The sequence below is a fragment of the Pristis pectinata genome, chromosome 16 (assembly GCF_009764475.1).
Source record: "Pristis pectinata isolate sPriPec2 chromosome 16, sPriPec2.1.pri, whole genome shotgun sequence".
NCBI classification, from domain to species: domain Eukaryota; kingdom Metazoa; phylum Chordata; class Chondrichthyes; order Rhinopristiformes; family Pristidae; genus Pristis; species Pristis pectinata.
The window spans coordinates 16,548,639-16,692,817 of record NC_067420.1 but is presented as its reverse complement, the minus strand read 5'-3'; the positions used below and the strand labels follow the sequence as shown (position 1 = coordinate 16,692,817).

General features: G+C 40.7%; 1 protein-coding gene across 1 annotated transcript; it reads right to left on the bottom strand.

The window, feature by feature from the left end:
* Window positions 1-27,635: 27,635 nt before the first annotated feature.
* LOC127578672 (probable phospholipid-transporting ATPase IIA) lies at window positions 27,636-137,570 on the bottom strand. The gene is made up of 28 exons (XM_052030937.1): window positions 137,329-137,570; window positions 130,549-130,687; window positions 128,124-128,237; window positions 124,391-124,499; window positions 120,908-120,966; window positions 119,645-119,696; window positions 118,091-118,185; window positions 115,781-115,861; window positions 115,119-115,194; window positions 110,796-110,872; window positions 108,150-108,310; window positions 106,214-106,356; window positions 104,078-104,190; window positions 97,577-97,792; window positions 74,567-74,728; window positions 68,200-68,292; window positions 67,109-67,192; window positions 66,184-66,354; window positions 65,770-65,868; window positions 64,360-64,449; window positions 63,794-63,938; window positions 58,753-58,817; window positions 53,282-53,437; window positions 51,228-51,292; window positions 48,389-48,497; window positions 45,863-45,920; window positions 45,054-45,257; window positions 27,636-34,667 (listed from the first exon to the last, which is right to left on the bottom strand). Exons 1-28 carry the CDS (start codon window positions 137,394-137,396, stop codon window positions 34,531-34,533), a joined length of 3,141 nt encoding a protein of 1,046 aa, XP_051886897.1. The 5' UTR covers window positions 137,397-137,570; the 3' UTR covers window positions 27,636-34,530.
* Between the last annotated feature and the right edge of the window lie 6,609 nt (window positions 137,571-144,179).

Genomic DNA, 144,179 nt, shown 5'->3' with positions numbered 1-144,179 from the left:
ACGAATACAGTACCGACCTCAGCGGTCTCATCTTAAAGCTTCTTTCAATTCATAGTTTTGCTTAGCTTTTCATTATGGTTTTAGCAATTTTAGGGATCAAATTGAGCCATTAACAACAGACACGATTATAAGTAACTCAATAAATATTCCACAAGTATAATAATAACCATGATAATGTTAGCAACTTTACCTTACACATGAATGACTGGGTTGGGGAGGAGGGGCACATGGGAGATAGTGTCGATGTACAATTAATTTAGCCGAAGAAGTAGAATGTTTTGAAATCATTTATTTTCACACAATAGTCGGATGTTTCACTTTGTGTGCCAAGAATTAGGAAAAAGAGTCATAGAGTCATTGAGTTATGTAGCACGGAAACCGACCCTTCAGTCCAACTCATACAGGCCGGAAAAGATGCCTTCCTAAGCTAGTACCATTTGCCCACATTAGGCCCATATCCCTCTAAACCTTTTCTATCTATGAACCTGTCCAAGTGTCTTCAATATGTTGTAACTGTACCAGAGTCTACTACTTCCTCTGGCAGTTCATTCCATACACCCTGTGTGAAAAACCTGCCACTCAGGTCTCTTTTAAATCTCTCCCTTCTCACCTTGAACCTATGCCCTATAGTTTTTGACTCCCCTACCCTGGGAAAAAGACTGTGTCCATCCTTCTTATTTATGCCCGGAATGATTTTGTAAGCATCTGTAAGGTCACTCCTCAGCCTCTTTCACTCCAGGCAATACAGTCCCAGCCTAACAAGTCTCTCCTTATACCTCAAGTCCTCTGATCCTGGCAACATCCTTGTGAATCCTTTCTGCACTCTCTCTGGCCCAGCTTTCAATTTGAACATGCTTCAAATACGTTAAATCCTGCTGGATATGAAAGTGATTCATTATGCTTTTACTTTTTATTCACTTGTGTTCCTCTGAGCATTTTACTTAATTTTTGCATGCCACGTTATTGGTTCTTTATTTTATCAGTCAATCAAAAGCAAGCCCCAGAATAATAACACACCCCTCTTTACTATCTAATCCAGAACACTGTGCCCTTTTGAAGTATGCATCTTCAATATCACAACTGATTGACTAAGTTAACATAAGAGTCATATTTATTACACAATAAGACTAATGCACTGAGAAATAAATATGATCAGATTTGCATAATTAAGTTATTAACAGCATTGAATCATAGAAACATAAGTTTAAAATGTTATCCTTTTTCAGTTAACTTACCTTACATGATCAGAATAAGCCTTATGTCTATGATTCTACAGTCCAGCCAGCCTATTTTGCCCTTTTGCTGTCCATCAGCCTATTTAGATGCATGATTCAGCAACTTTTGACACTTGCTCACCAAAATCATTATAACACATTCAAAACTGTATTAATTATTGTAACTGCACCTCATAAGTTTGATGATAATTGGTACAGATTATTCTCAAACTTTCTATGGTATAACATTTAATCATTCTTTAACATCAGCATTGTAAGACAAGTCATTGGTGTGTGATTACCGATACATTAACCATTACACTGCATAAATTTTGGGAAGTGGAAATCTATTATATTCTTGGTTTGTTATGAAGGGAACTCCACCAGTAAGATAAGATAAAGGATCTTCATTAGCCACATGTATATCGAAACGCACAGTGAAATGCATCTTTTGCGTAGAGTGTTCTGGGGGCAGCCCGCAAGTGTCGGCACACTCCGGCGCCAACATAGCATGCCCACAACTTCCTAACCTGTACATCTTTGGAATGTGGGAGGAAACCGGAGCACCCGGAGGAAACCCACGCAGACACAGGGAGAACGTGGAAACTCTTTACAGACAGCGGCCGGAATTGAACCAATAGATCAAGCTAGAGGCCTCACTATAGTGTTTGTAAGTAATATTAGTTCAATCCTGTGGTTAAGAGAAACTTCACATAAAGTCTTTCTTTTTATTCACCTTGCTGTGAGTTTGCAGGCAGGTCTGACTTATGTATTTTGACTTGTTGTTTAGTCATCTTGAAGAACCACTTTCTTGCTTTAAATGTAATAATTCAAACTTTATTTTAAAAATAAAGCTGGAATCATTTCAGTCTGTTAAACTGATTAGATGCAAACCTCAGGACCAGAGGATACAGTAACATATCCAAAATATACATCTGAATCATACAGGAGAATGCACCACTTCATTCAAAGAATGTTCAGTTTCAACAGAGCTCTGAGATATGTCACAGTCAAACTCTTTTGAGAATCAGGAAAAGTAATGAAAAGCAGCTCACTAAACCTGTCTGCATTTGTTGGTTCCTGGGGAATTAGATGATCAGGTAATGTGTGATTTACCACATGGCTGTTTGCAAAACAAGAAGAAACATACTGTGCTCAGACAGATTGCTACATCCAAGAGCCACGAGCCAACCATTCTCCCTTGCCAATCTCCATTCAGCCCCTGAAGGCATAATGTGCTCAGCATTTAAGTTTTTTTCTTGCCAATATTTTGCTTTAATTCAGTAATGTTTCCTCATTGAAAGGTTCCACCCAAAAAAGCAACCAGGCTAGCAGCATTGATACTTTTTGTAGATATCGTGAAGCATCATTAAGTTCAAGGTGGATTATCCTCTCTTTGCATTAACAAGATCTGAAGGTAACTAAGAAGTCAGGTACTATAATTTAGTGAGGAGAAGAACATTACACCATTTAACACACGTAAGATTCTGGTGCCAAAGTAGAAGGCGGTATGGCTGGCCGTTCCCTTTAAGATGACACAACCCAGTCACTGTAAATAGAATTTGCCTGGGAGTTGTGCCACTGGTGGTAGACTTTCACTTACTTACTCTTAACAATGATCTGATGCAATTCATTGCTTTTGCATTTGCATTAATAGGCATGGTGTTCAATGTCTGGAATACAAAGTATAATCCTCTCTCAAAACTATTATGTGCATAGATGAAGACATTTAAACAAGAACTAATTCAGGTTATTAAATTCACTTTTGCCCTTGCATATTATTGTCAATGCCCCTTCCTGCTATACCTCCTGCCATTCCATAACATCAATTTTATGTGTTACATCATCCAGCATCTCAGGAGAGGCTAGAATGACTAATTCTGTCTTTCCGAATAGAAAATGTGACGTTTATTAGCTGAACACCATTCAGTACTCAGAGTTATAGTCATTAATCATTAACCCCTCTCTCACTAATATCCCTACATTTGGCAGCCAAGATGGATACAAGAAATCACATGGCAATTGACAGGGAGGGAGTGGTTCATTAGAAATTTAAAAAAGGGAGTGATCTAATTAAATTAAACAACCACGTTTTTAATGTCATAATCTAGGCACTTGGGAGAATTCACATGTAGTATATATGAAACAACATTGTTTCTGACATAACAAATTCCCTTAACACTGCCTCAAATTGAGAAACACATCAAAACGTCACAAGAGGTTTTATTTGCTGGCTAGTATTAAGACAGACATCCCATTCAAACATAGTGATTTGGTTGGAAGATATGAAATGATTCATCCCATTCCATGGTAATAACACTCTTTCTGCTAGTTCACAGTTTTGATGTGTTTGAACCCCAGAGAGGTTGGGTGAAGTACACACCATGTCAGTCAGAGCTCACCAGATCATTTCTGTCCTCATCAACTTGAAACAAGTCAGAAGACTATGAAGGGTGATATGTTTTTCAGTCCAACACATAATTAAAATGTCAGCAGAATATCTCTGCTATCCAATCAGGTCTTCAAACAAAATTTGACATGAAATATTGAAAAGAAGATAGTTAAATTTTACTCCCAGTAGTGGCAGAGCAAAGTGTTTGCAGTGTGGCTGTAGATCCCTTACTGAAAATTGCTGTGTTGCAAATATATTCAGTAAGTTTGGTATAGAAAATGATGCCTCGTGAAATGGTGTTATTTACTTGTTTTTTAATGTCATTATTGTTCGTCCTTTCTCTGATGCCTCTTGGAATAAGGGACCACAGTAATTCTGTGAAAATTCCTTAGTGAGTGACCATAAAAAAAATGAAAATACCACCCACATTGTCATGGTCATTTTCCACATTTGACCTTTCCACACAATTAGCTTCATGGGGAGTTGAGTTGGCAGCAGGACAAGGTTAAGGAGCTCTCAACCATTATGTAGCTCTGCAGTGATAACAAATGGTGGGATGATTAAGTTATTTAAGTTTAATGGATATTGGGACACAACTCAATTTAATGAATTTCCATATCAAAATACAATTAAACCGATAAGTAATATGGAATGTTGAGATGTTTTTTTTTACAGCATTCAGCCTCTGCCCTTTCCTGGCATCCTATTGCTGCATGCCCACAGCTAGAGGGTGACTCACAAGCAAATAGATCTTTGGCCATTATCACTCGGAACCTATCATTAGCTAGAATGCCAGAGTGATCCTGGAATACCTCAATCTCTATCTAACCTTCCTTCCCACCTTTAAGGAAACATTGCTAAATTTAGGAATCCAACAACATAAGGAAAGCAAACATAACTGATCATTAGTGCAACACTACTCATCAGTGCTCCAGCATGCTGCACTTAGCAACCAAAGTAAAACAACCATCATAGCAAGAGCGTCATCAATGAAATCCCCATGTGAAATACCAGCTGCAACATTTATTGCTTGGGTTTTTACAGATTGGGCCTGTTTGAATCCAAGTGTTAGTTGCCTATGTTAAATAACTCTCAGTAACCAACATCTGCCTACTAAGTGCAGTTCCTTGTGCTATGCTGCTTCCTTCCACCGAGAGAAGGTGGGGGAAGAAGCTCAAAAGGGGAAGGACAAACAGACCTGACCAGTCATATTTCAATGAGATACATTATGTTAGGTTAACGTAGACATAGATCAAACTGAAGGCCGGATTAACTGAGGGAGGAAATGTGTTGACTGTTATCGGAAAAGGAAGCTGGAACTTCTACTTGCTGCTTGTTTTTCAGTCCAGCATCATATCTGATCGATGATATGAGTTTATGCTTTTGGAAAAGCCAGCTGCTAAGTAATCTAGAGTAGGTATTTATTAGAAAGATTGGATGCTATGTTGAGTCATCTCAATGATACATGTAGTTTATTTTTCTGGATTGTGTAAAGAATTGTCAGTGAAATTAATCCACTAAGGGAGGGTGCAAGAGAGGGGAATAAGAAAATCCGTGAGATGCTGAAAATCATGTGAATGCAAACTGAACATAGTGACATGTTACAAGTATTTCCTCACCAACATTGCCCTTAAATGGTGAATTGCCACTAAAACAATTTAGTAAGTCAGCAAATTAAACTAATATTAACATTCAATAGGAATTGAACCAATATATTACACACAGGTTTCTAACAGTATAATGAGTTGTTCATCTTTTAGCACCATCTACTGGACAATCATCCAGTCAGTCATGGGTTGACCAGGGGAATGTTCGTCCATTTGGTCAACAGGAGACTACACTGCAAATGAAAGACTAACTAGGCAATAATTTACCAGAAATACAGATGAAGGTGAACATTTGTAAGGCTGTTCACCTTTACATACTCAACACAGTACAGGTCATCCCCAAGTTACGAACACCTGACTTATGGACAGCCTGTACATACGAGTGAACGTTGGGATGGATGGTGGGATGGATGGGGATGGATTTGCCAGCGATTGTGGGGCTACAGGCATCTTCTGCTGGGTGGGAATAGGTGCCACAACAATTGGGGGCTGGGTCAAGCCGAGCAGAGCTGGGAGCACTGAGGAGACTCACTTGCTTACTCACGGAGTCAGTGAGGCCGGCTGGCAGCTGCTCTCCCCGCACCTACTCGCCCTCCCATTGGGTTATGAATAGTTTTCACGAACAGAACACTGTCAGAACCTGGGGACTACCTGTATTGAATGATTTCACATTACTTGGCTCTTCTGCTGTAGCTAAAAGCAGTGACTACTCTTAGTGCAATGAAGTTCACATTCTCAGCAATACGTCTGTTGCTTTGTATCCATTTACCTTTGAACTGTGGCCCACCTAATGGTTCCAATATTAAAATTTTAAACGAGAGGATCTGGGAGAGAAAGTATTTGGCCTAAATCTCAGCAAAGTTAACCGATTGATTTCACTAGCTTCAATGGAAAACAAATAAAACTATGGATGTTGGAATCTGAAACAAAAACAGAAAATGATTGAAGAACTCAGCTAGTCAAGCAGCATCTGTGGAAAGAGAATCCAGTCGGCTCAGGGACCCATCCTCACGAGCTTCAGCTTGATTAGACAAATAAGGTTGACCTCTAGATTTTGAGCCCCCGAGCTGCACAGTGTGGGTGATGCAGATCCACCTGCCCCAAACACTTTGTTCAATATTTAAAGGGCTGATGAGTAGCTGGAAAATGGGGAAGCCAGTTGGGGTTGAGAACAGATGCAAGGGCAGCTTTCAGATTCAGTGATGCTTCCCTGGAACGATTGCGGTGGGGGAGGGGCGGGCAGTCAGAAGCAAGATGGATGTATTGTTCCCTTAGCAGTGGCAGAAAACACCTGCACTTCTCTGCAAGATGACGCGGTTGCATTCACTGAGGAGAGGAGCAGCAATGACATAGTGCCCTAGTCCTGTATAAGTGCACAAAGTGATTTCATGACTTGACCATAAGAGGAAAACAGCTGAATCACTGAATGCTGTGGTAACAATGCTCCCCCTTTCACTCTGGCTTGCCGAGTCCACTCCAGCAGATTGTCCCTTACACCCACTTATGAGCACTTCAGCTTCTCATCCATCCATCCACCCACCCATCCATCCACCCATCCACCCACCCATCCATCCACCCACCCATCCACCCACCCATCCATCCACCCATCCATCCATCCACCCATCCATCCATCCACCCACCCACCCATCCATCCATCCACCCACCCATCCATCCACCCATCCATCCATCCATCCACCCACCCACCCATCCATCCACCCATCCACCCATCCATCCACCCACCCACCCATCCACCCACCCACCCACCCACCCATCCATCCATCCACCCACCCACCCACCCACCCACCCATCCATCCACCCATCCATCCACCCATCCATCCATCCACCCACCCACCCACCCATCCATCCATCCACCCACCCATCCATCCACCCACCCATCCATCCACCCACCCATCCATCCACCCACCCACCCATCCATCCATCCACCCACCCATCCATCCACCCACCCATCCATCCATCCACCCACCCATCCACCCACCCACCCATCCACCCACCCACCCATCCACCCACCCACCCATCCATCCATCCACCCACCCATCCATCCATCCACCCACCTACCCATCCATCCATCCACCCACCCACCCACCCATCCACCCACCCACCCATCCACCCACCCACCCATCCACCCACCCATCCATCCATCCACCCACCCATCCACCCACCCACCCATCCATCCACCCACCCATCCATCCACCCACCCACCCATCCACCCACCCACCTATCCATCCATCCATCCATCCATCCATCATCCAGCCATTCACCCATCCATTCATCCATCCATCCATCCACCCACCCACCCATCCATCCATCCATCCATGCATCTATCCACCCATCCATTCATCCATCCATCCATCCACCCATCCATTCATCCATCCATCCATCCATCCACCCACCCATCCATCCATCCATCCATCCATTCATCCATCACTGCCATTAGAATGCTTGAAGAAATGTTTCATTTAAAAGAGAGTGTGGGGTTCAGGGGAGGACAGTTGTTGGTGCTGGTGGTGGCTGTCCTTTGTTAGTTACTCCAATCAGAATAATCAACTTAACCTTCTAACCCTGAGGGCATCCTCATTACACAAGAAAGTAGGAGTAGGGAACCAGGCTCCTCCATTCAATATGACCATGGCTGACTTACTCCAGGCCTCAACTCCTCCTCTGTGCTCAATCCCCATTGCCCTCAATCCCCCAAACTTTCAAAGATTTATCTGCCTTGATATATCTTAGACCGCTGTATGGAGCTGAGCAAACCAGGTCAGCATCCTCTTGCAGGCTCACCTCAGCAACATTGAGGCAATAAATATACTCAGTCATCCCCAACAGGCAGGCCCTATCGCTTGCATGGCCAACACCAGTAACTGCCACTCTTTTCCAAGCTCTATCACAGCAAGAGTTTCAAGGATGACCTCAAAGCCTCCTTTAAAAAGTCAAACAGCCAGGGCCAATGACAGCTCAAAATAGAGAAGGCGGTATAGAGGACATCGTGCATTCAGAACCCTGAAACCCAGTGTAAATGGCAGAATGGACACAGCAACCCTCAAACTACCCATCAAACTGCCTCACCAATCAGCTCTAAATCCAATAGCAATGTAGTCAAGCAAATCATCATTCATCCCAAAAGGAAGGGGAGAAAGAATGAGAGAATGAGAGGGAGAGAGAGAATGAGGGAGAGAATGAGAGAGAGACAGAGGGAAAGAGAGGGAGAGAGGGAAGGGGAGGGGGGAGGGGGAAAGAGTGAGGAGAGAGGAGCGGGAGATAGAGAGAGAGGAGGGAAAGAGAGAGAAGTGGGATGAGAAAGGCAGGAGCAGGGTGAGAATGAGGGATGAGAGCGAGGAGAGAGAGAGGGGAGGGAGAGAGGATGAGAGAGAAAGAGAGAAGGAGGGAGGAGGGGGAGACAGGGAGGGAGGGGAGAGAGTGGGGAGAGAGAGGGGGAGAAGGGGAAGGGGAGAGAGAGGAGTGAGGGAGAGAGAGAGGAATGAGAGATAAGAGAGGAAGGGAGAGAGGGCAGAGGGGGAGGGGGAGGGGAGAGAGCGGTAGAGAGGGGGTGAGAAAGTGGGCATTTAGAAAGGGGGGAGCGCAATGAGAATCAGAGAGAGGAGAAAGGTGATAAAGAGAGGAGGAGAGAGAGGGGGTTAAGAGAGGGAGGATAGAGGGAAAGGAAAGAGAGAGGGAGAGGAGGGAGAGAGGCGAGTGAGCACGGGAGTGAGAGGGAGGAGAGGGAGAATGGGAGAGATGAGAAAAGGAAGGGGAGGAGAGAGCAAGGAAAGGGGGAGAGATGGGGAGAGAGAAAGGGGATGAGAAAGAGTGTGGGAGAGAGGGGGTGAAAATGAGGGATGAGAGAGTGGAGAAGAGGAGAGAGAGAAAATGGAGAGAGAGGGGGCATGAGAGAGGGGGAGCGAGGGAGGTGAGAGAGTGAGAAGAGGAGAGAGAGGAGGGAGGGGAGAGAGGACAGACAGAAGGGAGAGTGAGAGCAGGGGAGAGAGGGGGGAGAAAGGGGAAAGAGGGGAGAAAGAAGAGAGAGGGATAGGAGAAAGGAAGAGAGAGTAAAGGGGGAGGGGGAGAAAGAAGAGAGAGAGGGGCAGAAAGAGGAGAAGGCCAGTGAGAGTGAGGAAGAGAGAGAGAGAAGATGGCGGGAGGAGAGGGCAGAGGGGAGAGAGTGAGTTTGGCAGCCTATCCTCATAGCCCTCTTTCTCTTCACAAGCCCATCCTGCAATGATGAATGATGGACCCCTTCATCTCTTTTGACCTTTACTGCTCTATGCTTTGCAGTGTCATGCAGGATGCCCCAGTGGCAAGATTCAGACTCTATCTCCAGAACTATCCCAGCAGACAAATTATTATTCATGATAAAATTCCACAGGCTGAGTTTAATTGGTACGTGACTGTTCTTTCAACTTTCTGCTGGAATCCAGGATTCCCATTCCCAAAATTCCCGTCAACTATCCCCAGATTCGACTACCCACCTACACACTAGGGGTGATTTGCAATAGCCAATTAACTTACCAACCTGCACCTCTTTGGGCTGTGGGAAGAAATTAGAGTACCTGGGGGAAAACTACTCAGTCACATGGAGATCAGGGTTGAACCCAAGTTGCTGGAACTATGAGGTAGTAGTTCCACTAGCTGCACCACAGTGCTGCAATGTAATTATAGTCATGGAGTCATAAGATTTGTACAGCACAGAGACAGGCTCTTTGGCCCAACTTGTCCATGCTGACCAGGGTACAATTATTAACTAAATATTAGGCATATTTCTATCTTATACCTGTAGCTGATTGGTTCCTACACAAATTGCTTGGTTTTCCTGCTGATAATTTTTGAAAGTTCCTTTTGGCTGCTCTCTTTGTTTTTCCAAAATCCCAAAAAATCCCAAAAATAATTTGCTAAAGATGTTTCCAATATCAACTGCAAACAAAATCACAATAATGTGATTAAATATTCAATAGAACTAATGTTTTTTGATACTTTCATTCATGTCTCAAATCTCCCAAACAACTGAAAAAACAAGTTTCAGAACACTATTGTGCTGAATCTCACAACACTGCAGACTGAATCGGTTAAGGGTAATTCCCAGAATTTATCAAAGATTTTCTGTGGAAGCTGCGAAAATGTCTTGTTCCTCAGGCCATAACTATGATTCAAAACATCAGGGGGGGACACTAAAGTTGTCAGCTGCAGCATGGCGGGAGAACTACTTCTTTATTATTTTAATGAAGCAAGTGAGAGAGAGAGATGGAAAAATTCTCTGAAAATGATTAAGCAAAGTCGATATAATTGTCTCTGTTGTTCTCCTTAGTCTGTCCCCTGGGGCTGAGGGTGACTTGTTTACACTCCAGCTTTGAAGAGTGAAAGACGCCTGTGTGTGAGTGGGTGTTCATTGCACATCAGTTGTTGCACAGTCTTATCAGAATGAAGACACAAGAGATTCTGCAGATGCTGGAATCTGGAGCAACTCACACAAGTTGCTGGAGGAACTCAGCAGGTCAGACACAAGATGCTGGAGGAAATTCATAGATGTTGCCTGACCTGCTGAGTTCCTCCAGCATCTTGTGTGTGTTGCTTATCAGAATGAGTTTGTGGTCCAGAAGCCCCAAGTAAATAGAGCCTAGGCTCTGCTACACACACATGCATGCATGCATAGGCAAATGCACACACACAAATGGATGCACATATGCATACGCACACACATACAACACAAGTGCATGTACACATAAGCACATACACAAAAATGTACAGACTTGTGCACAAGCTGGCACAAACAAGCACATAAATGCACGCACGCACATACACACACACACACATATATATATATTTGTGTGTGTGTGTGTGTGTGTGTGTGTGTGCACGTGTGTGTGTACATACCTTGCTGAACCCTTGTTCTCTGACCCCTCTCTCATCCCCTACTACACTGATCACCTCCCTTCTTCAGTCACCCTACCTGTTTCCCTGACAACTGCTACTCTCTATCTTTCCTCTCCCTGTCACCCTCCCATCAGTCATCGCCTTCCTCCAGCCCTTTCCCCCATTGCTGTCTCTCTCAACTGTCCCACTGCCTGCACCCCCATCTCCACACCAGCCTCCCCCAATCTCTAGCTACTGATTGTCTTTAAGTGAGACCCATTCCCAACCACCACTGCTTGCCTTCTTCAGAACCACACTCCAATGGCCAAACACCCTCCCCCCACGACCCAGAGTCCCAGCAGCCATGGTGGCTGAAGTCTACTGCCTAGCACAGGTCCCTCAAACCTCTCCTGGAGAACTTTGTGAGAATCTTCAAGTGCCCACTCATTTCTGCCTTATATTGGTGGATTGTGGTCTGACAGTGCTCTATGCTGGAGGGCTCTGGTCATTGGGGGCAGATTCATTCAGTGGGACATCATCCCATGTACACAAAGGCCTTTCCCAGTCAGTGCACTGATTCATCATTTCTTTCTTTCCTTTGCATCTTGACGTTCCCAATCTGAAGGAAATCAGGGCATAAAAATTTTTTAAAAAGTAAATCACATGTCCATAGTACTAGTGATTGAACCCCTAATAAAAACCTAATTACTTACAATACAAATTAAGTGCACCATTTAGGTCATGACCTTTCCAAATTCTTAGGGCTTATTTTGTTCAGGTTTTAGGCATTTTCTTAGTTTTGGGCCAAATGAAGTGCTCAAGGGTTTTCAGCACACCAAAGGATTCTGACAAATTGTCTTCATTTTGAACCAGATGAGACTGTTTTATCTTTAAAGTATAGGATGTTAAAGATCTGTTAAAGATACTACACAGCTCACTGGTTGGAACAGTACTGTTTCCAGCAAGTCTTCAACTGAGCATCAGATAAAATTTCTGGAAACAGATCCACCTCATGTTCATTGAAGTTTTAGTAGACTACTGGTGGCTTTTACACATGCACAGCACAAGCAAGTGAAGCTGTGGTTTAACTGCTGTTTGTTCTTCCCTTGTCATACAAAATGTACAACAGATCTGCAAACTAGAGCACAGACTCAATTTACCTGCAACACCCACATAAAGTAAAGTCTGTTGAGATTATAGTGATTTAGTCAGTTCTCACAGCTGAAGACTTCCTCTGATAGACTCCCAAACTGATTAACTAGGGAAGGAGGTGAGTGAAAGGGAGGGAGCTGAGAGGGATAGCGACTGAGGGAGAAGAGAGACTGGAATGTAAGTCTTGGGGGAACAGGTCGGGAGACTGAAGAAGGGAAATAATCCTAGTTGGGGGGGGGGGGGGAGTGGGATAAAGGCGGGGAACAGAGGAAGAGGATATTGGATAAGATCCCATGCATGTATGTTTTTTCACATGTGTATGTCTATAAGATAATTGTGAGTGGACCTTTAAGAACTGCCAAGGCCAGTCACTCTCAACTCAGGGTTGAAATTTGGCTCCTTTTGTCCGTATTTAGGGAAAAACTAGGTTCAGCAGAGCCATTGCTGAGGCTGTGGGCAGCACTGGAGCTGAAGTCATTAAGACAACAGTATCATCATTCCTAGTTCTCAGAGTTATCATCCACTTTTTCATCAGCCGACAATCTCTTACAGGTTGCAAATGGTGTAAGCGTGGACCTCTTACATTTCCCACTCCTCTCACTGTTGTCTCACACATGTGCAGGCAGTTGAAGATCAGGGGCAAAGATAAAGATACACCATCACATGATTTCATATTTGTGGTCAGCAGCTGAGATATGCACAGACATTGGGGATCTGCACATGGTAAGAGGACTGATACCTGAGCTGTGGCCACTGTAGCAGCAAGAACAGAGCATGTATTAACACAAGGGAGGGGAGGCTGCACACAAGTTCTGCCACAGAGAGCTCAGATGAGGATGTTGATGGGCCAGGCAACGGGAGGAAGCTGACAGATCACAATAACTAAAGGCTTGGTGCAGAGTAAAACCTGTCAGAAAGCCTGCATTCTGTGTCAAGGAGCATGGAGGAGATCTGTTATATCTTGGCATGGGGCTTTATATGTGAGCCTTCTTGTGTGCAGCCTCCCCTCTGATCTGTTGATACGTGCTCTGTTCCTGCTCCCACCCAGGTTACAGCAATCTTGGGGAGAATGCTTCTGAGCATGTAAGTGGTAGTCGACTAATTTAGCAGGCTCATTGTGAAACAATGAGAAAGTGGCTCAGCTTCTGAGGAACAAAAGAAGATTCCACCTAAAGTCTGAGTACTGAAGCCATGCAAATGCAGACAGCTGCCTCGATGGTAGTGGCTTAGTTGCACAGAAGCCCGGTGGGTTTTATAGCTAACAGAATACACAGACTATTAAGTGCTGACCCAAGCATTAGCACACACAGGCTGTAATGATCCCATCACGTTCACTCTGCCAGTATCTGTGCTGCAACACATCAACCAGGAGCCCCAAATGCTGCCCGTAATGAAGTGATGCATCCAATCTCAGACCTTCTATGACCAGAGTGCATCGAGATCTTCCATGGCCATCTCTAGTCTCCTCCAGCATCAGAACACCAGAACAGGCAGGGTTACAAGGGGTAGGATAGACTCTATGGGAATTCACAAGGTTGGTTAGTTTCAGTTTGTAATCTTGCATGGGTTTATTTATAAATTTGTTCTGAGATGTTTATTTTGTGCTATTTTATGTTTGCCTCGTGGCCGAGAGGACAATGATAAGTGACAGAGGAAAGGTAAGGATCGTAGTACCATGTGTGAAAGAGGAATTCTGATTGAAATTGCTGATACTTCTATTCAATGAGTTTTTGTAGTCCAGAGAGAAAGAGGCTGACTCAATTATTGCCTCTCTTCCACATTTTCTTCTTGCTCTTCAATGTGTTGCTCCTCACCTTCTTCCCTGACAAGGTAGAGGTATGGGTCACACCTGCTGATGGCTTGTGCAGCATGCAGCTTACTGCCACAAATGTTCAGAGTTGTTTGACCTCGAGACTTGTCCAGGTACCAGAATAGATTCTGAACAGTTTGCACAATGGCGCTTAATGTGGCAGGGTAGCTCTCATTGTATGGATGTTGCACATACGTGCGTAGGATGCACTTCAGAGATGAGTCATGACATCAGGCCTTATCACTTAGCAAACAGCCTTTACTTTGCCATACATCTGTCACAACAAACTCCCACTGAATGAAGGTATCATAAGCAACATGACTGCTGCCACAGTATGACTGTGAAGTTATCTACTTTATATGGTGCCCATAGACATCTACCAGCCAGATGCTGATGAAGTGAAATCACTTCTGGTTCTGATACATAGCAGGGTTGACTGGTGGCACTTGAAAATCAGTGTGCAAGTCATCAATAGCATCCTATAGCATGGAAAACCTGTAAACCTCGTGTTCTCTTGGGTTCACTCTAGCTGCTTGTCTTTGGCAAGAGATAATGGAATGACTTTTCTTTGAAGCAAGCCTTGGTAAATTTCATTGTGCAGCAATGGTCAGCAAACTGTGAGATGTTGCTAATATGTCAGGTTCAATCACCTTGACTCTCCTGGCAGTGAAGTCCTGGCCCTACTGATGTTAGATTGTGGCTCCACATATTTCAATGAAAACCTTCCAGAGTAAACTTCTCCGAGGTTTAGGTTGGGTGAATTGCTCCTTGAAAGTTTCAGTCTACATGGCCTCCTGCAATGGACTCTTCTCCTCCTCTTCCTGCACAAAGTGACTCTGCTTTGTGTCACTTCTACTCATTTCCCCACTTTCCCAGAAGGAAGGTCTGCAAATACACCTATGTCCAGGTTATCTGCATAGAGAGGCTTTTAAGTACTTCACTACTTTTTAAACTTAGAATAATTTCAGAAAATGCCAAAAATATAGAACATAGAACAATTACAGCACAATTCAGGCCCTTCGGCCCACAAAGCTGTGCCAAACATGTCCCTACCCTAGAAATCACTAGGCTTATCCATAGCCCTCTATTTTACTCAGCTCCATATACCAATCTAACAGTCTCTTGAAAGATCCTATCGTATCAGCCTCCACCGCCATTTCCGGCAGCCCATTCCACGCACTCACCACTCTCTGAGTAAAAAAACTTACCCCTGACATCTCCTCTATATCTACTCCCCAGCACCTTAAATCTATGTCCTCTTGTGGCCACCATTTCAGCCCTGGGGAAAAGCCTCTGACTATCTACCCTATCAATAGCTCTCATCATCTTATACACCTCTATCAGGTCCCCCTTCATCCTCCGTCTCTCCAAGGAGAAAAGGCCGAGTTCCCTCAACCTGCTTTCATAAGGCATGCTCCGCATTCCAGGCAGCATCCTTGTAAATCTCCTCTGCACCCTCTCTATGGCTTCCACATCTTTCCTGTAGTGAGGCAACCAGAACTGAGCACAGTACTCCAAGTGGGGTCTGACCAGGGACCTATATAGCTGCAACAATACCTCCCGGCTCCTAAATTCAATTCCCCGATTGCTGAAGGACAATACACCATATGCCTTCTTAACCACAGAGTCAACCTGCACCGCCACTTTGAGCGTCCTATGGACTCAGACCCCAAGATCCCTCTGATCCTCCACACTGCCAAGAGTCCTACCATTAAGACTATATTCCGCCAACATATTTGACCTACCAAAATGAACCACTTCACACTTATCTGGGTTGAACTGCATCTGCCACTTCTCAGCCCAACTCTGCATCCTATCTATATATAGAACAATATGTAAGATTGTAGCCAAAAACAAGTCAATAGCAACTAATCATCTGGTTCTTTTAAACAGGGCAAGTCAGTTTGTTCTTCCTGATGCTTAAACTCATGTAATTGTACACACATTCAGGTGTCATGTGTCGACCTGCTAAGTGCAACATTGATACCAAATCAGTATTGCGTCCTGATTAACACCACAATGTTCCATTCCAGTAGGGATTAACCATATATATTGCAATTCTTTTACGAAGATAGTGCTGGCCATACTTTCCATTAGAAATGTCTGCATGCACTGTGGAGTTCCAGGGACGTTCATAGTGCCCTTTCCAGTCATGCCCTGTCATAGACAGCAGCTCAAACAATTACAAGAGCAAGTTCTGAATAGATGGAACATCCGACCTTACACAAGAACAAAATCAAATTTAATTTGAAAGCATGCAAGTTAATAGTAACATTCTTAAGAAGTGTTTGGTGCTGATAGAGAAATCTGATTGTTGATGAGAAAATGAGCACTAGGCAAACAGTACTTAAAATAAAATCTGGTTGCAAATTTTCCGCCCACAGAAATATTCAGGCTAATCTGTGTGCTTGATTCAGTGTGAATTTCCAAGAACTATATTTGGGACTTGAAACCACAGAACACAGAGTATAAAATTGACAACAAGGTGTAAATCCAGTATTACCAACATCCCCAAAACTTATAAAATATCATCACACTATTTCAGAGGCAGGTGACTCACTTCCTCTCCCGCATCCGGAGAGTGGGCACAATTGTCTTTTGAATTTCCATTGCTTCCTAAGGGAAAGTACTTTATCAGAAAACTAAACTAAAGCTCAGTGTTGCAAAAAAAAATATTTGAGTCAAACCTAACAATGGGGAAAATACACACAATAAGGAATAAGGAATAACCAGGAATCTAACATGGAGAATGGTTCCGACCTTCCCTTAAACACAATGGATTCAAGTAAGGGATAAATTACCGCAATAAATAAGAAATCAAGCACATTTAAACAGAAGCAATCACCATGATTTTAATGGCATGTATCTAAATAGTGAAAATCAAAAAAAAAAATCCCAGATGCTAGAAATTGGAAATAAAAATAGAAAATGCTGAAGAAACTCAGCTGATTAGACAACATCTGTGGAAAGAGAGAAAGAATTGACATTTCATATCTGAGTTTCTGTGTCAGACCCTAGGTCTGGGAAGCACCCCTCTCTTAAAAGTCTTTTGCAAATTTCCTCACACAATTTTCTTTAACCTGTTAAAGCAAGAATATGATCTGAACAATTCAAAAGAATATTTGATGTTGCTAATGTCAGATTTAAAAATACAAAATGGTAAAACATTCACATAATTGACAAAAGGTAGAGAAAATTGAGAGAAGAAACAAAACAGACATGCAGCAATGAGTTAATAGAAACCACAAATACTTTCTGTAAGAGGCCAACCAGACACGTGTCTTCCAATTCACAACATATTTAACGTACACTCAATCTTTGGCTTCATGTTCAAAGTGGGGAATTAACCAAACACCACAGCAAAATTCAGACTAGTTTATTGTCGTATACACCTGGGTTCAATAAAATTACTTGCTCGCATGAACTACACAGAGTAAACAGTATACATGGTAATAATAAATATAAAAATAAATACAGCGACAAGCACAAAAACAACAGCATGGTGCGGAGTATAGTAGTGTAAACTGAGGTAGCGCAAAAAGAAATGCTGAAGTGACAACAAAAGAGGTAGAATTAAGGGTTCGAGAATGTGCATCGTAAAGATGATGGAAACAAATATTAACAGAAGATGCATCAGTGACAGTCACAAAATTCAAATTAAGTTATAGAAGACATTAAAATTAGTCAATGATTAAAATGATTATTGCTAACATATTTACAGTTTAATATTTCTACCCATGGTACCATTGCCTTCCAAATATACTGCACTTTTAATGTAGCAAAGTGTCTGAAGAAGCTTTACAGCAGCATTACTAAACAAAATTTGACACTGAGCCACATGAGGGCCAAATAACCAAAATATTGGTTTGAAGGAACATTTTAGAGAACCAGGGAGAATTATGAAGAGAGTTAAGAACCTTGAACTGAGCACACAACCACCAAAGGCAGAGTGATAAAATTCAGCAGTGGTCAGGAGGAGAGAATGGGCAATATGCAGATATGTTGGAGTCCAGAGTGGGGGGACAATATGGAGAATGAGGCATAAGACTGTGAATTAATTTAAGAACAAGGGTGAGAATTATGAAACAGAGGATTCCTTTATCCAGGATTCAAGTAAAAGGATAAATGGGACTTGCCCAAGTCAGGAAGTAAGCACCAGTGGCATTGAAACCATCAAATCTAGAAGTAACTGAAATATGGATGAAGATTTCAGCATCAGACCAGTGAAGTTGGTCAATGTTACGGAGTGGGAAATATGCACTTGCAGTAATCACCCAGATGTGTGGTTAAAAGTTCATCATGGGTCAAATTTGACACTAAGCTTGTCAATAATTTGAATCAGTTTTGAACAGATAGCAGAGAGAGGGATGGAATTGTTGACTAGGAAATAAAGCTTGTGACAGGGACCGAAACAATGGCTTGTGAGTACTTGGTCGGAGGAAACAAGTACTCATCCAATGCAGTGTGCCGGGCAAGGAATCTAATGATGTAGAGAAGTGAGCTGAGAGAGGTAGTTGTGAGGTAAAATTTAGTATTATTGGTGAAAAACTAATGCTGTGTTTTCAGATAATGTCACTGACAGCAGCACATAAATGATAAGAGAACCATGTACAGATACTTGGAATAAAAGACAAAGGCACAACATTTCAGCTATGGTGGCACTCTCACCTCCAACTTAAATTTATGGATTCAAATCCTGTTCCAGAGACTAGAGCAGAAAAATCTAGGCTGAGACTTCATTGCAGTACTTCACGATAGTACTGAACCATCTTTCAGATGAAACATTAAATCAAGCCTCTAACTGCTCTCTTAAGTGGTTGTAAAAGAATCCAATGAACTATGTTGAAAATAAACACAGGAGTTATTTCTAATGTGGCATACATCACTTGAACATTTACCGGGTCATTATTACGTTGCTGTTTGCACTTTTTACATTACAGTAGTGATAACATTTCAAAAGTACTTAATTGGCTGTAAAGCATTTTGGATGTCCTGTCAGAGATATTAAGTATTGTCTTCCTTTTCACTGAGCAGATGGGGTATTTAACTGAGGAAGTACACAGGTTGAATCATAAATATAAAGACTCCAAAATTTAAATGAAATCAAATTTATATTTTGAAATAGTTACCCCATTTACAGTATCCAGGAAAATATTAGAATAATCTAATGTATCGATTGAAAAATTCTAATGTAAAAAACTGAACAGACTCAGAATTTAAACTATAAAGTAACATTTCTAGCCACTTACTTCAAATAAAAACCTGGATGTTTGTGAGGATGGCGTACATCAGGCTGATACGCTAGGGCGTGTCGATGTGAGGAAAGAGGATGTGCTAGAATTTTTGAAAAACATTAGGATAGATAAGTCACCGGGGCCCAACGGGATATATCAAAGGTTATTATGGGAAGTGAGGGAAGAGATTGCTGTACCTTTGACGATGATCTTTGCGTCCTCACTGGCGACAGGAGTCATGCCAGATGATTGGAGGGTGGCAAATGTTGTTCCTTTGTTTAAGAAAGGGAGTAGGGATAACCCTGGAAATTACAGACCAATGAGTCTTACTTCAGTGGTGGACAAATTACTGGAGACGATTCTTAGAGACAGGATTTATGGGTATTTGGAGAAGCATAGGCTGATTAGAGACAGTCAGCATGGCTTTGTGAGGGGCAGGTCGTGCCTCATGAGCCTGATTGAATTTTTTGAGGATGTGACAAAGCAGATTGATGAAGGTAGAGCAGTGGATGTGGTGTACATGGATTTTAGTAAGGCGTTTGCTAAGGTTCCTCATGGAAGGCTCATTCAGAAAGTCAGGTGGCATGGGATCCAGGGGAACTTGGCTGTGTGGATTCAGAATTGGCTCACCCATAGAAGACAGAGGGTGGTGGTAGATGGAACGTATTCTGCCTGGAGGTTGTGACCAGTAGTGTTCCACAGGGATCTGTTCCTGGGACCCCTGATCTTTGTGATTTTTATAAATGACTTGGATGAGGATGTGGCAGGGTGGGTTAGTAAGTTTGTTGATGACATGAAGGTTGGTGGTGTTGTGGATATTGTAGAAGGTTGCTGTAGGTTACAACAGGATATTGATAGGATGTAGAGCTGGGCTGAGAAGTGGCAGATGAATTCAACCTAGAAAAGTGTGAAGGGATACACTGCAGGAGATCAAATTTGAAGGCAGAATACAAGGTTAATGGCAGGACTCTTAGCAGTGTGGAGGAACAGAGTGATCTTGGGGTCCACGTCTATAGCTCCCTCGAGGTTGCCGCGCAGGTCACTAGGGTTGTTAAGAAGGCGTATGGTGTGTTGGCTCCATTAGTTGGGGTATTGAGTTCAAGAGCTGTGAGGTAATGTTGCAGCTCTATAGAACTCTGGTTTGACCACGCTTGGAATATTGTGTTCAGTTCTGGTCGCCTCATTATAGGAAGGATGTGGAAGCTTTAGAGAGGGTGCAGAAGAGATTTACCAGAATGCTGCCTGGATTGGAGAGCATGTCTTATGAGGATAGGTAGAGTGAGCTAGGGCTTTTCTCTTTGGAGAGAAGGAGGATGAGAGGTGACTTGATAGAGGTGTACAACATGATAAGAGGCATAGATTGAGTGGACGGTCAGAGACTTTTTCCCAGGGTGAAAATGGCTAACAGGAGGGGGCATAATTTTAAAGTGGTTGGAGGAAGGTATAAGGGGGATATCAGAGGTAAGTTTTTTTACGCAGAGAGTGGTGGGTGTGTGGAACGCACTGCTGGCAGAGGTTGTGGGGGCAGATACATTAGGGACATTTAAGAGACTCTTAGATAGACACATGAATGATAGAGAAATGGAGGGCTATGTGGGAGGGAAGGATTAGATAGATATTAGAGCAGGATAAAATGTCAGCACAACATAGTGGGCTGTAGGGCCTGTACTGTGCTGTAATGTTTTATGTTCTATGTTCTATGAAAACAGAAAATGCTGGAAAAACTCAGCTAGTCAGCAACACCTGAACTGATGAAGGGTCATTGACCTGAAACATTAACTGTTTCTCTTTCCACTGATACTGCCTGACCTGCTGAGATGTTGCAGCATTTTTTGTTTCAAATTTCCAGCATCTTCAGTTTTTTTGATTTTCACTCATTTCACTTCTATTGTTCAGACAGGAAGTTAATGGGCCAAATAGCAGTTAGCGTAACGCTATTACACTGCTGGCGACCCAGGTTCAATTCCAGCCGCTGTCTGTAAGGAGTTTATACGTTCTCCCCATGGGTTTCCTCCCACATTCCAAAGACGTACAGGTTAGGAAGTTGTGGGCATGCCATTGTTGGCGCCGGAAGCATGGCGACACTTGCAGGCTGCCCCCAGAACATTCTACGCAAAAGATGTATTTCACTGTGTGTTTCAATGTATATGTGACTAATAAAGATATCTTATAAATTAATTTGCCTGTTATTTCAATTAATTTGCTTTTGTAATTTGTTTCTGCTTGCTTTCATGTATTAAACAGAAAAAAAATAGTTTAGGGAGAACACATGCCCCCAATTCCAGGGCATGGTACCAACTTCGGGCTCTCTCTTCCCGGCTAAGGAATGTCTTCAAAGTGTCTCAATTCAGGAAAAGTACAAAGGCTGCCAGGGAAAGTTCCCCACCCTGTCTTGCTGTCTGTATCCCCACTCCCACCACAAGACCATCCCTTGCTACTGCCCAGTGCACTTGCTGCTCTGGCTGTCTCTACACACTGTGTTGAATTGAATTGCAGAATTGCAGGCAGAACTTACTGACATGCTGAACTGCAGGTGGGAGGTTTTGTCTCCAGCTTCTGCAGCTATGATTTGGGGGTACGAGAAATGGTTAGGTGGAGGAGGGGTGTCTGTGAGAAAGGAAGGAGAGGAAAAGAAACTGATGGAGGGGAGAAGAGGAGAGAGTGAGAGTGAGAGAAGAGAGGAAAGAGACAGTGAAAAGAGGGAAAGTGAGAGAAAGGGAAAAAGAGAGGTAGAGAAGGAGGAGGAAATAGGGAAGGAGAGTCAGTGACTGAAGGAAAGAAAGGAAAAGAGGGCGAGAGAGAGAGAGAGAGGAGGCTGAAAGAAAGGGTTGAAAGAGAAGACAAGGAGAGGGAGAGAAAGAGATGGGAGAGAGAGAAAGGTAAGAAAGAGAAAGAAAGAATGTGGAAAAAGAAAGGAAGAATGTATGGAAAGGTGATGTGATGGCCTGATGTTTTGCAGGCCTGGAATCAGGGCTTGATCTCATATTTTCTTATGACATAGAAGGAGGCCATCCAGCTCATTGAGTATATGCCAGCTCTCAGAACAGTCACGTATGTACAAGAAACACAAAAGATGGTGCCTGGCTTTCTTTACATTCATTGTGTTATCAGTTCTCCCTGAAAGCGGCCATGCAGGTAGATAGGGTGGTAAGCTGCATAGCATGCTTGCTTTCATTGCTTGGGGCATTGAGTGTAAGAGTAAGGAGATCATATTGCAGCTGCATGAAACTTTGCTTCGGCCGCACTTGGAATATTGTGTGCTATTCACGTTGCCTCATTATAAGAAGGATATGGAGGTTTTGGAAAGGGTACAGAAGTTTACCAGGATACTGACTGGATACGGAAGAGGTTGGATAAACGGGTTGTTTTCTCTGATCATTGGAGACTGAGGGGAGACCAGATAGAAGTTCATAAAATTATGAGAGGCATAGATAGACAGTGGAATCTTTTTCCCAGGGTAGAAATGTCAAATACTAGAAGACATGTATTTCAATTGAGAGGGGGAAAGTTTAAAGGAGATGTGTGGGCAATTTTTTTTACACTCAGAGAGTGGTAGGCACCTGCAATGGGCTGCCAGGGTAGTGGTGGAAGCAGATACAATAATAGCATTTAGGAGGGTGTTAGATAGACACATGGATATGCAGGGAATACAGGCAGAGATCGTTTAATTCAGCATTGTGTTTGGCACAGACATTGTGGGTTGAAGGGCCTGGTCCTGTGTTGCATCTTTCTATGTTCTATACATTTGCAGCATGAAGACGTTCAGTATACAGGGCACCATTACTACCCTTTGGGCTTTAGAAATCTTTTAGTGTTTGAGTGACCTTTACACAGGACTTAGCCCCTCAATGCCTAGTGGCAGAAGGACCTTAGACTGCAGTCCTGAGACAAACATCAAGTGCCGCTGAAAGTTCATCCACTCGGTGAAAGATGCACGTTAGTTTGCTCAAAACTTGTTGGTCTTTCAGCACAAGATGTGTGTAGGGTGCTGCTGACTGGCACATTGCAGGCTGCAGGAGTACATGCTGAGGGATGCACTGAAGCTTGGTGCAGCCACTGCAGAGAACAATCCCATCACTCCCACTCTTCCCTTTGTTTCTTTGTAACCCATTCTCTCTCACATGCCTATCAACTCCAGTCCGACTCTACTACCACCCCCTTGTACCTGGGCAACTTACTGCAGTCAATTAACATATCAACCTGCTCGTCTTTGGGATGTGGGAGAAAACCAGAGTGCTCGAGGAAAACCAATGCAGTCACTGGGGGAACATTCAAAATCCACACAGATGACACCAGAGGTCAAGACTGAACTCAGATCACTGGAGCTGTGGGGCAGCAGCATCACCTTTGTGTCATTTAGCTCCTTTGATGGAAAGCTGGGGCTCGGTTTAATTTGCAGCACTGGGATAGGACAGCACTCCTACCTTGCTCACTCCAGTCCTCTTCTTCCTCTTTTCTACCGTCTCTTTAAAAACCACCCCCCCCCCCATTCCCTAACTCACTCCCACACCTCACTTTGTCATGCTGTGAATCCTTAAGGAGATTGACCAAGGATATGAAAATTCTGAAATGGATACGCTCGTTAGAAAAATGCAGCCAATAATTGGACCTCTTCTTATGCTGCTTGCAATGGGGATTCCGCGGTTGAGGATGATTTATTTTTCTGTGTCCCTGGATTTAGATAGTAAATATGGCCACTGTAACCAATGAACAAATATTTGACTTGTATTAGGACTCCGTGCATAGTGGAGATCTGCTCGGATATAAAATTAAAACCTAGTCTGACCACAGCCAGTGCAAAACTGATCTGTATCCAGGGATTTTTAAGCCCCTCCCTATTTCGCCTTTATTCCCATGGACTCAGAGCCCGTGCCTTGGCTTCCTTCACCCTGGGCATAGGCTCAGAGCCAGGTTCTCTAGACTACAGGCCATATTCTATCTGCCGCATTGCGATCGGTCTGTTACCCACCTGTTAGATCTGGATCCAGAATCTCAGCTACAATGGCTCCCTCTTGGTTTCTGTGCTCTGCCACTGGGCCTACACTTGTAGCTGAAGCACAGTGAAGCATCACTGTCAAACCCTTCTTAAAGGGGCAGTTACTCAGATCTAACCAGGTGCAACTTCAGTGGGCAAGCTTCCAAACATAACTGCTGGGAAATTCCAGGTCAGTGTCAGAGAGCAATGTTTGAGTTTGCATTCCTACAAGAGTCCTGCATTTTCTGATGACCAGCTGGAGCCATAATGGCTGTTAGAATGGTTTACATTTCTGAGGAAGAATTAATCATTGCTTTATGAACCCATGAAAAAAAGTATACCACCATTTAAAAATTAGTGCTGATCAATGGCCAACGTCAGCTAAATAGAATGTTAAAACATCAGTCACTGACACACAGTGACTCAGAATTAGGCTCTTTCAGAGGACATTCAAACTCAACCACACGGGGTGGGTCTGGAGTCACAAATAGACCAGATTGGTTGGTGATGTACAATTTCCTCCCCTGAAGGCCATTAATGTACCAGATGGGCTTTTATGACAATCCAGTAGTTTTTTCTGCCCAATATTAAGACTATTTGATGTTCCAAATTCCAGGTTATTTAAATTTAATTATTTAATTTTCACAGTTGCCTTGGTAGGATTTGAACTCAGGTCTCCGGATTGTTAGACCTCTGGATTATTAGTCTGGTAAATTAATCACTGCACCACCACCACATCATCAATAATATGCAATTTAAGCCATTAAACCTGCAGTTTGTGAGGTGACTTTTACACAGCAGGTTAGTTTTTTTATTTATTCACTTTTTGTGACATGGAGATTACCAGTAAATCCAACATTTATTGCTCATCCCTAACTGCCTTTCAGAAGGTGATGGTTAACCAAGTTCTTGAATATTTGTGTTGTGACTGACAAAACTGAGTCATATGGAAGCTGTAAATGGGAAATATAACAGCCTTTATTCACACAGATCGACTGGAGAGAAAGAATCTAGCTCTGCTTACACAATGTTTTATACTTTATGAACACAAAGACAACAATAAACGATTAACTACAGTTTCAATGGCTATAATCACCTACTTTAACATTTTGAATGTAGACAGGTAACTGTGTAGAATTATATATTTACAATGGCAGCACATCCTAACTAGAAGAACCTCTTTGAATATTCGAATGCTAGCAGCTGGTCCAAGAGCTTCTAAGCAAACTCCAGACACCCAAAATATACCTCTTTTGTTACAGTGTTGAGGGATGGCTCCATGAATATAAAACTAGCCAGAATATTAAGTGACAAAATAGACCTGTCCTGAACTGTGCATTAACTGACACATACGCCTTTAACAATGGGTTAATATGGGAGATGGCCATTTAAAGCCTTCCCTGATTTCATCCTGAAGTTTTCAATGAGCACCAATTAACATAAACGTTCATCTATTGTCTTCCCCTGCATAGTTTCAATGGTACAGAATCAGAATGTCCCACACCCAATGATTGGTTTTGATGACCCCAAAGCATCAGTTAAAGTTAAATTGTGAACAGGTTTTATTTCCTGAAGACTGGTTCTCATTTTAATTAATACCTGCTATTTATCATTTCATAACTCCAGAATAATCCCTAACAGTTGCAGCCCTTCTGGTGAAGGTATTTCCATAATGCCATTTGGAATGGAGTTCCAGGATTTAGTCCCAGCTACAAAGAAAATAGATTTCAAAGTTAGGATGGTATGGAGGGATTCCTGGAGTCCCCATGCATCTATACCCGTTGCTCTTTGTGCTATTAGAGGTCATGGGTTTGAGAGGTGCTGTTGGAGTAGCCTAGGTTACTGACTCCTGTGCCTTATTAGATGGTTCACACTGTAGTCACAATGCACCGGTGGTGGAGGGGATGAATATTTAAGAGAAACAAAGGACTGTATTCATGTTGGTAGCTGGGGAGGTGATATTTCCTGAGCTGATGAGGTCAGTGATGGTGCAGGAGATAATGTCCTGGTGGTCCTTGGTGGGGTCATGGTTCGGGGGTTCATGATGATTATTTAAGGTGGTTGATGGTATACTAATCAAGTGGGACAGCTTGACCTGTTTGGTGTTGAGCTTCGTGAGTGTTGCTGAGTTGCACTCATCCAGGCAAGTGTAGTGTTCCATCATGCTCCTAATTCGTGCCTTGTACACGGTGGAAAGACTTTAGCATGTCAATTGATTCGTTCTCTGCAAGATACCGAGTCTCTGATCTGTTTTTGTTGCCACGGAATTATATTGCTGGTCTATTTGAGCTTTTGCCTTATTGTATCTCCATGAAGTTAATGGTGAAGGATTTAGCAATGGCAAAGCCATTGAATGATAATAATAACTGGTTAAATTCTCTCGTTGGAGACAATCATCATTTTGCACTTTTGTCACAAAAATGTTACTTGCTAGTTATCAGGCCATACTTCAATATTATTTCTGTTTTGCTGCATGTAGGCATGGGCTGCTTTATTTGATGATGAGTTGCAAATGGAATTGAAATCATGGGAAAACATTGCCACCTTTCACCCTTCAGTGGATGGAAGATCATTGATGAAGCAGCTGAAGTTACTTGGGCCAAGGAACTCCTGCAGCGATGTTCCAACTTGGATGATCTCCAACAACCACAACTAACTTCCTTTGTGCAAAGTATGAGTTCAACCACTGGAGACTTTCACCCTTAAGGTCCATTTACTTCAATTTTACCAGGGCTTGTTGATGCCACATTTGATGCCTTTGTGTCATTCTCACCTTTTCTCTGGTATTTGTCTTTTTGGTCCATCTTTGGACCAAGCCTGTGATGAGATCTGGAGTTAAATGACCCTGGTGAAGTGAAAACTCGGTAAGCATGTTAACGTATTTTTTAGGACTGAGAATGGTTTGAGAATTGTGCTATTTGTTAAAGATGACCAGCAAGTGTGCTTTCATCTTGTGGGATCTTGACCCAAAATTATGTCTTTTCACATCATAAGTCAGTTCAGTATGTTAAGTAATGCACAGATTTTCAAAAGCTTTGCAGTCTGTTTACACTGGTGGTTAATTTCCATGCTGGCCTGTTATTCTAACCCTGCTCTGGATATTAACGTGTTTTTGTTGAATTGACCAGTTCTTCTCACTCTGGAAATATTCTAAAAATATGTACAAAGTTAACTGTTTATCTAATCTAGGCAAACGTTCAGGCCACAGGTTAGCCTTAACATACAAATGGTGGCAGAAACATTCGGTCACATGAATACCCCAGAAACAACCGGCAATACAGGTGGTCAGGATAAGGGATTACCATTTATGCATTACATTCCTGTTGCAGGGACTAAATCACATGGAGTCAACCATTCACCTAAAAGACATACATACAGTTGAAAACAAGTTCTCATAAAACTGCTTTTTATTGTCTGTGTAATACATCGTTTTCTTTGCTCTTAAAAGAGCATAGTGTTCATAGCACAGAAACCAACATTAAATTGAATTAACATCATGTTCACAAGATATTCATTTCCCTTTTGCAAAACACACTTTAGACAAAGGTCAGCCCTTTGAGGACTAAGCAATGATTTTGTTCCTCTTAATCAATCATTTGGCAAATTCTAGGTCTTAAATGTTAGGCAACCAAACTCAATTGAACCAACCAACCAGAATCCAGTTCTAAAGCCACTTTTAGGCACTAGAAGAATTTATACTTTTTGAGAAAGATTGCAAAGTTAATTTTGGTGGAACCACTAAGAGTCCACCACCAGATAAATTGCACCAGCTCTTATTAATAAATCCCCCATTGGCGAGGGAAAAGTCCCACATAGCAACAGAATCCAATTTCAGTAATAATTTAGGATAGTAGTTCCAAAACACTTTTTTGTTGCACCCCACTTCAGAGAAATCTGTATAATTTGCATTTTATGGCTCCCCACTCACTCTCTCATTCTCCACTAATTGTAAACAGTGAACAAAAACTATTCACTCTTGTAACTGCTTCTCCTTTTATCTTTATCACACTGTCCAACACTGCTCCCCCAACACCACAACCGCCTTCCCCAAACCCCACCTACAAAATTTCAGAGGATATAATTTCAGTATTGTATGATACTTTAAGCCCTAAGCTTGAGATTGATCAATACGTATTAAAACTAGAGAAACAAAAGGACTGCAGGTGCTGGAATCTAGATGAAAAACACGATGATGCTGGAGGAAGTCAGCAGGCCAGGCAGCATCCGTGGAGAAAAGCAGGTGGTCAACACTTTGGGTCAGGACCCTTCTTCAGGACTGAAGATAGGAAAAGGGGAAGCTCAATATATAGAAAGGAAAAAGCAGAGCAGTGATTGGTGGATAATAGATGGGAGGTGGGGTGGGCACAGGGTGGTGAAAGGTAGATGCAGGTAAGAGATAGTGATAGGCAGGTGCGGGGGAGGAGGGGCGAGCAGATCCACCGGGGGATGGGTCAAAGGTAAGAAGAGAGAAGGGAAAAAAAGGCTAGGAAAGGGAAGAAGAGAAGAAGCATGGTGGCGGTGGTGGGTGGGGTTTGTGGGGAAGGGGGTTGTGGATTACCTAAAGTGGGAGAATTCAATATTCATGCTGTTAAGGCTACAAGGTTCCAAGACGGAAAATGAGGTGCTGTTCCTCCAGTTTGCGCTTGGAATTCTCCTGGCAGTGGAGGAGGCCGAGGACTGTCATATCAGTGATAGTATGGGAGGAGGAGTTGAAGTGACTGGCAATGGGGAGACGCAGATCGCGGTTACTCCAAGGATGCTGCCTGCCCTGCTGAGTTCCTCCAGCATCATCATGTTTTTCGTATTAAAACTGAGGAGGATAGCGTGCCAGGAAATAAAAAGTACTTGTGGTCATGATTCATAAAGCTCCATTATTTGTGCACCTTTTCAGAGATACCCATTTTTGTTTTAATTAGCCCGATTCAATTCTTGGCCTGTTGAGTTTCAACACAGACTAAGAATTTTTATATAAATCTATCTGACAAAGCCAGTACAAATTTATGCAATACATTCCATTGCAGGTATACTTTGTCACATGATTAAATCCTGGAATATGAATGCCCCAGGTGACACCACTGGAGAGACCACAACATGGAATTCCTATAGAGTGGCACTGAAGTGTCTGATGGAGCACCTGGAGGACATGGGATTAAATCACAAGTAAAATGATAATGTCTGCCCTCTATTTATTTACGAGTATTTTTGCATTGGTAATTTGCTCACAAAAATATATATATAACCAGGGGATTTCAATAAACAATATTCAGTGCACATTTTCTGAGCAGCACAGTTTCTATCCTGGCTATCTTCTAACAGTGGAACAGACTATTTTACATTAAACCTTCCTGTGTTTTAGTATACCTTATAGTTACCAGTGTGGCAAAAATACTCTTGCATTACAATAGAAAGACCAGACATCATCATTTTATGTATGAGTTAATCCCTTTGACCTCCAGGCTCTCCATCTTTAAACCTCTCAGTCTGTCCAATGCTGATGACATTGCACTATCTAAAGCAAGAACCAAATATGCCTCCCCCACATGCATTATTTTGTTCTTTTTAGGGGGTCATTAAAAAAAACTTTTCATGCAACAGCAGCCCAAGAACTTCATAATCTAACTCTATGCACATATAGAGCATGCAGATTATTAAATTGCATGCAATTTCAGAGGCTTACAGAGGGCCATCTCTTACATTATAGTTGCAAACACTCATTCAAGAACAGGGGTGCAAATTCCACAGGAGCAGATTGAGATTACATCCGCATAATCATCCAAAATGAAACTAATGATTTCAACTAATCAATTAATGGGTCAGCAGTGATTAAAACCATGCTAATTTGTTTTGAATTTAACTTGTCTTCAGAAATTTAGGAAAGTTTATCACAGAAATTATAATCATGCTCTTTCTAAATTGTTAAGATCTCTCCTTTCCACCTCAAAAGGCAAGTTGTCCTGAACTGGCGTCCCTTTAAAAGGAGCGGTATTTTCCTATGATGTGATCTTGCCCACTCCACATCTCTCACCAGTTTCTTTCACCCAGAAGGATAGGCTAAATGTACCTTAACTAATTGGTTACATTAGACATCTTTTTGAAAATTGCATTTTTGAAAGGTTATTCAAGATTAACAGCTTTCAGCACATGATGATGGCCTGCACATTTCAATCAGCTAACTCCTGAAAATGTACATTTTAAGAAGCAGCCTTTGGTCGCTAGAACTAAATAACCAGTATAGTATCTTTTCCATTAACTTTACTGGCTCTGGTAATATTTGTAAGACAAACTGTCTCTCCTGGTTGGCAAATGGAAAACTTTCACAACCTAAGGTGGTCTGATTTCTTGTTGGTACAACAGGATTAAAAAATAGTGCTTAGCAACTAATTTAACTACATTTCAAATATTTGTGAAACTTTTTTTGCCATACCCAATATATGATTAGAATTCTTTGTTTCTGCTAAATTTGATCAATGTCTCATTACTATTATTAATGAGACATTCTCAGAAACATTCTAGTTGGAAATGCTTAGGATCTGCACATCCAAATGAGATCACTTATTTTGCAGAGTGTTTGGCATATCCAAATATTTTTATTGGATTTAGCAAGAAGCTGAAACAATTGCATGCAAAATGGTGCTAAGCTTCAGCACACTAACATTGAGCAGGAAAGCCGTGGCAGGATACAACAAATTCAGGAAGACAGTCACAATAATCAACACATTGACAGGCTACAGGAACAATGCCTACAGTTTGCTACCGAACCCTCAGATCCAAAAATATTAAGGCAAGGGACCAAAAAAATGTGAAGTCTTCACAATATTAATTTCCACAAACTAATTTCCAGAACAAATATGCCTGGTTACTTCAGAGATCATAACCTGTAGTGGAACTATTCATACTTTTTGTTTCCATTTTAATATTTTTTTCTTACAATTTCACAGGACATTCAAGCCCGTCAAGTCTATGCCAACTCTCGGAGCAAACCCATCAATCCCATTCCTCCACTTATTTCCTATTACCTATTCTCTCTCACATGCCCCTTTCCATAATTTTCCTGCCACCCATAAATAATAGGGGCAATGTACAATTGCCAACTAACCTACATGTCATTAGGATGTGGGAGGAAAGTCAAGCATCCAGCAGAAATACACACAAGTCACACAGAGAACATGCAATTCCACACAGTCAACAGCTAAGGTCAGAAATGAACATGGGTTGCTAGAGCTGAGCAGAAGTAGCGCTAACTTTTGTGGCAAAATTGTCATGTAATTAGTGTTACTTCAAGCCATCAAGCCACTATCCTTCAAGGCATTTTGATGAATAAGTGACCGGTACAGATAGTTTCCAAAGGGTTTCTGAAGAGACTTTCTTGCTATTAAACAACTGAAATTCATGAAGAGAATGAGAGGAAAACAGATGATATGCCCATGGTCAACAAAATGGATGGAATTCCATATTGGACTACTAATAAAGGGCCAGGCAACAACATCCTGTGAGTGATAATAATTCTGAATCAGTGGCTGGGGCACACAAAGATTGACTGAAGAAACAGTTACATGGTGAATCTGCAATAACAGATTCAAAATGATATGGGGTTATGAAGAAAAGGAACAACTAAAACAAAAAGTGGACACATTAGGGCCGTGAATAAAGAAATACAAAAAACTGTACCAAATATGATAAAATAACAATAATTAACAAAAAAAGGATTTTGATATTCTTGTTCAATCATAAATAATGGTTTACAATATAAAGTCAATAATTCATTGTACAAAACACAAACTTTAGGTAGTTACAGGAAGTGAATCAGCATGAGGTTCTCTGGAACTAATTGCTGATTTTTAAAGTCACACTCACCTATTATTTTGCCCAATTCTTTTGCTCTCCACAATTTTTTTTAGATACTGAGGCAGCATCAAAATTTCTCCAAGCCTCTACCAAGGCTCATGAATTTCGGAGTTCCTAACAGTAACTAGAAGAGCAGGAGATATTATGTTTATGATTCAGTGCTCTCACTCTCCAAAGTACTTCTTCAGAATTTACAGGGAAATCAGAACTCATGGTAAGGTGACCGCAATGCCAATGACCATTTTAAATTACTGGTTGGTATTAGACACACATTTGTCCATCTTAATTTGGCCAGGAATGTTATTCCAAGTCTCTGTGCTTCCTTGCTCAAAGAGAAAACACATAATCTGAATACTGACATCTGGACTTTAAGTGTATCAAACAAATCCTGACTTCTGATGTTCAACCAGAAACTCAAATTATCCATACAAGTGGCCATTTGTTCAGCACCTGCCAGAATAAGATGGTGCAGAAATTGATGACACAGTCAAGAGTTTACAGCATTGAGCAAGAATGTTAAGATCCACTTGGTCTTTTCTCAACCACAAGGATACAAAGTAAACACCTTAACCACTATTCAGATGAAGTTAATGAGTTCATTCTGGACACAGCAACATTTTAAAAATACGAATCACGTGACTTATACTAGTCATACTTGGTTGTCCAAATCCACAACAGCTTCAAAAGCAACACATTAAATACAGCTATTAAAATCTTCATCAGACATATTACTTGTACATAACATTTAAAAAGTATAGATACATTGGGCCCAGGAATATTTCCTTGTAAACTGTACTGCCCTCAGGGAAATCAAGCCCAGGCAACGGAGCCAGGGGGTTCAAAACTGGAAATCAAACACCCAATCACAACTTGCAGACACTGTGCAGTTAATGGAAGCATGCAGTTTGATCCTGTAAGCTACTTATAAAGGTTAAAAAAAAACAGTGATCAGATGGTACTGATTAGTTTCATCCCCATGAATTATATTATAATGATAATAATAAAACAACAAAGACTCAACTGTTTCCCTTGCACATAGCAACATTATTCAGTTTTACTGATCAGAAAAACTATGACTTGAACATTCTTCACTTTATCCCCAACAGATGGAGTGAAGCATTATCTTTAAATATTCAATGTCCACATCTGTCATCTTACTTAGTTTAAAATTAAAAAATCATGATAATAATGAATACAAATTAAGCTTAGTTATGTTTTTTTTGAAACAGCTTTTGTTTGCCATCAAGAGAAATTAAAACACTCATCGGTAGGCTAGAAAACGAGCACTTCTCTGAACCCTGCATTTTTAGTGCTGCCCTTGACTAAATATTCAAAGACATTGTTAAATGAGATGAAACGAAGTTGTGGCTTAGCATTCATTTAGCAGAAATAATATTACTGCAAATCAGCATCCTCATTTCACTTGTCAAAGCATCAGTGAGCTGAACTGGGAGAAGCTTCTAAAACTACCTTCTGAACATAAGATACAAAGTGTAGGTAGTTTGCCATTCTGTTTTTTTTATTTCATTGCTGGATCCTTTGAAAGCTTGTTCTAGCTATAAAGTGCACATTTAGGTTATGGCACATTCCAAACACAGATGACTGCATAAAATAATAAAGGAAATTTACGCTTCGAACACATCAGCTTATGAACTAAATTTTGATGTAGCCCTAGTGTAATTAGGTCACAAACAAAATAAAGGGATAATTGAAGAAACCAAATATTACAGATACTTGTATTGGTGGCTCAATAGTTTTACATGTTGGTGATCCCTTTATCTTCAGTAGATTCTTTTCTGTGGCTCTAACTTTTGTACAGTGCATGGATTCCCTTTATTGACTAGTGTCATAAAATTACATAAACTCTGAAGCAGCAGCTCACTTCAGATGACATACCTCTGAATTCTGTAATCAGGATAAAAACACAAGACTTGGCTTGCTGTACCCAAGAAGACTGGGCTGAAGAATGGGGTTGTTACTTGAAAGACTGAAGGAAATTTCATTCTAGTTGACGGATATAACCTATTACCAAGTATGGAGAATGGAAAGTGATCAATAACTGGAGCTCAAAACCTTAGTGAAATTAGGTTACAAATAAAATAAAGGGATGACTAAAAAGTAAATTTTACACATATTTTTTAATCAGTGGCTCAATAGCTGTGATAGATTAGTGATCCCTTTATCTTTAGTGGATTCTTTTCTGGCCTCTTAGTTTTGAACAGTGCATTGATTCCCTTTTGACTGGTTCTCATCAAATCTCATGACTCTGAAGCAACAGGTCACATCTCTGGTAATGTTTGCTGCCCAGTGGTTTTTCACCAGTTTGTCATTACTGTAGCATTTTAGTCCATCAGTAGCACTTGAAACTGTCAAATAAATTCCCTAAGTTGTTGGACGTGAATCCCAACTGGAGTGGGATCACCATCTATGTTTCAGAATCTATGAGGTAAGCTTGGAGTAGTTGGGTGGTGAAAACCTTCTTCTCAGGTATTTCAGTATGTACAGGGGAAGACAGCTGATCAGGGTGATTACCGAGACTTTCCACAGGAAGGACAACGTGATGATGAAGTAGACATCTGCAAAAGAAGACCAAGTTGTGCATTAGTTATAAACACACCTGGTCCAGTACTGCTGTCCTGTTTGGGATTTACCAAATAGCTTCCACAGATTACATTTACAGATTAGTAACAAAACATCAGTTTTAAATCAGGAACATTTTGGCTCCGTACATTCATCTTGTCGGACAAATGTTCAACCTTAACAGAATTTATCCAGAAGCTTCATAATGGGAACATGCAAATCTGGCCACTCTAAACTAAAGAGAGTTACCAGGACATCCACTGACTTTGAAGCAAAATGCAGCATATAGAGGTTCAAGAGGCAGCAGCTCAAAACAACACAAAAATTGTGGTCATTGAGTTTATGTGAAGAAATTTTCAAAGGGGTAAATTCCAGTTATCTGCCTGTACATCAACTAATTAAGTAGCAGATATCACAAGGGATGTCACATCTGGAGTATGAGATGAATCTAGCTCAAAATAAAGGAATGTAAATTGCTTACTCTGTTGGGAATAAGGGACCAGTAAAATATGTTTTTGTAGCATTAGTTCAAGTGGGTTTAGAATGACAATATGTAAATTATTCTAACATAGGGTTAATTTCAGAGTTAATATGAAAAGTGAAAATGAATTTGATGGTGCTCTGGAAATTGGGAATGGGGTATAGATCTGAGCTCATGCAAGAGATTTTGTTTAAAATTGTATTTGCTTATTCATCTTATAACTGTGAACACAGTTCATAGTTATAGGTAGGTCACTGCACATAAAGCATTTCAAGATATTTCTGAGTCTTGCCATGAAATGCTTTAGATTTGCACATTATTTCCTTCTCTGCTGAATGTGAGATTGATGACAGGTGTTCAAAATTCAAGGCTTTACACTTTCCAATTCCAGCACCACTCACCATGAGGATCAAATAATCCACAAAAGAAAATCTAACAATTTATAACACAGTATTTAGCAGTCATCATCAGTGAATGATGTTTCAGAATTAATCAAAGTATATTCCCAAATATCCAAATCCTGAAGTAGCACCTCCGGTCCCTTTTCTAAGTGCAGCTGGCTCCCTCTGCATAAATGAAAGGTCCCAGTCCCCTCTTCAGATATCCTCACAGATCCACTTCACTTTATTTTCAATGATCTTCAATAACTAGATGTTCCACTGATTCACCTGACTCTAAACTGCCAATTTTTCCTCACTCTCTTTACTTTATCAATTCCTAAAATCCACTTCCAAATCGTGTTCATGCTTCTAACCAGCTTCTCATCTTCTAAAGGAGGCTATATCTTTGATATCTCTATCCATTAACCTATTACTGTTTGTGGCCACCTTTTCAGTGACATTGATTCCATTCAGACCAGAACGCACCAAGTTCAATCACAAACCTTCTAACCTCAGCCTGTCAATATTCCTGTTGCTGATTATTGGGCAGTGATCAACAACAGAAATATTGCCAAATTGTCTTTCAGTTTTTCCAGGCACAGGGAGCCTAGAAATTCCACGATGCCTGGAGAGGTGCATTTATAGTGTACAATTGACTGGTAATTCTTTTTTTGAGGGCCTGCAACTGCAAAGCTCTACTGCACACATGACCCAGGCACTCTGTGGACTAGAACAGACTTTCGCATGTAGCACCTTTATAGGATTCTGTTCTGACATTGCACGTCCGATGCATGGGTTGCAAGTGGGAGTGATGTAAGAGTCAGTGATAGAGGGTGCATAAGGAGTAAGACTGCATGATGGGTTGTGCGCGGGGCATGGGGGGGGTGTGGGGAGCAGCACTTGGAGAGCCATGGCTTCAGTATAGATGAGGCTGGGTGGTTCACAACCATTTGGTGGGGGTGAGTAAGGTTAGGAAGGTGGGTCGGTGTGGCGTGCAGGGTTATTAATATTTAAAGTATACCCAAATCCAGTTCCAGTGGCAGATTCCAGTAGGCTGGGACATGCTCAGGCAAGTCCACTTCAAATTATGTCACGTGTTTAGTGATGACAGATGAATGGTTCTGTATTTTGCCAGTCAGTGAAATATGTGTTATAACATCCAAAATGCAGTTGGCATGTCCGTGTGTTAGCATGCAATTATAAATACCACATGGCAAGACTCAATAATGTCTTGAAATGCTTCATGTGCAGTGACCTATTTGTACAAGTTGCTGGAGTACACACTTCAATAGATGTCAAGTGTGGAAGTGATCAGTTTCAGTCGCAATGGCCGGAAGATATGTGGAACCATCAAGACTCAATGTCTTTACATCTATGTGAAGAATGGATGCTTGAGGAAACTGATGCTTGGACAGCTGCTGCTTACATACTGGAGATCAGCATAAATTTGCACTTCTCAAAAGTACAGAAGATAAAACTGGAAGGGAAGGAAGGTTCAGCTGTATAAATCTCTCACTATAAATCAAAAAGTGCATGTGCTGGAAATCTGAAACAAAATAGGAAGTTGCTGGAAACATTCAGCAGATCAGGCAGCATCTGTAGAAAAAGACAGAGTCTCAGGTTGAAGTCCTTCCCAGTTCTGAGGAAAGGAATTCAACCCAAAACATTAACTCTGTTCTTCTTTTCACAGAGCTTGTCTGTTTCCAGTATTTTTTGTTTTTGCTTCAAATTTCTTATTTTACTTGGTGTCTGTTGCAGCAAGAATCAGTTTCAACTGATCTCCTAGAGTAGGCTACTTCAGAAATCTGTACTTGCCGCAGAATTTTCTAGTTGGGTAACCAATTCCACTTCAAACAAGAAAGGAAACCAATTGTTTTCCAAATATCATTGGGATGAAGGGTATGTCAGAGAATAACAATTCATGCAATGAGTTTTTGTTCCACTCAAAATCATTTTGCAATATACGTCTTAAATTCACTGCTTACAAATATGGTCATTCAGCTTCTCAAACCTGCTCTGCCATTTAATAAGATCATGGCTGATTTCATTGTAACCTCAATTCCACATTCCTGTCCCCATTGGTAACCTTTTGCCTTCTGCTTTAAAAATATTTGGGTATTTTTCTTGCTTCCTCTGGTCTTTGAGTGAGAGTGGTCTAAACAACTCATGGTCTTTTGAGAAAAAAATGCCTCATTTTATCTTAAATATGTGACCTCTTATTTTCTCATTTTTAAACAGTGACCCTAGAAACATCCTCTCCATGCCTGCCCTGTCAAGAACCTATCGGACCTCAAGAGGTTTTAACTTCATATTTTGCCAACTCATTCAGTTCAATTCATTTGCCATCTGTGTCAAATTGGCTGATATTAGCCCAAAGAGGCAGGTGGGGGGGAGACTGATCTCACACAGGTGTGGTGAGGAGGTAAGGGTGATAAGTACCTTCTATTGCAGATAAATGTCCTGAAATATTGGAAAGTGAATGCAAGGAAATAAATTAGACATGTCTAGAGTTAATTGTCAAGTAACTTGTGGCATTTTTGAGCATACACATGAAGAACAGTGACTGGTGACACTAGAGAGACGGCAGATGAAGGAAATCTGGAGGAACACACACGAAATGCTGCAGGAACTCAGCAGGTCAGGCTGCATCTATGGAGGGAAATGAACAGTCAATGTTTCGGACCGAGGCCCTTCATCAGGACTGGGCTGTGATGCCAGAGCAGTGTTCCAGCTGGATCAGGGCATTCAAAGAAAAGACGGAAGTTGTAGGAGGAATGGAAAAATTACATGAAATGTCAGTTTTCTGCACCACTGTTTAAACGATTTCTCTGTTAACAAATTGAGATGGAATACTTTAAACTGTATTAAAGAGTGGGAAACCATGTGAGATCACATATTGTATCAATGGACTTCAGATGCTTTAGAATAGAAGGGAAACAGGCTATACAACATCCTCATCCTGAGGGTGGGATGAGGCCCATAGTGATGCCATCAGAACTAATGGAAGTGTAGGATCCACAAGCACAACAGCTCCCACACATTCTCCAACCAGCCGGTGATGTCACTGGGGCAACATCCCACTCTCAAGACAAATGCATTTCGGGTTAATCTTCTATCAATCACATTGTTCCTGTGTGTAAATACCCGGCCACATTAGTTTTTGTACGATAGGTTCACTGTCACAATAATCAGTGTGGTAAACTTAATTCTCCACTGAAACATTGGTTCGTCACAATTATTTTGTTTTCCATTCGCTATGACAAATAAAACCGCTTCCACTTACGTGAATACTGAATAATTGAAAATTTCAGCAAGTGAATAGAAACTGAAAAACCAGAATAATTTTCCATTTCCGCCTGATGTTTAAATTTTCGCAGACATTGTAATTTTAGCTGTGAATGTGTAAATATATTTATAACGACTACATTTATTAAGAAGATAGCTATATTCTGCAACATCATTCATTTTGTTTTCTTCCGACCTTTAAACCACAGCTGTTGATAAATGAGACAAAACACAGACATTAACAATAGCTGGAGGCAACAGCAGTACACTATCACCCTGAGTGTTAGTGGTAGTCTTCAGAGTAGGTTACAATGATTTCAAACTGCTTTACTTGGCAGTTGGATGATGGCCATGTCATTTAACTATGCCACCTTTTTATTTACCCATAGGTTGCATTATCAGTCTTGCAGCAAACTAATTACTTTACGGGGGTCCTCTTTAAACATGAACTTTGACTGACGTGCCATGAAATTATTTCCAATGTAAACACTGTGGCTGTCAGAGTCATAGAGTCAGACAGCATAAAATCAGGCCCTTCGGCCCAACTTGTCCATGTTGACTGTGTTGCCCAGCAAGGTAGTCCCGTCTGCCCACACTTGGCCCATAGCCCTCTAAACCTCTCCCATCCATGTATGTAACTGGATGGCTTTTGAATGTTGCTAATGTGCCTGCCTCAACCACTTTTTATGGCAGCTTATTCCAAATACACACCACCCTTTACGTGAAGAAGCTGCCCCTGATGTCCCTTTTAAATCTCTTGCCTCTGATCTTAAACACATGCCCTCTTGTTTTTAGCAACCCCTATCTGGGGGGATAAAAGACTACGTGCTTTCATCCTGACTTTGCTCCTCATGTAATATCCCTGTCAGGTCATCCCTCAATCCCCTATATTCCAGGGGAACGTAGTCCTAGTCTATGTAATCTCTTCCAGTAAATCAGGCCCCAAAGTCCAGGCAACATCCTGGTAAATCTTGTCTGCATGCTTTTATAACATCTTTCCTATAACAGGGTGACCAAAACCATACACAATATTCCAAGTGCAGTCTCACCAATATCTCATATAACTGCAACATAACTTCCCAACTCCTATACTCAAGGAGTATAGGAGTTGCCCTGACTGAAGGCCACTGTGCCAAACACCTTCTTCACCACCCTATCTACCTGTGTCGCTGCTTTCAACGAACTATGCACTTGCACTCCTAGGTCCCTCTGTTCCATAACACTTCCCAGGGCCCTACCATTCACTGTACGTCCTACCCTGGTTTGATCTCCCAAAATAAATTACCTCACATTTATCTGGATTAAGTGCCATTTGCCAACCCACAGACTACATACCTAGCCTTGAACGTTCACATTCAACTTGTTTACATAAATTACAAACAACAAAGGTCCCAGCACCGACCCCTTTGGCACACCACTAGACACAGGCCTCCAGTCTGAGAAACAACTCTCTATCATCACCTTCTGTTTCCTACCACTGAGCCAATTATGAATCCAATCTACTATCTCCCCCGGATTCCATGGGATTGAACCTTCCAGACTAGCCCGCCATTAGGAACCTTGTCAAAGGCCTTGTGGAAGTCCATATAGACAACATTCACTGCCCTACCCTCATCTACCCTCTTGGTTAACTCAAAGAACTCCAAGAGATTTGTCAGACCTGACTTCCCACGCACAAAGCTATGCTGACTGTCCTGAATTAGAACCTGTCTCTCCAAATGTTAGTAGATTCTGTCCCTTAGGATCCCCTCCGGCAATTTACCCACCGCCAATGTCAGACTCACCAGCCTGTAGTTTCCTGGCTTGTTTTCGTTACCCTTCTTAAACAATGGGTTTTAAACATTAGCCACTCTCCAGTCCTCTGGAACCTCACCTGTGGCCAGAGATGATGCAAAAATCTCTGCAAGGTCCTCCACAAATTCTTCTCTAGCTTCCCACAAGATCCAAGAATGGACTAGGTCAGGCCCTGCAGATTTATCCACCTTAATGCATTTTAAGGTCTCCAGTACCTCCTCCGTGCTAAGTCATATTTGGTCCAAGACAACACCACTTATTTCTTCCATTTCCTTAGCTTCCACCATTTTCTCCACAGTAAAAACTGAAGAGAAATATTCATTAAAAATCTCACCCATTTCCTTTGGTTCTACAAACAGATGGCCATGCTGATAAGAGGACCTATTCTCTCCCTAGCCACCCTTTTACTCTTAATATACCTATAGAATCTCTTGGGATTTTGCCTCACCTTGCCTGACAGATCCCTCATATCCTCTTTTCGCCCTCCTAATTTCTATCTTAAGTGCACTCCTACATGTGTAGTCAGCACGAGATGCACTAGTTTCCAAGTGTTTATATGCAGTGTATGCCTCCCTCTTTTTCCTGACCAGAGCCTCAATACCTCTCATTAACCAGGGTTCCCGAAGCCTGCCAGCCTTGCTCTTCACCCCAACAGGAACATGCTGGGCCTGAACTCTTGACATCACACGTTTAAAGGACTCCCACTTGGCAGACGCTCCTTTTCCTGCAAACAATCTTGCCTAATCGACCTCTACAAGATCCCACTTAATGGCTCCAAAATTTGCTCTTCCCCAGTTCAGGATCTTAACCTGTGAACCAGTTGCATCCTTCTCCATAACTATTTTAAAACTAACAGAACTATGGTCACTGGACTCAAAGTGCTCACCGACAGACACTTCTGCCACTTGCGCTACCTCATTCCCCAGGAGGAGGTCCAGTGTTGAACCCTCTTTAGTACCCTCTAGATATTGATAAAGCTTTTTTGGACACATATCACAAATTTCACTCCGTCCAAGCCTTTTACACTATGGTTGGCCCATCAACATTAGGGAAGTTAAAATCTCCCACTAATACTATCCTGTTGTGTTTACAATTAGCTGCGGTCTCCCTATATACTACATCTGCTCCTCCGATTCCCAGTGACTGTTGGGGGGGGGCCTGTAATACAATCCCATCAGAGTAACCATCCCCTTCTTGTTTCCAAGTTCTACTCATATGGCCTCACTGGATGATTCCCCCAAGAATATCCTCTCTAATGACCTTTGTTATGTCCTTCTTCATCAAGAAGGCAACTCCCCCTCCTCTCTTCCCTGCACCTCTGTCACTCCTGTAGCAATGATATCCTGGAACATTGAGCTGCCAGTCCTACCCTTCCCTCAGCCATGCTTCTGTTATGGCTACGTCGCCCCGGTTCCCAGAACCAATCCACACCCCATGTTCATCCGCTTTACCTGTCAAGCCTCTTGCATCAAAATAAATGCAGTTTAAACCTATGGTCTTTCCTCTCCCCTTACTGTGCTCCCGTCTATCCTGATGACTAAACTTGCTCTCATTGGCTATAGTGTTATCTTCTAATTTGTTATCAGCCACTGTACTGTTCAGAGTCCCACCCACCTGCCACTCTAATTTAAACCCTCCCCGAGTAGCACCAGCAAATCTCCCATTGGTCCCCCTCCAGTTCAGGTGCAACTCGTCTCTCTTGTACAGGTCACCCCTACCCCAGAAGAGATCTCAATGATCCAAGAACTTGAATCCCTTCCCCTTGCACCAGCTCCTCAGCCATGCATTCATCTGAGATATCTTTCCATTTCCACCCACACTAGCACATGGCATTGGGAGTAATCCAGAGATTGAGTAATTGAGGTCCTGATTTTTAGGTTCTCTCCTAACCCCCTATATTCACTGCACAGGAACTCATCCTTCTTCCTACCTATGTCGTCAGTACCAACATGCACCACAACCTCTGGCTGTTCACCCTCCCCCTTGAGAATGTTCTACAGCTGCTCTGAGACGTACCTGACCCTGGCACCCAGGAGGCAACACACCATCCTGGCATCTCTTTTGCTGCCACAGAATCTCCTGTCAGCCCCCCTAACTATCAACTCTCCTATCACTACCGCCCTGCCTGACTTCTCTCTTATCCGCTGAGCCTCAAGAGCCAGTCTCAGTACCACCAACCTGGCTACTGCTGCTGTGCCCAAAGGTTGTCCCTGGCAGTAGTATCCAAAGGGGTATATTTGTTGCTGACGGGAACGGCCACGGGGGGCCCTGCATTATCTGTCTCTTCCCCTTACCTCTCCTGATGGTCACACAACTATCTGCAGCCTGCACCTTAGATGTGACTTCCTCACTAAAGCTCTTGTCCAGGATGCTGAGAGCATCATGGACAATCCTAAGTGCATCCAGCTCCAGAGCAGAAAGCACCATTAGGAAGGACTTGGTCAACAGAAGAACTTTATAGAAAGATTAGTCTTTCAGACTGTTTTAAAACTCTGTCACGTTTACCTCCCTTTAGTTTCTTATACTGTTGTTTAGCTTCCATCGGCCTACTCTCCAGATGGGAGCTAAACAACAGTAATAAACAGATAAAGTTTCCTATGTCTTATATATGTATGGTGGAGCTAAAAGCTCCTAAAAGCTTTTTTCTCAGCAGCTAAAAGCTCAAAAACATATTTAATATTTTTTTGTTCCTATTTTTAAAAATTGCTTTACCAAATTGCTTTACCAACTCTGGCCAGAATACGGCCTCCTCCTTAGTTGAGATTCATAGAGTCATGCAACGCAGAAACGCGTCTTTTGGCCCACCAATTTCATGCTGCCTGTTCCACCATTTGCACTAATCCCAATTACCCACATGACCAAATCTATAGTCTTGGTTATTCAAATACTTGTCTAGATGCTTCTAAAATGTTGTGAGAGTATCTGACTCTACCACCTCTTCAGGAATTGCATTCCGGACTTCAACTACTCTGTGTGTGGAGAAACTTCCCCTCAGAATGCCTCTCAATCTTCCACCTCTCACATTAAAACTACGCCCTCTTGTCTTAGACACCGACACTCACCAATGAAATGTTTTTTACTATCATCCCCATCTATCCCCCTCATAATTGTACCTATCTCGCTTTCAGATCACCCCTCTGCCTCCACCATTCCAGGAAAAAAAAACAAACCAAGCCTACCCTGTCTCTTCTTGCAACTGTAATGCTCCAATCCATGCAACATCTTGATGAATCTCCTTTGCACCCTCTCCAATGCAAACAAATTCTTCCAATAGTGTAGTGACCAGAACTGCACACCAACTCCAGGTGAGACCTAACCAATGTTTTAAAATGTTGTCACACGATGTCCCAGCTCTCACATTCTTTGCCACGGCTAATAAAGACAAGCATTCCATATGCCTTCTTCACCACCCTACCCACCCACACTGCCACTTTCAGAGATCTTGTGCTTCAAGGTCCCTCTGTTCTTCAACAATCCCTCAGGCCCTACCCTTTCCTGTGACGTCCTATCCTTGATGGCCATCCCAAAATGCATCACCTCGCAATTGTCATGATTAAATTCCATTTACTATTGCTCTGCCCAGTTTTCCAGTTGATCTATATCATGCTGTAGCCTTAGACAACCTTCCTTGCTATATACACCACCAATTTTTGTATCATCACCTTCTTCTGACATGCTTATCTCCAGTGGAGTTAGGTTTAGTTGTAAACAAAGATTGTCCACTCCTGACACACAAGCAGATCAGCTGCACCAGCAACAATAAGTATTGATTATGCTGATGCCTTCTCACTGCAGCTAAAAGTTTTTAAACAGGTCTTTGTCAATCAGGCAAGCTTATACATATATTCTCATAGCTGAAGGTGAGCCAACCTAACAGGAACCAATAGCCATGACACTAAGTGCAATATAAAAACTGATGCATGGACAATAATAGTGCGTTGGTGCAATTTGCTTCAAGATCTAATAAAAGATAATCTGGAAAATTGTCAGCCATTCAACATTCAAAACCAGTTACTGCAGGATGCTTTTGCAAATTGCATGGGAGTTGAATACACAAAGTAAAATATAGACTGGTGGGTTCTATAACTTCTAATGCTGAGAACTCCCTTTGCTATGTGATTTATTCTAACGTGGCTGACTCCCAATAGACATTAATGGGGCATTAATGATCCCTATAGCTTTGAGCAGGAAAGTCAGTTAGGTTGCTAATCCCAAGTGCCATCTGGTGCTTTGATCAGGAAATGCACATGGCTGGTTGGTGAGTACAGGGTGTGATCCTGACCCTCATCTGTTGAATAAACCTCATGTGTCTTTGCCTGGTCAAGTCTCAAATATGAATAGGGCAAGATGAGAGGATTGGTATGTTCTGGAAAGGAAACTGTAGTACTTTTTAAGAGGAAGGTTGCAAAGTAAATAATAAGAACGCTTTGACATTGACCTACCAATAAACTCATGCAAGAAGACAAGAGAAGCGATGTAACAGCTGAGACTGAGAAGTTCTGCCACAATCATGAGCCAGTGCCAGGTCTGGATTGTGAGTGCCACCATCAGCAACTCCGTGAGAATGAGCGAGGTGAAGGAAATGGCCACTATATGCACAAACTCCGAATCAAACAGCAGGAGAGCTCCATACATTATTATTCCACCTAGAAAAACAAAGTGAAGTACGACTGTCTTTTGGTTGTGTTATGGGTTAATACATATGGCAGGTGAAATAAATACACCTACAACAACATACACTCCTGCCTGAGAGACAGAAGTTGTTGGCTGAAGTCTTAATCTAGACCAACTCTCCAGTGCAGTGCCAATACTGAGGGAGCACTCCACTGACAGTGACGGTGACTCAGACCGAGATGCCTGTTTTCTCATGCAGATGCAAACGACCATATGGCACTCTTCAAAGAATGGAGATCATTCCCGTGCCCTGACCAATCATAACATAACAAAAGTTCATCACAATGTTACTTGTGGGATCTTGCCCTATGCAAATAAGCTGTATTGTTTCCAATGTCTAAATTTCCAATGTACATAACTGCCTATAAAGTGATTTGAAACGTACAAAGGTCATGAGAGACATTAAATTAAGGCATTGACAGGGGTGGAAAAAAATAAATTGGACAAGAAAGTAGTATTGAGACAAATCTTACTGAATGCTGGAGTCAAGTCTGAGGGGCATTACATTCACTCCAACTTCTTATGTTCTTTATATTTTTATTTCACATGCACTTATGATAAACTGCCATGTCCATACCTTGGTATATACTAATCAAAACCCAAACCAAAAACGTTTTGAAAGAGAGTGGTCGACCCTGAAAGAGAAAAAGGAAAGAATCAGTGTTAAAGGTACTTCTGCACTTTACAGTTACATTTCAATTTCGAGTCAATGTTTCAATATTCAGAACACAGCCTTTGCTGTGGATATTAAGTGAAAGAAAAACTAAATCTTTAATGTGTAACTGAAATGTTCCTGGTTTCATAGAGCTCACCAATTAGTTGAGAGTTCTTTGAAAAAAATCATTTGACGCATTTAGCAAGTTATGCAGTTTTTGCGTATTTGGAGTTTTTAAAGTGGCATTAAATTCCTGGAACTGCTGCTTTAACTGTATCTGTTGCAGCACAAGTTTCCATTGTTTCTTTGTTCATTTAGACTTATAGTTTTGAAATTTGTCAGCATTGATGCAAAGCTGCCTTTGTCAGATAATTGCTGAAACATTCATTTTCAAAGCTGGTAAAGTGCCTCACAAACATCATTATCCAAAAGCACGGTAATAGTTTTTGAAAATAAAGACAATGGATTCAATTACTTTAAAAATGTAATCAAGGATATAGAAATCACCTGTCATTAGTGGAAGTTAATTTTGCTGTTCATTTAGTACTTGAAATAGACTACAAAACGCTAGAATCATTCTTTGGTATCCCCTACAAAAATATTTCAGAATCTCTTGCTTCTGTGTGCACTTTCAAATGTTGATGGTCAGAGGAACAATTGTGGAGATGGTTAGTTGAACTCTCCCACTTTGATTGTGTTTCAGATGGAGGTTTGTTTTGTCACTAGACAACCTCAAAAATATCTCATCTACTTACCACCAATCTCAAAAAAAAGCTGTGGCCAGCAGGTCAGATTGACTGGTAATTATTTAGGCAAGACCACAAACATTTAGACATGATTACCACAACCACTGTACCATGAGGCAGACCAGAATATTTCCAAAGGAGGGCTCCCCTGGTGGTTCAAGCTGTAGATGTACTGGAGCATGCAAGACAAGTCTTAAGCCCAAGCACCTCCCAAGCAGAATCCATAAACTAAGTTGCTCTCAATCTGGTCAATATTGGGATCCCTACAATCTCGAAACAGAAAAGAGGGAAAGAATAATCAGCAGAGTTTGCTGTTTCTTTTATTATTCTTTTAGCTTGCTTCAAAGTGGATGTGGGAAACTAAAATTAGATAGTTCAGGTGCAATGGCTCTCCTTCCATTGTTTATATTCACACATTAAGAAATGGCCGTGTGGGACGAGGCCATTCCAGGCCCACTTGGGGAGCAGGGAAGGAATTTGGGATCAGATTGACTTGAATCAAATTTTCCCCTATTTTATGACGCAAATGAAATTCTGCCAATTGTGGGACTGGTATTTCTTCTACTGCCCTTCACTAACCCTGAGCTGACATGACTGGAAGAAGATGGAATAATGTCATCAAGGATGCATCCAGCCCGCATCAATCTGTTCCCTGTCTTTAAAATAATTCTCTCAGTTATGACCAGTTAAATTTTCTAACTCTAATATCACTGCTTAGTCTCCATGCAGTCCCTTCTTAAATACCTTTATTAATATTGTAAGTACAAGATAACCACTGTTTCAGCTGAACATTAGGGAATGTGGGGCATCTGTGACATGGAAAAATGCATAAAAATGTCAAACTTACTTGCAAATTGAAGTGACATTCCATTGTATTTAGTAAATGTATCAAGGTGCATCAAATCATATTCATACGGTGGGGCCCACTTTTGAAAAATTCTACTCTCATGCCACCTTATTGGAGAAAGAGTTGCAATGGGCCTTGGGACAGATGAAGTTTTTTTTCCAATTATTCATTTAAGTTATGGTGTAAGTAACTTGTGAACTCCTAATAAATCTGACATCTCATTGTGTCAGAGGATGATCATTTGAAAATGGAGACATTCCATTGAGGTAGCAAAACAATTCCTGTGGGGCTTGCACACACTATTGGCGGTACAAAACTTTACTCTGTATCTAGCCATTGCTGCATTTGACCTTTTCACAAAAGCTGGAAGCAGATAACGGGAAGTAGGCCAATCCTCATCACTGACATTCTTCATTGTGGTGGGCAATTTCTCAATAAAATCATTTAAAACAAACTGCAGCTCCGGCATCAACCACCATTGTTTTTTGTGTGTTTGTCTAGACACATTTGCAAGGCACAATGAAAATTCTTTTTTTTTTGCTTTTATGTCACGAATCCAAATACATTTAAAATGTCCTTCAGCATTCTGGCATGTCCCAAGGTTGACCGGTGCTGTGTAAATGAAACTTTCTTTAAAAATGCACCAAGATGAAAAATATCGCAATTTTCAAATAACTTTTTTCTTAAGAAAACATATGCCATATTTTGTAATATAATTCTGGATTAATAGATTTTCAAATTTAAATGGGTTTAACTAGATTTTGCAAAATTCTAAAATTCAAAAAGAAAATTGAAACTATATAATGTATTACATACAGGACATTTGTAAAAGAGAGAATAATGCCATTAATGCACCTTAGTAAGATCTTTATAGAGTTCTGGATAGAGCATTGCAACTTCTGATTCAACATCTTTGTCCAGAACAAGAGAGAACACTGGGAACATGGTGTAAATTGTGGAATACCTGGGAAGAAAGAGATAAAATATCAACTTCCAGGTACACAAGGAACTTCTCTTCTTTGATACAACAACTGATAATAATTTTCTTTTAAAGGTTACTTAGTTGACCTTAAAAGATGCTTGAATGTTAAAGGCTATATATTGCCTCTCTTGTTAGTCTTGTTATTGAACATTTTGCTGCTGCATTGGTGTTTGTATTGATGGTGTTCAGTAGGGAACTTGCAGAGATTCACTGTTTGATAATGAAGTTATGGCAGTAACTGAAGCAATGGAACACAGGTACTGTAAATCCAAAATAAAAACAGGGAACGCTGGATGCACCCAGCAGTCAAGCAGCATCAGTGGGGAGAGAGAGTTGGTGTTTTGGGTCAAGTATCCCCTTTCATCAGAATTCTGGCAGAGGAAAGCCATAGTTAAGGAAAGTGGAAGCCATCTCATTATCCAAACACTTAGAATGGGGATGGAAAACTATGAGAATGGAATGGAGTCTTTACAGAAAGTAGGCTGGCAGAAAGCAGCAGGCTTGAGATAGCCGTGGAAGTCGGTGGACTTACAATGGATGTTGATAGCTAACCTGAGATGGAGATAGAAATGTCAAGAAAGAGGAGGGAAGGATCAGGTAAGGACTGTGTGAAAGGAAAAGCAGAGTGGAAATTGGCAGCAGAGGTAATGAAATTTATGGGTTCAGTAAGAGTACAGGACGACATACCAATGCAATGGACAATAGTAACAGGAAAACAGATGGGGGACGGGGCGCAGGTGGGTCTGAAGCAGGAACTATTCCATGTATCCCATAAAGAGGCAGGCATACATGAATGAACCAAACTATCCAGCCATCCGTTCCAAAGCCAAAAAATGTCACCTCTGTCTTTTGCCATTCACTATGAATCTGTGGCCTTTATCAACCATTAGCTACTTTATTTTTCTAACTAAATATGATTTTACACATCAGTATCAGATGTGCCCTTGGATTTTTCTGCCACAAGGAGCTTCTCAGTGTATCCATATAACTGCATTTCCTTTAACCGCAAACCATCCCAATAAGTCAGTCGACACACTCGTCAAAGACTTCACATGCTTCCTAATGAATTGTTTAACATTTAATTACTGAATATAGGCATCAACACCTAGGGCAGAATTTATTGTCATTGACAAGGTGGTGGTGAGTCACCTTCCTAAACAATTGCTGTTTGGTAATGGATATTCAAGTCCCCCACCCAGAACGTTTTCTTTGCTGTGCAGAACTGGACTCGATACTCCAGCTGAGGTTGTACCCCTGTTTTAAATAAGGTTAGTACAAAACTTACTTACTTTATATGCTATTACTCAATAGAGTCCAAGATCCTATATCCTTCATTAACCACTTTGCTATCCTGTACAACACCTTCAAAAGATTTATGCACAACAACCCCTTTAAAACTGCATCATTTAGCACCTATCACCTCTTCTCATATTTTTAACAAAATGTTTAATTTATCACTTTCCTCCTGTCAAGCATCTGCCATTACACTATCCTGTCTAAACGCTACTGAATTAATTACCATCTTCTCCACTGTTTACTTAACTTTCAACTGTCATACCAGTTGCCATTCTGAAATTGAAATCCATTCCCAATTGACATATGTACATCAAACACAGCAGTTCTAGTGCTGAGCAGTAGAAAACATTTCTGCTTACCTTCTTCCTGACAGAGTCCCTAATTACCATACTCTCCTTTTAATCTCTCAGACAATTTTGAAGCCTTGTTCTTACTATCCTTTTTATCCCATTCTATCATTACGTCCCTTAACAACTTGGGGTGCATATCACCTGGACCTGGTGATTTATTCACTTTAAGCATTGCCATGGCTTCTGGTACCTCCTCCTTATTCTCATCCCATCCAGATTCCCAACAATCCCCATTTATTACAGCTTTGGCAAGCTATCTTCTTTGCTTGAGAGTCAGAGTACTTATATAATGTCTCAGCCATGCCCATCTCCAACAAAAGATCTCTATTAGGGTGCTGAGTTGGTTCCATTTTTCTCTGACAAATATTTTGCTGTTAATAGGCCAACAAAATGTTCTTGGATTCTGTTTTGTGTGGCATTCATCTGTGCTTTTTGGCCTTCCTATTCTTATCCACTACTTAGATAGAAATTTAATGGTAAATTGGTTTATTATTGTCACATGTACAGAGGTACAGTGAAAAACTTGTCTTGCATACCGTTCATACAGATTAATTCATTACGACGGTGCATTGAGGTAACACAAGATAAAACAACAGAATGCAGAATAAAATGTTACAGTTACAAACAAAGTCCAGTGCAGGTAGACAATAAGGTGCAAGGTCATATCAAGGCAGATTGTGAGGTCAAGAGTCCATCTTATTGTACTAGGGAACTGTTCAATAGTCTTATAACAGTGGGATAGAAGCTGTCCTTGAGCCTGGTGGTACATGCTTTCAGGTTGATAGGATCATGCACAAATTTATTCCAACAATCAATACAAAAAAGAAAATAAAGTCAAGCATTTTAAGTACAAATTACTTGAAATGTAAATAGAAGCTTCCCTACCAACATAAAATGCATATTAACAGAGATCACAAAGCCCAATCCCAGTACAAAATTATTACTAACAAATATGATTACAAAAACAAGTACAGTATTTCCTCCTGACTTCTGCAAAAACCAGAAGTATTATTATTGCAATAGCAGTTGCACTGAACTTTACATAACCAACATGAAAAAATCTTACCCTATGACAAGAAAACCTTGGTACAGAGGAATGGATGCAAAATAGAACACTGAAGAGAAAACAGCCTGTGGAAAGACAGTAAACAGAATCATCTTAACAGGCAATGATGTTTGTAGCTGCATTTGAAACAAACTATTGCAGAAAAGATTAGTGAGCTGGTTAAATCACAAATGTGATCTTCCACAGCTGGTTCTAACCTCCAAACAGTCGAGGGGTATGCCCCAAGGAGCATGGCAATAAACTATAATAGTGCAAAGTCTAGTACCACCGAACAGCTGAAGTCAAACTAACAATGGGACAAACTGAAAGTGTCCCTGCCCTTCCCATCAATTGAGGATTAGCAAGAGAAGGTATTTAAAAGTATTCAAAAGACCACTTTGTCTGTTTTATCAATGGCCAAAATCCTGATCTCCCTTGACTATTTAATAACATTACATTATTGTTTTCATGCATGTTAATATATGGAGGAGGGCAAAGTAAAAATATTTCTCTTTTCCATCTTAAATTGTACACTTCTAAAGATGTAGTAAGTTTAATAATTTATGAATGAAAAGCAAAAAATTGCACCTGCTGGAAGTCTGAAATAGGAACAAAAAATGGTGGAAACACTCAGCAGGTCAGGCAGCATCTGCAGAGAGAGGAACTGTCAAAATTTTAGGTAAATGACTGCTCATCAGCACTGGAAAAGTGACCGAGCATGTCTTAAGTTGCAGGGAGGGGGAAAAGACGGAGTTGTCTGTGATAGGATGGAGACCATAGTTGTCCAGGTGACACTATTGTTTTTGGTGACATCGATAGCGAACTGAGTGTTTGTAAGTTAAAGCAGATCTGTCTTGAGGGAAGGAGAGGGGAGTGATGGGGGGAGGAGAGTGTGGGAAGGAGAGGGTCCGTTGAGGGGGACTGCAGAAAACGTTGGTTATGTGGCAGTTGACCAGTTACAGCACAGTAAATACTACTGATAGATCTCACCCCTCGAACTCCAGGGCAATAATAGATTCACATCATATTTAAAAAGGAAACAAGAACTGCATGTATGCAGCATCTTTCATAGACTCAGGTTGCCCCAAAACACCTTAGAACCATTGTAGTGGTTTCTATTATTAGATTGTTAGGAGAGTAACTTCCTAATCTGTTGCCACTTTTGGAAACATTGCATTCAAATTACACACACCAAATTCCAACAAGCGGCAAAACAATAATGGCTAGACTGATGTTGATTGAGTAATAAATGTTGGCCTCACACCCGAAATATCTTGCTCTTCTTAAGAGTGATATGCGATCTTTCATTGAGATTATTTGCCTTTGGTTTTCAGTCTCATCTGAAAGATGGCACCTATGATTATGCAGCACTGGACTACTTTACACCTCATTGGAATGGAACCTGAATCCACAGTCTTCTGACTCAAGAAGCAATAATGCTGCAAACTGAGCACAGTGACAAAGGTAAACAAAATAGTTCCTATTTCTATACAATAGCATACCAGTTATAACTACATGCTCTTAAACTTTAAATGTCCAACATGCAAATATTTAATGCCTGTCCATATCTAATAATGTGGTCAATCAAATCAGATAATGTTGGACATCAGGATAGATTTTTTTTCAGAATTATTATGATCAGAATTATTTCAAATATGATTGAGAGAGAACTGGCCCAATTTACATATTTGAATAATTTGTAAACCTTCCTTCCAGGACTAGGACAAGCAATTGGAAAACACTGTGATTAAGACACACTGTTTCTTCCCTTCCACCTATAGGAGACCTGAAGTACTGCAGGATCTGAAAATGGACAGATGGGAAGGTTAAAAACTGGACTACAACTTTCAATTTTTTTTTAAAATCACATTCCTGCCCTCATTTTGAAAAAAAATGATTTGAAATCATCATTCATATTCAGGATACAGGGAGCTACACCTTGCACCTACAGATTTCACTCAGCCTGCTAGGTATTTCCACCATCAACTGGCTGGTGCAATCCTGTCAGCTGTTAAATATCCCCTGAGCTATATTAGATTGAACATTCCTTTTTAACAACATAGGGGTTTAGTTACCTGCATGGTACTGATGCACAGACTCCTATGGATGACAAACTGGCTCAGAGCAGCTGACCTCTTGTAGCTGTTGCGTCCATGAACCATTAGCAACCTACCAAGGTGTTTGAACTGAGTTATGGAGAAATCTGATGCCAAAGATGCTTGCTTTCCTTCCTAAAGAAATTTTAAAAAAGAATATGATCTTGTTTAGTAATACAAATTTAAATAAAATGCAAACTAATACATATAGTTTCTGACAAACTCCTTTACTTTTGGGTAATTAGGCTCAAAAACAATAACAAAAATTCAGATAATTAAGGTAATAAAAGAAGCAAATTGCAGTATTCTCACTTTACAAATATGGCAGAGATGAAAGGACTGTGTTTTAAGCCATTAAACCATTCTATTCCATGAATATATCCCATTCTATATGTTCTGTTCCAATGTATAGAGGGAACTACTAGAGAGGGTGCAACACCTGGGAAATGAGGTAGCGCAAGTGGCAGAAGTGTCTGTCGGTGAGCACTTTTGGTCCAGTGACCATAATTCTGTTAGTTTTAAAATAGTTATGGAGAAGGATGTGACTGGTTCACAGGTTAAGGTCCTGAACTGGGGCAGAGCAAATTTTGGAGTGATTAGGTGGGATCTTGCAGTAGTTGATTGGGCGAGATTTTTCTCGCAGGCAAAGGAGCACATGCCAAATGGGAGGCCTTTAAAAGTGTGATGTCAAAAGTTCAGGCCCTGCATGTTCCTGTTAGGGTGAAGGGCAAGGCTGGCAGGCTTCAGGAACCCTAGTTGATAAGAGATATTGAGGCTCTAGTTAAGAAAAAGAGGGAGGCATATACTGCGCATAAGCAGTTGGGAACTAGTGCATCTCGTGATGACTACAAGTGTAGGAGTGCAATTAAGAGAGAAGCTAGGAGGGCAAAAAGAGGATATGAGGGATCTGGCAGGGAAGGTGAGGCAAAATCTCAAGAGATTCTACTGGTATATTCAGAAGAAAAGGGTGGCTAGGGAGAGAATATATCCCCTTAAAGATCAGCGGTGTGCGTGTGGAACCAAAGGAAAGGGGTGCGCACTTTAGTGAGTATTTCTTCAGTTTTTACTGTGGAGAAAATGATGGAAGCTAAGCAAATGGGGGAAATGAGCGGTGTTGTCTTGGACTGCATGCGACTTAGCACGGAGGAGGTATTGGAAGTGCATTAAGGTGGGTAAATCCCCAGGGCCTGACCTAGTGCATTCTCAGATCTTGTGGGAAGCTAGAGAAGAATTTGTGGAGGACCTTGCAGAGATGTTTGCATCATCTCTGGCCACAGGTGAGGTTCCAGAGGACTAGAGAGTGGCTAATGTTTAAAACCCATTGTTTAAGAAGGGTAACAAAAATAAGCCAGGAAACTACAGGCTGGTGAGTCTGACATTGGTGGTGGGTAAATTGCTGGAGTGGATTCTAAGGGACCGGATCTACCAACATTTGGGGAAACAGGTTTTGATTCGGGACAGTCAGTATGGCTTTGTGCATGGGAAGTCAGGTCCGACAAATCTCCTGGAGTTCTTTGAGTTAACCAAGAGGGTAGATGAGCGTAGGGCAGTGAATGTTGTCTATATGGACCTTAAGCAAGGCCTTTGACAAGGTCCCTAATGGTGGGCTAGTCTGGAATGTTCGATTGCATGGGATCCAGGGGGATATAGCAGACTGGATACATAATTGGCTCAATGGTAGGAAGTAGAAGGTGGTGGTCGAGGGTTGCTTCTCAGACTGGAGGCCTGTGTCTAGTGGGGTGCCACAGGGGTCGGTGCTGGGACCTTTGTTGTTAGTAATTTATATAAACGATTTGGATGTGAACTAACCAAGGCATGGTTAGTAAATTTGCAGATGATACTGAAATAGGTGGTGTTGTAGTGTAGAAGGTTATGAAAAATTAAAGGGAGATCTTGGTCAGCTAGGTATGTGCTCTGAGGATTGGCAAATGGATTTCAATCCAGATAAATGTGAGGTATTGCAATGGGATTGAAGTATTGCATCCAGATAAATGTGATGTAGTGGGAGATCAAACCAGGGTAGGACTTCTACAGTGAATGGTAGAGCCCTAGGGAGTGTTATGGAACAGAGGGAACTAGGAATGCAAGTACTGAAAGTGGTGTCTCAGGAAGGTAGGGTGGTGAAGGTGGTGTTTGGCACGCTGGCCTTCATCGGTTAGGGCTTTAAGTATAGGAGTTGGGAAGTTATGTTGCAGTTATATAAGACATTGATGAAGCTGCACTTGGAACATTGTGTACAGTTTTGGTCACCCTGTTATAGGAAAGATGTTATTAAACAAGAAAGAGTGCAGAAAAGATTGACCAGGATGTTGATATTACAAGATCATGACAGACATAGACAGGGTGAAACACATAGTCTCTTTCCCAGGGAGGGGGTGCTAAAAACAAGACAGCATAGGTTTAAGATCAGAGATGAGAGATTTAAAATGGACATCAGGGACAGCTTCTTTTTGGAATGAGCTGTAAGAAATAGTAGTTGAGGCAGGTACATTAGCAACATTTAAAAGCCATCTAGATAAGTACATGGATAGGAGAGGTTTAGAGGGCTATGGGCCATACACAGGTAGATAGGACTGGTTTGCTGGGCGGTGCAGTCAGTGTGGACAAGTTGGACCAGGGGGCCTGTTTCCATGCTGTATGACTCTATGACTTCAGTCTGTGCCTAAACAGGTTTGACTTTTGACCTGGAATACTAGGAGATTGCAAGAGTCACACATTTAGCCACAAATTCCATTCAACCCTATATCATACCAGAAATGCAAACAAATTAATGTAAACCAAATCTATTTCAAGTTGGTTAGTACTTCTTCTGGCCTATAGTGTATCAGTGATAATTATTTTCATTAAACAGGGCATGAAGGATGGCAAGTACAATATCTAACCTTAACATCTGCCAGTAACACGCTGGGAGAAAGAAAGAATGCAAAGATCTTTTCCTTTGAGTGCTTTTATTTGAAACCTATTCTTTGGTCCATTTCCATAGAGTTGCTGACACTGGTAAATAAATATTCCCTAAACTGGTTTCCAAATAGTATTTCAGATTTCCTCGGATTTCCGAAGGAATATGCCTTTGCTTACATGCTTCTGCCAAATGAAAATTACTGATCTCCTTTTCTCCTTGAAAGTGGCCTCTGATGATCAGTCTTTGTCACTTAATTCCTGTTTCTTGTGACCTATCCGTCTCTCTGGACTGTGACCTTTTGGTTTGAAAATAATTAGTTCTTCCTTTTGGCTCAAAAATCGGATTTTTTAAAATATATAAAATATGAGCAGTACGATACATCTGCACGTTGAAGCCTCGAGAAATGTTTTCTTTGCTGTCAGCGATGGTGCCTATCATGTTCTCTCATATAGATAGTGAGTTTAATTTCCTGGAATTGCTTCAATTGCAGTGCAAACTTATCACATTGTACACCGTCCTGCCAGTGTTACCAGTGGTATCAGGAGCTGGTAAGACCAGATTCCATCCCTAACTTGCTGAGACTCCACTTAAACTGAGAACCAATCATAGATTGAGAGCAGAGAACACCAGAAGAAGTCGTGGTACAAAACCACAGCTTTAGCAACAAAAGCAGAAAACACTGGAAACACTCAGCAGGTCAGACTGCATCTCAGTATCTCTTTTTCCTCGGATGCTGCTTGTTTCCAGCACGTTGTGCTTTTGTTTCAAATTTGCAGCATCTGCAGTATTTTTGATTTTCATTAAGCAGTGCAAAGGAATCTTTATTGTGCTTTGTCTCAGAGGTTATCTCACATCACTTGCACTTCTCACACCACTTTAGCAAATTTAAACTCCTCAAAGCACTTTACATGAAACATTATTTTTTGATGAGTGCTGCCTGTTGATTATGTAGTGCTCTATATATATAAGACAAATCATAATACAAAATGCAGCAGAAACACATTAGGCTTGTAGTCAGGAAACATGCAGCATGGACACTGGCCCATTCTAGGAATATGCCAGAAACAACGGATTGAGTACAAATCAAGCAACTTGCTACAATATGGGTGAAGATTTAATTTTCATTTCTGCTGTGGGCTGAGTGGGGTGAGGTGAGGCTTCTCCTCCAGTACAGGAGACTTACAACAACACACTTGTTGGATTGCCATTAACTCAGCCTTGCTCTTAACATACAGCAGCACCACTACAATGATGACATTTCAATTTCAGCTCAAATATTTAAATACAAATTTGACACACTACATTTGACGTTCGCCAGAGCTTCCTTCACTGTTAAGGAGAGAAAATGGACCATGGGGAAGTAAAGGGTGCCTCCACACTCCCTGATGCAGCTGATGGGGCTGAAAAGAGGCAAAAGGACAATCGCTTCCCTGCTGACAGACGGAAGAGGCCTGGAGCTGACACAAAAAACCCTTGGCCAAAGGAGGCTGCAGAAATAAGCAGCAGCAAGGTGGTCCATGTAAATGGGTTAATGATTTTATCAGATGAGGAAAGGTGAGAAGAACACCACATTCACCTATGTCTACGATACTCTGATTCATTGCCTTCTTAATTCTACTGCAACATCACACCCTATTGCATCTTCTTCCTTGTTCTCCCAGTCCTCATCTAAAATGCCTTTGCATTACATCTGTTCCTAACCCTTAATGCTGCTCTGGACAGCGAAGTACATAGCAGACCACTGACATTGTTAACATCCTGAGATGGCCCAGTAAGCCTCTCATTTCAAAGATGATCAGGAATGGCGATTAATGCTGCCTTTCTAGTGATACCCAGATCCTGAAAAATGAAGAAAGAAAGACAAAAGCCTCAGTAAAAATAATACTGTGCAACAGTTTTTTTTTAAAAAAGTGAATTAAAGGTGTATTGGGATATTAGTAAGAATATCATTTAGTAGCCCAGAAATTCTGCTAGTCTGGCACCACCAAAATTCTGAATGTGCTGGATTATCAGAATTTTACTGCATTTTGCTTTGGTAAGCTGCTGTATTTATTGCAAGAATAATTAGTCACCTTCCATCCAAAAGTACACTAAATCTAGCCAGAGTTTTACTGGCAAATTTGGAGCATTTGGCAAACCAACGTGCTCTGGATTAAATCCCAAAACAGCAGGTAAATTTGCTCATGTTAAGTGATTAACATATTTAAATTATGGACCCACCTCTCCCACAATTCCAGAACATGGCCTGTTATGCTTTCATTAACTTCAGAAGCTAATAAACTGGCATCATATTTCCAGCCCACTGGACAATTTTATGCATTAACACACCCACCCAAATGCTGCAAAACCCACCTGTTCTTAGGAGGTAAATCTCCTTCCTCAATGTCCAAATAAGTAATGATGTGAAGTCAGTCCAATAATTGGGTCTCAATCACATCTGCTGCCTATTTGTAAGTCATTATTTAGAATTGATCTGTCCTAGATTAGCAAATTCAACCAGTGGAACAGAACAGCTCAGAATATGTGGAACATGCTTCTGAATCCTCACCTTGCCTTCAATCCCCACTCCACAGTCGGCAGCCTGGATCATACTCACATCGTTTCCTCCGTCCCCTGTAATGAAACATGTACGAGTCAAAGCAAGAGCAACTTTAAATCTTACACACATCTTCAAGTTCCAATACAACATGCAACAAACTTCTCAGTCTCCAGTGGCATAGTACGATTACTGAGTCAGGTGGGTCATATTATGCTTATTTAATACCAGGACAGGCAGGAAGAAATGATATTGGATCATACAGGATTAAGGTTAAAGACTGAGGAAAACTCTCTTTTGTTGTGGGATGACTTCTTCTGCAATCAGTCTCAACAGTAAGAGGTGCATCTGTAATAATGGACAAACCTCGCTGACCCCAGTTCTCAGATCTGATTTAAACAACGCTACAGCCGACAATGTACTTGGTCACTGGCTTCACACAGTGGAGCCCAGTCCTACTAGGATTCCTCAGCCATACACGAATAAACCACCTCTCAGGTTTCCAAGGGCTTTCATGTGTATTTAATTCTTAAAACATTAATAATTACTTTTAGTAATTTGATTTTAATAGTTTTTTAAAAACTTAAAATATTTGACAATTTTGACAGAAACAAAACTCTCTTCCATGTCAAAACCCCATGATGTACCTCATGTGGCCCACAGGCTAGATAAGACCTGAGCAATGGGTTCCTTTGGCCCACCTGCAACAGTCTTGCCCACACTCCCCGGGGTCTACTCCTGGACAACCTGGCCACTCGTTGTGCTAGCTGCCCTGGTTGTAGGGTTACCAACAGACCGGCATCTGAGAAAGAAGCCTTTAACATTGATAAATGATCCCAATTTTCCCATTAAAACCAACAGAGGTTTTGGACAGTAATACTAGGCCAGTCCGACCTCCTTAATATAAGTGGCCAATATAATCAACGGGCATATAAGGACCAGGAGGAACATTGAGGAGGCAAAGACAAAGTCCCAAGGCTCCATGCAATATCTCTGCTTTTACTGGCACCCAAGGACAGCACAATGTTAGGCTCGGATCTTCAGGACTTACCTGGTACCAGGACCAGGGACTGAACTGGGCCTGGCACGAGTAACAAGGGGACAAGACACTAAAGGAACAGAGATCTGAAGAACATGATGACGTCAGGCCAATATTTTGGGCCCAATTCATCTCCATACTGATCTCCAGACTATTGTACTAGTGGACATAGATCAGTTATACATCATTGGTACAGTTTTAGTGAGAAGTCAGTCACTGCATAATAATGAAGTCAGTTCTGATGAGCATCCACCCATCACTGTATAACACTGAGGTACAGTACTGGCAAGGACAGGGTCTATCAGTATACAACCTGAGGTGCAGTGATGGTGGGCACGTCTGTCATTGTATAACAATGTGGTACAGTACTGATGGGCCCTAGTTGGTCACTGTATTACATTGGGTTACAGAACTGATGGGCACAATTCTGTTGGTGTATTACACTGGGCTGCAGTACTGGTGGGCACAGGTTTGACACTGTATAACACTGGGATAAAGTACCAGTGGGCACAGATCTGACACTGTATTACTGTGGATACAATACTGGTATGCAATAGATATGCTACTATATAGCACAGGGATATGGTACTGGTGGCACAGGTCTGTTTCTGTATTACACTGGGATACAGTGCTGGAGTTCACAGGTCCACCTTTGTTTGGTACTGGTGGGTATAGTTTTCTCCTTGGCACCAACTACAGTTTCAGCGAGGCCTTTTAAAGAGCTGGTGCAATGGGCTGTAAGATTCTTTGACCTATCATCCTTCCCAAGATTTCACTCCCAGGTTTTTAGTCTCATGAGAGTCAGGCAGATGTACGGGAACTTGAGAGATTCTGAGATAAAGCTGATGCTGCAAAACAGCGATTACTGGGGGAGGACAGGGAGGAAATGCATCCGGCTTCCTGACTTGAGGGAGTGGGAAATGTTTGCCCTCTGAGGTTAAAGTGTGAACAACTTTATAAATAATACTTTGCTTTGATGCACTATTCCTGAATGATTTAGAGCGCTGCCCTTAGAGAATACCTCTGAAGGCAAGAGTTTCATTTCTACATCAGGGGCTCCACTGGGTCCTAGTGATCCTGATGTGGATTCATAACCCTGAAATGTCAACTTTGTTTCTTTCTTGTCAGATGCTGCTTGACCTGATGTGTATTTGAAGCAATGTCTTTTTAATGGGAGATATTTGTTTCATTGGCAAAGTGGAAAAGAACATCACAGATACGGTGAGTGGGGGCGGAGAGAGTGCCACTGAGGGTGTGGAGAGCATGGTAGCGCGGGGGGTGGAGAGCGCAGCAGTGAGTTCAAGGATGTAATGTGTGAAGCATCGGGGAGGCCATGAGTAGAGCTGTGTGGGATCAGCAGTGAGGGGAGCATTGAGTGGATCGATGAGGGAGCAATGGGGGGGGGGGGTGGGGGGGGCAGTGTGACAGCAGGAAGAGACCAGAGTGTTGGGGAGGCAGCAGCTGGTTAATGCACTTTAATTGTATTGGAGGCAGAGAGATCAGGCTGGGAGAGGGAGCAGGGAGTGTGACAGAGAACTAAAGTGACAAGGGACCAGAAGCTCAGGAAAACTTTTTCCAGACAATGCAGTTGTTCCATAAAGGGTTCACACAATTTAGTGTGCAAAGCACTGCTATGTGGCAAGCATTTAAGCTCACGGCATTGCTAGAGGAATGCAACAGCAAGTCTCTGAGCTTGGCTAAAATAGGAAGATCCTTCCTATGTCACCTCTAGTTACATGCTGGCACTCACTGTAGCTACCAGCTCCTGCCCTTCTACTGAAGTCTGGCATCGTTCCTGTAGAACTTGCTACAAAGAGGGCTTCTTTCCTGCCCCTCATATACTCCATTGGAGAGGACAATTGTTCCCTACCCTTGTGTACCACCTGCATACATGTTTACAAAAGAACTGCACCACCTTTCACCCAATGGTGCAGGCTCCTGTAAGCCAAGTTGGGCTGTGGCACTCCCCAACAAGTGTGTTTCCAGCCACCGCCACTTTCCAGGCTGTTTAAATCAGGGAAGGTGAACACATCTCGCCCAGTAGTAATATCAAATGTTTGTGTTATGTAACAGTGTCACCTAGCGTCCAGTGAAGGAAGTGCTGTTCTCTGTGATGTATTATTTCCCTTGTTCTGGGCACAACTAGATGATATGGCTCTATCACAGAGATGAGAATGATTCCAGGCTGGATCCGAGTTGAAATGGCTGATCTCAGCAGGATGAGACGCGAGGGATACGATGATTAGCATCATTGTCCAGAGTTAAAAAGGTGCGGCATGGTTGGATATGTGTCACAATTGTCACCCTATTGGTGGTCGGTGTGGGAGCTTGCCATGGAAAGGACCAGGTGAGCAATGATTAGTTGCTCCTTCACTTCCCCACCAGAAGCAATGGTCTGCTGATGGCCGTGTTCCTGCCGCATGCCTGAGGAAAGTCCGCTTTGTGAATGTCTGTGGGCTGCTCGCAAACACAGAACTGCAAACAGGCAGAACTCGCAATGTCAAAAAAGGGAAGTATCAAAACTTGAGTACTGTTGGATCATTTGCTCAGAAATTTCCATGCACCAAATGGGCGCATTGTCCGGCACTGCATACATGAGTCCCATTGCTTCAAATTTCAGTAGCAGAGTGATCCAAGCTGGGAAGTGGGATGTTTGACAGTAGGATAGAGGCTCTTGGGGGGCATGGAACAAAATTATCTGAGGTGGGAATGGAAGTGAGTGGTCAAAGGATCAATAATACGGGACTTACTTTATACAGGTCCCAATCCATTGCTGCAAAAGTAAAACATGGTTGTCCTGGAACCACTCAACAGTAGTCATTCCCAGGAGAGTCTAACAACAGGTATTTATGGGACAGTATGGTCTAAATTCCTCTGTAATGTCTCAAAGGGAGCAATGCATGTGGAATTATATGAAAGTGACACCGAGGGTGGAAGGGGGAAAGTCACTCCTGGAAGCTTTCAGTGGTATTTTCAGAGTTATGTGAAGTGTTCCTGAAATGGTCACTGCTGTGCTTTTCAGTGTAAAGTCAATTTCTGATCACTTAATGCAGAAGAAAACCAGCATTATTTAGATGAATTTGCATGCCTGTGTTTGCTGCAATGGTGTGCTGCCACCTTGCAGCCAGGAAGTGGTGCTGTTCAGCACTAGTGGGACCACTGGCTCTGCCTTTGATCACTATTTACATTTTATACCTATATCCTTGTTTAGTAACATTTACCAGATGTAAACTTGGTAATTATTTTTTTACAAAAATACAGATTTATCTTATAATAGCTGTTACATTGGTTTTGTGTCCTATTGCCACGAATTGTAAACACAATTAACAGCTGGACCTTCTTTACAATTGGATTGTACAAAGGAATAGGTGAATTTGAGAATTTGCTAAGTGGTGGAAGCTCAGTTGCTGAGTAAATTTAAGAAAGAGGTCAATGCATTCTTTGATAAAGGGAATCAAGAAATATGGGGTTCATGCAGGAAAGATGCACAGAGGTAAAAGATCAGACATGATCTCATTGAATGGTGGAGCAGGGAAGAATGGCCTGGTCCTACCATGATTTTTTAAGTTCTTATCACTCGGACTATACTGACCTATGGTACAACACACTCATAGCAAACTCAGTTCCCTGTATTTATTTCAAGTAAAGATGGACCTACTTGATCTAATGCGAATTATCCATCTTTAACCTTCCCTTGCCTATAACTCTCTTTCTCTCAAAGTCAGAGAGATCTACACTCCTCTAATTCTGGCCTCACATGCAACTATTGCCCTTTTCTACTCTCTTCTTTAACAAAGTTCTTTTTAATCGACTTTCTAACATCTTACACGTTTTAATACCAAACTGTGTTTGCCAACACTCCTGTTAAGAGACTTGGGGCATTTTCATAATTTCAAGATGCTAAAATGTTATTGCTGTTGAAGTTAATAGGTTCAAACTCTGAGTTAATTGAAAAATAATTCTAGAAACAGTCTTGATAATAGTAACAATGTGAGGAAGTTTGTGACTTCTCACCTACTGCACATGTTAATTTGCGAGTCCGCTGCTGTAACAGGCGTATAATCTGTGCTTTCTGCGTGGGAGCACATCGACAGCAGACTACAGCAGGGCACTGACAGGCAAGTTCCATAAACTCATACTCATAGAACTTCAGGCATACCTAAAGGAGAAAGAAATCACTTGTAATAGTGAGGTATTCAATTCATATTAGATTGTACACACAGTCTAAAGCTGATCAATTAGGATTTAATTCAGATCTCTCCTCTAATGCTCTCTACAAGAAAATGTTTTATACGTACATTTACAATGGTTCTAACGGACAACGCCACTGATATCCGACCTGTACAACAGGCACAGCTGAACACATTTCATTGTACAATTCCTATGGGTTACTCTACCTCATGGGATAGATCAAGGGGAATTTTACCTTGATGAAAAGAACCAACTGTAGAATAACTGTTAAGACAGGGCCCCATATGTTTTGACTGAAATCCATCATCTGCAAATGATAGTGTATGGCTTGACTTAACATGATGTGAAGTTACATGACAGGCATGCATGTAACTAAAATAAATACTCACCTCCAGTGAGTCTCCAGATATGACCAGAGCACAATCGTGTTTCCTTCTGAAAGCATTAAGTTCCAAGTGTGCTTCTCCTCGATTGGTTATCTAGAAATAAAACACACTAACAGTACAGATTAACCTGAAATATGAGAAATGTGCTGGATATACACTGGCAAGGCACAGATATATGAGGAATAAAAACTGGGAGGTAGGTAGGTGAACCCAGGATCCATAGAACAGCATTCTGGTTGGAATTAATGTCCGAGAGAAAACTGGTAAGAAGAGAAACTATTAACAAAAACATGCAGTGATTCTTTTTTTTATTATTATCCATTACTTGAGCCATATTTATTTTACAATAGCAGTGTGCTGGCAGATACACATAATCACCAAGTTGCTAGTGATGATGAAATACGTCCCAAACTAGCTGCGGCATTCTTTTTCATTGCAGACTGGGCTACTACATAGAATTTCATTTACTTGCTAATAGGAAGTTATACTTTAGCTAAAGTAACAGTCAAGCTACAAAGTAGCTACAGCGCATTTTTATTATGAGGAAACTGGGAGAGAGAACAAAATCAGAAAAGTGTAATTTTTGAAGTGCCTTTGGTCAGCTTGTTCACTATTATATTTACAGCAACTGTAAACAAGGAGGTTTCAGAGTTGAACATTTAAACAGATGGGAAATTTAAACAAGGATTGTGATTAACTTTAATATAACAATATGGAATAAAAATAGCCATTTTTTTGTGCACCAAGTTCTCTGGTGGTGGTTTGTTGCATACATTTTATTGAATCTACAGCTGTCTCACCCAATGGGAAACAACTCTTGAAATGCAGCTCATTTTCTGCACTCACTGAAGTACTGGTCTACATTAACATCTCAATGCAGTGCAATGAAAGCTCACCCTTCAAACCGTTAGCTTTGGGTACCACTGTGCCAAGGCAATTTAAGTTTCAGGTGGAATATTATTAAGAGAAAATAATGAACTTCACTATCTTTCAGCTGGCAATATAGGGGATAGGCAAGAATGGAGAGAGAAATCAGCTGCTGACTGCTCTCTGCTGGGCCCTTCCGGGAGCACGCTTGGTAATAGTTGGACACTGTCCCTGGATGCATTTTTAAAAAATTACAACTTGGGCAAACATCAGAGCTGATTATTATCACCCCTGAAGATAAACACAGCAAAAGACATCATAACCAGTGATGGAACTGCTGAGAATCATCTTCTCCTACACTTTCAAAAGGTGGAATAACAGTAAAAGAAATGCTGGTGTCGGCACAGCGTTTTTGAAAGAAACACATGGCTTTAAAGATTGCACAGTTTAATGTCATCCAATTGTTTGGGGATCCAGCAGTAACAATGAAAACAAAAAAATCAGTGTGCATATTCAGTCTCCTGTCACCAAAGTGCAAATACTTACTGTTCGGAAAATGTGGATATCTTGATTCCTGGTTACCAGGTGTGCATTTTTTGCTGTACAAGTTGCTGTTTCAAGTTTGTCTCCAGTGAGCATCCATACCTAAAAAAAGGTGTAAAATTACCCAGAAATGAATAACATCAGAATTGATGCAACATGATATGAAGTGTACATAACTCTGAAGGCTGCAGTAAGCATGGGAGATGACCAAGTGCACTGACATCATTGGATATAAAGCTTCCTCATACCAGCTAGAGTTCAGAGTGCAGACAAATTTCAGCTGTATCCCTATATTTCAGATCTCCACAAAAACAAACATGATTGCCCAACGGCGACAAGAGCTCAAGAACTAAAACTGAAGTTAGCCAGCCAAAGCAGAACTTTGGCTTTGCTGTGCTTAGGCCCTGTGTTTCTTACCTTTATCCCAGCATTTCTCAGCATCTCCAGGGTAGGCCTGACATCAGCCTGAAGTTGGTCCTCCACTCCAGTCAGGCAAAGCAGCTCCATTTCCATCTCCAAGCTCTCAATTACAGTTGCAACTTTCAATGACCGATCATGTACACTCAGCTTTGCTTGATTATAACGATTCTGAAGAAAAGACATCTTTTACATTCATTCATTCAATTTCAAAATAAATTTGTTTGGAAAGTTTGACAGAACTTTGCCAGTGAAAGGTGTGACGACTTTGACAAAAAGCCACACATTTTCTTCCCTATTCTAAGATGTTTGCTCCATTCTGGAGTACATTTTTATGGATGAACTCTGGTTCTTACTAAATGGTCATTATTCTGGTGTTCTGACAGTGAGCAGCAGCTTGGAGAAGCATCGCTGCTGAGCCTCAGTCAGTCTTCATCCAACATGCTCATTTCCTGCAGTGATCGCTAAAAAAGCATTCAAGGAGCTGGAAACAGGTTCATTGCTTTTGCTTCAGCAAAATAAAACCATAGTTTATGATCCCTTTAAATGCAGCTGTTGAACAGTTCAGTTGTGCATATTTAAGGAGTTAAAGTAGCTGGAACACTGAGCATCACCACAGTGGCACTGTTATCGAATCAGTGTTGTTGGTGATTACTGTCATTATCTGGCTACCAACAGTGGGTATTTTCTGCAGTTATACCCTCACCAATACAGCATCCAAAACAATGTTCCATAAGCATTTGGAAATTAAACAGCATCTATAGCATTCAAAAATTGTACACTATGGATCTAAATATTGATCCCCATGGATCTTGAATGGTTTTTATGCATAAATAGGAATGAACTGAGATTTTCCTCTGAATACACTCACTAAGCTACTGGTGGATAGCTGTTGATACGAGAATTCAAATAGAGAGCTGGTTACCTCAAAATCCTGGTACTGCTCCTCTGTTAGGGACTTCTTGGCAACAACCAGAACTCTAAGTCCCTCTCTGGCCATATTGCCACACTGTAATCAAGAAATATACAGAACAACAGAAACAAGTCAGATTCTTTACATTCATTATCTGGAAAATTATCTGTCAGAAACATAAAGCAGCTAAAGCTACGTGAGAAATGCCCTCCTGTATGTTCAGTAGCTAAGTCCCAGTTACACAACTTCATCCACGTATGGACATTTCTTCCAACAAATCATAAATCTGCATGAATTCCTGCAGGTACTACAATGAATACTATATGGGACCATGACTTCATACAAATATTTTATGGAAATATTTAATAATTCCTAAAGACCTGTTGTGAGACTTTCCATGGGTAGAGGGTAAAACATTAATGCTACACCGGTCAGGTTCTAATACTGAATATTAGTTTATCTGTCTCCCACATAACCCAGCAATTCCCTTCTGGGTTAGTGGAGGGGGATAGGATTTTGGGCAGCAGGAGGATGTCACTGTGAACATAAGGAAGTAGATCCAGCTTAAAAGGGATAATCAGATAGGGCCCAGATGCATCATAATCAAGGGAAAGGAGAATGAAAACCTAGCATGGAGCCAGCCAAGTATTTCCTTGTGGAGTCTGGAAATACATTCCTCTCACACAGGGGATAATATAATTGCTAATGTTTCAGGGCCTCTTCTGGCCTTCCTCCTGCTTCCAAGCAGCTACCATCAGCAGTTCCTGCAGGAACCCAAGTTATCATGGCATTAAGGTCCTGGAATCCAATCTTTTCCATATTCATGAGACCCTTGTCCATGTTGCAAGAGTCAAAATTCATGAGCCCTAAGCCAAGGCAGCTGCCCCAGTATTAACCCCCATTCTCATCAGGTGCAGAAGTTCAAATCTTGTTCACAATGTGAGCAGCCTGCCTTTATAAATATTGAAAACCTTTCCACATTTTCCTGTTGTTTTTAAAACATATCATGAGTATTTGCGCTCAAATACTCAAAAATAATATCAGCGCCCCTTTACAGGAAGATTCCTTTAATACTGATAAAGAAAATGAGGAAGAATACATACCTCTTCTTCAAGCCAGTCATTGTACTGAACAATTCCCATCATGACAACATCAGCCCCTTTCATGTAGAATGTAATTTCTCCTGTGGATTCATCCTGAACAAGAAACACAATTACAATAGATACTGGGCACTTAGATGAACAGCTTGAGTACTTTGTTCACTGCCAAATTCCTGCAAGGACCAATGACCCTAATGAGCTTCACACAACTGCTCTTGCCCTTTTCAGCTCTTCCCCAATTAAAGGGCAACTTCTTACATTGTTGATATTATCAACAACTTCCATTAAAATAATTGTTTTAATGTAAAAAAAAGTGCCAGCGTACTTCAACAATACATGTACAGAAAAAACATGCCTACATAATGAGTGAAAGAATAGGCTCGGGTGGTGGGAAGTTGGGGGGGTCAGCAGGAATGGAGTTGTGGAAGGGGAGTGGCGATGAAGAAAAAGGTCTTGAAGAGATTTTAAAGGAGCAGTTTAGGAAGCTCATTTTACCAAGTGTTAAAAAGCACTAACCCACTCATTTAAAATGTTGTCTAAGTTAACACTCATTATTGGTCATCTGCATGTGAAACAGAAAACCACGGTACTCTCAGTCACAATGATGCTGCAGGGACTCAGCAGGCCAGGCAGCATCCGTGGAGAAAAGCAGGTGGTCAATATTCCCAAAATGTTGACCGCCTGCTTTTCTCCACGGATGCTGCCTGGCCTGCTGAGTTCCTCCAGCATCATCGTGTTTTTCATCTAGATGCCAGCATCTGCAGTCCTTTGTTTCTCTAGCTCTCAGTCACAAACAGAATGAAAGTTTGCCAAAGCACATCAAAGGAATTCTCCAGGGAGAGCTCACAAATAAACACAATCATATATCTGAACCTTTCCTCAGGAAATACTGGATACAAAGATGAAATACTGTAAGAATTCACCTTTGTGCTATATAACTGTGCATCCAAGAAACTGCCCTCTATTCATTACTCTATTCCCGAACCCATTTTCAGCTGATTCAGCAAAGAATGAAATGTTATTTTAAAACAACTTGACTACATTCAGCACGCCAATGAGGAGTGTTCGAAAAACTATACTTTTATAAACATTGTGGTCTGCATGCACTATGATTATAAGTAGGAAGTCTTGAAAAACATTTTTATCTGAGATCATTATGTCAATATATTTCTGAACTTTAAAATACATTCCTAGCAATGTATACTTCTCTGTATACAGCGTTCTGCTTTGACAAGAGATGAACTATCCTCACAACTAAAAAGATAATTAATCAATATTGAATGTCCATTTGTTATTTTAAACTAGCCCTGCTACAAATCACTCACATCTGGGGGTGGTTAATGCACTGTGACATCAAACTGCTGCTAGCTGACTTTAAATAGAGAAACATAGTTATTGTTGTGAATTTCATAATTTCAACTTCAGTTAATTAAATTATTTTATAATCAGTCCTTATTTTTGTGGAACTAGTATATGAAATAAAGTTGCAGATTGATAAATTTTAATTAAATTGGTTGCTCTGGAAGTACTGCTCATGGATCAAGCAGAAATGTAATACATTTGATCAAGTCTGTGGCTAACATTGCTTGTGAATAATAAAACAGGACTTCCTGTCATGCTAGAAGCAGCCACTGTTTATAAATACTAATGTAGTTTCAGCAGTTGATGCACGTTAGCTATTTTCCCAGCCAAGGTCAACAGGACGTTGTTACTTTGCAAATGATCTCTGCTGAGTTTTCCAAACTGTTGCCTCACTGTGTACAAGTTAGATAAAGGAAAGGATCGAACACAAGGAAGCAGAGCAGATAGATTGTAGTGGTCAGTGTTTGCTAATGTAGATGCAGGATGTAAATATCTTCTGGTATTTACATCCTTTGGCATTCTCCTTTAACATAAGATAGAAATGGTGCAGAGATGATGTAAGATTTCTGGCAACTATGTTTAAAGTGATCAGACTTAGGGAGATTACCACAGTCAGTTACTCATGTCTCTACCTTGTCCAAATAAATTGATTTTCTTCTTGCCCTTTTATTATTTTAGGGGGCAGAACCCTCGGTGTTCAGTAGAGGAAGCACTTGGACCACAATCATTTTGTGGGATAATAACTGAATGAACTTCTAGCAATCTGATGCTCAGTATTTGGAAACAGTTAGTACAGAGAACCAAAGCAATTGGATGATTGGGCAAACAAGGCAGTGTACCTGCTCACAATATGTTGAATATGCATCTTTAAATAGTCTTCTTAGTTAAAGAGCAACTGTTCATTATGGCCACAGGGGTGAAACCACTGTAAGTTATCACTCAACTTGGGAAGAAATACTTTAACAAAATGTCCAGGCTTCTCTGCTAGTTCAGTTTTTGGATTTTTAATATATCAGGATGTAGACATGGGCAAAGTCCAGACATCACCCTGATTTTGGAAAGCACACTGTGAAGATGCTCAAGGTATCCTCTGGTTTGCAGTCTTCATTACCTCCATTGCATTCACTGGTGAAGATCTCAATTCTGGCCATCTGCTTTGTATATTACTGACTGTGAATCATAGTGTTTGATGTGGCAACATCAATTTGCCAACATCAAGAATTAGAGCAAAACTAGCAAGTGACTGCTCCAGAATCAATGCCCAATAGGTGGACAAATAATACGTGAACATCACTCTGAATCGGTCGTGCGTTAGCCGAGAGAGTGTTGAAGCCTTCCATCATGGTAATTGGGTGACAGGGCTTGACATTTTAATTGGAGCACTGAAACCACTTGATTGGGCTGCATGATTCCTCTGGGAATGCAGAGAATTCCTCCTGAGCACAGCTATCTCAGTTCTGATTTAAGACACCACAATCAGGACTATTTGGTTTCTAAATGCAAGGAAATGGTACCTTCTCTGAACTTTTGAAAAAGTTCAAGAAATATGCCACCATTTTGTGGAACCAGATACTTGGCTTGGTCAGCTTTGTGCAGCCTTGTTGCATCTTTCATTGCAGACATTAGCCATGGCATGTCACTGCAGCCAAGATCTGCTGCAGTAATTATTGCAGGTAAGAGAAGGGGAAAGAGTCATACAAGAAAAAGTGTGGGTATATGTGGCTGTGATAGACTCTTCATAACATGACATCACCCTGCCGTGTATCTCTTCACACCTGCCTTTCACCCACCTTGGTTTAAGTTTGCAAGAAAGCTGTTTTGAACTGCCAATCCAGTTCACAGAATGAAAAATAACAAACACTTATAAATGCCAAAGTAAAACACTTTATGAATTAGTCTTATAATGGGTCAGCAAGATTAACCAGTGAGAAGCCAAGTACGGTTCTATGATCATGTGATCTCAGAGGTGACAATAATCAGCCTCAACTTCCTCGAGTCATGGAAAGGAAGGGCAGCTCATGCTCCAGCTACTGACTGCAGCATCATTTCCCTGCCAGTCCTTTGCCCCCAACCCACTGAGTGTAGCCACAGAGGAAGGGCAGTGTTTAGCTTGCCTGCGTTGGCCCTTTCGTTAATTAAGCTGTTGGCATTCATTCGGATTCACACATAATTGTTGGTCAAAATAGTGGGTACCAAAGAATTCTGCATAACAATGATTAGAGGGAAGAGGGGAAGGGACAAAGAGGAGGAGAAAATTAGATTTTCATTCCACCTTTAACACTCAACATCTAAAGGTTTTTGTATCAGTATTAAATTGAAAGTGTGCATTCTAAATATAACTGTATTTCTCCATTATTTAATCAAATAACACACAAGCCTCCATGGACCAACACTTTTTACAGCCAGTTCATGTACAAAATAGATGGCTTCATGAGGTGTGTGCTGTGACAAACATCAGAGCTTTGTACATTACCCACTTTGTGTTTCCTTTATAAATAACCCAGGCATGATCATTTTTCTATTCAATAACAATTAAAAGGAGATGCTGAATTAAGTTTGGTTATTTCCTGAGCTCAAGAGCTTCCTGGTATTTAAACTAAAAGAAAAGATGTCATTTCTACCAATGTTTGGCAGTTAATAGAATAAAAAGGAAAACACTTGTATCTATGTAAAAGTCTTCATGGTCTCTCAAAGTATTTTGCAGAAAGATGTTCTTTGGAAATACAGTCCCTGTTTTATTGTAGGCAGGCAATGTGTGCACAGCAAGGTCCCACATTATCATCAAATAATGTGAACAGAACCAATTACTTACTTAATAAAAGGCTACAGATTTATTTTACCACAAATGCGTGCTTTGAGTCACTTGGCAACAATAAATTACGTCCATAATTAGAATGATGCATATATTTATAATGTTGCTTACTTTGTTTGAAACAAACTCTTAAAGTCAGGTACCAATTGGCCCAAAAATTAAATAACAGAGTTCAAGAATGATTTGAAGTCAGAGTTTATCCAGTCTTGGTCAAATTGTAGTAAACTAAAAGCAGTTTATGTTTAGAGAAATGTTCCAGAGATTAAATAGATCAATTTTAATGCATCTTACCACAAAGCAGTACAGGAAATGGCAGCTAAAAATATTAACATGGTCATATAGATGACAAATATTGCAAGTTTACTTTTGCTGCTAAAGTATCTTGCTGTGCACAAGCTGCAGCTTTTGCCTTAACGAACAGGATTTTTCAAGCATTCTCTAGTTTGAACTGATATCTGTGATACCATTGACTATTTAAAAGTATTAGGAGAAAAAAAATATGCCTGAAAACAAAAAAGCATGCAAAGAGCACTTGCCACAATTCAGTAAATTTATTTAATCAATTTATTCAATAAGCCACTCTGCAAGAGGAGCTGGAACATTTGGCGTTTAATACTCTTGCCTTTCTTTAGTTATCCGATCTTAACTTGTGAAATATTGGTGTCCCTAAGCAAGGGAGGGGGAAATAATCAGTTAGAAATTTATTCTCCATTAGCAGCCCAGGCTGAGTTCATATCTCAATGTAAAATGTGGACGGGATCACCAATATTGCAATACCTTCCACAGTCAAATAGCTCATTGATTCCTCAACATGTGGGAGCTTAAACAAGAACATGCTGAAAATATACTCAGGTCTGTCAGCATCTGTGTGGAGCTAAATAGAGTAAATATTTCAGGTTATTGATCCTTCTTAAGTCCTGAAGTTTACTTCTGTTTTTCTCTTCACAATGATTATCCTGCTGAACATTTCCAGGTTTTCTACTTACTTAGTACACAGTATTTTTCCTTTTATACTAGTTCATAATGGCGCTTGGGTGAGATAGGGGAATCCAGTGGAGTAAGGTGACCATCCCTCCTGTTTTGGGTCAGGACAGTCCCAACTAAAAAGATCCAGCCCCGAACTTCACTGAATGGTGTGGGACAGCACTTTCCTCAGAGTCTCCCAAACTCCAAAGGACACTTCCCTCCCAATGACTCCCCAGACTCTCCTAGTGCTTACACATCCAGTCAGCAGCTCCCTCCAAGCCCAGGCTCCAAATGAGCTTTGCACATGATCCACACACATTAAGAACCCTTCCCCATGCCCGTTCTGAGCCAGTTGTTTAGAGGTCGACACTGATTGGCAGGTATCACACAGGGAATAAATCTCCACTTTATCAATCACCAGTGGGTAAACAAAAACCAGGAGGCCCATGGCGATAATGAAGTGCCGCCTGTGAGGGGAATGGAAGCAACAACAGGTATAGTGAGGCAACAGCAGGTTCAGCGAGGTAACAACAAAAGGAATGGAGACGACAGTGTGGAAAGCAAGGCTCGGAGGTGATGGCAGGGTGGGTGGAGGTCATAGAAATACCTCACTTCAGGCTAAGGTCACGTCCCTGCTCAGACACTGCTGCAGTGTCAGGAACACTACTCGGAATAAATAATGCTGGCAGAACTCTCATGCCAACCAAAGGCCCAATCACTCATCACCACTTCAGGAACCAGGCCATGGCACATCAGTGTAAAGCTTTACAGCGCCAGCGACCCGGGTTCAATTCCGGCTGCTGTCTGTAAGGAGTTTGTACATTCTCCCTGTGTCTGCGTGGGTTTCCTCCAGGTGCTCTGGTTTCCACCCACATTCCAAAAAAGAACGGATTAGGAAGTTGTGAGCATGCTATGTTGGCGCCAGAAGTGTGGCGACACTTGTGAGCTGCCCCCAGAACACTCTACACAATAGATGCATTTCACTGTGTGTTTTGATGTACATGTGACTAATAAAGCTATCCTATCACCCCCCCCCCCCTCCACATTTATATCACATTGACAGTCACGTTTCATCATTCCGAGAAACTGATCACACTGCTGTGGAATGGGATCCCAACATGACCTTCAAGTAATGGAAAAAGCAAAAGTAAAGCTGATGGATAAAGGAAGGATTTGGATTACACTAGTTAATGGATAACCATTTAGTTCAGTATGCTTTTCAACACTTACTTTGACAATGATTCCCATACGTTTGCTCTCATAGGTAAATGGGAACACCTGCAGGATAGTGAAGTTCAGAATCTGTCCTCCTGGTGTCCTCAGCTGCATGGAGGATTGGTCCCTGCCTACAAGAGTCAGGCCCACACACTCTGTCCACTGCACCAGAGACACCTGAAACACAAAGGGAATAGAAACATCAGCTGGGCTGCCAGAAATAAGAGTTCAAAGGTCACTCAACTGCAGAGCTAAAGGGGGAGGGATAACTTGTTAAATTGAAGGAAACTAATCAACTGCCTGGACCAAGGTAACACAGCAAGCAGATGTAATGCAGACAAGTGGCCTCTGATTTACTTAGGAGATTAAATGTAGAAATCAACAATCAGTTCAAATTAACGGTGATGACAATATCCTACAAACTTAAAGTATCATGTGCATTCAGAGTAAAGATATAATTAGGTTACTAATTTGTATATAGTATTAGCAGAACCTGGCATTTCAATTTTCATAATCAGTCATCAACAGGCAAAAGGGATCAAAGCACAAAACCTCCTACTGACAGATGTAATGGTGAGGATCATAAATATACAACAAAACAAAATTATTGCCATCCACCTTCTAAGCAAAGGAGAGATGCTCAATCCTGGATTGTCATCTTGAGGTACATCAGATGTTCACAGCCATTTGAGATTCACTAAAATCAGTTCAACTAGACCTTACTTTTCTCCAAGTGCTAATTATTCAGTAGGGCTATATATAATTTTCCTTTGTCTCAAACTGCATCACAGAAAATTAAATGCTTCTACCTAGTAACATTACAGCAATAAGCAGTGTGGGCTGTGGTTGTCCACATCAGTTTTTTGCTGTTCAAAGTCACACTCACTTCAGCTGCCCGCATCACTTATAGCCACTGCAGATTTTTCTATCTAGGCATGTAGCACTAGTAAAGCAGTGCGTCAGCCTAGCACTATTTCTCTATTGGATAAATGGGTGAAGTTTGGGGAAGGTAGGAACTGAGAGATTATTGGAAGGCAAGTTCAATGGGAAGAGGTACTAAATCAAACAGAGCTGAGCCCAATTATGCTATTCTCCTAGGATTGCCTTGGGAGTCTCCAAAGTTACATCCACTGACAGTAGAATCCAACACAAAGTGTGTCTATATAATATGATTTGGCTTAAGTCCCATAATGACATTCAGAATGTCACTACGTGTAGCAACTAGCTGCAATATCTGGAAAAGCAGTCAGTGGCATCAACCAGATAGGAAATTGTTCCCCACCAGGCAAGCATGCAAGGTTACTTTCAGTAAGTATCCAATCTCATTTAAGGCTAGGTGGCAAATCATGTGACCAATGGCAGAATTAATCATCTACTCATCCTTATCTACAGATTGTACCCATTAGTTCAATTTTTTTTTAAATGAGCAAATCATGCACAAGGGATGATTTTTACATGCTTCAAGGAGTTGGTGTCCATTTCTGGCAGAAGTCATGCCCATTGGGAAACTGGACACATTTTGTTGCATTTCACCTGAAAGCAGGTATCGTATCACTTCATTATTTTGTGCACGTGATGGCATCATCAACATGTTCAGCACTCAAAAACTTGTCAAGAAAGATTGGATCAAACAATTGCAACCTACGACCATGGTTTTTAAATTCTCAGTAGAATGAGAAATATATCATGTTCAAAGTAATAAACCATGTTTAAAGTGTGAAGGGTCTGATGGCCTATTCCTGATCCTATTTTTTTTGTGTTCTCTCTCAATACCACATGCCTACTCTCTCCCCTGCTTCCCTGATACTGTAGATCAATTAAATTAGATTGACTAATGACACAGAAATATTAGATTCACATATAGCTGTATGTTTGTACAAAGTTAATTGGCAATGTAGATGTGTGTCATTAATATAGCTTTATTTTTTAAAAAGGGAAAGCAGTGTCATATGTACCTTTTAAGAATTATACCCCATGGGGGTAAGACTTCTGATACATTATTGTATTAGTCTCTGCAACTACTTGAGCATTATTCACATTCATAAAGAATGTTTGATTCAAAGCCCCTGCACTTGTTACCTGCATAAGATGTGGAGAGGATAAAAGGCTAAAAAGGGACATAGGTAGATTAACTGAGCAGGCAAAGACTTGGCAAATGGAGTATAAAGTGGAAAAATGTGAAATTGTTCATTTTGGCAGCATAAATTAAAAGTAAGTGTATTATCTAAATGGTGAAAGATTGCAGAGCTCTAGTATGTATAGGGATCTGAGTGTCCAAGTGCATGATTCATAAAGCGCTAGTATGAAAACACTGCGAATAGTCAGGAAAGCAAACAGCAAGTTAATAGTTTATTGCTAACTGAAACAAATACAGAAGTAGGGAGGTTATGCTTCAGGTATGTAGGGCACTGGCGACACTATACCTAGAGTGCAAATATCATTTCACGTCCAAGTCAAGGTGTTACATGATTTGGAAGAGAACTTGTTGATGATTTAATTATTGCTGAAGTGATTCATGCTGAACATCATTGACTCTGAGAAATTTTCTTCTCCTGTTGGCTGTTTGTAATCCATTGAATTTTGGTCTCCTTGGGTCCTGATCCTAATGCTCTTAACCTTCTTGATGTTAGAATTTGCTGAGCTGGAAAATGCTATCAAAATAACTATAAAGTTGTTGCAGGGTATTTTATTTGTATGTGACATCATGCATCAGTAGCAGAATGACTGAATAACAAGTTTAAAAGTATAATCATGAAACAGACCACTCTTTCCCTAATGGCATAGCGCTCATAACTGCAAATGCAGCTGGATCCATTCATGGGAGGGGAATATTCTTTCACATTCTTACCTCCTGCAGTGCATATGGTGGAGAGATTGAGAAGAAGATCTTAAAGATGCTAAACATATATTAATCCAACAATTTTTGGATTGAAAACATTTTCCTGATGAACCTCTGCAGTCATGTGGCTTGCACTAATCATAACCATCCTTCTTTGTTGTCAGGTATAGCCCCAGCCAATGAACAAATTCCCACAACCCCCACTTTGGCTTGAGCTCCTGGTTTCATCCTCAGCTCATTGCTTCCATGATGCCACATACAATCAAAATCACTTCTCCTCTGGCAATCGTGTCTTGCATTCAAGTTTAGATCAAGTCTGAGATGAAGTCTGGAAGTTTGGTTCCAGTGGAACCCAAAGTGACCATCAGCAAACGGGAATTAGGTATTAAGTGGTAGATAATGATGTCTCCAGCACTTTTGCTGATGAGTGAGTGGAGGATGAGAAAGGGCTGAATGGTCAGGTTAGATTTGTCCTAATTTTATAGACTGGATATACTTGGGGTATATTGCACATTGCCATTTAGATGTCAGTGAAATAGTTGAACTGCAATAGCTCCGGAGACGAGTAAATCCAGTCCTGATTGTACAGATTCCAAATCCACAAACAGGTTGCTATTAGGCCAGACAGATTTTATTTTTGACAAGCCTTTCTGTTGCTCACAGGAGGTCATATTCCAAATAAAACCTGACATTTGTCAAATAGAACGGTCTCCTGCCTGCGGCTAATGTCCATCAACCACAAAATGACAAATCTGGAAATATATCAATTGTGTTCTAACATTTCAACATTATAACTATGTAAATATTTATTACAATGGACATCAATTTCAGCTCTCCATAGCTTGATGTTACTTTTTAAGGGCTCTCTCTCAATGAAAACCAGCAGTGCTACATTGGAAGAAGCCACCATTGTAGCACACTCACCCTTTCATGACGTTCCAGGTCATTTAATCATTCACAGCTGTGTGAAGTAGTAAATAGCTCAGCCGTGTAAAATAATGAACAACTGAGTTGTAATAGAAAAGCTGAAAGCATGTTGTTCGATTCCTCTCTGTACGCAAATCATTATCTGGTGAAAAGTACTCCAATTATTTCTAAATAACAACATGTAGTAACAAGGTTCTTTAAGATGGATAACATTGTGCCTCTCATTTTTTCAAAATCCCTCACCTCTGAATCAATGTGCGGGCACGTAGTATCACTTAATCCAAAATCCATTAAATACAAGTGTTTCAAAAGATTAAAAGAGAAAAGAGATGAATTATAATGATGTAAAAAGTTACTTTTTTTTTATTTTCATTTCATTCTCATCTCCATATTCAAAATAAATGCATGAGGAAAGTACTCGAGTCTTTCCAATACAAAGATGTAGCGACTCACCGTCCAAGCAAGCGAACCGGCTTGGCGGTCGGGTCGTGCGTCGGAGCGGCGAGGCCCAAGATGGCGCTGGGCCTTCGTCTTCCCTGAGCGACGGGGAGAACCCGCGTGCGGGAAAAGTTTGATGACGTAGCGCATACGTCATTTCTGTTTTCGGTGGGTGGGAACCATTCCTCTTAAAAGGCCCATGCAAGGCAGGAAAATAAGTCAATTTTGTTCTGCAACTCATCGACTAGTGTCTTACTTTCACATCGCAGTAGCAGCCGCTACAAAGAGATGTTTAAGGACATGTACTTCATCAATTACTTGCCTGCTGACAGCATAACTGAAACAATAAAAACTTTCCTACATACTGGACCATGAGTACAAGAAAAGTTCATTCATTGGTTTCTTTCCCATCAGCTGATCCCAATAAGTGTACAGATAACAAATGATGACAGAGTCCAGGACTGGATAGGGAGAATCATCATCCAGAACACTCACAATCCAATGACCTTCCAGCAATCAATCCATTGATATCAGATGAAGGGTGGTTGAGTTTTGCAAATTTCAAAGGAAACCTTTTGGGCAATTGATACTGATGGGATTATAATGCAAACCACCCACAGTTTCAGGAGAGGGAGAGCAACAATAGAGAGAATTACCAGGTACTAATCCATGACATTCCAGACTGGGATTTCAACATAACAAATTTCAATACACTTCAAATACATTATACTAATCCCAATTTAAGAGCTAAAAACAGATACATTATTCTTGGTTGATTCAATTCTGGCTATGAAATAAAATCTGAAGTCAATCCAATTCATATTAAGTGAGCCTCTCAGGAAAAAGTATAACAAAATTTTGTACTCAGTTCAAGAAGAAAGAATTCAGTCAGAGGCTAGTTCTGAACTGGAATAAAATATGAGGGCTGAATTGGCGACAGCATTTTGGAAAATTAGAATAAGGTTTCCCAGCAGATAAACAATGGCAAATGGTTAAAAAATATATATTTCTCAGCAAAGTTTCTGTGCTGTATAAATCTATGACATTTAAAACAAAAGCTCCACAGGGAAAGTTACACACTGGTGGCTAATGAAAGCGAGTAAGGGTAGTATTATACAACGCAAGAAAATAGGAACAGCAGTAGGCCGAAGGCTATTCAAACCTGCCCCACCATTTAATATGATCATGGCTGATCTATGCTGGCCTCAACTCCTCTTCTGTGCCATTTCTCTATCTCCCTCTATTCCTTGATCTATCAAATATTTATCACCTCCACTTTAAATACTTCTAATGATCCAATTTCCATCACCCACTGAGAGAAGAAATTTCTACACACCTCAGTGATAAATGACCGGCCCCTCATCTAGTAGTTAGGTTCCCTTGTTCGTGACTCTCCCACCAGTGAAAACATCCCAACATCTACCCTGACAAGCCCCTTCAGGATCTTATTTGTTTGAAATAAGGTCACCCCTCACTGATCTGTATTCCTTGGAGTTTAGGTGAAACTATTTAGTCTCCCTCTGTAGGGCAATGCTCTCAACCCAGGAATTGGCCTGGTGAATCTCCTTTGTACTGCCTCCTTATCAGACCAGCTGTTTGAATATATGCCACTCTTCCTCTATTGACTTGTCTCTTTGCCCGTCCACCTTAGACAATTCCTCCCTCATACCATTATAATTGCCCTTATATAAATTGAAGACACTGGTTATGCACCTCAAACTGCATTTGGAATTTGATCACATTGTGGTCATTACCCACTCAAGGATCTTTAACCATAGGATCCCTTGTTAACCCTTCATCATTACAGAAGATCAAACCTAAAATAGCACGTTCCTGGGTAGGCTCTGCAATGCACTGCTCTAACACGCAATCCCTGACGCATTCCACAAATCCTTCTTCTACGATACCCTTGATAATTTGGTTCATCCAATCAACATGTAGATTGAAGTCTCCCATGGCAGTAATAGTATTAGATAAATGTTGAAAGAAGAGTAGAAAACAGGATAGAGAGCAATGAATGACAAAAAAAATGATAAGGGGGGAAGATAGAATTCAACAATAAACTATTAAGAAATACAAGTGTTTCTACAGCTGTGTAAGAAAAGGAGAAGGACAAAATGTTAATCCTCAGAAATAAAGAAATGGCTGAGGCACTAAACAATTACTGTTTAAATCGTCACAGAAGATGATGATAAACATACCAGTAATAATGGAGATACAAAGGTTTAATGAAAATGAGACACTTAATATAATTAGTACTACCGAGGAAAAAATACAGGAGAAATCAAGGGAACTAAAACCTGACAACTCCCTTAGACTTTACAGCCTTCATCCTCAGGCTCTAAAAGAGATAGTGCTTGCAGCAGTGATGATCTTCCACATTTTGGAAGAGCCACAGTGGATTACAAAGTGGCAAATGGAAAACCACCTTTTGGGGAGGGGGATAAAAGGGTAGTAGAGACCAGTTGGTCTGAGGTCATGCTGAATATGATTGGGCAAAGTTAATATGGTTTAATGAAGGGATAGACACACCAATATAGCTGGCAAAAGAGTTAATGTGGAATAAATTAATGTAATAAAATTGGATTTTTTAAAAAGCATCACACAAAAAGATTGCTACATAAAATAATGCTGGGATAAAATATCAGCATAAATAGAGAGGGTAATGGTTAAAATTCAGAAAATAGCAGGAATAAGCTGTTTTCAATTTGGCAGCTTGCTAGTAGTGAGGTGTTATGAAGATGAATTCTGTGATATCAGTTTACAAACTATAACCAATGGATGAAAGGACCACATGCAATGATACAAAGCTAGGTGGAAACACAAGCTGTGAGAAGGACACAAAGAATCTCCAAAAAGTATATGGATCGGTTAACTGAGTGGATAAGGTGATGACAGATGAGTAAAATAAAAGGAAATGCAAGGTTGGGTAGGACAAAGAAAACAGTAAATTAATCATTAAATGCTAAGAAACTGGCAAATATTAGGGTCCAGAGTATCTAGGCAAGTTGTTCATGAAATATGAAAATTAACATACAGGTAAAGTGAGCAATTACGTAGTGTGGTGCCCTTCAATGCAAGGGATTTGCAGCATAAGAGGAAGACGATCTTGTTGTAACTGTTTTAGGATCTGGCGACTCCATGCCTGAAGTGCTGTGTGTAGTTTCAATCCCCGTGCCCAAGGAGGTATTTGCCTTGGAGGCAGTGGCACTTAGATTCATCTGAATGGGGGAGCTGTCCATGACAAGGGATTGAGTAATCTTGGCCTCTACACATTGACAGAGAGAAGATCTCATTGAAACACACAAGTTTCTGAGAGGGATTCTGAGGATGAATGTGAAGAGACTGTTCCAACAAAACTCTGGTTAGGCCACACTTAAGAGTACTGTGTCCAGTTCTGGTTGCCTCATTATAGGAAGGATGTGGAGGTGTTGGAAAGGGTGCAGAGGAGATTTACCAGGATGCTGCCGGATTAGAGAGTATGGATTATGAGGAGTGATTAAAGGAGCTAGGGCTTTACTCATTGGAGAGAAGGAGGATGAGGATGAGGGGAGACATGATAGAGGTATACAAGATAATGAAGAGGAACAGATAGAGTGGACAGCCAGCACCTCTTTTCCAGGGCACCAATGTTCAAAACAAGAGGACATGGCTTTAAACATAATGGGTGGGAAGTTCAAGCAAGATGTCAGAGGGATGTTTTTCACCCAGAGAGTGGTTGGTGTATGAAATGCGCTGCCTGGTGTGGTGGAGGCTGATACGTTGGTCAAGTTCAAGAGATTGTTAGATAAGCATATGGAGGAATTTAAGATAGAGGGATATGTGGGAGGAAGGGGTTAGGTAGTCTTAGGTGTGGTTTGAAGGGCGGCACAACATGGTGGGCCAAAGGGCCTGTATTGTGCTGTACTGTTCTATGGTTAAGCCAGAGAGGCTAGAACTGGGGGGCAGAAGTCTCAGGATAAGGGGTAGGCCACAGGACTGAGCTCAGGACTTTATTCAAAGGATTTAAATCTTCTGAATTCTTCCCCTAGTACTCAGTCATTGGGCATATTCAAGGCCAATGTTTACAGACGTTTGGATACCCAGTGTGAAGGTGAATTGAGGCGTAGGATCAGCCATATTACTGATTTGCAGAGCAGGCTTGAGGAGACATATGACCTGTTCTTACTACTATTTCACAATTCTTTTTGAATGGACCTCTGTTGGAGTCGATATAAAAAAAAGTTAATTTTAAGGATTGTGCACAGCCAGCATAGGAAAAAGAGAGGCTGCAGCGGGATGTTAATTCTCTGGCAAACACTCCCATCCAACCAAACTCCGTGTAGAATTTAAGGGATTGCTGAAAAGATACTATAAAGCTGCCATTAATATTAAAACTTTACCAAACCAACTGAAGGAAGAAATTGGCCATGAAATCTCTTTAAATCTAAACATTGCCTTGTGTCAGAGAGAACGGTCAGAACCAACATTGCAGCTGTGATAATCATTCGCAACTATCCTTCGAACTAAAAGCTGTGTCTGTAGCTCTATCCAAAGACCTGGTGCAAGACTCAGGCATACTCATTACTCCCATCCCTTATAATGAGGAATGTTCTGTCAGCTCGTGAGTGGGCCAGCACTGTGCAGAGGTCAGCTGGTTCAATTTAACAGGAAGTTGCAAATGACACAGACAATAACACTGGATCATACATTTTAAACTGGAGTACCTAAGACTTTCATAGAACCTCTGAGAAATGATCAAATTACCGTGCATTTATAAATCAGATTTCTCTTTTGTCCACACATTACCAAATTATTCTACTCTTGTACTCTGGACAAATTTTCTTTAACAGGAAGAGCTTTTCTTTGTTCAACTATCATTGCATTCCAATTCTCGACTCAGTTGCTGAAAGTATGCCAAAAATCAGTGGGGGATATCCTGAAGTGTGCCAATCTCTACAGGGGCTCATGTACTGCAAGGATTGAAAAACAGTGCACTAATGACCCAGTGCATAGTGAAATCTGCCGCCCACTCTGCAGAAGAACAAACATACAAATTAGGAGCAGGAGTAGACCTCTCAGCCCTTTGTGCCTGCTTTGCCATTTAATAACATCATGTCTGATCGGAGTGTAACTACAGCTCCACAGCCCACCTACTCATGATGACATTACACCCTCTTGCTTATCAAGAATGTATTTACCCCTGCCTTAAAACTATTGAAATACTTTACTTCCACCATCCATTGAATATGAACAGGGAGGAATGAGGTAGGACATTGGGTGAAAAGGTTCATTGCAAAGAGGAGCTTAGATAGGCAGTAAACAATCCAACGGTTTTCCCATTTCCATCACAGTTACAATGAGGCACTGCATCATAAAATTTGTGAGCATCATAGTACTAACATTTGACAAACCTAGAAGTCTGCTTATCCATATCTATTAACCCTTTTTTGAACCAAAAGAATTTGAAACCCGTAAGAGTTGCTTCTATTCATCAAGAAACATGAAGAAATAGAAAGGAAATAGTGTAATATAACAATAATGCAAAATTACTGCATGGAAACCCAGAATAGAACTTCAACCAGGAACCTGCTTGATACTGACCCACCCACCACCCTAAACACACATTCCCTCTATGAGGGGTGCACAATGTTGCAGTACATATTAGCTACAAAATGCACTGCTGTAACTTGCCCAGCCTCCTCTGACAGTCCTCCCAAACCCATGACCTCCATCACCAACAAGTGCAAGGCCAAGTTCCCCTCCAACTTGCATGTTATCCTGACTTGGAAACATATTCCTACATTGCCATTGAGTCTAACTCCTGGAACTCCCTCCCTGCTAGTAATGTGGGAGTACCTTCATTAAAAGGACTGCAGCAGTTCAAGAAGGTAGCTCACCGCCACCTTCTTAAGGGCAATTAGGGATGGGCAATAAATGCTGGTTGTGCTATTGATGCCCAAATCCCAGAAAATGAATAAATAAAACAAAATTGAAATCTGCAGACAAGGGCTTCATCAATTATTGTTGACAATTAACTATCTCGCATCTAATATGATAAGCCACCCACTCCCATCGCTGCTTCTGTTGGCCCACTTATCCCCTGGACATTGCCAACTAGGTCTTTATTCCTGTGCCTTAAGGCAGTGGAAAGTGGGCTGTCCAACATCTAAAGTTGGGTGGAAGTGCCGTGGTTGCAACTCCTGCTGGCTCCCTGTGTCCCTCCTTGGATGCAATTTCCCTCTGACCTTTTTGATATGGGCTCCCCTCCATTAAGCTCTTTCCCTGGGTCACGTTCGCACATACCCGATAAGATGGTTTAATGGGCCAGATCACGTTGGTGGCTAGCCAACAGTAATGTGGAGGAGCAGCAGCTAATCGCAGAATGTGAATCAACATGCTCCTTATGTCTGTATCTGCCCGGAGTCAGCATAGAGACCAGGGCAGTTCCATAAAATACTGAACCGTGGGATCGGACTCAGTTTGTATCTGACCCCTCAGAGCTTCTCGCAAGGCCCTATTTATTTGACATTTGCATAGAAAAGATAGATGTAGCTGAGTGAGTGTTCTTCTTAAACTTTCATTTATTTTAATGTTTTTATGAATTTGCATGAGTTGAATGTGTTTTCAAATAAGTTACTTTAACTGTTTAATGTAAATTGGATTTTTAATTTTTAAAAATTATTTAAATATACTTCTGTCATGACTAAATATCTCCGATGGTCAGAACAGTTTAGGAACAGTGGAGAAGGCCTTTGTGAGAACACAAGCTGAGAGATCACTATCAGGGCAGGTCAGGGGCACAGAGCGCAGCGCCCGAGGCCTGGTTGCTGCTTGCAGACTGCTTCACCCTGTGGAACAGCCGTAACCAGGAGGCCGAGGATGATGGGAAACGTCGGAATGCGAAAGGGAAGTGTGACTGCAGGCATCCTATGAGGAGTAACACGAGGCGTGGGCAAGGCATAATCCAGTCTATTACTGTGAAATGTGCCGCACACCAGTAAGACTACAAAACATAAGGGAATCCACAAGAAATACTGGTAACTCATTAAGATTTGACAGGTATGCATACCCTCCCTTCAAGACATTCTACACCACCCATTAAATTCCAGATGGCAGAATGAACATTACCACCAAAACTCTGAAAGCTTCCTTTACTAAAATGAACAAACTGGGTCCAGTTACAGGTCATGGTCACTTTTGTTAATAAATAACATTAACCTACTTTGCTTACATCTTTAACCTTTAGCCTATAACCTGACATTTGCCTACCCCAGATACTACAATACCACATCAAGTCAAAGGCAGACTTGAACAATTGTGCTGACAGATTGAGTTGCTTGCTAGAAGTAGGACTTTAAAGCAACAACTTCCACACACTGTCACTATTCTTTCATTCAATAACGAGTTAACCACTCAAATACAATCATACTTTTGGCTGGCTCTACTGTAAGACCTGGCATACAAACAATAAAAAGCCTCAACTATAAGTTTTAGAAAAGTTATAGAAGGAATAAAAGCAACTTATGGAAACCTTCAAGAACTATGAAATAATAGCAGCCTGCTTAAATGAAGTTCTGTGAAGCACAAGTGCATGATTTAGACTGGTTATTTATAAACAAAAACAATTTTCTTGAACAAATGGATTGAGCAAATCAAGAGCCTTTAGAAGTTGCAAGTATATATACAACCTAAATTGGTACTGCATTGATCATTTTTACCACCATTGAAGTATGACATTTACTTATTGTTTATATTTAATTTAGGCGGAATGCGCAAGCTAATAACATTGTAGTGAAGGAAACATGGGATCTGGTTCCCAAGTAAACAGCAAAACCAACACGATTTCTCTTTATTAAGCACTATGGTTTGGCAGTTGGGAAAAGACACTGGGAGCACCGAGAAGAGTGAATTACAGTCAACGTCAAGTCAGGTACCAAAAAGGCAATGAAGAGAAGACAGATTGGATAAATGGAGGGGGGAGAAAAAGAGAATGAATAAGTAGCAAATAGGTGCATACTTTTAAACTGCCTTCCCTTTTTAAAAAAAAAGTCAAATCATGAAGGAATGGCACAACTGCAATTAATTGTGCCAGTGAGTTTGATGGACAGGCATTATCAATCATTGTGTTGTTCGAAGGGTGCTTGACCATTATCAGGTATAGAAAATTTTTAAGCAGGTTTGAAGTAACAAGTAACAGTCTAAAACTCAGTGCATTTCTGCCCCTTTTTATCCTGGAGTTATTACTTCCATGGAGACTCCTTCATTTAACAGCTCACCTGTACTAACTACTTGGAATAAAAACAGAAAATGCTGAAAATGACACAGCTGGTCAGGTGACATTCCCTGGAGAACGTCTCTGCCCCAGAACTGGAAATGTGAGAAAACTGGCACATTTGATGGAGGAGAGAAAAGAAAGGGAATGTCTGTGGTAGAGTGAAGACTAAGATCACTTAGGTGACAAAATACTTTCGGAGCTCTCTAATTAACGGAGGAAGTGGGAGAGAGAATAAAGAAAAAAGGAGAACGTGTTGCTGGAAATCTGAAGCAAAAGAAGATCCTGGAAATACAGAGGAGATGTGGCATTATCGTTAGAGAGAGAAAATCTGAGTTATGGAGGATGACCTTGTATTCAGAACTGAGCTGTGGATAGGCTTCATGGGAACAGAGCAGGAGGCCAAAGACAGAGAGTGGAAGTGCGGTCATTAATTCAAGTGATCGGTAACTCCAAGCTCAGGAACTCCCTTGTGGACTGAACAAAAACAAACTTGTTTTCTCACTTCTCTATTGAAAGTCATTGACTGTAACATTACCTCAGTTTCTCTCACCATAGATGCTGCCTGATCTGCTGAGTATTTCCCAATTTTCTGTTTTCATTTCTGATCTCCAGCATTTGAAGATTTTTGACTTTCACTAATTATTTGGACCTCCCTGTACATCATCTGGGGAGCACATGTGATCCTCATGAACTTCACCATGTATACATTTTGAAAGGGAGTTTGGACCCACAAAAATGTTTTTTTTATATAAAAAAGAAACATAATCTGCATGATGCATTTAAATTTAAAATTCTGAAGCTGTAAGCTCCGAATAAGTCAGTTAGTATACTGACTGCCAGATGCAGACCCAAGATAGACAGACGAAGTAGGTCACTGGTACGTTCATTACTCTGTTTGGGATGTGGAAGTAGTTCTTGTTCTGAATCACACAGCTTAGCCACTCCTGTTGAGGAAAAATTGCACATGGATTTTGCAGCATTACACTACAGGTACTGGAAATCCAGAACAGAAAATGCTGGTGGTCACACAGCATCTGTGGGGAGAAAAACAGCATCAACATTTCTGATGATGGACACTCCATTAGAGCTGGAAAAGTGAGAAAAGAAGGGTGTTTTTTTGTGGGGTGGGTTGGGGGGGGTGGTGGAAGGTTAAGAGGTGAGAACAGAGGATTGGCTGAGTATTTCTGGTATTGTCCATTTTTATTTCAGCTTGATACAGTGGGAAGCATTTTTCTTCCAAATTTGAAGATTGTGGGGTTAAGTCCTGCTACAAATTTGAGTACATGATTCAAAGACATAGTGATGCAGCAAAAGAGTACTTCATGGTCATCAGGAAAACATTGAACAATGGCTCATCAATTGGATATATCAAAATCCCACAGTGCTGCTTGTTCCAATTATTTGTTCCTGGATGCTGGCTGAACACTGCTGAGATCTGGTTCACTTTCATTGTCCTTGTGGACAAAAATCAACCGCAGCCCTCATTTTGCAGGATTACTCAGGACGACTATGGCAAGCTGTTGAGTGAATGGCTATTAATTACAGCACAGCAAGAGTCAGTGCCATCAGAGGAGTGAGAGATGAAAAAGAAAAAAAATACTTAATTTTGGGTACAATCAGGTTAGTAATCAGAAATTAGGAAGAATTAACTAATGAAAACTATGATAGCTGAAACCATTCCATCCACTTTGTGATGGCAACCAAATATTAACTTCTACCTCAGCATCCTTATGATTGTAAAAGATCTCAAGATGCTCAGCCAAAATAGGGGGATATTAGAGCAGTTGACTAAAAGCTGGGTCAAAGAGGAACATTTTACATAAGCATCTTAAAAAGTGGAGAGAGGAAGATACAGGCTGTCCCTGGATTACAAATGGACACTGCAACATATAAACGAGCTCCCATAATATTATTAAACTCAAAAATCCAACGTGCATACATACATTCATTCCCACCAATGGCAGGACTAGTTTCTTCTCTCTCTTTCCACTTTTAATAACCGTTCTTTCTTATAAGTCATGTGCTTTTGATGCATTTTATTACAATGCTATGGAGGTATGATTACCATATTGAGTGAATTTTGTGTACTTTGGAACTCACAGACAAAATCGGCTTAGATGTCTGTAAAAACAAAACCCATTCATTACCAAAGGACAGCAGAATTAGAGGGAAGGGGTACCAGAGCTTAGAAACCAAAAGCACAGCCACCAGTGGCAGAGTGATTAAAATTCATGAATCTCCAGAAAGCCAGAATTGGCCTTATATAGGTGCAGAAAATCATGAGGGATGTAGATAGGATGAATGCACACAATCTTTCACCCAGAGAGGAGAGGGGAAATATTTACAAAGGACCTGAGGGGCAACTTCTTCATGTAGAGTGTGGTGTGTATATGGAACAAGCTGCCAAAGAAAGTGGTTAAGGTAGGCACAATAACAACATTTAAATGACAGGTGCATGGATAGGGAAGGTTTAGAAGGATATGGGCCTAGCTTAGGTAGACATCTTGGTTGGCATGGATGAGTAGGGCCAAAGGGCCTGTTTCCATGCTGTATGACGCTGTGAGTCTATTACACATGTTGGAATGTTGAAGGGCTTGTGGGGAAGGGGTGGGCGAGGAGATAATTTTTAAAACACAGCTGAGGATTTTTGTTTTAAAATCGAGGTACTTCTTAACCGGGAGCCAGTGAGGGGAGGGCCCGGCGAGGGGAGGGCCCAGGGAGCAGAAGGCCTGGTGCAGGCGAGTATGGGGATGAAGGGTAGGTGGAGAATGGTGCAGATCAAAACCTGCAGCTCTACATTTACAGCTTCAGTGGTAGATAAACTGAGCCAGGAGATACAGTTACTCCTACTGAATGTGTGTGTGCATGGTCCAAAGCTAATCTAAGGGCCAATCTAACACCAAGCTTGCAAATAGTTTGGTTAAAGGACATTTTTGCTTAATTAGTTGCCAAACAAACACTGTAACAACTGAGAGACAGTGAGGGCCTGAAGGGAGGCAGTGATCATGAAGCACATCTGCTGTATTGTCAGCACACATATGAAAATTGACACTACATCTGGGAAAAGCAATCATATACGAAACAGAAGAGGCCCAGAACTGACATTATAGAGACAGCAGAAGTAATAGAAATGAGAAACCTCTGCAGTTGCCTTTCTGACTGTGACTGGATAGATGAGAATGGAATCAGGCAAGTGCAGTCCCAGCCAATTATCAATGAATGGAGAAAATACTGGGAGAAGACAATATGGTCCACCAGGATCAAAGCTGCAGACAGGTGGAGAAGTTAGACACCTCTTGCAGTCTTGCCACCAAACCATTTGATTGAGGATATGCTGTTCCGGCATACTAACCAGGAAACGTTCAGGTTTATTGCCTCCAACTGTTGAGCTAGCTAATTTTAAACTATAATCAATGTCAGATTTTCTCAACTAGGGCTGGGAAAACTGGATAAGACCATAAGATATAGGAGAGAAATTAGGCCACTCAGCCCATCGAGTGTACTCTGCCATTCAATCGTGGCTTTTTTTTTCCAACCCCCATTTTCTCATCTTCTACCCGTAACCCTTAACCCCCTTACCAAATCAAGAACCAATCAAGCTGCAGCTCTTGATGTACTACCTACATGGAAGACCTTGAAGCTCAGGAGCCCACCAGAGGTGACACCTTTGCATGGGAAAATTGAGCAATATGTATATTCATCATTATCCTGAAGACGCTTCCTACAACATACTGCGAAATGCCACAGACTGTTCCAAGTACCATCTGAAAAAAATTCAGTCCTGCTGAGCTGGTGGTCCAAGGGATGTGGACCAGTGACATCAGATACAGGAGATGAGTACAGCCTTTACTTTCAAAGAACCTGCTGGGCCTTGCTTTTTATAGATAAAGAGTGGTGACATGGCTGACTTCCATTCAAAGACAGTTTTTAGATAAGTGGCAATTCACCTACATGATTGCAAGAGAACTATGCATTGAAAAATGATATTTCTTTCTGCTGACAAATGCCTAGTGATTGATGAAGATGGGTTACTTGACCACATGGAGCAATCGAGAACTGCATGGTTTTTGAAGAATCCAGACTATCAAATTACAGTGCTCTAACATGTTCGAAAGGAGTCCATGAAGAAGCTGATGAAACTGTGAGCTCAAGAATACAATGCACTTGTGGAGAGCGTACAAAAACATTTAGGTTCTCTTGGGGATGTCCCCACAGCAGCTTTGTATCACTCTGTGCCAAGTTAAAGGCACTGGCAGGAAATATTGTGAAGGAGGGCAACAGCTGTGACCATAAGAAATGGCATCACTTTGTGATCATTTCCTTTGTAAAGGGAACCTTTCACAGATTTGCTTCCAAGTCACCCAGACGTTAGCACCTCTGTCGCTCTTCCCAACTCCATAAAAATAGCTATTTTACAGCAAAACTAACTTTTCAGCAGTTGTCTGCACAGACTCCTTTCAAGGTTTCTAAGGCATCATCCAGTGATGAAGCTGACTTGCTCAGGGCAACCAGACGATCTCGAGCAAGCAGTGAGTGCCATATCTAGGGAAGGAGTCTGTCAACCTTACCCAGTTTGACCTCTTTGTGAATCACAACTCTTAACTACCTCCTAACTCAGGGACAACTAGGGTTGGACAAAGAACACTGGCATGGTCAGCAAACACCCAACCTGGATCTGGGCTCATTTTGCCAACACCAATGCAGAGGTAACACATACCCAGCTTGCAACAAAGGCAATACTGGAAGCTTAGATAACTGAAAAGCAGGTCCAGTACAATCTACTTGTTAGGTTATGATATCAAAGGGTTGTTACACAACTTGTATGCATACATATACACAGAGAAATACACCTTTCATCAGCAGCGTTTAGGGCTCAATAAATGATTTACGAAGTGTATGTATCTTGCTAATGAAATTTGGTTCCACTGACTGCAATGGAACAGATTTTTGGAAATGGTTTACAATGCACAGCCACCAATACATTGTCCCATTAGCTCAAGCCACTAAGGATGAGTATCCAGATGACAGGCTTTTTTCTATGCACAAGGCCTGAATTGGGGTTTATCCAGAGGGTTACCAAGATAGCCCTGGGTTAATTGCTGATATGTGCTCAGCTGTCACCTCAACACCCAGGTTATTAGTGGGTGCAAGAAAGGATAGTGGTCCTCCTTTAAAGCACATATATTAAATAAATATTGATTCAACTTTGGCTTTTACTCCACAATAAAAGTAATATGCAATGCCACAACTTATACATGAACAACAGCTTTTAGAGGAGAATACCAGAGAAACAAAGGACTGCAGATTCTGGAATCTAAATGAAAAACACTATGATGCTGGAAGAACTCAGCAGGCCAGGCAGCATCTGTGGAGAAAAGCAGACGGTCAACATTTCGGGTCAGGACCCTTCTTCAGGACTGAAGATAGGAAAAGGGGAAGCCCAGTATATAGGAGGGAAAAGCAGAGCAGTGATAGGTAGACAAAAGAGGGGAGGTGGGGGTGGGCACAAGGTGGTGATAGGCAGATGCAGGTAAGAGATAGTGATAGGCAGATGAGAGGGAGGGGGGAGAGCAGATCCACCAGGGGTGGGTCAAAGGTAAGGAGAGGGAAAAAAAAAGGAGGCCAGGAAAGGGAAGAGAAGCAGCATGGTGGGAGGGTTTTTTTTTGTAAAATAAAAGAGGATGATACAGGAGGGTGAAAAGCACCAAAAAGTTGGTGACAAATACCTTTTTTTTTGATAAAGTATTTCCTTAAAATTGAAAAAAGTGCATTATGGTGGCAAGGTACCTTCCCAGACTGGGCATTCCAGAGTGCAGGCTGTCCTCGATTTGGCAGGCAATTACTATTCAAATCTGGATACTTACTCACCAGGGGAGGAAGTAAAACTGGCAAGAGTTACCTGAGCCTACCCTGCAAAATAGCTCCTAATGACCTGTTTCAGAATACACAGTATCTGGTTGTCCCTAGCCTATTGAAGGTGTGAATCACACAGATATTAGAAAATGGGGAAGAAAAATGAAATGCCTTAAATGCAATAGGATGAATTGAAAGGGATTTTCAGTATATCTCGGACATTTATATTCTTTATTAATGCAGTTAATTTGAAACTATAAAGATCTCAACGTTGAGCATCATACTAATCACATCTTCCTGCACTAATCACGAATCCGTTTGTTATTGGTTTCCCTAATATTGAAAATGGTTGTTTTCTACCATTGAATTATCATAAAAGATCAAACCAGTCTCTCACCTTTGACCCAGTGGTGCCAAAGATTTGAAAAGGCACTGAACACTCAATGACCTTATACAATCCAGTTCTTGACCTTTGACTCCCTGGCCCACTTACACAACTCCTTCCTGCCTTGTCATCTATCACTGAAATCAGAGTATGGAAGCTTCCTTGCTAAATGCAAGTTTGCTTCAAGCAGGAATGACATTATTATGATTTCACTGTAATTTAGCTGGAACACCGGGGAGATATTATATTCCTGACCTTTGACACTTCTGGATGGTTAAACACAAGAAAAAAGCAGCTTCTATAGTCATCATTCCTTGCCGGTCCTGGAATGTGAACAACTAACTCTTCTAGTCTTCCTGAAATGACAGACTCTTTACTACGTTGATTTATATTGAAAAAGGAGGGGGTTATACCTGAATCTTCTCACTAAATTTAGATCTGATAGCCTATTGATACTGAAATAAAGGAAGAAGCATGAATTTCACTTGCAAACTTATATTCAGCTTACCATGTGGTATGACCCCTTTAATAATTTCTGTTTGGAGGCTTTTAGAATTAAAATACTTAGAAAAATAGTATAAATAGAAAGTATTTTCACATTGTTCATTATGCTAGATGCCCTGGAATAAAAGTGATCACCTTGTCTCTCAGCAATGTGAATAGTAACCAGTGCATTTGGAATTACAGTTTCAGTGAAGGGTCAGATGTTGATGAAAAGGTTTGTGGGAGGCTGGGTGGGGGATGAAATTGAGAATTGGTGACTAAAGGACTCCCCTCCTTCAGGCAAACTAGGATCCAGGAACCATATATTCAAGGAACTGCATTCACAAACAGGAGGGGCTCCTTTCAAACCTCAGTGAGTTTATGCCAAACCAAAGCCATGTTACGCAGACAAGAAGCGATAAGGTTAGAGCCATGAGTCAAGCAGGAGTCACAAGGTAATAATCAAGAGCTCAAACCATGAACAATATTTTATCTACTATACATCCTATATATAACTATTCCCCCACTGGCTGAGATCCATTTAGGGAGCAACCTGGCACTTTTCTGGCCTGAATGCTCTGTAGCATGGATGTTGTGCAATAATATCTGGAGTGCTCAAAGGAGAGAAAATTACATTACAATGACACGTGTTTGAGAAAACTATAAAGTTAACTCATTGCTCAAGGCAGCCATACTTTCCTTTGTGCTCCATAATATTACTCTACCATTCTGTGAACATGCTAACCACATCCTTTAACCTCCCACCCATGAATAATGTAATCACAACATGACTGTGACCTTTAAAATCACCACAAGAACATGATGATGCAAATCTGACTGTGAATAAGCCTTACACGCACACACATGACTCCTGCTTTCCGGTGAGGTCTTTTCCATTAAAAGCAGGACTGTAGTTGGCACCAAGATCTTGGCTCCCCAACTGCACGAGGCAAGTCTAACAAAGCAAAACAATCAACACTTTCTTAACCCTTTTAGTAAAGTTTCAATTTCTGCTTTCACTAAAAGATAGAATAATAGAGACAGAGCACAGAAACAGGCCCTTCAGCCCAACGAGCCTGTGCCTACCATTCACCACCCATTTACACTGATCCTACATTAATCCCATTTTGATTTCCCCACATTCTCATCGACTTTCTCTCCCACTACGAGATTTTATCACGCACCTAAACACTACGAGTATTTTATAGTGGCCAATTAACCTACCAACCTATGTCTTTGGGATGTGGGAGGAAACCGTAACACTCAGATGAAACCTGCGCAAACGCTACACAGACTGCACTGAAGATCAGGGTTGAACCCAGGTCTCTAGTGCTGAGAGGCACTGGCTCTGCTAGCTGTGCCATCGTACTGCCATTGAGATAAATAATCATTTTTGAATATGCACCATTACTAAAACACCTTTTAAGCATTTCAGCAACTCAGCAGCACAGTGGTGCACCTAGTAGAAAATAAGAAATGAGATTAATGTAGGGTTAATATAAATGGCTGATTGATAGTTGGTGCGGACTCCCTGCTTCTGTGCTCCCTCTCTCTCTCTGACGATGAGTTAGAAACAGTAGTTATTTCTTTAACCACTTAAATTTGGCTAGTATCGACTTTAATAAGGGATTAGAGGATGGAAAAACAGCCTGAGGGACTCCTGAAGTGTTCTTTTTAAAAATGCTGCTGTTGTAAAGGTCATGGTCAATATTATAGAGATCATTTATATACAAACTGTTGCTTTTTACCAAAAAAGGGTAAATTTTGATTATCCCATTAGATCAGAAGGCCTGGGAGGTCCCAGTGTGTTGCTTTCATTGCCTTTGTTTATCTGGTCCAATAAAAGATTTGTTGCACATTGGCAAGAACACAAGGAGTCCCAGAGCAACTGAATGTGGCACCCTTCAGAATATCAGAGTGGAACAATAGAAATCAATCATTATATTAAAGAAATTATAAATAATTAGTGGATTTCTATTTTTTATTAAAAGGCAAGAAATTAAATTGAATTATTTGGCTAATGCTTTTTCTTCATATTCGCAAAGTATTTTTCAATCCCATTTTAGTACATTTTCATCTTCAGCAACACATGAGCAATGCAGCAACACCTCCACTGATGCCTATGGAAACTCAAAAGGAATGATCTGATATTCCCCACCTGATTCTGCCTTGCTTAGAATTGCTAATACTCAATCAAGTTTGTGTGTTTTGTCTGTAATCAACCTGATAGTATTTCACCAAAGGCATGTGGTAACCTACATGAAAGATCAAACTGCTTTTAAAATAGTAGCACAATTGGCTGAGCAACTGTAAAATATAAAATTTTCACTACTATTGAGTATTTCTGGCGAGTGCATCCCAGAGCTAAAGTTATCCACCACTGTGCATTTCTATAACACATTTAAAATTTAAAACAATCCCACAGTATCTCACAAACGGAAGACAACAAATGCTGAGCCACAGAGAGGGTAATGAAAGCTTGGTTGATGTCGTGGGTTTGGAGAGGGTATTATCTAAAGGGCAGTTATAGGGAGGAGAATGAAACCTAGGAAGGAGACTGGGACAAAGCCATAAACACCAGTAAAGTAGCAAACAGATGGGGGTGGGGAGAAGATTACAAAAGGCCAGCACTGGAGGGATTCGAGGACAAAATACAAACCAACCAAACGTGGTTAACAGGAACACTGAAATTACTTTGGCAGAGAATATAATGAAGACCGCATTAGAAAAACAAATGTTTGAGGAAGGTGAAGGACACTAGAAGGAAAAGCAGTGAAATAAATGAGACTGGTGGTAAGTAAATGGATAAGCCTTTCAGTGACGAGTGATTGGAGACATCAATCTGAAGACCAGCTAGAGCTTAGTTTCTTTGTCACCAGCTGAATCACATAACAGGACTCTTTTTCTGACACCCTGCCCCAAATGGGCAGAATTTACATCATGTCAAGGGACATGAACTCCCTTTCATGCAAAATACAGAACAATGGAACAAAGAGCCTTATTGTTTAAATGTTAATCATATTAAATCACAAATCAATTCAGCAGCACTTCCTACACCAGGTTTTGTGACTCATTATTCAATACAACATGGCAAAAAGCTTTTAAATATTCATGGCAGTAGAAAACCATAAATAGCTAAATCAAATCAAAATTATTAACTTTTAATGATCAAACTCAAAAGCTGAAGATTTTATTAATAATAATTCAAGAAAATATCAAATTCTTACAGCTAGTTTAAGAATAGGAGATTGATAGAAGAACACAGATTGAAATGATGGTTCAGTGAACGTATCTGAAGTGTGTTTGGGACAGACAAACCAAAATGGACGTATACAGCATGCAAGAAGTAGTCTGTGAGAGAACCATTCTGCCAGACGGAAGCAAGATGGAAAACTGCCAGGAGTTGCTGAGAACAGCATAAGAAGAAAACACTTTCATCTCTGCTGGAAATAAAGATGTGATAGCCTGAAACCATTTGCACTATGACAGGGCAAGTTAGCACAAGTCCCAATGTATTACTTTAACCCAACAATCACCTCTGACAATGCAAAACTGCACCCAACAGACAAGAAGCAGACTTTAATATGCTCTGACAAGGGAATGTCTGTGAGAGGGCGAGGAAGGAGAGAGTAACTGGCACAAGTGGTGGTGCCACTGTCTAACAGATAATCCTGAAGGCTGTCAATCGCAGCTCATCTGGCTTTTGAAGATTTAAATAGGAGGTGAAGGAAAAAAAACAACTGAAAGATAAAACCAGCTAACAGCAGGGAGAACTTGGTCTCAGATTGAAGGACAAATGATGGAGAAGGAAGTTACACGATGAGACAGATGACACAAACTAACCTCATCTGGACTGGCTGCTTGGTAAATTCGACATGCATCTTCATAGTTTTGCTCAGCTTCAGCTCGGTCGGTTGAATCAGGTCCATGAGACTCATAGACGGGCGTAACATTGTGGCACAATGCAATTGCTTTCACTGCCTCATGAACGCGAACGGCAACAGTTTTACGTATTTTAGGAGTTGCTGATGAAGGTTTGTCTTGTGAAGCAGGTGGAGGCTGGGGAACAGAAGAATCCCAGTTTATTTCAGCAGAATGGTTATATTCATTATCCAGAGGACAGAGAACGACGCAAACGAAAATGATGCAAACCAAGGGGAGAGCTTTGCAATTTGAACCCAGCAGAAGTACTTACCTTCAAACAAGTGATGCCAGCCTGAAGGTTGCAATTTGTCTCCAAATACTATTATTTTAAAACCAAAAAAAAATTTAAAAAATGTTGGGCACTTTTACCTCTGGCACTTGTGCAGTTTGGATGATGAGTGTCCCAAGTATATATGTTGGATCACTAATTTTTTTTAAACTAGGATATGGTTAACTAAAAGGTGAATTGCAAGACCACAAAATGATAATGGTCTTCAATTAACCAAATTCAATAAACCCAAATATAAAAATGGAATTAACACTTTCTGTTACAAAGTTAATTAGAGCAGAACTGTGTCCCTCGAGAATTATAACTTCCAACAGGAATTGGCAAAACTTGGTTTCATGAGGTAACAAAATGTAATACGCACAGAAAGATAATTACAGCATAATAAAGCAACATAATATAGGCATGCATGTTAGGGAAGTTCACTAGGGAAATGCCCTTGTCAAACATTTATTTCTTTGACTACTAGTGCACCATGACATGACATGACTGTGCATCATTTATAACATGCACTAGTGCAAATCACCAATGCTTATTCAATAACATCTCTTAATTCCACAATATCTCTTACCTAGAAGGACAAAATAAAAATTCTTGTGGAAATGATTACTAAAATGAAACAGCATTTCTTGACCGGCCAAAATTGCACTTTCAGAACTTAACTTGGATAGCGGAAGGGAAATATTACAGTTAAACTCTTCTTTAAATTTTTTAAAAATTTTATTTACAGCGTGGTAACAGGCCCTTCCGGCCCAACGAGTCCGCACCGCCCATCTTAAACCCAAATTAACCTACCTGTATGTCTTTGGAATGTGGGAGGAAACCGGAGCACCCGGAGGAAACCCACGTAGACACGGGAGAACGTACAAACTCCTTACAGACAGCGACGGGAATCGAACCCTGACCGCTGGAGCTGTAATAGCGTCGCACTAACCGCTCACTAACTATTCAGAAATCCTGATGGTTGAGCATTTGGTTCACTAGGTGATATTTCTGTGCTCCCCTGAAACTCACCGAGGGTCCAGTTCTTGAACTCTCCTGAAATTCACCAGGGCCTTGGTTCCTGGGCACCCTTGGAACTTACCAGATTCACTGGAAAATTTATTATAATTCTGCATAACATTTTAAAAAATTATTAACATCCGATAGTCCAGAAAATCTGCCAGTGCAGCACCACCGAAGTCCCAAGTGTGCTGGATTATTGGAGTTTCACCTTTTTACCCTCATTCAAGCTTTGGGGTAAAAAGGTGAAAGCTGTTAAACTTAACTAGTTTATTGTGGTCCTACATGAAGGCAATTTGCCATCCTGCCCTGACCAGGTTAATCCCACACTACTTGATAACTCAATTTCCTCTCAAATTATCTACTTCAACATTCTTATCTTTACCCACAAACTAGGAAATTTTAAAAAAGGTTCCAAATACAGATCTAGCATTGGAAAGCCTTTAAAGATGCAGAATCCCGACCACTGATCTGTCTGTTGGGACTGACGATAACAAATAATTAAAGTGCTTGTGCCAACAACACTGAACAAAATCAAGACTTATTTTATTGCACAAAAGCTTAACACAGCAGTGGAGTTAATAGTTTCTGCTAAAAAATTGAAAAACAAAACTGCAGTGTGGTTTTTGAGGAATCTTTTGTAACTTCTGGCAGGTATTAGCAGATTGCATGTGAAAATACATTGTCAAATTGGCTAGGTAAAAATCCTCAGCTGTTCCCAGCAGTTCAGAAAAACTGATGCGTTTGGTAGTTTGTAGGTTATCACTAAAGACTGCAAGAATGAGTGGAGGGAAAGCCTTTGTATGTATTTTCCATTGCATACCCAAGTCTCATGCACAATAGAACTTTACAACAGCAAACCTACAAACAAAACATCACTTTTTCTGGCATGTTAGAATTTCTAGACTATGGTTTGATGTGTAATCTACACTTGGTTTGATTATCTCACCTAGGTGTAGACAGGATTTCCTCAAATAATCTTAGTTTCCCCCCCCCCCCCCCCTACAACTAGAGAGATGAAAACCAGTGATGCTTTTTCTTCTTGTTGAGTATTGAGCAAACTACACTTAGAATCGTGCACATTAGGTGAAAAGTAGACTTGGCTGGCTTTGACTGCACTGCTGTCAAATAAGCAACCAAAACTCACCATTAGCACTCATCTCATCAGTAATAGCTAACTAAATGCAGTATTGTAGGTGGAAGTGTGCCCCCGAATCCACACCCTAGCATGGATTCAATAACTTCATCTGAAGAGGATGAGTTGGAATTGATATAAATATTAACAAAGAAAATAAGAAATGCTGACAATAGAAAAGTAATGCCTGTAACAGGAGAATATAATTCAAGGGTTTTGTCAATGTTTAAATGTGAGTTTATGCAGTTGCTCTCTGTTGGTATAGTTGACTCTGAGGCACATCGTACTTTGAGTAAAATTTTATTTTTTCCTTGGGCTGGTGGGTTGAGCATTAGTAAATGACATCAGATTAAGTTATCAGAGAAACAAAGGACTGCAGATGCTGGAATGTAGGTGACAAACACGACGATGCTGGAGGAACTCAGCAGGTCAGGCAGAATCCATGGAGAAAAGCAGGTGGTCAACGTTTCGGGTCAGGACCCTTCATCAGGACTAAAGATAGGAAAAGGGGAAGCCCAATATATAGGAGGGAAAAGCAGAGCAGTGATAGGTGGACAAAAGAGGGGAGGAGGGGTGGGCACAAGATGGTGGTAGGCAGATGCAAGTAAGAGATGGTGATAGGCAGGTGCAGGGGAGGAGGGGAGAGCAGATCTATCGGAGGATGGGTCAAAGCTAAGGAAAGGAAAAAAAGGGGTATAGAGAGAGGCTAGGAAAGGGACGATAAAAAGCAGCATGGTTGGGGGAGAGTGGGGAAACAGTGTGGGGATTACTTAAAGTGGGAGAATTCAATGTTCATGCCATTAAGCTACAAGGTTCTGAGATGGAAAATGAGGTGCTGTTCCTCCAGTTTGTGCTTGGAATCCTCCTGGCAGTGGAGGAGGCCGAGGACTGACATATCAGTGATAGTGTCGGAGGGGGAGTTGAAGTGACTGGCAACAGGAAGATGCAGATCGCGGTTACGGTCAGAGCACAGGTGTTCTGCGAAACGGTCACCTAGTCTGCGTCTGGTCTCACCAATGTAGAGGAGGCCACACTTGGAGCACCGAATGCAGTAGATGATATTAAGGGAGGTGCAGGTGAATCTCTGTCTCACCTGAAAGGACTATTTGGGTCCCTGGATGGAGGTGAAGGAGGTGGCGTAGGGGCAGGTGTTGCACCTATGGTGGGGGCAGTGGAAAGTTCCTGGCTTGGAAACAGGATGGGTGTGGGACAGTGGCAGAGGAGTGAACTAGGGAGCCACGGAGAGAACGGTCCCTACAAAAGGCAGAAAGGGGTAGTGAGGGGAAGATATGCTTGGTAGTGGGGTCCCATTAGAGATGGCGGAAGTGGTGGAGAATGACGTGTTGGATACGTAGGCTGGTAGGATGAAATGCGAGGACAAGGGGGACCCTATCCCTGTTGGGTCTGGGAGGGGTGGAGGTGGGAGCAAAGGTGTGCTTGCAAGCTCTCTCGTCCACAGTCGGAGGGAAGCCATGGTTAGAAAAGAAGTTGGACATCTCGGATGTCCTGGAGTGGAAAGCTTCATCATGGGAGCACATGCGGTGGAGGCAGAGAAATTGAGAAAAAGGTATAGCGACCTTGGCAGAGACAGGGTGGGAGGAGCTGTAATCGACGTAGCTGTGGGCATCAGTGGGTTTGTAGAAGATGTCAGTGGATAAGGAATCTCCTGAGATCGAGGAAGGAGAGAGAGAGGTGTCAGAGATAGTCCAAGTGAATTTGTGGCGAAATTAATGAAACTGTCAAGTTCCACATGGGTGCAAGAGGTGGCACCAACGCAGTTGTTGATATAGCGGAGAAAGAGTTGAGGAATGGAGCCGGAGTAGGCTTGGAACAGAAACTGTTCAACATACCTAACGAAGAGGCAGGCAGAGCTGGACCCCATGCGAGTGCCCATAGTTACACCCTTGGTCCGTAGAAAGTGAGAGGAATTGAAAGTGAAGTTGTTTAGGGCAAGGACAAGTTCGGCCAGGCGAAGGAGAGTGTTAGTGGAAGGGGACTGTTTCTGTCTCTGGTTGAGAAAGAAGCGGAGGGCAGTGAGGCCGTCATGATGGGGAATGGAGGTATGTAGGGACTGGACGTCCATGGTGAAGACGAGGTTGTGTGTGCCGGAGAACGTAAAGCTATGGAAGAGTTGGAGAGTGTGTGATGGGTCACGAATGTAGGTGGGAAGGGATTGGACGGGGGGGGGGGGGGGACAGTATGGCATCCAGGTATGAGGATACGAGCTCCGTGGGGCAAGAGCATTTGCCCCCCATGGAGCCCGTATCCTCATACTTGGACACTATCCTGTCCCCCCCGGTTGTTCTTGCCCCACAGAGCTCATATCCTCGTACCTGGACACTATCCTATCCCCTCCACTGCTCCCACCCCGGGAACTTTCCACTGCCCCCGCCGCAGGTGCAATACCTTGCCCCTACACCACCTCCATCAAGGGACCCAAACAGTCCTTTCAGGTGAGACAGATTCACCTGCACCTCCCTTAATATCAGCTACTGCATTCGGTGCTCCAAGTGTGGTCTCCTCTACAGTGATGAGACCAAACGCAGACTAGGTGACCATTTTGCAGAAAACCTACACTCTGTCCGTAACCATGACTTGCATCTCCCTGCTGCCAGTCACTTCAGCTCCCCTTCCCACACTGTCACAGATATGTCAGTCCTCTGCCTCCTCCACTGCCAGGAGAATTCCAAGCACAAACTGGAGGAACAGCACCTCACTTCCCGTCTTGGAACCTTGCAGTTTAACGGCACGAACATTGAATTCTCCCACTTTAGGTAGTCCCCATCCCCCTTCCCCACGCCACCCACCCCCAACCATGCTTCTTCTTTTCTTCCCTTTCCTGGCCTCTCTTTTTTCTACCCACCCCCTTATTTCTCTCTCCTTAGCTTTGACCCATGCCACGGGGGATCTGCTCTCCCCTCCTCCCCCACACCTATCACCATCTCTTACCTGCATCTACCTATCACCACCCTGTGCCCACCCCACCTCCTCTCTTTTGTCCACCTATCACTGCTCTGCTTTTCCTTCCTATATACTGGGCTTCCCCTTTTCCTATCTTTCTGACCCGAAACATTGACTGCCTGCTTTTCTCCATGGATGCTGCCTGGTCTGCTGAGTGTTTTTCATCCAAGTTACCAGAGCTTGTCTGTAACTGGACAAAGATATCTCAACCAATTCACTGGCAATCCACAAACACAGGTCCTCTTAGATGAGGCTTAAACAAATACCGAAGAGGAAATTACCAAAAGCTGGTAATAATGAAGGGGTAGATTGGGAAAATGGGGAAAATAACTGGAATAGAACAATGTTAGTAGGAGGGGATGAAGAGAAGATTTTGTAGAACCCTTACTAACAAATTCCACCCTCCTGTCATTGATTCACAACTAGCCACAGACACTAGACATTCACTTTGCTCTTTACATATGAACTCAGACAAAGAGTATGATTCACCACAAAACCACTTAATTTTTGTCATCATCCACATGGCTGCAAACAGTGCAGTGATTAACTACTTGGCTACTATAGTATTTTGACACCTACCCTTGCCAATTCAGCCACGATGGCACTTTCCTGCTCACTGTGGAATGGTTAATCATTGCTACCGGTGAGCAAGAAATCAAACTGTTAAACAGAATTAGAATAGCTTTAATATAATTAATTTGATTGATCTGACAAAACATAATTCTGTCCCACTCTGGTTATAAATCTTACAAGTAACTTTAAATTAGTAAGTTATTTTGGATGTTGAAACTTGGCAATAAATATATAAAGCTTTTATAAAAAATGTATTAGTGAATGAGGAATCAATGTTCAGAGGAATCAATGCTCAGTTGAGAACAAATGAACCATTCAGAACATATGAAAAAATGTTGTACCAGACTTACTGTGAAATTTATTAAAAAGGTTTCAGCGTTTCATTGTCCCTTTTCTTGATCATGCAGGTAATTATTAGTTTGTGCAGTAAACATGAGCGCCTTGTCATTCATCACACACTTACCTGTGTATATGCACTAAAAACGTGGCTCTCTACTTCATCCATTGAATCCAATCCATAGGACACTGTACCCAAATGAAGACGTCTGAACTGCATCTCATTTTTGGTAAGGGTTCCTGTGGAATGGGAAAAATAGGCGAAGTTACCCAATTTTGTAACTTATCAAAGGGCATTTTATTTAGTCACATGACATTATTGCCATTCTAAGAGAGTGCACTGTTCAACTGTCTGATGACAAGTTTTCATCATCTTTTCTCTTCTCTACTTGAAAGTGACATCACACTTCCTAACTGTCTTTGTGTGAATTTAAGCACTGAGTAGATCATTTGCCACTTGAAGGGCAACACCATCAGCAAGACACAAGAGATTCTGCAGATGCTGGAATGTGGAGCAACGCACAAAATTTTGGAGGAACTCAGCAGGTCAGGCAGCATCTAAGGAGGGAAGTAAACAGTTGATGTTTCAGGTTGGAGACCCTTCATCAGGACATGCCCATCAACAAGACATGCGCTTCCTTGACCCCAGAGACAAGGAGATTGGAAGTTGCCTTCTGTAGCATGTGCTTAATACATCATGTGATAGTGGGTGTATATTCTATCCTGTGGAATTTTACCTTGTATGATCGTGTAAATCATGCAACAGCAAATTAGCAGCCTGTTTTATACTGCACTAAAAATTAACTGCCAAAATAAAAATTGAGAGAGATGCAAAAAAAAAGCTGCTAATTTATAATCATAAATTTTATTCTAACACAATGTCAAAATCATCAAGAACAACTTCACAGCAGGAGTTACTGGCCAAAAATCAACAGTGCTTGTTTACCACACCATGGTCCAAGTACACAGAAGCCAATTGTGTCTTGTTTCTCCTTCCTGGTTCAGGGGTTAAAGAAACCAAATATAGCAAATCAATTGGTGGCCTAGCTAAGATTATCCAGCTCTAACACAATAGGTTTTGATAAGGAGATATACAAGCCATTTTTTGAAGTGATCTGATTTTCTTTCTGGAAATTCTTAACTACAAATAGTCACACACATTTTACAAACCAAATACAATACTAAAGGTACAATTACATATTTGGTTGCATTACAACATTTGCATTAATCAGTTTTTTTTAAAAACTCTTTAAAATTCACCTCTGATTGGACCAAGGACTTGTAACATTTGCTTTTGTAATCCATGCCCCTTTTACAAAATCTAGGCTTTAACAATTTATGCTCCTAGGTTAACAACTGGTATATCTCGAAGTTTAAACCTTTGTGTTTCCACTTGTGTCCTTACCAATCAGTTTACACGCCCTCTATTAATACGCTAGCTAAAAATTTGAAAGAGCAGTTTTATTTTCTAGATGATAAATGACCACAAATTTCACTCCATCCACAGCACCCCATCCCCCCCCAAAAAGGTGGCAGCCAAGAGATCTCTAGAATCTCTTTCTTGTGCATAGACTGAAAGAAGAAGCCAACAGAATAATTTTGACAATCTGATCAGAAAACCTTTCTAATAAAAGTACCACTCCCTTTGATGGTCAAAAACCTCCGTAAGTTTACAGAGGCAGACAGCTTATTATTAGAAAATTGTTAGCATACCTTTCCTATGACAGGAATGCTCAGGATGAATCATAATCTTACAACACAGCAAGAGGCCACTTAGATCATTGGGTCCACGGTAACACTTTAAAAGAGCCAATTATTGTTTTCCATTCCTATGTCCTTTTTAACCATTATTTCTCCCAATTTCATGCACTTCCTTATCAAAAGCCATCAAAGATTTTGTTTCCATAAGATCTCTGATGCAATATTTCAACTCTAAAAACACTCCCAGCTTTTTCTTTACTCTTTTGGCAAAATTCTGAACTTCATAACCGTTGGTTACTGTCTCACTTGGATAATACAAATGCAAGTTTATCCAAACTTATTTCATTATAAGCTCCCCTAATTTTGAGTATCTTTAATATTCTATTAATCTTTCATAAACAAAACCCTCCAGTTTTGAATAACTTTCATAACCAAAACCTCTTAATTCTAGTTATCCTCCTTATGAACCTTTTCAATCCCCCTTTGAACTTTCTTAACCTTGACAGCCTTGAACGTCCTCTAGGACAGAGATGCACACTGAATACCAACAAACAGCTATTACCTGTCTTGTCTGTTAGAACATAGGAAATTCTCCCAAGCTGTTCTGGAATGGTGCTAGCCCGTACCACTGTGCCAGGAATTTTAGCATCTTTCCGAATCATCAGACTGTAGACCATCTTTCCCATGTCCAGATTGACACGAATACTAGATGAATTAGAAAAAAAATAAATTAATAAAAGACCTCTACATTTTTGCCTTGGATACAACTAGGTTCAGTCTGAGGGCACTCAAGCTAATATGATTTCTTCAGGTACGCAATATAAGGATTTAGCCCATTATCTTTTGGCTATAAATGTAAAATATTACACAGACAGAAGTGTACCTCCAATTCACAATTTACTAAAAAAGATCAGATTAGATCTGACATTGCTAACATGAATGCAGGTTGCAACGAAGCATCAGTTTTACTGTAATTTCTTGATTTACAAACAATTGATTTATGAATTTTTGTTGCAATGCCATCGACGCTTTGGGGTATGCATTTTCAATTTACAAAGCTGAGTTCTGCTTTAAGATAAACTGAGCTGAAATATCAATGATGCATTTTGTCCGGCCTTTCAATTTACAAAGCTTTGCTTAATGAAATGTTTTCCTCAAACATAGACCTTTTGTAAATCAAGGAATTACTGTCTTAAAGGTAACTAATTATTATTAAGCATTTCACATGATATAAAAGGCCATTCAGCCCATCCATGGAGCATTCCCATCAGCTTCATTCCTCCATATATTTCCCTGTAATCTATTTGCTCTCACATTTCCATCAATTCCCCCCAATTCTCCTGCAGCTACACACACTGGGGGTAGTTTACAGTCACCCAGTATGGAAACTATCAACAGGGGCAGCTGAACATTGCTCAGGATTTTACTTTCCCAGCAAAAACCTTTTGAAGGACCTAGGTTTAATCCCCTGCATGATCTTTGATAATTGCACCCTGTCAATTCTGACAGCATCCTTGTGGATCTGCTGTGCATTTTTTCCACTTTGCTGTCAGTTGTAGTTGGCAGGCTCCTCTGAAAGGAAATAAAAACATTAAGTGCCGGAAATAATCAGGTTAAGCAGCATCTGTGGAGAGATGAACAGAGGTAACATTTCAGGTCAATAGCCTTCATCAGAACTGGAACTTCACTTGCTCTTTTGTAGTAGAAATCCCAAAAATGCAGACTATTCCAAACTTATTCCAACCAAAGTTCAATATAAATTATTTCCTGCTGTTGTATCCCATTCCTCTAGGAATGAGAAGATAATATTTTGTTTACATCCTTTTATATCCCTTTCCTCATCGCTACATGCATCAATTTGTATCTGATTCTGCAAACCTCTCAGCTCCACTATCTCATTCATTCCTTTCCGATAAATAAGAAATCTCCTTGTTCCTCTTATCAAAATGAATATTTTTGGACTGAATTTGTCAGTTGTCTGCTTATTTTGCAAGCCTGCTGGGACCTTATACACTTTGGGACAATCTACCACATTGTACCCAACTCTCCAAACTTGGAATCTTCCAAACTATACCTAACCTGTGGTATACGAAATGTCAATACTACAGCTTCCAAGAGTCATCCATTTGCCTTATAACAGACCATGAAACATCCCTCAACTTTAATCTTCTGTTTTGTAACTTTCTTTCAATTCATCCTGTTACCCAGTCTCGAGTCAATTATGCACATCAAAAAAATTTTGAAGTCCATGTGGACCACATCCACTTTGTTGCCCTCCTCTGTTCTAGGCCCTTGGGACCAGTACTCAAGTCATTGTTGTTCACCAGATGGACTAAAGGCGCAAGTTCAGAAACTGGCAATATGGTGTCAATATGTGCAGATGATGCATCTACAAGGTATGCTGGATGAGGTGGGCAATCTAAATTGGAGATGGAAAGCGACAGACTTTAAACAAAAATTGCTCTTGCAGAGAGCGCAAATTCAATTGCAGCATTTACCTGATAGGAACTATATGGGAAAACAGAAGGAAGAAGCGAAACAAATGGAGATACCAACGTCCCCTGAAATGCTGCAGGGAGACCATCACAAGGGATAACACCACCAAAGCAACAAACAGGATCTTCATTAAACAGTTCACCTCCAGGTCAAACAGCCCCATCTACGAGAAAGAGAAAGGTTAAAATTACTTTTCCATATACCTCCAGAAGTATAACCTGTACTTTTTGGGTATTTTGTTCATCTGGGATATGAAGTAGTTCCTCTACCAACAACAGAGAACCAAATTCATTGAGACACATCTCATGAAAAAAATGGAACATTTGATTATAAAGTTGATTTTTCTTTAAATGCAAATTATGTGCCACATCTGGTCCTTGCCCGAGGTTACACTTGATAGAGAACAGTGATCCCATTTCAGGCTCCACTTGTACTCCCATTCACCAGATGATGCTACTCCTGCTGCCACCTTGTGGTAGGTTTATGGACAAAAGTTAGCACCACTTCACAGGAAGATTTGACTATCTTAAAAGAATTGCAGCAATTGCATTAGATGCACGAAGCATTCCAAGACAACATGCTGGCTGTAATACTGTAAGATTTGTCCCTCGGGTGAGGGTGCTCAAAACTAGCAATTTTAACTTGTATAATAGAATGCTGTGTCATTTTTAAATACATAGATTGGAAGGGGCATGCGCTACTCATGAGCAAGTCAATCTTCATTGTCATCATGGAATAAGAAAACTTGATTCATAGTAATCTCTTATCAGTTTAAAACATTAGTTGTCTGATTATGGATAGGTGTTCCAATGTAACTCATTTTGTAAAAGAAAAGATCCATTCTCATCAAAATAAAGGATATTACTGGAGAGGAATTATTGACTACCTATTTTATACACTGTGTCAAAACCAAAATCTTCTTAGGTCATGCAAAGGACAACATGATTTTTTTCTCTCATTTTTTTTCCCTACAATATACCTTAGCCCAACCCTTCCCAAGAGCATGATAGCAGTGGGTGTGCTATCTTCCCCCAGTTCTGAAAGCAATGACCCTTCTTCAGTCCCATGCCTGCACGCAGTAAGGCCTAGACAACACTGAAGTATGGGCTAATAAGCGTTATTGACATTCATAGAAACTGTGGCCACAAGAGCAGCCCATAGACTGGGTATCCTGGAGCAAGTGACTCACATCCTCACACCAAAGTCTTTCCACCAACTACAAGACACAAGTATGATGGAAATCTCTCAACTTGCCTAGATTTCCAAGAGGCAGTGCCTCAAGAAGGTGGCATCCATCACTAATCATCTGGGACATGCCCTCTTCTTGTTACTACCATTGGGGAGGTGGTACAGGAGCCTGAAGACCCGCACTCAGCAATTTAGAAACAGCTTCTTCCCCTCCGCCATCAGATTTCTGAATGGTTCATGAACACTACCTCATTATTACTTCCTTTGCACTTTTTTATTTATTTTGTAATTTAGAGTAATTTAAAGTTTCTTGCACTGTACTGCTGCTGCAAAACAACAAATTTCACGACATACAAGTCAGCGATAATAAACCTGATTCTGAATGCAACTCCAAAAACACTCAAGAAGCTTGACACCATCCAGGACAAAGCAGCCTGCTTAAATCAGCTTTCACCATTGGTGTAATATGACTGCAGTGTCCACTAACCACAAAATCTATTGCAGTTACTCGCCTGTGCTCTCTGACAATATCTCCCAAATCTATAATTTCTGCCCCCAAGAACAACAGGAATTTCAGGCAAATGGAGACACCACCAACTACAGGTTCACATCCAGGTCATACCCAAGTCAATCAAATGAAAATATATTCCTTCATCAGCACTGGGTTGAAATCTTGGAACTCCCTGTCCAACAGTACTGTGGAAGCACCTTCAACACAAGGTATACATCAGTTCAAGAAGGTGGCTCACCACCACCTTGAGGGTAACAAGGGAAGGACAATGAATGCTGGCCTTGCCAACAATGCTCACAAACCAATAAATCAATAAACCCATTTTCCCACAGAGCCATTACAAGTAGGAGACAAATGAAATTTTCACCTCATGACTCAGGGTAATTTTTTGTCTATTTACCTTAACATAGCTCAATTACCTTTTAATCAGAGTATACCTGGAAGCTGGAATCCATGTGGCAACAATCAAATGTCTTAACAACTGTCATCTGGTCACAGAGTTCTCTGTGAGCAAACTCAGGCGTAACACAGATCTCTCTGCCAGAAGCATTATGTTAAAATGTAGTTGTCATCTATTGGCTGTCAATATCCGAGTGTGTAAATCTAGGCTGAGCAAACATATTTAAATTCCTTTTCCTTTCAACTTGTGTCACCTTTGAAAAGATATTGTGAAAACCGCAAAACAACAAATTTCATGACATATGTCAGTGATAAAAAAAAACTTGGTTCTGAAAACAGTTCTAAATGCTGGAATTTAGAAGATGTCAAACCTCATGATGAAAGAATTCATTGCTAGTAGAATGCTTTTTTAAAGAAAAGTACAGCTTAATTAAATAAAAATAAAAAGGATATTTCTCCCAGTATCTTTTTCAGCATTATTCTTCACAAGGAGAGTGAATTGTGATGTTTAATGCTAATTATTGTCTAGCTCAAGATTTTCAAACTATACCTTGTTCTTTGGATGAGAAGTATTCATAACACTCCGCATTTCTTTGCCTGTGTAGATAACAACACCAACTGCTGTGCCTTGAATAGAAATAATATTTTAATAAAGCATAAACAAGCAAAAATCAGAATCTTTTTTAAAATGTCTGAATAATACAATTTTCAGAGCTGCTCCCCAAGGCATCTTAAAGCTCAGTTTGTGTGTTAATTGTTACTTTAATAATGCATATGAAATACGACACCGTTATGGTATAGAATTAGCCAGATTGGAAATATGAGCTTTGAGCACTGGCTTGTGCACAATTAACCAAACTCATTTGGCAGCAGAAAGAATGTTTCATTGGCTACACTGTTTCTATGATTTAGCAAGGGTGAAAAGGAGAGAAAGGGCATAAGGTGACGAACGGAAAGGGTGGTCAAGGTTGAGAATGGACAGGGGAGGAAATTTAAAGGGTAACAGAGTAATACATTAATTTCAAAAGATTGCAATCCTGTTGATTCCAAGAGCGCTCTGTCAAGAGAACTTTTACAGGCTTTAAGTCATCAGCAAACCTCACACAGTAGTTTGGACAAAGAGGCATTTCAGGATTTGTAAATCAGAATGGAGCAATTACCCAATTACTCTATCACAACTGGCACTGCAATCTAACTACTGCGTAAAGGAATACACACAGCCTTCACTGTCTTTGAACACAGTAATGCTATGAGAGAATAGAAGGTCATTATTAATAGCCAAGCCTTGACATTTTGTTAACATAATTCTGACGTTGAGATGTACCATCTAGTCTGTATGCAGCAAACAAAAACATTGCATGGTTGATTTTCAGCCGGAGTGCTCATTGGGTGAGTAGCTGGAGGAGCACAGATCTGGTGGCTACAGAGAGAGGAATGGTCTGACCTCTCACTGAACCAGACAACATACAGGAACAAGTGAATGACATGATTTCACAAGCAACAACACCAGTATTTTCTATAATAACCCATTTTACATAGAATGTATTAAATGATTCGGATGAACTAGAATAATTAATGTACACCCTTTATAAAGATAAAAATATCAATGATCAATGAATAACCTACTGAACGGTTGATTTAAATCTTTTTCTTTCTTTTTCAATCTTTTTATGAGTTTTCAAATTAATACAGATTAATATACAACATCAATGTTTGTACATGTAATACAAAGAGATCAGGAGAACAATCACGGCATAGATAATCATAAAGAACAATAAAATATAAAAAATCTGTAGATCCAACGATCTCTTAGTAAACGAATATAATATAAAAGAAAGAAAAAGATTACATAAATATAAAAGAAAGAAAAAAAATCCCCAAATCAATAAGAAAAATTATAAACAATATATCAAACCAAACTAAGCTAAACAAAAAAAAAATTCAAAAAAAAACTAACAAAAAAAAACTGGACCAAAATTTCTCAGTAGAAACAGAGCAATATTATGTCGTCAACTCCGTTCCTCTAAGTTGAAAGGTTATTATAAGGGGATCTAATATCATGTGAAAATATTGAATAAATGGACTCCAAATATCAGCGAAGGATCAACAGTACCACTCCTAATTTTTTTTCCAAGTCTAACATGATATAGTTTGAGACAACCATTGAAGAGTAGTAGGGGGTATTGGATCCTTCCATTTAAGCAAAATGGATCGTTTGGCCATTAATGTAACAAAGGCAATCATAAGGTTAGCGGAAGCAGATAGATGGCCAGAATCTATCCTTGGTAATCCAAAAATTGCAGTGATAGGGGGAGGTTGTAAATCAATCTTCAATACATTTGAAATAATGTTAAAAATGTCTTTCCAATATTTTTCCAAAGGAGGACAGGACCAAAACATATGTGTCAAAGAAGCCACATTCGATTTACATCTGTCACATATAGGATTTATATGTTGATAAAAACGAGCTAGCTTATCTTTTGACATATGGGTCCTATGAATTACCTTAAACTGTATCAAAGAATGTCTGGCACACATTGAAGATGTATTAACTAAATGAAGAATTTTCTTCCAAGTCTCTGTAGGTAAAGATGTCTGGAGTTCGCTTTCCCATTCGTTCTTAATTTGGTCCAGTGGTTCTGGACGCATTTTCATAGTTAGATCATAGATTATTGCTATCAAGCCCTTCTGACAAGGATTAAAACCTAACATTTTTTCCGTAATTTCAGTTTTGTAAGGTGTCGGAAAAGAGGGTATAGTAGCTTTTAAAAAATTTCTAATCTGCAAATATTGAAAAAAGTGTGATCTAGGCAGATTGTATTTGTTAGACAACTGTTCAAAAGATGAAAAACAGTTATCAATGAATAAATCACAAAAACATACTATTCCCTTCCTTTTCCATAAGGAAAAAGCTGAGTCAACTCTGGATGGATGAAAGAAAAAATTAGATTGAATGGGACTTGACAGGTTAACTTTATTGAATCCAAAAAATTTATGAAATTGAAACCATATTTGTATTGTATGTTTAACAATTGGGTTAATCATATGTTTACTTAATTTGGTAAGTGCAAAAGGGGAGTGAAGCTCCTAAAATAGAAACTAATGAAAATTCAAGTACTGATTGGGACTTAAGGTGTACCCATTTAGGGCATTGAAATACATCTGAATCTTGTATCCAAAAAAATTAAATATCTAATATTGATTGCCCAATAATATAATCTAAAGTTAGGCAAGATTTAAATCTTTTTAGGTTGAAAATATTTAGTTTATATTAAATCTATGGCATTGTTAGAATTCATAACACAGTCAAGAGAAAAGGATTTACAAACATGGCAACAGCAAAACTGGAGAGAACTGTCCAAACAAGATTTTGCCACTGTAATTTTGGCCAAACACATAAAATGGGCAGGATGACAAATCAGAAAGATCACTTTGGAACAAAACAAAGTGCTGGCATCATGCTGCAGCTATCAACGACTGCGGAGAGACAGAATGAGATATTGTTTCAAATGTCATAGACTTATACAGCACAGAAACAGGCCCTTTGGCCCAATTTGTCCATGCTGACCAAGTTGCCTACTTGAGCTAGTCCCATTTCCCCACATTTTGCCCATGTCCCTCTAAACCTTTCCTTTCCACGTACCTGCCTAAAAGTGTTTTAAATATTATAATTGTACCCGCAAATGTTTTAACAGGCAGGATGGCCCCTCTGCCATCTACGTCATTACATTTGGCTCCAAGAGCAGCATAATAGACCGACAAAACGATAGAAGATGCCAATTGTGCACACAGCTGCTTTTAAAATTCTGAAAATGTAATTTCTGTTAATTATATACATTGATAAAGAGTCACCCAAGGTAGAAGTCCATCCCATGCTAAAACATGTGTAGGAAAAGCACTGTGTGATGGATATACAGCAGCTTGCTGAAGGATTTTTGGTGGCTTCACACATTTTGGCAATGCTTTCATTCCCATGGCTGCACCCATAATTTGTGAATAATTTTCAGGAGCCCTGTCCAACCAAGGAAACAAGTTGTACTGCTTGATGTCCTGCCGACATATCTTAAAGCAGCGGTGCTCATCTGCAACACTACTGGTAGCCAATGGACTGTTGGAACGGAGGGAGTCGAGAACGAAAGAGATAGCCATGGGAGTGGACACCCCACCTCTTTGATGCTGACACTGAGATTATGGGAAAAGGACCAGATAGAGAGAGGATTGACACACTTGAGAATCCTTCCAAAAAAATGCCTTCACGTGAATAATTAGCAGAAATGTTGCAGCTCCAAAGTGCAGTCCAAATAACTCTATCAATGACTGCTTCAACAAATGACCATAGATACATAAATGGCATATTCTACAAGTAGCTCAGGAGTGCTTCTGTTAAGACATGCCTTCCTTTTTGTTTCATTGTGATAAATGCATGGTCCAATGTGTCTGCAGATACACCAAATATACCTTAAATGATGATTTGATATCACCACTGCGAACACAGTGTGTACCTGTGCAAGACACGTTTTTCACTGCACCTCGGTACAAGTGACAGTAATAAACCAATACCAAAACACTTCAGTTACATGAATGAATTTCTACCCCGTTGTCTCCATAGAACTAAATGAAAAACTGCTTTTGGATTCTGGAAGGAAACAAAATCTGCATCATCGCATGTCATTCATTGTCATACCTTCATATAATTCAGTAAATCACATAGATACAACAAAAACCACGTTAACCAAAGTCTCCTTCTAGTCAATGTTTTAATTTATACAGCAAGATTTACTTAACAGTAAGCAGTCAAAAGTAGTTTGAAAGATATGGAGTTGAGGAAGTCACTTTTTTTTGTTTGACAAGGAACGGAGAAAACAAACCTTACCAGATGCTATAACAGTACTGGCCCACAATGTGTTCTCAATGCTTAAACTCTCATTAATTGGTGGGTCACTATCCTCCTGAAAAACACAAAGAAGTTCATTTACCATATGTGGCTGCAATACCTTAATGGGGTGCTGTTGCTTACTTGTATGTAAAATTGTAACTATCACACCAATCAGCAAATTAAAAGTATCTTAAGTGTGAATACATGCATTTCTCATGCCACCCCTGTGACTGCATCATTCTCCTAGTTTGTGAGTTAAGGTGACTGTTCTTTGTTTCCAATGTAACCCCAAATCTCCGTCATTAACAAACACAATCAGCTTGCATATGTTATTCCATCAGGGCCCACCAAGTTAGTGACAACTCTCCTTTGCCCTTGGCTCAGATACAAAACCTGCAATCCACAGCCGCCTGATGCTCATGCACAAATTATCATCAGTCAAAAGAAGCATTGTAGGTTAACTGATTTAACAGAGCAATATACTAGGAAGTACTCAGTCTCTTTAGGAGAGGAATAGGGGAGGGAATTGTTATAGAAATCACAGAATCTTCACTATATTTTTTGTTATTTAAAAAGGAAATATTATTGAGGCAAGAACCTGTGTAAAAAGACAGACCCAAAATGAAACTATTTTCTCCCAGTCAGTAAAACCAACTCACCCGAGTGAAAGTCCCCACAAAACTGTGAATATCAAGGTTTGGTTCTTCTGCATAAACATAAGATCGTATTTGTAGCAAATCCTTTGTTAAAAAGACAAAAAAGAGAGATTAAGAAATTAACAACCTTGTTACATCAACATCTGACATGCTGATTCATTAGTATCTGGTCCGAAATCCCAGCCAAAGGAAACTATTTCTTGACACACCGAATAGATTCTGATCAACAATCAGTTCCTTAACTATGTATTCACAATAAATTATCATAATATTTGTCAACGTTTGTTGAAAACAAAGGTGAACCAGTTTGCCAATTCCAATGCTCACTGTACACACAGCCAGTGTATGTAAAATGTGAATTACAGGCAGTAATATTACAGGTGCTTTCTTTGATCAAGAGATACAAATCACTTCTCTTCATGGATTCACATCCTTTACATATATGAGTCAATTCACACAGTCCAATAACTATTTTTAGAAAGCCTTGATGCACAAACCTTTTATCTATATCCTCCCAAGCTTTCCAAACTTTGCCAAGGTGAATCAAGAAAACACTTGGCCCAGATCCAGATCATTTAACTGTTTTATTGTATCGTGAAGGAACATAAAGAGCTTCAGCTAACATTCAGACTTACTAAACATTGCAAATTGCATTTGTTGTAATAACACAGATAATGAAACAAGGCATTACCCACTTCAGTGGGTTGTGTGACTTCCCTGAACAAATAACATCCAGGTCCCCTCTGATCATGACTGATTATATTTTTCCATGACAAATGTCTCAGTTTGAGCCACACAATGTGAACATCAAAATCCTACCAACTCCCAAATTGAGCTTTAGCTCCTAATCCTCTCCATCACAAAAGTTTCTTCTTCCATCTCTGCAGCTCCATTCACCTCAGCCCACCTACTACTGAAACGCACATCTGTGCCTTGCAACTTTAAGATTCAACTCTTCAACCGGCTGCCCACATATCATCTTTCCCCTGGTCCCAATTATCCATCCTTCTTGACCCCACTGGCGTTTATTAGATCCTTGCCCTCCAACTTCAATGCAGATTTAAAATTCTCAGACTCATATTTATAGTCCTGCATACATCTGCCTCACCAACCCACCAGAAAACGCCATTCCTCTGACTCTTGAGCATTCCTCCTCTCCTCGAGCATCACGTGGCCAGGCTTTGAGGCCAAGTCCCCTCTGTCTGTAGTTTTGTCTTTAGCCCCCTCCACTCCCACCTTTTAAGACCCTTCTTAAAACTTATGCATCCAGCTAGTGTTTGTCATCCTCCTGAAGTGTCAATCTTTGGTAAGTGCTTTTGTTCAATATATTATCAAACTCAGATGCCCCTTCAAAACGGACTTTAGTTATTAACGAACGTATCCATGAACTTCCAAAACACTTACTCGTGCATGCGCACTGACCCACACACACCTGGATGTGTACCCCCACCCACATTAGGAGAGGTCAATAATGATAGATACATTTCTTGATTTTCCACCTCCTTACTCATAGGTGCTCAGACGAATGATGGCAATCCTGCAGCTGCCTCAGCTGAGATCAGCCACTCGGTAGAAGCTGGAGATCAATTTTTTGGTAACTACTATTGTTAATTCATCAGGGAAAAGCTGACCAGTCAAAGAAAAATTAAAAATAATTTTCTCAGCATTGTAGGCTTTAAGAGTTTCAAAATTGCTAAGTTATAATGGGAGCTTTAAGTCAGCAGTGGTAAAAGTGCTACTAGTGTAATAGTAATACATCTGTGGGGGACACGATGGTGCAGCCACTAGAGCTACTCCTTCACAGATTCAGCAACCAGGGGCTCGATCCTGACTGACGATGCTGTCTTTGTGGAGTGTCCACGTTTTCCATGACTGCGTGGGTTTCCTCTGGGTGCTCCGGTTTCCTACCCCATCCCAAAGATGGGCAGGTCAATAGATTAATTTACCACTGTAAATTGCCCCAAGTGTGTAGGTGAGTGATAGAATCTGGGGGTGGTGGTTGGGGGGGTGGGGGGAGGGTGGTGGTGTGGTATGGCTAATAAAATGGGATTAGTGTAAATGGATGACTCAGGATAACTGTCACACTCCTGGAAACAGACCCTTCAGCCCACTGACTGTGTTGACCATCAAGCACCCATTTGCACCGACCCCATATTATTGCTTGATGGTCAGTGCAGACTCGGTGAGCTGAAGGGCCTGTTCCCATGATGTACGATTCTATGACTCACTGCGAATGCAAGAAAAAAACTAGCAACTTTAAGGAGTAAAAAACTGGAATTATTCAGAACTTCCAGCTGTTTCTACGATACTCACGGCTGCAATGGGTAGTCTCTGGGTACAGCCAACAGGCAACCGCATCTTCCAATCAGTTTCACCATCCAGCTGATCAGTGCGGATAAAACAGGAGCCTGAAACACAGAACATAGTCTCGCATATTCAAGCTGTGGGTGGAGAATATGGCTACGTTTGCTTCAATATTGAGCAGCAAATGCCTTCAAAGTGAACCTGAAGAATACTGAAGTGTTCTATTCTTGAGCTTCAAGTACTGCAGGCTGACCAGCAGAGTACAGCAGGGGGCGGGGGTATTTCTTGCTGTTCCAAACCAACATTCCAACAAAGGAGTTATACAACCTCCTCCCAAGGGTGAAAGTGCACAAAGTACACCAAGACAGACTGGTGTGGCGTACAGGTGAGAATGTGGCCAATGCTATGTTTGCAATACAACTGGGAAGAAATTTACACGACCATACCAGTAAGAAGTCCAAGTTATTTTCACTGTCATTTCCACCTTTAAACTATAGCTTTTAGCTTTGAGAAGAGCTGCTAATGCAACTCAGATCCACCTGCAATACAGGTCCTACATCAATGTCTACTAAGACACTATCAACATTAAAATTTAATGGCCCCCTCTTCCAGAAATGAAATAATATATTCTCTCTCCTATTGGCCACTATAGTCCCTTCAGAAATGCTCCTTAATTTCTTTTTAAGAAGATATAACTTATGACAGGTGCTGCCCAGTCAATTCCACTCCTGAAGTTCAATGAACAAAGATAACTTACAACACCGGACAGCATTACAAGCACAGTGCCATCTGTGGTCATGTTATTTTTCAGATCAGTAAGATTGTAATAAAGCCAAACAATTTTGCATTAACTGTACCACCTATTGTTTAACAGATACTCCACTCAATGACACAGCAGTGCACTTAAACTAGTTGGCTTTTTAAGGGCTTTGAAGTGTGTGGCTGAACCGAGATCAGCTGCAGATGGGATCACTGGAGGTCAGGACATGCTGCTTTAGGCATTCCCCTCTGCAGCTGGCTGGGTTGAAGTTGCTGGAGGGGGGAGGGATCAGGCTACAGATGAGGAACATTGTTGACTAACTGTTTTGGTTCTATTACAGGTATGGGTGGAGTATCAAACACAGCATTGAGTCAGCAAGTGAGGCAACAGGTCAGTGAGCAAGTGACAGCTGAACTAGTCCACTAGCATTAAACAACTGAATTAAGCATAGGAAAAGTGTAATAGTTCAGATTCCTGCAGGCCTGAAATTATCTAGGACTTTCCTTGGTCTAAAGGGCTTGAACGTTCTAAATAATGATCATTGGTAGGAGATGTCTTTTTACAGTAGTTGTCTGCCACTCTGGTCTGTTATTAGTAATACACTTCTGCAGCACTCAGCGAATGAAAATCATGTAGCTTCATTGAACAATGAAAAAGATATATACAAATACAATAACTGCTAAAACAAAAAATACTTTTTGCAGAAATAGGACAATTTTAAAACCATTACCAATGTCGCAATTAAATATATTGAATTGTTACTTCTCTATACTGATTAGCAAATTAGTAAGTGAGACATTTACCTCCTTTGTCCGATGTTCGGAGGAAGATCATGTCAGCAGGCACCCTCTGATTCTATAGGAAAAAGGAAACAGGAAACAAGGTACTAAGCAGTATAAGTGATTTGAAGCACGACAGAGAGTGTGAATAAACCCAAGCACGAATATCGTAAGTTCATCAAATGCAATGCTTTATTACGAGGGTAAATCTTTCCATTTTCTCCCTGCTTGGGAAGCCTCTACATATCTTTCCTTCTCTAGAGAAAGGGACTACAGCCTGTTTGGTCTTTCTGATAATTATACCTTCTTCACGGTAGTGTAGTGGTTAGCATAACGCTAATACAGCGCCAGCGACCCGGGTTCAATTCCCGCCGCTGTCTGTAAGGAGTTTGTACATTCTCCCCGTGTCTGCGTGGGTTTCCTCTGGGTGCTCTGGTTTCCTCCCACATTCCAAAGATGTACAGGTTAGGAAGTTGTGGGCATGCTATGTTGGCACCGGAAGCGTGGCGACACTTGTGAGCTGCCCCCAGAAAACTACGCCAAAAGATGTATTTCACTGTGTGTTTCGATGTGCATGTGACTAATAAAGATCTTATCTTAGTTCTGGAACAATACTTATACCTTTTGGTACTTTTTCTTTAATAATCTGAAGACCAGACTGTATCATTAAACTGTGGTTCAGTGTAGATCAATACAAACTCCCTACTTGTCAATGCATTTCACATTTACCCATATTGAGATTCTTTTGTTCGTCAGACCATTGTTCTGAAAGTTTGTTAATTAATCCTCGTTTCCTTTCATAGTCTTGCTCCATTTGTTGAATCCCTATCAGTTCTCTCACCTTCAGCCACGCATTCTGATATTTTGCTTTCAATTCCAAAGTCCAAATTATTTATTTAAATAATGGGCATCAAGAATCTCTGTGGAATACATTCCACAAGCCTGAGTAACCACATTTAACCCCTGCTCTATTTGTTTTATAACTAGTTGGCAAATTATATGGCATTTATCTTCTGATTCTACATGCAAGGAGGAATCAGGAGACCATGATGTAGTACTTTGACAGATATTGCATTTAACTGTATTACTTTTGTTCACTCATTCTGTTGTTCCTTCAAAGCATGCAATAAAGTCAATCAAATACAAATCTTCCCTTTGGGATTTGTGCTAATTACTACATTTTTAGATTTTGTTTTGTTATTGTGTCTTTGATAAAAGATTCCAATATATTATCACATTGACTTTACTTGCAAGAAGTTAATTTAATATCTAAATGAAAGCACAAACCTTATCAACAATAATCAAATCCCCCACTTGAATATTTGAGCTCTTGACAATCACAGTACCTATGGCCACAAAGGGAGAATACACTTTAGCACAGGTTTGGTAGTCACAGATTCTACCATAAAGAATTTAAGCTGCAGAAGGACTGAAGTTGATGATAAAAATAGACAAGACAGGGTAGCTTAATAATTCAAGTTCAATATCTATTAAGTTTTACAATGACACTTTCAGCGCATTATATACAGACATATTATTCTAAGTGAACCCAAGACAAGGCTTTAGGTTTGCATCTGCTTCTGACATCACACTTTCACACTGAAGAAACCTACTACCATCATAACCATCACAACCAATTCAAACAAACTCATTGAATGATAGTTTTATATTCAACATGAAATCAATTTTAAAAATTCAAGAGGCATAGGTGCTAACTTTGAGTAACAGATCTATAAATCATTAGCTCCATCAGATGGAAATGCTTGGTTATAAGGATAAGCAGCCTCCATTTTCTCCCTAATTTAGATGCTACTATTTTCCCCCAATTCCTTAATAGGCCCCTGCTAATACTTTTTTGTTTCAGCCAATTGCAACCATGGAAAAGCAACTCAAGGAGAGCACTCATGTCTACGTGGGAAGAGACACAGTCTGTTGGAAGTGCCAGTGGTGGACACTGAATGGGGATAGGTTAGGAGCTAGTTGTGTTGTCATACTTTGTCAAGAAATAGTCACATTTGAGGTCCACAAATAGTGGTCACATGAAAGCTCCAGGGAACTTTGGAGCTAAAGCCCGTTTAATATTATTTGCAGATGTTGGAGCTGGAAGAAAATAAATACATTTAATTATACATTTTATAAAACAAGTGTGTGCTTATCAAAAGGCTATATTATAATACTAAAGTTCTTTAATCATTTACAGTTTGAATAGAAGTCTCCTTTACCATAGTGAAAATGCTGGCTCATTTATTCACAAAGCATAGAAATTGTTAAAAAGGTATGTGGTCATTTTAATTATACAATTGTAACACAAAAAGCATTTCTGCATTTTCAACTGACTTTTTCTAATGCATTTCAGTTTGAGGTGAAATCTTAAGACCAGCTGCAACAATAATCTGCAATGTATTACATTTATTGCCAGGCTGATAACTAGTTCAAGAAAGAAATCAGCAGAATTGACAAGGGTCACCTCGTCTTTGTTTATATCTCTTGCAGAAGGTACTTCACGTCATAACTTTAAATTAACAATAACCAGCCCAGGTTCCTGCCACTCTACATTTCGTGCTGTAGAACGGAAGCCTGTTACATCACAAAGATGATGATTCAGGCCAAGTATTTGGACAAAACTTCTTTATATATTTAGACAATAAACTTCAAAGCAATTTCTCTTCACCACCACCCCCCCCCCCTCCAATTCCCAAGAAATTTATGTACATGGACCAATTTGGCAAAATGCAGTGACAAAAATAGCTAGTGACAAAAGAGCATTATTGTCTATTTCCAAAGTGACAAAATACAACTTCAACCAGATCCCTCACCTCGAATCATGTTGCAAAAGTGAGATAAATATTCCTGAGAACGAGAGGATTTTTAAAAGATACCAGGCATATCCAGGAGCCATAATATTTTCCCTCCTGAAATGATTCTTTTCATGTGGCAAACTCAACAGTACAAAATGAAATCTGCAAGTTACTGATATTCTTTAACTTGAGGAGAATATTTTATGTTTTTTTAAAAATGGAGCTGCTGCCTAACCTTCAATGGAAAAGCAAGGGAAGGCACTGCCCTGGCATTGGTATTGATACCATGAGGCTGAGCCAACTTCAGCGCAGTCTTCAGCTTGTAGCAGAATGTGCCAGTCAGCAACATTTCATTCCTGGACAGCTCATTGCATGGGAAGATCAGTAAGTATCAAGCATACTAGACAGCATCCTTCACTGAATTGACAGCCTTCTGGTAGAAGTTGATATTTGTATCAGTGTGTGCCCCTGGGAACAACTCAAAGAGCACAGGGTCCTGTGTAATGCAGTTTGTTCAGGATGAACCTTGGCATCTCTATCCAGAACTTCTTAAGAGTCCAAATTCTGCAGCTCGGGCTGGGAACTGTGCCCACTGAACCATGCCAGGGTAACCAGGTGCAAGTACAGTGGCTCCATTTAAACAACTAGGAGAAAGTAAATAAAGTTTTTTATTTGATTTAATTAACTTAGTTTAAATGATTTTAGTTTTCTGAGTGTGTGCAAGTGAGAGCAAGTGAGAATGCAAGAGAAAAAGAACGCAGGTTGGAAATAGGGCTTCAGTTGTCAAGGCTGTTTTTTGACTGCCTCTGGTTGCTTGTGCTCGGACAGTCCCTTTTCTGCACTATGCAACACTAAGTATGCTAGGCTCCCGGTGGAAGAATCCATGCAGAACCTTGCCTCACGAGCAGGCAGCCAGCAATCTCAGGGAAGTGGAAAATCTGACCCGGTATTTATATTCTATAGCGATGATTTGGTGGGAAATTGAGCCTTATCTTATAAAGAATCTGTTTCACACCCATTCATGGCAGCAGAAATACTACTGCACTTGAGAGGAACAGTGCAAATTAGTAAAAGCAGATTGTGCTCAGTCCTCTAACCCAACTTTGCACCGCATTTCAGATTGGATTAGTTCCACTACATTGAGATTTCATGGCACTGTTATGGCCTTCAGTCAGGTTTGGACACAGCAGCCATCTCAGAAAAAGATGAGATCATCTCCGAATCCTGTCAGAACGGTGTATCTTTCAGAGCGTTTGCTCACTTGTTCATACATTTATTCCACAGATCTTTTCAACATTCTTCTATTATGGAAGTAAGAGTTCAAAACTACAGCATTCAACATTATAAGAACCTACCACAGAAACTCAAGACTCCAATTCCTACTGTGATGATTACAAAAACATTATTAAAGCAACTGATTCAATGAAGCCATATCTTATGAAACTCTAAACAAAGACAGTGACCCAGTGCTTCAAATATAGTACTTCAATTACAAGTTTCAGCAATAATTCATGTGTTTTAATCTACATTTCCTTCCATTTCTGAAAGCAAAATTGACCCCCATTCTCTCTAGTTTTTTGGTCTGTGGCAAAGTCAATACCACAGAAATAAAATCACAATACATTGTATATAATTTTGAGGTAGATGGAGAATGGAGATAAAAGTCCACAATGAATTAAAGATCTTCCATTAAGGGGCTTTAAAACAATAAATCCCAAAGCTAAGTCTGGATTTAACAGCGCAGACTTTTATTGAACTTTTTTGGATATGCAAACAGGAGATGCATCATAAATCTACAGGAGTCCTCCAAATGGTGGCTCAGTTACAAAGCCTACATAGCACTGCAGAAAGACACATGCTCACCCAGTACAAAAACCTTTGATTTTAAATGTTGTTCATTTTAGTTAAATCCTACTGTTTTAGCAGCTGGCAACAGGATACAAGAAGCAGGAACAGGGCCCTAGATGCTGACCTCTGGCTGTGAGCTTGCTGTAGATCTGGGAATTCACTTCTTTGTCTCGGACATAACATCGGATCTCCTCCACTGCCTCTCTGATGATTGTCACAGCCAAGACAAAACCCTGCAAGCCAAATATAAAAGGAAAGCCAGTACTTTTAGTGCAGATAAACAATTTGATTATCACGATTTGCACTCAGTAAAAAAAAAGCCCTAGGAATAATTAATTAAATTAAAATAAGGTTTACTCTCTGGTAATTGCTGCAGATCAACCCAAGATAGTAAAATACATGGTCCCGCAGCCTTGTAACAGCAGGATAGGTCGGACAGCTGTATTTTGAGGTCATTATAACAGTGCAAACTGAACACGTCGATACCGTGCCTGACCAATTGAACTCAACTTTAATGAACCATTTCATTATTCTAGTCCATGTGGTTAAATTAGTTACAGCCTGGTTAGAGTATTGAGGTTTTTAAAAGTCAAATGCCTGAAACTGGATTGGATAAACTCCTTTTTATGCATTATAGCACAGAAAACGCGATTTTGCACATTTTTAAGTATTTGTACCCTTTTACAATGAACTCCCGACCATCAGGACATGCGACAGGGTACTTCATTTCCTAATTAGCCTAATGCCAAAGTAATTTCCATGTCATATTTTCCACGCATGATGACATCAATGTGTGCAGCATCCACTAATTACTTAACAATATAAATTGGATCAAAAATTATGATTTGCAAACTACATAATTAACAGACAGTTCAACAAGGTGTACATCCAAACCAAAAGCAGCATTACCCATTTAATTTAAAGGGATATCACTGGGATCTGGATTTTACATTGTATTAGTCACCTACTGCTTCCTCTCTTATTTGATAAAAAATGTCTGCAAGCTGCAGCACAAGGTATAACAGCTGCCCGGACTCACTTTGTTGTGATGTACTTTTGTTGTGATGTGCTGCCAAACTATCATTAGCTCAGACAGGAGGATTTTTGTTATGCACAGGAGCTGATACAATCAATGTATTTAACTGTATAGATGGTCTAAACCTTATTTATCAGCGGATGTCTGTACATATGAGTGTGTACAGGTAGAACTCATCCATTCATAGTGCGAGATGTAATCAGAAGTCAAGACACTAACCTTCAACACTTCTTAAAAGTGCATTCACTTAGCCGTTGCACATGGATCAAAAGGACTCAAAAACCACAAAGCACTGTCATTAATCTAATTGTTCAGAATGAATTTGAGAAAAACAAGACATTATTCTCCACACTGTTCTCAGAGGGTAAGTTTGAAGACCAAGCAGGCAACTAAGCTCATGATCTATCAAGCAGGAGTGTTCCCCACTCTCCTGTATGCAAAGACATGGATACTTACAGTAGGTACTTCAAAGCACCAATACAAATTCCACCAATGCTTCCTCCACAAAATCCTCCAAATCTACTTGCAATGTTAACATTCCCCTCCCCTCAGTCCAACATTCCCAGCTATGAGCTTCTGAATATGGTTAACCCAGTTCAAATGGGAGAACCACAACACTTGCACCCCTAACACCAGACTTCCAAAGCAAGCACACTACTGCCAGCTTTGTTGCAGTAAGAGGCTTCCAGGAGAGCAGAGAAAATGGTTCAAGGATGTTCTCCAAAGCTCTTCAGAAATAAAACCTCAGTACAAAATCATAGAGCTCGCAAGCCCAAGATCGTTGAAGCTGGCAGGCAGCCATCTGGGAAGGCAGTGAGAACTTTTGAATCCCTCTGGGAGCATGTAGGCACCAAGTGCAAACAGTGGAAGAAGCATACACTCATGCAATCAACCCACACACCCGCAATACCAAACTCCACCTGTCTCATCGTGGGCAGACTCTGTGGGTCCCTCAGTCATCTCAGAACCCACAGTGGAAGCAAATTACCCTTGACTTAAGGGACTGCCTAAGATGAAGCAACTACAGTTTTTAGTAATGAGTCTGTATAAAAAGACACCCAACAAGCTTGCACACAAACTTTGTTTCTGAATGTGGCTGAAAGGACCAATCTGTTCTGGGAATGAAGCCTTAGGACAATTCATTATCAGGACCAAGCTATTTAGAGAGAGTTAAATGAGACAATCTAGTCACAGTAAAACAGAACTCTTTCAAAAGCTGGTCCCATCTATGGCATCCTGGTGGATGTAATTATTTCAAAAGACTTAAGTCAACCTAATACAAGACCAGTATCACAAAAGTAAACCACATCACCATTCTCCATTTAGTCCATCGCAGAATTTGAAATTTGTAGAAGTGTCAAGCAATCTGTTTAAACAATACATGCTACATCTCAATGCTGTTTTGTAACACAGACGCAGTAATGGACCTCTGGCCTGGAAACAGATTCTCGACTGTAGGATGTACTGCCTAGTTTGCTATTTATTATAGTGTTATCTTTTAAACAAATATTAAGAAACATAAAGGAAGAATTTTAAAAATATGAAAGCCAAGAAAGAGCTCAACAAGAAGATTACCCATTTGGGTGAATGAACAACTAGATTGGGTGCCAGATTGGTCCAATACTATTTGTGCAGAGCTGCTTCTCTATAAAGTTAATGGCAACTAACATGATAGCTCTGGCAAACAAATCCACTCAATCCAGATTCCAGCTGAAAGTCCATCCTTACCTGCTTAATACATACACAGTAAATAATGACTCTATTATCTCGAGTGGATGTCTCAAAATGGAGATGTATTTAACAGAAATGGATGGAACGGAGCCAAAACATTGACCATCATTTGGTGTTTGAATTGGCAAATACACGTAATGACATACATTGCATTTCTAATACTGATAGCCCAGTTCCAATTCACAAATGGGAGGTCAGATCAGGTCAGGTCATTTTAATGCCAGTGCTCCATTGTCACAGCCATGTACAAATGCCTTCAACTATCATGAAGGCCAATGAGTAGGCAGCAGACCACAACTGGAGACTGAAGGGAACTCACACCACTCAAGCTTACCATTGTTTTGAGGGAGCAGGGGCCTAAACCATCCTATACAACTGTGAGAAGGGAAAGGAAGTCCAGGGCACACAAGACCCAAGACTTCCTTTGGGTCCTAACTCTATTGCTATTCTTGACCAACATGAAACCATCATTGAGATCTTTACTCACAGCTCTGCAGCCTGCTCATTATTACTTCGGGCCATAATAGAAGCAGAAGCTATGGGTCCTGGGATTTAAAGAACTACATGGTATCATCACATACCTAATTTCTGCATCTCAAATGAAGCTCCCACCTGCCTGTCCAAACCATGATTGTTGAAATAGTGTTGGGCACAAACATGACATGAATGACATAAATAGCATCTTCCTGCTCCATTTTTGTGAGACACAAGGATTCAGACAGGAGCATATCCACCCAACCCATCCATGGTCAATATTCAGCCTCAACCCATGGTCCCATCCACCCTCTTGCAATGCTAATTTGGAAGAACAGTTTATTTTACGCATTGACCTGGCCAATGTTTATCCTTCTACCAATATTTTTAAAACTGATTATCTGTTCATTGTCATTTGTGGGAGCTTGCTTTGTACAACTTAGCTGCCTCATTTCCCACATACTTTTTGCCACTGTTGTATTTCATTGGCTGTGAAGCCATTTGAGGCTTCCTGAAGCCAGGGAAGACAAATGCAAGTCTTTCTTTCTTTCTCTCTCAAATAACAGCTCTTTGACCTTTTGGAGTTCGCAAAGAAGCTAATGAACAGAGGACTTACCAATGGAGCCCAATATGTGTATAGAGCACCAAGTCGCAGATCTGGTACAAACTGGGAACATGCCAACAGCAGGAAGTACAGATTGAAGAAATACTTAAACTGGTTAAATAGTACCTAAAAAAAAAGAAAGAATCCATAAATTCCAAGTTAAAGAATCAAACATAAAATGAAGATGAGCCAATTTCAAAACAAAGGATATTTAGGAAATTGATTTTAAGGAACAGATATGGTCAATTCCAGAAAATCCCCATTGTATGGCCCCCCTAAAATAGACCTTTCAATGCCACATTTTGAAAACTGCAAACACCGAACTAGGCTGAGCTTTAACAGGAATTCTTGGGATAGAGGATAAAGTTACTGCTTAGGACACAATCTGAAAACTGGATACAAACTACACTTGAAATTATGTTGATTTTCAAAAGTGAAAATATCGTTCAGGTTTCTGCCGAAACACAAATGTGACATCATTCAATGAACAGGAAAAACTGGGCATCATAATAGAATGTAATTCAGTTTCTTAAGTAAATTAAATATTTAGTAGTTACAATCTTTTAAAATGTTTCTCCTGGTGACATTGCACCTATAATAATTTTAACATGGAGTTTCCTTGAAGGACTGCAAACACACAAAGAGTGGACACCTGCCTTGGTCATTAATTCATTTTTGGGGCACGACCCACTTTGTTGGCCACATGGGCCTCCTATGAAAGGCTTTTAAAAAATAATGGCAAAATGTGGAAATTCAGTTTGTGCTCGATATAAGCTTTTGCTTATAATTCCTTCTTTTTAAAACATTAACTTGGAACAAACTGAGCTGATAAAATGATCACAAATGAGCAGATGCTTTCAGCTACAATGTCTGAAATCATGACAATGAAGCTGCAGTAGCCTGGGAAGGTTTCCTGAACAACAAGGACCTACTTTTTACTGAACAGATCAGGAACTGGTCATTTACACATCAGCAATGTGCACACATGGATTGCAGAAGCAAATGTGAGCAGTTTATTTAATATTAACTTGCACCTGTATGCACAGAATAAAAATCCATTTATAATGCTCCATTTATAAATCCATTTATAATTTGGCAAAAATGTAAGTAAATGATTAGCCAAATTTTGGGTGGCACAGTTGCTGCCTCACAGATCATGTACCCAGGTTTGATCCCAACCTCCGATGCTATCTGTACCCGCATAGATTTTCTCCAGGTGCTCTAGTTTCCTCCCACATCCCAAAGATAAGCTGGTCAGTTAGTTGGCCGACGTAAACTGTCTCCGGCATGCAGGAGAATCTACAGAGGATTGATGGAATATGGGGAGAATTTTTTTTAAAAATGGGATTAGAGTAAATAGATATTTGATAGTCAGCACAGTCTCATGGGCCAAAGGGTTTGTTTCTGTGCTCTATGCCTATAAATGTGCTTACTGCACATAATTTACCTTTGTTCCTCTGTCCCTTGTATGTCTTGCTTACTGCTAGAGAAAGGTTCTATAGGAATCAGTAACCTTGCAGTATCTCGGATAAAGCACCTATACTTACTGGTACCCCATCCAGTACCTTAAAAATTTATTCTTGATACAGTGTACACCACATGCAAAAAATCACAGTAATCCATTAAGACTCCTCAACAGTACCTCCCAAATCTGCAAGCTCTGTCACCCAAAGATTACCAGACAAATAAGATTACCATTATCTACAGGTTCCCCTCCATGTCACACACCACTCTGAGTTGTAAATATATAACTCCCACCTTCTCAGGTGCAAGGATAGAATTCACCAGCAAAAGTAATTGTAGAGGCAGAAAAAATGTCAATGCTCAAAATTAGATTCGAGAGGTAAATGGAAGAAAAAAAGTGAAAGGGAAATTGAAATAGGGTGCTAAATAGAATTAGGGCTAATTGCTTGCATTGAGGGTGCACATTGATAGAGGCTGGTTGCCTCAAATGGCCTGTTTCTAACTTGCAAATCCCTAAAGGACAATTCTACAACAGTCATCTAAATCATGATTATACAGATAAATGTATGCCTTTTCTCAGCAGGTTAAGGAAGCAAAGAGGTTTTCTTAAGGGTCTTTCATCCACCTGTTAATGAATGACCTAAGGTGATGCCTGGAAGCAGGTCACCGGACAATCAACAGGGAATGGACTTGTTGAGATGTATTGCAGGATGTGGGAAATGCAACAATGAGTTATTTTAACACCAGATTAGAAAAACATTGAAAAGGGGGAAGGGGAGGGGGGGAGAGAGAGGGGGAAGGGGAGGGGGGGGAGGGGGAAGGGGAGGGGGGAGGGGGAAGGGGGGAAGGCAGCGGGAGAGGGAGAGAGGCGGGGCGAAGGGGAGAGAGGGAGAGACACACTTAGAAGTGTTTTGCAAGGTGGGCCTTTGAACAGTTTTAATGATTAAATTCAGAATTCATTTCAATTACATACCCCAGGAAGAAAGGTAAATATGTTGTATTTCTGATTATTGATAACATTTCGTGGATATTTCTGTTCTCTTTTCTCTGGATGTCCAAGCCACACTGTGCGAGGTTTGAAATCTCTTCCTCTACAGCACCAACCACAGCATCTTTAGGAAAGAAATATATATATTTAGAGCTTGCACTCAAAGAAAATATTGGCAAAGTAACAAGGTATATATAAATGAAATTACTACTTCATTTTAAATGACAGTTATTGCAATTTCTTATTCATACTCTGGTCAGAATTTAAGGAGCTCAGTATAGGTGAACTATAAATGAAGTTGTCTGCACCCAATTAAAATTAGCATAATTTGTAGTGTTTCTACTTAATAATAAGGCAAGGTCGCAGGTATGTTCTTGGGAAGATTTATTGGGTTTGTACCTTAAAACAAGTTATTTTGCCTTTCTTATTTAAATATTTATTTATTAGTCACATGTACATCAAAACACACAGTGAAATAGGTCTTTTTGCGTTACTGAGAATGTTCTGGGGGCAGCCCACAAGTGTCACCAATATAGCATGCCCACAGCTCCTAACCCGTACGTCTTTGGAAGGTGGCTGGAAACCGGAGCACCCGGGGGAAACCCATGCAGACATGGGAAGAACGTACAAACTCCTTACAGACAGCAGCGGAATTGACCCTGGGTCGCTGGTGCTGTAATAGCGTTACGCTAACCGCTACACTACCGTGCCACCCTTATTCATCCTCTCAAGCAAGTCAGACTTAGTTCTAAGTTAATACTTTATATTCAAGTGCATTATTTGGGCAAACACTGCTTTCTGAATCATTCTTATATGTACTAATTATAAAATAAGTATTAGTTAGGCCAATATGTATCCCAAGGAAAAGGTAAACAATTAGTTCCAAATGACAACCAGATTATCTCAGAAGTGAAAGACTGTTACATCAGTTCTGAAAATAAATAAAATTCGTAATGTTCTCTCTATGGTGAGCATGAAGATCTGCAGCAATTGAAGGAAGTACAGGGAATCTTGTGTTCTGTCCAACATTCATCCCGCAAACTACTTCAATATAAAATTATAAGCCAATTCATTTTATTGCTGCATTTGGGACACTGTTGTATTATCCTACAGTTCAATGTGATTTGCCAGAAGTAAACTTCTTTTAGGAGAGATCTCTTGGTAAAAATTTCAGAGAAAATCCTATACTTCTGTTAGGTTGCAATATCAATTAACTTTCTTATGCGGAGAGGGATCCCTGGGAAATGTGCAGAGCTGTAAGTAATACATCTCATTGATTTTACATAAACATATCACAGGCAGGTGAATTTTACCAGCACAGTACCAGAAAACAAGTCATTGCCTTAGATAGGATGGGCCTTTGTTGACATAATACAAACTCGTTGTTGCACAAGTTTGCTTGGTTGAACTCTGTTAAGACTGAAACACTTAGTTCCTGCCAATTACAGTCATGTATTCACTTAGATAAGGTGCATGTCCCTGTCCCCAAGGGAATGGCATTTGCACTTATTAAACAAATAGTTTAATATTAAACTGCAGAATAATTTAGTTTACTTTGGACACTTCAGTGATTCTGGGTATTCCAGTCTCTCTCACATCTGGCTGATAGGAAAGGAGTGTGTTCTGGCAAAATTAATAAGTTATCAAGGAAATGAATGTTTTCATTGGCAAATTCCTGAATAATTTATCACTGACAATGTCCACCCTTTGAAGTTCTCAGATGCATCAGTACTGAGTGTAAAAAGCACTTGTTTCTTTATTGCAGACATTGAGCCAGATCACCCTCATTCTGGCCTGCTGCCTGCACCCATCTGTGCTTTCCTTGAAGCTGCACTTACTTTTTGTAATCCTGTGGGTCTGATTGAGCTGTAGACATGGCCATTGCAGCCATCACAAGAAGCAGAATGAGCCATAGTGATCATAGGCCTCAGGTGGCAGATCCTGAGATCTCATCCTTGAATTGCCCCAGTGACCTATTATCAGAGGCCTTAATATTTTGTTTAAATACCTCTGATGATCAGAATTAAATAATTAAAATGAAAAAGATAAGAGATTTCAGTAAATGATTTTGTGCTGGAAATTAATTAAACCACTATGATTCAAAAAAAGAGACAAATCATTTATTTCCAGTTAGCTTTTCAATCAACATTGCTGACTTCATTCAAATGAATGGGTCCACAATACAGATTGCAGTCATCACTGACATACAACTGAGTGGTCAGATGCCAAGAACATCAAGCCTCTCAGCTCAAGACATCAATGTGCCACCCCTGACCTCAAGTAAACCACCAGAAAGTAAGTCAATTGAGCTAGCATCAGACCTCCAGTGCATTTCTGAATTCTTTATCACAATGCACAGAAGTCAGGAATGAGCTGGCCCATACCCTGCAGTCACTTGAAAATTCTTTGCAGTTCCACCCAATGAAAACCAGCATGATGTGGCCCATTATGCTGCGAGGTACTCCAGCAGCAGAAAATACTATTTGCTTTAATTCAGCTTCTGAGTTTAATGTGGAGAGATTGAGTAGATGTAAAGAAAAATGTTTATTTTTCAGGATTTGTGTCTGTGTATTCAACAGCCACATTTAATTTATTGATTCTCTTCATCTAGGCTACCTAATGAAAAGCATTGCTCCAGCATTCTCTTCGTGCGATCAGAATTACCTAGATCGATGATGGCCAGTGTTTGCAACAGGTAATACTTAGAATACTTAGGGCAGGCACGGTAGTGTAGCGGTTAGCATGACACTATTACAGCGCCAGCAACCTGGGTTCAATTCCGGCCGCTGTCTATAAGGAGTTTGTACATTCTCCCCGTGTCAGTGTGGGTTTCCTCCGGGTCCTCCGGTTTCCTCCCACATTCCAAAGATGTACGGGTTAGGAAGCTGTGGGCATGCTATGTTGGCGCTGGAAGTGTGGCGACACTTGCGGGCTGCCCCCAGAACACTCTACGCAAAAGATGCATTTCACTGTGTGTTTTGATGTACATGTGACTAATAAAGATACCTTGTATATAAAAAAAGAGATATATCCTGTAAAATTTAGAAGGATGGGAGTTAAAAGAAAGATTTCAGCAAAGTTTTCAAACTATATTGATCTGATATGGTAGGTAGTGAGAAATTATCTCGGGATGTGGAGGTGATTCTAGGTTAGCAGCCATAATCTCAAAATTCAAGTCAGGCAATGCGGAAGTACTTTTACTGCAAATACTGAAAGAAATGTGGAACTCTCTCTACAAATATTAAAAGGTTACTTGTTAATTTTGATTCTGATAAATGTTGTTAATCAGAGGCATGAAAAGGTACAAGCACGGTATAAAACTGGATCACAGATCAGCCTCAATAAGGTCAAGTGGCTATATACCCTCCCTGGACTTGTTCATTCGCTCTGGATTAGCATTCAGGGAAGAGTCTAATTTACAGATCTGAAGATTCTTCAAACATGACAACATCACGAATGGATTTTGTGCTTGAAGCGTGAGAGCAAAAGATACAATTTGAACAGAAAGGACCAAAACTCCAAACTAGTTGTGCCTTGTTGCAAGTAAGAATATAAAATGTTAGAAATATGCAATGAGTCAGGGAACAGCTATAGAGAGAGGAAGAGAATTAATGTTTTTAGTCAATAACTTTTCATCAAATGAAAGGGATTCCAGATACCTGATCCATGGGCCTTTTCAGTACTTGTGATAACTTTAAGTTGCAAGATTCTTGGGAATATATCTTTGTTCTGACAACAGGTCTTCAGCCTGAATGATTACATCTATTGCTCTCTCCACAGATGCTACCTGGCCTATTGGGTATATACAGCATCCTATGTTTTAATTTCAGATTTCCAGCTGCTGCAGTTTTGTTTTTGCCTTTTGAACGTTCCTCACGGTAGCGTAGCGGTTAATGCGACGCTATTACAGTGCCAGCGATCGGGGTTCGATTCCCGTCGCTGTCTGTAAGGAGTTTGTATGTTCTCCCCGTGTCTGCGTGGGTTTCCTCTGGGTGCTCCAGTTTCCTCCCACATTCCAAAGATGTACGGGTAGGTTAATATGGGTTTAAAATGGGCGGCGTGGACTCGTTGGGCCAGAAGGGCCTGTTACCACGCTGTAAGTAAAATTTTTTTAAAAAAATTTAAAATTTATAACACATAAAAAGGTGGAAGCTAACTTCCATTTGTGTTCTTGTTATGTTGACAATTTGCCGGTTGCATTCAGGGGCCCTCTCCATGGCTCATGGCGCCTTCATAATTGTTTATTTTCTTGTAGCTCCTGCATCATTCCCACTCAACTTTACTGCAGCTTATTTGCTTTTGGGTCTATTTCTACTCCCTTTTGTTTTGAAACATACAAACAGCTAATTTCCCAACACATGCATCAAAGAATAAATACCTTATAATGACACAAAAGGATGCCATTTGACCCACTGAGGCTATGCCAGCTCCCAGGGAGAAATCTTGTTTGGCCCATTCCCCTTCCTTATTTCCCTATACCCTTACAACATATTCTCTCACACACACACTCCCATCAACTCCTTTGATTATTTTTGCTATTAAATTATACTAAATAGTAATTAACAGCAGCCAATTAACTCATCTTTGGAACATGAGTGGAAACTGAAACGCCCAGTGAAGACTCTCCTGAACACAGAGAGAATGTGCAAATTCTGCATAGACAGGCATCCGAGATCAGGATCAAATGCAGGTCCCTGGAGATATGTGCCAGTACCAATAACTGCCGCACCACTGTCACCCTTTATGTTCCAAAATAATCCAACATTATCATGGAAAAATGTCACATATTCTCCAAGAACATTGGCACTTAAGAAAGTTGTCAGAAGTATGGAAAAGCTCCATGGATCAGTTTACAGAATTCCTTCTCCACAACAACTATTTTCTACAGCCTTCCTATGGTAATGAAAGCATAAAATGCCATTCATAGCAGAAACCGATCTAAAAAAAACTGCAAACGTAAAACGTTACATCGTAATGAATGGAAATGCTTGAGTCTTAATGGAAATTTTCTTCAGAACTGACCTTCATTTATCTCCTCTGACTATACTTAACTGCTGTTTTAACACTTCAATAAGCTGTAACAGTGACAAGGTTTTTCGGGACCAAGCCCAAGTACCCAACTCTTAAAGGCAAAAGGTCTTTTGAAATGAAACAAACCTATTCCCTTTACAAGAACAAACCACTTGCCAAAACAATTTCACCATTTTCTTTGTTGCATTCACTCCAGTTTGAGTGCATTCCTTCCTAAAACTGCATTTATCCCGACCCATTTATTCATATCCAGCTTATTCTCTGCTCCCATTACTTCGATTCTAAAAAAAATATTGTTGTATTTCTGTGGTGCGTTGAGTGTTTGCTGGCCAAAAAGCAGATTCCAAAACAAGTTCTATCAGTATGTCACTGCAATTTAAATTCCAATGGAGGCTGGAATGAACCAATTATAATTCCATAGCATGGTAGAAAGGTGCTCTCTCTTAAAAGGTGCAGGGTTCGCTGATTTCCTGTGTGCAAGAAATCGCTATCAATATCCGTCAAAAATACTCAATCTTTTACCGTGAATATCAAGTTAACACAGTATTTATCTCTGTGTCTGGCTCTAAATGTGCAGAACCCAGATTCAAAAAGCTGGCATGACTATAACATTGGGTCTTCTTAAAGTTGAACATTGGGTGCAGCATACTTTAAGATCTAGAATACACGTTGTAAGCTTGGATCACTGACTCTTGTGTAAAATTTGGCATGCTGATCTCAAACAAGTTGAATGATCCGATATGCAAGAAATTGTTGCTGCTTTTCAACGTATTTCAAGAGCTCGGCATGCTAGGTGTTTAATCAGTGTACATCTCAGCTTTCGCCTCAGGATTGAGTTGCGCACGTACGTGTTATGTGCAAGAAAAAGCACAGGAGAAGAACAATGTTCGCGTTTCTAGATGCGTGGGTTACACTCGGCTCCTCCCTACAGCCGGCGAGCATGACACCAGCATTAGATCATCGGAGGTGGGTGTCACCTCATGGGCTCGCTCTGCCGTTCCTGCCTTCTAACTGAAGCAGTCTTTCCCCAACAGATCAATTTCCTACTGGAATACGATGCCACTTATCCGTGCATCGGAAACTACCGGGATATCCTACTGTGTGTGTTTGGGAAAGCATTTTTATACGTAATTTTTAAACCATCTCACTTGTTGGCGATGTGCAAGTTCACGAGTCCTGGGCCTCGCCCCGGCTGGTGTTAATCAGGAAGAACCTGTCAGGAAAAGCTTGCCGCCTCCCACAATCACCGAGCAGAGCCCAAAGCAGGAAAGACAATCCTCCTCCTTCCCTCACCGCCCTAAGGTGACACAACTCCCCAACTCAGATTTTCTCCATTCTAATTAAAACCTATCTCCGCTGTCCAATTACTCCGCGCTACCTGCCTTCCCACAAACCAAAAACTCGCACCGTGTTGCCCGGCTGATGGGAGCGCCTCTTGTTTATCGTTAATCCGCCGGATACCCCGCCGCCTCCCTCCCTGCCTGCCTCCGCCGGACACCTGTCACCGCGGCGGCACAGGGGAAGCCGAACGCTCCGGGGTCGGGCTCCAGACCAACAACAAGGACAGCCTTTCAACACAACACTGATCACCAGCGCAACGCCTCAGTCCAAAACAACAAATAATCCCGCAGCCCCCACATAACAGCATCGCCCGTCCTCCGGCTCAAAGGACAAGGCAATTGCAGGGCAGCCCGTCAGGCTCCCGTGTGCTGCGGTTCACCCTTTGTCTCTTACCCGCTCCTCTGTTTGGAATCATGCATCTTCTTATGGCGGACAGGCTGCAGCGGGATATTGTCCGACATGTTCGCTGGCTTCTCTCCCTCTCAAATTGGGTGGTGCGCTCTGCTCTCTACCCAGCAGCCTCTCTCTCTTTCTCGCTCTCTCTCTCGTTGTTTATCAGTCTGCAAGATCTGCCTGCGGGGGTCAAAGGTACAATATGGGCACAGTCATGGCAACGGATTGAAGGTGTTTCATTGATAGCGGGAGGCAATTGCACAAAGACGGATCTGCCACGCGTCACTAAGATGTAATGATACTTACAACTGCATTAAAATTCACAATCCTCTCTCCACTATTTCCCACCACCTGCCCTGGAGGAAATTAACTGTTTCTGGGACGTGGTTCTAATGTTCCATGCCTATTGAAAGCCTACATCCCGGTTAAATCCATTCCGCTCTTTATCCAAGTTGGCATATGCTTCCAAGCAAGGAATTTTTAAATAGCTTTCAGAATAGGGAGCTCTCCCTGACTCTGTTCCCGGTGTTGTCCAGGCCACGACTGTTTGACTGAAAGCAGACCCATTTAATATTGTCCTGCTCGGTAAGGCTTAGTTCCACGATATACAAAGAATTTATTAGTTTTAAGATTGTTTAGATTGGAAAGTTAGAGCACGACTCACCAAAATCCTCGTTCAAGGTGAAGTTTCAGATGAGATATTAGACTGAGGCATTTTGTGTTAGTACATAAAAACCACTCAAAACACGCGTGGCATTTCTCTTCAAAAAGTTCACTGCTGGAACAGCCACCAAAAATGAAATGGATGTGAAATACAGGAGCTTAATTAATGTGTTATTTTTAAAATAAACTTTCCTTCAGTTTTTAAATATATTTGCAACATGTCAGGTTCACTAATCATAAATATCACCCAACAATTCCTAAGTGTTAACAGTTTTGAAAACAATGAAATGAAAGCATTTCAATTTGAAACGGATTCTTGTTCAGATTTTGAAAACACATATTCACAAGGAATGCACTGTTTACGGTGCTCTTTTATCAATTAATGTTCAGGACTGAAAATAAAAGACTCTGATGGTGCCTTTGAAAGGGGCACAGGAGTTTAAAATGAGGAATGAAGTGATTTCTTTATTTGTGAAAGACATAAACAGAACCCACTTAAAAGTAGTTAGCACAGCTGGAAGCATTTTTGCTTTCAAATCCCAGGTTTGTTGTTTAAACCCCCCTGAAGTTAAAAGTAAAATCTAGCTTGTGAGTAGTTTTTTAAAAATGTGATGCTCTTATATGTACATAAATACATATATGCAAGTCCTTCATTATGACTCAATTGCTGATACAACTTTAGATGTAGCACCGATCTAAACAGAGAAGGATGTTTAAAACTTGAACAGTAGTTGCCTCCCCACAGCCCTAGTTGCCAACAATTCACACACACAGCGTATCGGCTTACTTTTAGCTATTTTGTTTAAATCAATTTAGAATGGCCATTTACTTGAGATTCAGTCATCTGGTTCTGAGGTTATTTTGAGATGCTTAATGGATCTGAGATGCTATATCAGTTTCAGCTGCAGGTGTTGTATTTGTTTGAGGTGTTCCTGGGTCCACCGGGTTCACAGTACCCTATCAGAAAAGATGATGCTTCTGTTATCAGACGGTTTAACAGAGCACAACTAAATTCTAAGGATATTATTGATGTTGATTTGCCAATTTTGAAAACATAAATGATGTCTAAGTACAGTGGTGCATCATTTATTGGAATGACAAACTTTTTAAACCTTATGCTTCCACATTTATTACAAGGATACACATATCAAGAAATATAATTCCCTACAATGCCTCCAAGTACAAGCTTGAAGAGTAGGTTTTCACTTTATGATCCAGACATGCTCATTTTTTGGCGGGAGGGGGAAACAAAAACTTGATCAATTGGGTAGCGGAGAGTCAGTAGGGCAAGGTTAAATATCTTTGTGATTCATTATATAAATGCAAGTCTTCCTTTCATATAATAAATGCCTAATATGCATTCCAAATGTAAATTTGACCCTCCTGGGTGACTTCAATATGGTGGTGGGGTTGCAGTTCTCTGGCAAGAGATGATTGACAAAATGCTTGGATCATGGCCTTATCATAATGAACACTCTGTTTCAGAAGGACAAGCACAAGTGGTCAGTCCATGCAATGGCACCTGTTGGGTTATATCAACCAAGTGAAAGGCTGTAAAGATGGCCAGCCCCATTATGACAGGCACTGATGACTGCAGACCGTCTAATCCACTCTTATTTCCATCAACCTGGCCCCAAAATGTCAGCGTCAATGGGATATTGCTGCAGGAAGATTGATGTACAAGCTTTCAAGGATCTCACAAAAATGACTCTTCTTCGGCAGCACATCACTTGTCAATTCCCAGTCCACAGGAGCTGCAAAACATCCACAGCTTATGGGCTGCTATAATGAAGACTCTCAGCTTCTCTGCTGAGAATCACCAGGACTGGTTTGATAAGAATAGCAAAGAGATTGAAGAGCTAATCAACCACAAACATAATGCATTCTTGGATTGGAGGTTCCACCTTTATTCAAGGAAAACACCACAGACACCTAAAGGCAGAGGTCCAGCAAAAAGACCTAAAACAAAATGTATGGAGAGAGTGCTCAGGAGACTCAGCAACTCACTGACAGCCATGATGTATGGGTTCTTCAGCACTGTAAGAGCCACCAAGAACTTAGAACAGTACAGCACAGTAACAGGCTCTTTTGCCCACAATGTCTGTACCAAATTAAACTAACTTCTTCTGCCTGCACATGATCCATGTCCCTCCCTATTCATCTGCCCATCTAAAAGCTTAAATGTCACTACCATATTTGCTTCCACCACCACCCTGCATCACACTGTAAAAATAGCAGGGGTGAACTCAGAAACAGAGAGGTAGTCCAAAATGCCATCTGTTCCACACATAAAGCAGATGGAATAACATCATTGGAAATATAGCACCTGAATGACCTCTCTACTGCAGTAGTGAGCAGAAAATTTGGAGACAAAGCAGTAATCTTCTGCTATTTGCAAAGTTTCTGTGGTGTAAAAGTTGAGTCAATGTGACCTTGACCTCCATGGAGAAAACAGTCCAGTGGCAAAAATGTGGCTCAAGTCATCCTGCAGAATGTCATACATGTTGATGATAGCCTTGGAAACCCCAAGCGTAGCAATCAATTATTCATTGGAGAAGTGCAATGGATGTGCTGCCTCTGAATAGACTATGGGAGTTGGCTCTATATTGATAGATATGTCTTTTTCTCCTGTTCCATGGCCATAATGATGCCTCCAGAAAGTGTTGCATGCGTGGTCACACCCAGGCACCCAGTGAATGAGAATCTCAATACCTAAATGTTGGATAAAACATCCAGCTTGCAGCAGCAGCAGTCTGTGGATTTTGGAAGGTGCTTGAGCACCCTGAAGTCACTTCTGAAGGTGCTCAATTAGATCTCCTGTGACAGTAAATTGCTCCTTTAAATAGAAAAGCAACGAATCTAGTTCTAGAGAGACCGTTTAACGACTATTGTAATAGGGAGCTATGAGTTCCATTTTATATTGGTCCAGTGCAATTGGGCATTACATATCATTTGGTATGTATAATGTAGTGGGAAGCAGTAGTAATAGTAGTACCTGGACCAATTTCACATCTGGCACAATTTTACCCAAAGAGTACAGTACTTTAGATCATTTCTAGGTGAAGTTGAAATTGCTCGCAAATCACTCTAAAACAATGCACCATACAATCCAATTTGTAAGTTAAAATAACAAGTGCTGGAAATACTCAGCAGATAAGATAGATGGGAAAAGGAACTAAATTAATGGTTCAGGTTGATGACCTTCCATCAGATTTTTCACCAGGAAATGATTAAGGGCCAAGGCGTCAAATCCTTCTCTCCATTACCACTGCCTGACCAACCTGAGTCTTTCCATCATTTTCTGTTTTTATTTCAGATTTCCAGCATTTGCAATTTTTTTTGCTTTACAGTTATTTTTGCAAAAATTGTATAGGTTCAGCATTGCGTAGGTTCGGCATTACCAAATCAAAAAAATAACAGATTTAAATAATTAGGGGTGCTTTCCTAAATGTGCTTTATGACAAGTGTTGGCGAGAAAAATAAAATGAAAGGATGTGGGGAATAGGTAAGGGAGTGAAGTACTATAGTAGCTTCAATTGAAGATTTGGGAATGTATAAGATGTGCTGAATATCTCCTTTACTGCTGATCATTTCTGACTTACCCAACAATTATGGTCTACCCTCTTAAAATAACCTTCAAACAACTCCTGGTTGAACAGAGAGGAAAAAACCCTCCATCAATGGACATCTCCCACAAGCTCATAACTCCAGGATTCTTATCGAATTGTCACCACTGGGCTTGTGCCATTAAATAAATCTTAAATGGGGCAGTACTGTTATCATGACGTGTGATTATAAACTGGCAGGAAGGAATGGTGAGAAAAAGTAAATTTAAAAATCAAACCCCAAACACATGACTGCTGAACATCATGCACTAGAAGCAAGAGTATATAGCTTTTGCCTACATTGTCCTCCAAAGTAGATCAATTGTACGCATTCAAAATCCTACTTGACCCACGAACAATGATTTAAAAGCAAAAAAGGTACAGGGGTGAGAGAGTGGTACCGGCGAAAGTCTTCAATGTCTGCAAAACAGAAGAGCTGGTCATTAATTCAGGAAGCGGGGCAGATTCCACAACCCTGTCTGTATTAATAGTGCTGAGGTGGAGATGGTTGAGAGCTTCAAGTTCCTAAGTGTAAGTATCACCAATTGCTTGTCCTGGTCCAACCATGTAGGTACTATGACCAAGAAAGCACACCAGCACCTCCATTTCCTCAGCAGCATAAAAACTGATGATATATATAGATGCATCATAGAAAGGATCCTATCCAGACGCATCACAGCTTGGTATGGCAACTGCTCTGCCCAGGACTGCAAAAAAAATTGTAGAGAGAACACAGCCCAGTCCATCACAAAACCCAGTTTCTCCTCCATTGACTCCATCTACACTTCCTGCTGCTTCGGGAAAGCAGACAACATAGTAAAAGACTCTTCCCACCCCAGTCACTCACTTCTCCTGCTCCCCTTCCATCAGACACAAGATTCAAAAGCTTGAAAACACATACTACCAGGCTCAAGGACAGCTTCTATCCCACTGTTATAAAACTCTTGAATGGGACTCTTGAACAGACCTCTTGTATGATAAAGATGAACTTGATCTCCCAATCCATCTTGTCATGGCCCTTGCACCTTATTTGTCCACCTGCATTGCATGCACTCTGTAGCTGTAACACTATATTCTGCATTCTGTTATTGTTTTTCTTCTTGTGCTACCTCAATGTATTTGTGTGCAGAATGATCTGCATGGATGGCATGCAAAACTAAGCTTTTCACTGTATTGTGGCATACCTGAAAATAATAAACCAATTGTGATCAAATTACCATCAAGAAAACATAGAACAGGAGAAAAAAGTATCAACCTATTCATCTCCATAGAATAATCCCATCAATAAAATGCCTCCAAACAAAAAGAAACCTTTGCCTTTTATTTTCTGTCACCAAATATATTCATAGTCACAACTTTAATCCATTTTACCCTTGAATCAATTTATAAAAAAATCCTTTTTATTTCCACTTTTAAAGCTGCTAGGACCTAAATTTACAAAATCAGCCAAAGAAACTGGATTAATTATTTAATCAAAAGCTACACCTAGACTCAGACTTAGGAACATAAAGTTGTTTCCCCTCCCCCCCAAAAAAAAGTGAGCAGCCAATGCTATCTACTCACACTCCACCCTACATTGGTAGTTTACTCAACAGGGTAGAAAACCAGATGTCATTGGCAGTGGTTATAAATGAAATAACTATTCTGAACCCCACTGGAAAGGGCAGACAAGAGTTTCAAACTTCAGTTTTCAGATGTAGCATTGGAGGTTCTGATGGAGGAGGGATATCTTTGTGGCAACTTTTATGATATTGGACAGAAACAGTGGAGAGTGTTTCAGTGCCTGAAGAGCATTTCAGTGCCAGAAGCAGCAATCCAAAGATATGGCTACAGTGCAGAACAAGATGAGTGACCTTACAAGAACAATATTTATACATCATTCATTATTGACTGACCTGGAATTAAAAGCTACATTGTACACAGTAAGTTGGTTTTATAGCAAATTTTAAAATATTAATTCATTGAAATAAACAAACCTGGCATCAACCAAAAGAATTGCAGTATTTGGAAATACAGCATCATTTAAACTTTACGGTACTTTTAACCCAACATAATAGGAAAATAACTTTGAATTTGGAGGTAATGATGCAATTCATGCTGACTTAAAAAACCAAAACACATGCAAAGTGAAACTTTACATGAAATCCCTTATTTGTAGAAAAATACTTAATTTAAAAAAAATCAGTGAACTACACTTAGATTGGCATCTGTTCAAGCACAATACAAACTATACTGACTGTGTTAATGACCTTGAGGGTAAAGGATGATGTACAATACAGAAGCTAAACATTTAAAATCATATGGTATAAAATCAGAAAATTTCAACCATTCCAGCAGAACCTACACTTCAACCCAGTAATTCATTTTCATTTCACTAAAAAGAATGCAATACTTAAGCACAAGAGATTTGGGTCCTGTGAAAAGTGGTTGCAATAAAACTTTCCTGTGCTTCAGAAGATTAAGCCCAACTAAATTTAAAGTTCTGGTACAATACTGTGTATTCAAAAAAAATTTAGTAAATGGCCAGTGATCATAGAAAGAATAGTCATGCATTTTCTATAAGTAGTAGTTCTTATTTAGTCA

What these genes read in the sequence shown, in the direction of transcription:
- LOC127578672 (XM_052030937.1), bottom strand. Translation starts at nt 137,396, where the DNA reads ATGTCGGACAATATCCCGCTGCAGCCTGTCCGCCATAAGAAGATGCAT. An exon ending in CCGAACATCGGACAAAGGAG is followed by an intron (nt 118,186 to 119,644) that starts GTAAATGTCTCA and finishes TCTGTGTTTCAG; the next exon opens with GCTCCTGTTTTATCCGCACT. An exon ending in TTGTGGGGACTTTCACTCGG is followed by an intron (nt 115,195 to 115,780) that starts GTGAGTTGGTTT and finishes TGTGTTTTTCAG; the next exon opens with GAGGATAGTGACCCACCAAT.